We start from the raw sequence: 144,179 nt of genomic DNA, 5'->3' as shown, positions 1-144,179 counted from the left end.
CCTCTCTGCTCCTCTCCCCTTCCCTCTCTGCTCTTCTCCCCTTCCTTCCCTCTCTGCTCCGCCCCCTCTCCTCTCCCCTTCCCTCTCTGCTCTTCTCCCCTTCCCTCTCTGCTCTTCTCCCCTTCCCTCTCTGCTCCGCTCCTCTCCCATTCCCTCTCTGCTCTTCTCCCCTTCCCTCTCTGCTCCGCTCCTCTCCCCTTCCCTCTCTGCTCTTCTCCCCTTCCCTCTCTGCTCTTCTCCCCTTCTTCCCTCTCTGCTCTGCCCCTCTCCTCTCCCTTCCCTCTCTACTCTTCTCCCCTTCCTCTCTCCTCTTCTCCCCTTCCCTCTCTGCTCTTCTCCCCTTCCCTCTCTGCTCTTCTCCCCTTCCCTCTCTGCCCCTCTCCTCTCCCTTCCCTCTCTACTCTTCTCCCCTTCCCTCTCTCCTCTTCTCCCCTTCCCTCTCTGCTCCTCTCCCCTTCCCTCTCTGCTCTTCTCCCCTTCCTTCCCTCTCTGCTCCGCCCCTCTCCTCTCCCCTTCCCTCTCTGCTCTTCTCCCCTTCCCTCTCTGCTCTTCTCCCCTTCCCTCTCTGCTCCGCTCCTCTCCCATTCCTCTCTGCTCTTCTCCCCTTCCCTCTCTGCTCCGCTCCTCTCCCCTTCCCTCTCTGCTCTTCTCCCCTTCCCTCTCTGCTCCTCTCCTCTCCCCTTCCCTCTCTGCTCCGCTCCTCTCCTCTCCTTCCCTCTCTGCTCTTCTCCCCTTCCCTCTCTGCTCTTCTCCCCTTCCCTCTCTGCTCCGCTCCTCTCCTCTCCCCTTCCCTCTCTGCTCCTCTCCCCTTCCCTCTCTGCTCTTCTCCCCTTCCCTCTCTGCTCCGCTCCTCTCCTCTCCCCTTCCCTCTCTGCTCTTCTCCCCTTCCCTCTCTGCTCCGCTCCTCTCCTCTCCCCTTACCTCTCTGCTCGTCTCCCCTTCCCTCTCTGCTCCGCTCCTCTCCTCTTCCCTCTCTGCTCCGCCCCTCTCCTCTCCCCTTCCCTCTCTGCTCTGCTCTTCTCCCCTTCCCTCTTTGCTCTTCTCCCCTTCCCTCTCTGCTCCTCTCCCCTTCCCTCTCTGCTCCCTCCTCTCCTCTCCCCTTCCCTCTCTGCTACTCTCCCCTTCCTCTCTGCTCTTCTCCCCTTCCCTCTCTGCGCTTCTCTCCTTCCCTCTCTGCTCTTCTCCCCTTCCCTCTCTGCTCTTCTCCCCTTCCCTCTCTGCTCCGCTCCTCTCCCCTTCCCTGTCTAATCCTCTCCTCACCCATTCCCTCTCTGCTCTGCTCCGCTCCTCTCCCCCTCCCTATCTGCTCCTCTCCTCTCCTACCTTCAGGAGTGATTTGTTCTGTCATGTCTCTCTCAGACAGAAAGCCGTGCTGTTTAATAAAGATGGATTTCTTCCTGGCTCAGGTATAATGAATCCACACTAGCATTAGGGCCTCGTCGCTAATGGAAGCTATTAGCGTTAGCTTCTAGCATTAGTTGAGTGTTTGCGATTGATGTTAACTGTACCTGTTAGCAATAAAATATTAGCATTTGGCTTCGACGTCTGTGAGGCATAAGCCACAGCATGTCCCAACTTGAAGACACTCAGAGCTTGCACCTGCTAGCTCCAGGGATGAAGAGTGGGTGGGTGTACCAGTTCATCCCACCCTTAATATTAGCTGTTATCCCGCCTTCTCTCTAGGCCTGATGGATGCCTTCAAATTCTCATCTATTGTTCTCCACTGTTTCTACATGACTATATTACATCAATATCTGTTCTCCACTGTTTCTACATGACTATATTACATCAATATCTGTTCTCCACTGTTTCTATATGACTATATTACATCAATATCTGTTCTCCACTGTTTCTATATGACTATATTACATCAATATCTGTTCTCCACTGTTTCTATATGACTATATTACATCAATATCTGTTCTCCACTGTTTCTACATGACTATATAACATCAATATCTGTTCTCACTGTTTCTCCTCACACATTCTCTCTCTGCTCCGCTCCTCTCCTCTCCCTTCCCTCTCTGCTCCTCTCCCCTTCCCTCTCTGCTCTTCTCCCCTTCCCTCTCTGCTCCTCTCCCCTTCCCTCTCTGTTCCTCTCCCCTTCCCTCTCTGCTCTTCTCCCCTTCCCTCTCTGTTCCTCTCCCCTTCCCTCTCTGCTCTTCTCCCCTTCCCTCTCTGCTCCTCTCCCCTTCTCTCTCTGCTCCTCTCCCCTTCCCTCTCTGCTCTTCTCCCCTTCCCTCTCTGCTCTTCTCCCCTTCCCTCTCTGCTCCGCTCCTCTCCTCTCCCCTTCCCTCTCTGTTCCTCTCCCCTTCCCTCTCTGCTCCTCTCCCCTTCCCTCTCTGCTCTTCTCCCCTTCCCTCTCTGCTCCGCTCCTCTCCTCTCCCCTTCCCTCTCTGCTCCGCCCCTCTCCTCTCCCCTTTCCTCTCTGCTCTGCTGTTCTCCCCTTCCCTCTCGGCTCTTCTCCCCTTCCCTCTCTGCTCCTCTCCCCTTCCCTCTCTGCTCCGCTCCTCTCCTCTCCCCTTCCCTCTCTGCTCTTCTCCCCTTCCCTCTCTGCTCTTCTCCCCTTCCCTCTCTGCTCCGCTCCTCTCCTCTCCCCTTCCCTCTCTGCTCTTCTCCCCTTCCCTCTCTGCTCTTCTCCCCTTCCCTCTCTGTTCCGCTCCTCTCCTCTCCCCTTCCCTCTCTGCTCTTCTCCCCTTCCCTCTCTGCTCTTCTCCCCTTCCCTCTCTGCTCCTCTCCTCTCCCCTTCCCCCTCTGCTCTTCTCCCCTTCCCTCTCTGCTATTCTCCCCTTCCCTCTCTGCTCCGCTCCTCTCCTCTCCCCTTCCTCTCTGCTCCGCCCCTCTCCTCTCCCCTTCCCTCTCTGCTCTGCTCTTCTCCCCTTCCCTCTCTGCTCTTCTCCCCTTCCCTCTCTGCTCCTCTCCCCTTCCCTCTCTGCTCTTCTCCCCTTCTTCCCTCTCTGCTCTGCCCCTCTCCTCTCCCCTTCCCTCTCTGCTCTTCTCCCCTTCCCTCTCTCCTCTTCTCCCCTTCCCTCTCTGCTCCGCTCCTCTCCCCTTCCCTCTCTGCTCTTCTCCCCTTCCCTCTCTGCTCCTCTCCTCTCCCCTTCCCTCTCTGCTCCGCTCCTCTCCTCTCCTTCCCTCTCTGCTCTTCTCCCCTTCCCTCTCTGCTCTTCTCCCCTTCCCTCTCTGCTCCGCTCCTCTCCTCTCCCCTTCCCTCTCTGCTCCTCTCCCCTTCCCTCTCTGCTCTTCTCCCCTTCCCTCTCTGCTCCGCTCCTCTCCTCTCCCCTTCCCTCTCTGCTCTTCTCCCCTTCCCTCTCTGCTCCGCTCCTCTCCTCTCCCCTTACCTCTCTGCTCGTCTCCCCTTCCCTCTCTGCTCCGCTCCTCTCCTCTTCCCTCTCTGCTCCGCCCCTCTCCTCTCCCCTTCCTCTCTGCTCTGCTCTTCTCCCCTTCCCTCTTTGCTCTTCTCCCCTTCCCTCTCTGCTCCTCTCCCCTTCCCTCTCTGCTCCGCTCCTCTCCTCTCCCCTTCCCTCTCTGCTACTCTCCCCTTCCCTCTCTGCTCTTCTCCCCTTCCCTCTCTGCTCTTCTCCCCTTCCCTCTCTGCTCTCCGCTCCTCTCCTCTCCCCTTCCCTCTCTGCCCTTCTCCCCTTCCCTCTCTGCTCTGCTCCTCTCCTCTCCCCTTCCCTCTCTGCTCTTCTCCCCTTCCCTCTCTGCTCCTCTCCCCTTCCCTCTCTGCTCCTCTCCCCTTCCCTCTCTGCTCCTCTCCCCTTCCCTCTCTGCTCTTCTCCCCTTCCCTCTCTGCTCTTCTCCCCTTCCCTCTCTGCTCTTCTCCCCTTCCCTCTCCTCTCCCCTTCCCTCTCTGCTATTCTCCCCTTCCCTCTCTGCTCCGCTCCTCTCCTCTCCCCTTCCCTCTCTGCTCCGCCCCTCTCCTCTCCCCTTCCCTCTCTGCTCTGCTCTTCTCCCCTTCCCTCTCTGCTCTTCTCCCCTTCCCTCTCTGCTCTTCTCCCCTTCCCTCTCTGCTCCTCTCCCCTTCCCTCTCTGCTCTTCTCCCCTTCTTCCCTCTCTGCTCTGCCCCTCTCCTCTCCCCTTCCTTCTCTACTCTTCTCCCCTTCCCTCTCTCCTCTTCTCCCCTTCCCTCTCTGCTCCTCTCCCCTTCCTCTCTGCTCTTCTCCCCTTCCTTCCCTCTCTGCTCCGCCCCTCTCCTCTCCCCTTCCCTCTCTGCTCTTCTCCCCTTCCCTCTCTGCTCTTCTCCCCTTCCCTCTCTGCTCCGCTCCTCTCCCATTCCCTCTCTGCTCTTCTCCCCTTCCCTCTCTGCTCCGCTCCTCTCCCCTTCCCTCTCTGCTCTTCTCCCCTTCCCTCTCTGCTCTTCTCCCCTTCTTCCCTCTCTGCTCTGCCCCTCTCCTCTCCCCTTCCCTCTCTACTCTTCTCCCCTTCCCTCTCTCCTCTTCTCCCCTTCCCTCTCTGCTCTTCTCCCCTTCCCTCTCTGCTCTTCTCCCCTTCCCTCTCTGCCCCTCTCCTCTCCCCTTCCCTCTCTACTCTTCTCCCCTTCCCTCTCTCCTCTTCTCCCCTTCCCTCTCTGCTCCTCTCCCCTTCCCTCTCTGCTCTTCTCCCCTTCCTTCCCTCTCTGCTCCGCCCCTCTCCTCTCCCCTTCCCTCTCTGCTCTTCTCCCCTTCCCTCTCTGCTCTTCTCCCCTTCCCTCTCTGCTCCGCTCCTCTCCCATTCCCTCTCTGCTCTTCTCCCCTTCCCTCTCTGCTCCGCTCCTCTCCCCTTCCCTCTCTGCTCTTCTCCCCTTCCCTCTCTGCTCCTCTCCTCTCCCCTTCCTCTCTGCTCCGCTCCTCTCCTCTCCTTCCCTCTCTGCTCTTCTCCCCTTCCCTCTCTGCTCTTCTCCCCTTCCCTCTCTGCTCCGCTCCTCTCCTCTCCCCTTCCCTCTCTGCTCCTCTCCCCTTCCCTCTCTGCTCTTCTCCCCTTCCCTCTCTGCTCCGCTCCTCTCCTCTCCCCTTCCCTCTCTGCTCTTCTCCCCTTCCCTCTCTGCTCCGCTCCTCTCCTCTCCCCTTACCTCTCTGCTCGTCTCCCCCTTCCCTCTCTGCTCCGCTCCTCTCCTCTTCCCTCTCTGCTCCGCCCCTCTCCTCTCCCCTTCCCTCTCTGCTCTGCTCTTCTCCCCTTCCCTCTCTGCTCCTCTCCCCTTCCCTCTCTGCTCCGCTCCTCTCCTCTCCCCTTCCCTCTCTGCTACTCTCCCCTTCCCTCTCTGCTCTTCTCCCCTTCCCTCTCTGCGCTTCTCTCCTTCCCTCTCTGCTCTTCTCCCCTTCCCTCTCTGCTCTTCTCCCCTTCCCTCTCTGCTCCGCTCCTCTCCCCTTCCCTGTCTAATCCTCTCCTCACCCATTCCCTCTCTGCTCTGCTCCGCTCCTCTCCCCCTCCCTATCTGCTCCTCTCCTCTCCTACCTTCAGGAGTGATTTGTTCTGTCATGTCTCTCTCAGACAGAAAGCCGTGCTGTTTAATAAAGATGGATTTCTTCCTGGCTCCAGGTATAATGAATCCACACTAGCATTAGGGCCTACGTCGCTAATGGAAGCTATTAGCGTTAGCTTCTAGCATTAGTTGAGTGTTTGCGATTGATGTTAACTGTACCTGTTAGCAATAAAATATTAGCATTTGGCTTCGACGTCTGTGAGGCATAAGCCACAGCATGTCCCAACTTGAAGACACTCAGAGCTTGCACCTGCTAGCTCCAGGGATGAAGAGTGGGTGGGTGTACCAGTTCATCCCACCCTTAATATTAGCTGTTATCCCGCCTTCTCTCTAGGCCTGATGGATGCCTTCAAATTCTCATCTATTGTTCTCCACTGTTTCTACATGACTATATTACATCAATATCTGTTCTCCACTGTTTCTACATGACTATATTACATCAATATCTGTTCTCCACTGTTTCTATATGACTATATTACATCAATATCTGTTCTCCACTGTTTCTATATGACTATATTACATCAATATCTGTTCTCCACTGTTTCTATATGACTATATTACATCAATATCTGTTCTCCACTGTTTCTACATGACTATATAACATCAATATCTGTTCTCCACTGTTTCTCCTCACACATTCTCTCTCTGCTCCGCTCCTCTCCTCTCCCCTTCCCTCTCTGCTCCTCTCCCCTTCCCTCTCTGCTCTTCTCCCCTTCCCTCTCTGCTCCTCTCCCCTTCCCTCTCTGTTCCTCTCCCCTTCCCTCTCTGCTCTTCTCCCCTTCCCTCTCTGTTCCTCTCCCCTTCCCTCTCTGCTCTTCTCCCCTTCCCTCTCTGCTCCTCTCCCCTTCTCTCTCTGCTCCTCTCCCTTCCCTCTCTGCTCTTCTCCCCTTCCCTCTCTGCTCTTCTCCCCTTCCCTCTCTGCTCCGCTCCTCTCCTCTCCCCTTCCCTCTCTGTTCCTCTCCCCTTCCCTCTCTGCTCCTCTCCCCTTCCCTCTCTGCTCTTCTCCCTTTCCCTCTCTGCTCTTCTCCCCTTCCCTCTCTGCTCCGCCCCTCTCCTCTCCCCTTCCCTCTCTGCTCCTCTCCTCTCCCCTTCCCTCTCTGCTCTTCTCCTCTCCCCTTCCCTCTCTGCTCCGCTCCTCTCCTCTCCCCTTCCCTCTCTGCTCTTCTCCCCTTCCCTCTGTGCTCCGCTCCTCTCCCCTTCCCTCTCTGCTCCGCTCCTCTCCTCTCCCCTTCCCTCTCTGCTCCGCTCCTCTCCTCTCCCCTTCCCTCTCTGCTCTTCTCCCCTTCCCTCTCTGCTCTTCTCCCCTTCCCTCTCTGCTCCTCTCCCCTTCCCTCTCTGTTCCTCTCCCCTTCCCTCTCTGCTCTTCTCCCCTTCCCTCTCTGCTCCTCTCCCCTTCCCTCTCTGCTCTTCTCCCCTTCCCTCTCTGCTCCTCTCCCTTCCCTCTCTGCTCCTCTCCCCTTCCCTCTCTGCTCTTCTCCCCTTCCCTCTCTGCTCTTCTCCCCTTCCCTCTCTGCTCCGCTCCTCTCCTCTCCCCTTCCCTCTCTGTTCCTCTCCCCTTCCCTCTCTGCTCCTCTCCCTTCCCTCTCTGCTCTTCTCCCTTTCCCTCTCTGCTCTTCTCCCCTTCCCTCTCTGCTCCGCCCCTCTCCTCTCCCCTTCCCTCTCTGCTCCTCTCCTCTCCCCTTCCCTCTCTGCTCCTCTCCCCTTCCCTCTCTGCTCCGCTCCTCTCCTCTCCCCTTCCCTCTCTGCTCTTCTCCCCTTCCCTCTGTGCTCCGCTCCTCTCCCCTTCCCTCTCTGCTCCGCTCCTCTCCCCTTCCCTCTCTGCTCCGCTCCTCTCCTCTCCCCTTCCCTCTCTGCTCTTCTCCCCTTCCCTCTCTGCTCTTCTCCCCTTCCCTCTCTGCTCCGATCCTCTCCTCTCCCCTTCCCTCTCTGCTCTTCTCCCCTTCCCTCTCTGCTCCGCTCCTCTCCTCTCCCCTTCCCTCTCTGCTCTTCTCCCCTTCCCTCTCTGCTCCGCTCCTTTCCCCTTCCCTCTCTGCTCCTCTCCCCTCCCTCTCTGCTCTTCTCCCCTTCCCTCTCTGCTCTTCTCCCCTTCCCTCTCTGCTCCTCTCCCCTTCCCTCTCTGCACTTCTCCCCTTCCCTCTCTGCTCCTCTCCCCTTCCCTCTCTGCTCTTCTCCCCTTCCCTCTCTGCTCCTCTCCCCTTCCCTCTCTGCTCCTCTCCCCTTCCCTCTCTGCTCCTCTCCCCTTCCCTCTCTGCTCCTCTCCCCTTCCCTCTCTGCTCCTCTCCCCTTCCCTCTCTGCTCTTCTCCCCTTCCCTCTCTGCTCTTCTCCCCTTCCCTCTCTGCTCCTCTCCCCTTCCCTCTCTGCTCCTCTCCCCTTCCATCTCTGCTCCTCTCCCCTTCCCTCTCTGCTCTTCTCCCCTTCCCTCTTCTTCTCCCCTTCCCTCTTCTGTGAACCCTCTCCATTCTAGTGACAGTGTGAGTTCTGTGAACCCTCTCCATTCTAGTGACAGTGTGAGTTCTGTGAACCTTCTCCATTCTAGTGACAGTGTGAGTTCTGTGAACCCTCTCCATTCTAGTGACAGTGTGAGTTCTGTGAACCCTCTCCATTCTAGTGACAGTGTGAGTTCTGTGAACCCTCTCCATTCTAGTGACAGCGTGAGTTCTGTGAACCCTCTCCATTCTAGTGACAGTGTGAGTTCTGTGAACCCTCTCCATTCTAGTGACAGCGTGAGTTCTGTGAACCCTCTCCATTCTAGTGACAGTGTGAGTTCTGTGAACCCTCTCCATTCTAGTGACAGTGTGAGTTCTGTGAACCCTCTCCATTCTAGTGACAGTGTGAGTTCTGTGAACCCTCTCCATTCTAGTGACAGTGTGAGTTCTGTGAACCCTCTCCATTCTAGTGACAGTGTGAGTTCTGTGAACCCTCTCCATTCTAGTGACAGTGTGAGTTCTGTGAACCCTCATCCATCCTTCCTATGTGACTTGTATCAAGGATGACCTGGCTTGATTGAACTCAAACCGCTGATCTAACTACAATACATCTTCCACATCAAAGGGTTGGGTCTAATCCACTGCATCAGAGATGTGCAAATCCAACCCCCATTTTGAACATATCTGCTGGAGTCAGGGCCTTTGGCAGGATTATACTGAGCTCTAAACCTCAGCGCCTGCTGACGTGACATGATGTGGCTTTGAAATCCTCCTCAGAAACGGCACAGCATAAATTGCTACAGTCATTAAACTGCAACAGTGAATAAACTGTTACAGTCATTAAACTGCTACAATCATTAAACTGTTACGGTCATGAAACTGTTACGGTCAATAAACTGTTACAGTCATTAAACTGTTACAATCATTAAACTGTTACAGTCATTAAACTGTTACAATCATTAAACTGCTACAATCATTAAACTGCTACAATCGTTAAACTGTTACAATCGTTAAACTGTTACGGTCATTAAACTGTTACAGTCATTCAACTGTTACAGTCATTAAACTGTTACAGTCATAATATGCTACAGTCATTAAACTGTTACAGTCATTAAACTGTTACAGTCATAATATGCTACAGTCATTAAACTGTTACAGTCATAATATGCTACAGTCATTCAACTGTTACAATCATTAAACTGCTACAGTCATTAAACTGTTACAGTCATAATATGCTACAGTCATTAAACTGCTACAGTCATTAAACTGTTACAATCATTAAACTGTTACAGTCATTAAACTGTTACAATCATTAAACTGCTACAATCATTAAACTGTTACAGTCATTAAACTGCTACAATCATTAAACTGCTACAATCATTAAACTGTTACAGTCATTAAACTGTTACGGTCAATAAACTGTTACAGTCATTAAACTGTTACAGTCATTAAACTGTTACAGTCATTAAACTGCTACAGTCATTAAACTGCTACAGTCATTAAACTGCTACAATCATTAAACTGTTACGGTCATTAAACTGTTACAATCATTAAACTGCTACAGTCATTAAACTGCTACAGTCATTAAACTGTTACGGTCATTAAACTGTTACAGTCATAATATGCTACAGTCATTAAACTGCTACAGTCATTAAACTGTTACAATCATTAAACTGTTACAGTCATAATATGCTACAGTCATTCAACTGTTACAGTCATAATATGCTACAGTCATTAAACTGCTACAGTCATTAAACTGCTACAGTCATTAAACTGTTACAGTCATAATATGCTACAGTCATTAAACTGCTACAGTCATTAAACTGTTACAATCATTAAACTGTTACAGTCATTAAACTGTTACAATCATTAAACTGGTACAGTCATTAAACTGCTACAGTCATTAAACTGCTACAGTCATAATATGCTACAATCGTTAAACTGTTACGGTCATTAAACTGTTACAGTCATTAAACTGTTACAGTCATTCAACTGTTACAGTCATTCAACTGTTACAGTCATTAAACTGTTACAGGCATTAAACTGCTACAGTCATTAAACTGCTACAATCATTAAACTGTTACAGTCATTAAACTGTTACAGTCATTCAACTGTTACAGTCATTCAACTGTTACAGTCATTCAACTGCTACAGTCATTAAACTACAGTCATTCAACTGTTACAGTCATTCAACTGCTACAGTCATTAAACTGCTACAGTCATTAAACTGCTACAGTCATAATATGCTACAGTCATTAAACTGCTACAGTCAATAAACTGTTACAATCATTAAACTGTTACAGTCATTAAACTGCTACAGTCATTAAACTGCTACAGTCATTAAACTGCTACAGTCATAATATGCTACAGTCATTAAACTGTTACAGTCATAATATGCTACAGTCATTAAACTGTTACAGTCATTAAACTGTTACAATCATTAAACTGCTACAGTCATAATATGCTACAGTCATTAAACTGCTACAGTCATAATATGCTACAGTCATTAAACTGCAACAGCCGGAGGGGGGCAACATCAACCTGCCTCCTTTCTACCACAATGTGACTATTCACTGTGGGCTTATTCACTGTGTACTTATTCACTATGCAAATAAGCTTAGGGTTAAGAAGGCTGGGGAAATCAAAGAGTGTTTGTAGGAGCCCTCGCCACCCAGAAAATCAGAGGGAGCAGGCTTGTCAACACCTCCCTATTTCCTAACCCACTCCCCTCCCTGGAGCAGAATCAGCTACACAGCCAACAGACAGACAGATGAAACAGATAGAAAGACTGTTCTCAGTGAAGACTGCAGCAGACTGTCTTCTACACACCCCTTCATTTACTTACTTACCTACACACACGCACACATAGACATACACATGTTACGCCCCTGAAAACAGGGGAGAAATAATCACGAGAGTGATACGGTGTTGTATTCTCAAGTCAACATTTAGTTCAATCATTTCACAAAAGTAACACATTACATAACAGAAAACCCATTATACAAATAACACAGCAAAATATCTTATTAACAACACGCACGTTCATTCACAATCGACATAAAATGGCAGCTACTCTCAGTACGATGCTATCCTTCACTTCAACCGAGCAGGGCTAATATTACTCTCTTCAAACTTAACTCTAACTTCCTCAAGACGTTACTAAAACACACCTTAAACACTCTTGACATGTTCGCTAGTTATAACATTTAAATTACTATTTTTATCATCAATAAAGTACCTGAAAACAGGGGAGAAATAATCACGAGAGTGATACGGTGTTGTATTCTCAAGTCAACATTTAGTTCAATGAGAAAAGACCGCGAATTTCCCCAGGAATATGGGTGGAGACCAGAGCAATCGATCTCCGGCTCATAGATTAAAAGCATTTCGTAGATCACAGATTAACACTTTTAGGCACCACAAAATAAAGTAATCAATATAACGTTTACACATTACTCTCACAATTCGTACCCTTTGACAGATTTGAACTTTAACACAATTATATGAATGTTATCAATCTCTATCAACTAATACTGAACGCATCTTTTTAACCTTAGATGTTTTAAGATCCTCACATACTATGAACTTACTAATACTTTTCAATGTATAACAGGCTATGAATATGTCCTTTAACCTGTCACACACACACACACACTACTCTCCTCTCCTCGACTCATCTCCTTCCTCTGCACTGTCTGAAAATATATGAAAGCTGCATGTAATGCTTATCAATCTAATGATCGTTGAAATTGAATAATATAATATTAGTTTCATACCAGTGCAGATGAAGGAGGGGAGACAAGGATACACTTTTGAAATGCATCCTAGGTAGTATCTTACTCTATTTTAGAGGTGGATATACTGAGACTAGACTGTTGTGTAAGAATGAGAGGAAGGTGAGAGATGAACACACTTTCTGTGTGCAGCCCGCTTCACACTTGGCAGGTCCCCTGATACACCACCTGCTCTGTTGCCGCACACCACATCTCACTCACTCACTCACACACTCACACTCACACACACACACACACACACACACACACACACACACACACACACACACACACACACACACACACACACACACACACACACACACACACACACACACACACACAGCCTGCAGTCTGTTCCAGAATGAATAACACACACACAGCACATGGGAGGAGGAGCAGACAAAAGACATGGATATAGACACACAGTAAACAAAGACACACACCCAGAGTGCATTGAGAGGGTCTATTTTCTCTCAGTAGGATGTATGGGGGAGTGGGGCTTAACCCTCTAGAGTCTAAGCCCTGTCTAAGGCGGGGGGGGGGGGGGGTTACTAAGCTAACATATGGAATTGTTTTATGGAGGTAATTTAGCTATTTTATTTCTAATTTTAAGACCCCTTAATAATTAAAACATTTGACGAAACATTGTATTTTGCTATTAGCCCATAGAATCACATTGAATAACAGATTTACCACATGGAACAACATATAGTTATTCCATGTATCTTAAGGAGGTTTGTTCAAAAAATCTTAAGGAAGTTTGTTCTGAAGTGTCTGTCCTATATCTGAGAGATATAAGAAAGATCAGGAAACAATTGCATTTATTTTCTACATGTATTTAGGCCTGAAACTTTGTCCATATACAGTACCAGTTCAAAGTTTGAACACACCTACTCATTCCAGGGTTTTTCTTTATTTTTACTATTTTCTACATTGTAGAATAATAGTGAAGACATCAAAACTATGAAATAACACACATGGAATCATGTACTAACCAAACAAGTGTTAAACAAATCAAAATATATTTTATATTTGAGATTCTTCAAAATAGCCACCCTTTGCCTTGAAAACAGCTTTGCACACTCTTGGCCTTCTCTCAACCAGCTTCATGAGGTAGTCACCTAGAATGCATTTCAATTAACAGGTGTGCCTTGTTAAAAGTGCATTTTGGGAATTTCTTTCCTTTTTAATGCGTTTGAGCCAATCAGTTGTGTTGTGACAAGGTAGGGGGATATACAGAAGATATCCCTATTTGATAAAAGACCAAGTCCATATTATGGCCAGAACAGCTCCAATAAGAGAAACAACAGTCTATCATTACTTTAAGACATGAAGGTCAGTCAATCCGGAAATTGACAAGAACTTTGAAAGTTTCTTCAACTGCAGTCGCAAAAACCATCCAGCGCTATGATTGAACTTTGCCATAACAAATAGGTTTAATATTTATTGAATCAAGATATTTCAGCTTTTCATTTTTAATTAATTTGGAAAAACTTAGAAAAACATAATTCCACTTTGACATTATGGGGTATTCTGGGTAGGCCAGTGACAATAAAAATCTCAATTTATTCTATTTTAAATTCAGGCTGTAACAGCAAAATGTAGGGAAAAAGTCAAGTGGTGTAAATACTTAGTGAAGGCGCTGTATCTACCTCAATTACCTCGTACCCCTGCACATCGACTTGGTACTGCTACCCCACGTATATAGCAAAGTTATCATTACTCTGTGTATTTACTACTCCTGTTATTATTTTTCTATTATTTCTCTGCATTGTTGGGAAGGGCCTGTAAGTAAGAATGTCACTGTTAGTCTACACCTATTGTTTACCAAGCATGTGACAAATATCATTTCATTGGTTTGGATGATCACGCCCTTCATCCCTCCCTCTATCTCGCTTCCTTTATCCCTCCCGTGGGGAAACCTTCCTTCTATCCTTATTCTTTCTTCATCTACCTCTTTATCTCTCTTCCCCCACAGGGGATATCTTCCCCATCTCTCATTTTTCTCTTTGCTCCTCACACACCCTCCCCCATCCCCACTGTCCAGACACCTTCCCTCTCTCTTCACCTCTCCTTCTCTTTCCCTCTCTCTCTCTTCCCTGTCTCTTTTGTCCTTCCTTCCTCTCCCAAGATGGAGGGTTTGCCCGGCGTCACTTACTTAAAGGGTTGCTATGGTAACACCTGGGGGGGCTTCAGGTGAAGGATGAGGCTTAACCAACCCTTTAATCCCTACCGCCTGCTCGGAATTCATCAGAGAAATTAGATTCACACTTAATACACACACACACACACAAAGATGTACAGATCTAGGAAGACATAAGTAGAATGCAGATTAATGAATTACATTACATTAAGAGATATACCTTGACTCAGACACACACACTCTAATGACATTAGATAGGAGGGGTGCTGACTGATAAGGACAGTAAATGTGAAGTTCACCGGACAGCTCCACTCAGACAGACGCCTGCTGGTGTGGATAACACATGCACAACAGTGGCGGTTGGTGCCATTTAAGATTAGAGAGGACCTTATTTCTATTACAATATTAGATGAATGTCATTTATATTCCATTCACCCAGTTCAATGTAACAGTGATCGGGTTAGGCTACTACATGATACTCAAATGTTCCCTATAAACATCATGAGGTTGCTACAACGTAGGTGAGAAGACAGACCGTTACACATGGACAGACAGTGACACATTCAATACCTCCTAGCACACTCTTGCCTGCATCTAGCTGATCTAGGATGTAATCATTAGTCCAACAGTTGCAAACAAACATTTCTCAGATCTCAACCCCATAGAAAATCTTTGGAGGGAGTTGAAAGTCCGTGTTGCCCAGCAACAGCCCCAAAACATCACTGCTCTAGAGGAGATCTGCATGGAGGAATAGGCCAAAATACCAGCAACATTGTGTGAAAACCTTATGAAGACTTACAGAAAACATTTGACCTCTGTCATTGCCAACAAAGGGTATATGTCAAAGTATTGAGATAAACTGTTGTTATTGACCAAATACTTATTTTCCACCATAATTTGCAAATAAATTCATTAAAAAATCCTACAATGTGATTTTCTGAATTTATTTTTCTCATTTTGTCTGTCATAGTTGAAGTGTACCTATGATGAAAATTACGGGCCTCTTTTTAAGTGGGAGAACTTGCACAATTGGTGGCTGACTAAATACTTTTTTGCCCCACTGTATATATATATATATGTTGTTTGAACACTGCTGTGGGGATTTGCTTCCATTCAGCCACAAGAGAATTAGTGAGGTCGGGCACTGATGTTGGGCGATTAGGCCTGGTTTACAGTCGGAGTTCCAATTCATCCCAAAGGTGTTGGATGGGGTTGAGGTCAGGGCTCTGTGCAGGGCAGTCAAATTCTTCCACACCGATCTCGACAAACAATTTCTGTATGGACCTCGCTTTGAGCACAGGGGTGAAATAGGGACAGGCCTTCCCCAAACTGTTGACACAAAGTTGGAAGCACAGAATTGTCTAGAATGTCATTGTATTCTGTAGCGTTAAGATTTCCCTTCACTGGAACTAAGGCACCTAGCCCGAAACATGAAAAACGGCCCCAGACCATTATTCCTCCTCCACTAAACTTTACAGTTGGCACTATATGCATTCGGACATTTAAAGTTCTTCTGGCATCCTCCAAACCCAGATTAGTCCGTCAGACTGACAAATTGTGAATCGTGATTCATCACTTCAGAGAACGTGTTTCCACTGCTCCAGAGTCCAATGACTGGGAGCTTTACACCACTCCATTCAAGGCTTGGCATTGTGCATGGTGATCTTAGGCTTGTGTCCGGCTGCTCGGCCATGGAAACCATTTCATGAAGCTCCTGACGAACAGTTCTTGTGCTGACGTTGCTTCCAGAGGCAGTCTCGGAATTGAGTGTTGCTATGTGCTTCAGCACTCGGCAGACCCATTCTGTGAGTTTGTGTGGCCTACCACTTCGTGACTGAACCGTTATTGCTCCTAGACGTTTCCACATCACAATAACAGCACTTACAGTTGACCGGGGCAGCTCTAGCAGGGCAGAAATGTGATGAACTGACTTGTTGGAAAGATGGCATCCTATGATGGTGCCACATTGAAAGTCACTGAGCTCTTCAGTACGGGACATTCTACTGCCAATGTTTGTCTATGGAGATTTCCTGGTTGTGTGGTCAATTTTATACACATGTAAGCAATGGGTGTGGCTGAAACAGCCGTATCTACTAAATTGAGGGGGTGTCCACATACTTTTGTATATACAATGATGTATATGCCACATCCCTCCAAACACATATACCACAACCTCTCAAACACATATACCACAACCTCTCAAACACATATCCCACATCCCTCCAAACACATATACCACAACCTCTCAAACAAATATACCACAACCTCTCAAACACATATACCACAACCTCTCAAACACATATACCACAACCTCTCAAACACATATCCCACATCCCTCCAAACACATATACCACAACCTCTCAAACACATACCACAACCTCTCAAACAAATATACCACAACCTCTCAAACACATATACCACAACCTCTCAAACACATATACCACAACCTCTCAAACACATATACCACAACCTCTCAAACACATATACCACAACCTCTCAAACACATACCACAACCTCTCAAACACATATACCACAACCTCTCAAACACATATACCACAACCTCTCAAAAACATATACCACAACCTCTCAAACACATATACCACAACCTCTCAAACACATATACCACAACCTCTCAAACACATATACCACATCCCTCTCAAACAAATATACCACAACCTCTCAAACACATATACCACAACCTCTCAAAAACATATACCACAACCTCTCAAAAACATATACCACAACCTCTCAAACAAATATACCTCAACCTCTCAAACACATATACCACAACCTCTCAAAAACATATACCACAACCTCTCAACCACACAGAGAGAGAGAGAAAGAAAGAGAGAGAGGGGGAGAGAGGGTGAGGTAGCTGGCGTTGTAGTTCTGCAGCAGTGCTCTGCAGAGAAACACAGTATTCACTCCACCCTGCTCAGTATTCTACAGAAACACTACAAGCACGCAGTATGTGTGCGTGTGTGTATGTGCACTGATACGTGCTTAAATTTCTGATCACACCCTCTGCCAGTCTCCTTAGCTCACTCTCCAAATCGGGTGCAGAAAGCAAGCACTGCGGCAATAACCCCACTCCCTGCTTAAACACACACACACACACACTCATACTCACAGTTCAGAACAACCATAACAAACAACATCTTGCAGTCATCATATGTAAACAACACTCGGTCAACCAATAGGGATGCAGGATAACAGTTATATTTATCTACAAACCAATCAACACACAGCAAACAGCACACAGTAGGAGAGAAGGAAAAGAAACAGTGAGGAGAGAGAAAGAGAGATAGAGAGAGTGAGAGAGAGCAAGAGCAAGAGAGAAAGATAGATACAGTTGAAGTCAGAAGTTTACATACACCTTAGTCAGATACATTTAAACTCAGTTTTTCACAATTACTGACATTGAATCCTAGTAAAAATTAGGATCACCACTTTATTTTCAGAATATATAGTAGAGAGAATTATTTATTATTTCAGCTTTTATTTCTTTCATCACATTCCCAGTGGGTCAGAAGTTCACATACACTCAATTCGTATTTGGTAGCATTGCCTTTAAATTATTTAACTCGGGTCAAACGTTTCAGGTAGCCTTCCACAAGCTTCCCACAATAAGTTGGGTGAATTTTGGCCCATTCCTCCTGACAGAGCTGGTGTAACCGAGTCAGGTTTGTAGGCCTCCTTGCTCGCACATGCTTTTTCAGTTCTGCCAACACATTTTCTATGGGATTGAGGTCAGGGCTTTGTGATAGCCACTCCAATACCTTGACTTTGTTGTCCTTAAGCCATTTTGGAAGTATGCTTGGGGTAATTGTCCATTTGGAAGACCTATTTGCGAACAAGCTTTAATTTCCTGACTGATGTCTTGAGATGTTGCTTCAATATATCCACATAATTGTCTGCCTCATGATGCCATCTATTTTGTGCACTAGTTCCTCCTGCAGCAAAGCACCCAACAACATGATGTTGCCACTGTGCTTTACGGTTGGGATGGTGTTCTTTGGCTTGCAAGCGTCCCCGTTTCCTCCAAACATAACGATGGTCATTATGGCCAAACAGTTGTATTTTTGTTTCATCAGACCAGAGGACATTTCTCCAAAAAGTACGATCTTTGTCCCCATGTGCAGTTGCAAACCATAGTCTGGCTTTTTTATGGCGGTTTTGGAGCAATGGCTTCTTCCGTGCTGAGCGGCCTTTCAGGTTATATCGATATAGTCCTCGTTTTACTGTGGATATAGATACTTTGTACCTGTTTCCTCCAGCATCTTCACAAGGTCCTTTGCTGTTGTTCTGGGATTGATTTGCACTTTTCGCACCAAAGTACCTTCATCTCTAAGAGACAGAACGCTTCTCATTCCTGAGCGGTATGATGCTCCGTGGTCCCATGATGTTTATACTTGCGTACTTGTTTTTGTACAGATGAATGTGGTATCTTCAGGCTTTTGGAAATTGTCTACAATTCTTTTTCTGAGGTTTATGCTGATTTTCCCATGATGTCAAGCAAAGTTGGAAGGTAGGCCTTGAACTACATCCACAGGTACACCTCCAATTGACTCAAATGATGTCAATTAGCCTCAGCAGAAGCTTCTAACGCCATGACATCATTTTTACAAGTATAATCCAAGATGGCGTGGCAGTCAGAATTCTTTGTCCTGTCGTGTCCCTTGTATATATCGTTTTTTACATATTTTTCTTTGCATGTCTTTTAAAATATTTTGCTAAACCTCAACATCTAAATACTCTCCTGCAACCCGCCTCACCCAATGTAGCGTGGATCAGCTTTTTTTCCCTAAAGTATCTATATTTACTTCGGATCTGGAATCCCTCAACTGAAGCTAGCCAGCTAACTACCAGCTATCAGTCAGGAAACCATTGCCAGCGGTCATCAGCTAACCTTCAGCTCGAATAGCTCTCGCCAGTTCGAACAACATGACTCTAATCAGAGCATAATGGACCTATGATTTTTATCCCCGGATTCCCACCGCAAACTGAACATTTTCATCTGGATCTTCACAACTAGCTAACCGCAACCCCAGATGACTACTCCTGGCTAGCGTTTCCATCCACTTAGCTTGAAGCTAGCCCGGCCAGAGCTCCTGTGCTACCACCGAAGCATACTCCTGGGATACAATATCCGGACCCCTTCTACAGCTGGTACGGGGCATGGAACCCCGCAGATCCCCTACGACTGGAATACCGACATAATCTGCCCGAGGACTCCAACAGGCCCCTCAGGCGCGACGCCCGCTGAAGGCCCATCATGATAACCAGCTAGGCCTGCTAGCTACCTAGAGGTACTTGGAACCCTACTAATTCCACGACCAGTCTATCAACGTCACCGCATGAAGAGGCAAAAACAGACTTAACCCCATCGCGACGTCCCCCAAAGGCTAACTTTCTAGCCCCTGCTATCTGCTTTCTTGCTAACCCGGCCTGCTAACTGCTAGCCTGCCCCGGCCTACTAACTGTTAGCTTGTTAGCACAGGCCTGCTAACTGTCTGAATCGCCGTGTCCCCAGCCAGCCCAACCACTCACTGGACCCATATTTATTTTCAATCTCTTTTCGATTTTTATTTGATTATACCTTCCGGTAACCTGCCTCACCCAATGTGATACGGAATCGCTATTATTTTTAATTTTAGAATACATTCAAGAACCTCCAGAAGCTAACCAGCTAATTAGCTACAAGCTGTTTAGTCATTGTTAGCCACTGCTAGCGGCTTTTACCTTCTGCACAGCCAGCCCTGTTTTTAGCCTGGATAATACTCACCAGTCTACCAGTATCGAACTGTCTCTCCACAACAACGCCGGATTCCTTCCGTAATCCCTGGACCACTACTTCTGATCTTCACAGCTAGCTTGCACCCAGTACCGAAGCTATCCCTGAGGCCCACCTCCCGGCCTACTCAGCTGTTCACCCGAACCCCACTCATACACGGCTAGATCCCAATACTCAACCGGATCCTTGCTGTAAACTCTGGACCATGGCTAACGCCACTGCCACGAAGCTAGCACCAGTTAGTCGTGAGCCAGGCACATCTCCCTGCTAGCAAACTAAATTCTACAATACCTCTTAAGCCATCTGGCTTGGATTCTCTGTCGACACGGCCCCCGCCGCACCACCACGACTGATCTGCCGACGAATACTCCATCCGCTGTGCCATCAACCGGCCTCCGTCTGAGCAGACACCCCCTACCACACCCGAGCTACTAACTTTAAACGCTGTGTCGCCCGCGTGCTATAGTAGTGGTGGCTTCACTGTTCCATCTACTGCTGCCCCCTGGACACTATGATCACTTGGCTACATAGCTGATGCCTGCTGGACTGTCCATTAATCACGGTACTCCATTCTGTTTATTTATGTTTTATCTGTCGGTCCCAGCCGCAAAATCAGGCTCTGTGTGTAGTTAATCCGACCCTCTCTGCCTAGTCATCGCCATTTTACCTGCTGTTGTTGTGTTAGCTGACTAGCTGTTGTTGTCTCACCTGTTGTTTTAGCAAGCTCTCCCAATCAAGACCTGCGATTACTTTATGCCTTGCTGTATGTCTCTCTCAAATATCAATATGCCTTGTATACTGTTGTTCAGGTTAGTTATCATTGTTTTAGTTTAAAATGGAGCCCCTAGTTCCACTCCTCACACCTCTGATACCTCCTTTGTCCCACCTCCCACACATGCGGTGACCTCACCCATTATAACCAGCATGTCCAGAGATACAACCTCTCTTATCATCACCCAGTGCCTGGGCTTACCTCCGCTGTACCCGCACCCCAGCATACCCCTGTCTGCACATTATGCCCTGAATATATTCTACCACGCCCATAAATCTGCTCCTTTTATTCCTTGTCCCCAACGCCTTTAGCCGCACCCTCATCCTACTCCTCCTCTGTTCCTCGGGTGATGTGGAGGTAAACCCAGGCCCTGCATTTGTCCCCAGGCACCCTCATTTGTTGACTTCTGTGATCGAAAAAGCCTTGGTTTCATGCATGTCAACATCAGAAGCCTCCTCCCTAAGTTTGTTTTACTCACTGCTTTAGCACACTCTGCCAACCCTGATGTCCTTGCCGTGTCTGAATCCTGGCTTAGGAAGGCCACCAAAAATTCTGAGATTTCCATACCCAACTATAACACTTTCCGTCAAGATACAACTGCCAAAGGGGGAGGAGTTGCAATCTACTACATAGATAGCCTGCAAAGTTCTGTCATGCTTTCCAGGTCTAACCAAACAGTTAGAACTTCTAATTTTAAAAATGAATCTCTCCAGAAATAAGTCTCTCACTGTTGCCGCCTGCTACCGATCCCCCTCAGCTCCCAGCTGTGCCCTGGACACCATCTGTGAATTGATCGCCCCCCATCTAGCTTCAGAGTTTGTTCTGTTAGGTGACCTAAACTGGGATATGCTTAACACCCCGGCAGTCCTACAATCTAAGATAGATGCCCTCAATCTCACACAAATCATCAAGGAAGCCACCAGGTACAACCCTAAATCCGTAAACATGGGCACCCTAATTGACATTATCCTGACCAACTTGCCCTCCAAATACACCTCTGCTGTCTTCAATCAGGAGCTCAGCGATCACTGCCTCATTGCCTGTATCCGCTACGGGTCTGCGGTCAAACGACCACCCCTCATCACTGTAACGCTCCCTAAAACACTTCTGCGAGCAGGCCTTTCTAATCGACCCGGCCCGGGTATCCTGGAAGGATATTGACCTCATCCCGTCAGTTGAGGATGCCTGGTCATTCTTTAAAAGTAACTTCCTCACCATCTTAGACAAGCATGCTCCATTCAAAAAATGCAGAACTAAGAACAGATATAGCCCTTGGTTCACTCCAGACCTGACTGCCCTCGACCAGCACAAAAACATCCTGTGGCGGACTGCAATAGCATCGAATAGTCCCCACGATATGCAACTGTTCAGGGAAGTCAGGAACCAATACACGCAGTCAGTCAGGAAAGCAAAGGCCAGCTTTTTCAAGCAGAAATTTGCATCCTGTAGCTCTAACTCCAAAAAGTTCTGGGACACTGTAAAGTCCATGGAGAACAAGAGCACCTCCTCCCAGCTGCCCACTGCACTGAGGCTAGGTAACACGGTCACCACCGATAAATCCGTGATAATCGAAAACTTCAACAAGCATTTCTCAACGGCTGGCCATGCCTTCCTCCTGACTACTCCAACCTCGGCCAACAGCCCCCCATCCCCCACCCGCAGCTACTCACCCACGCCTCCCCAGCTTCTCCTTTACCCAAATCCAGATAGCAGATGTTCTGAAAGAGCTGCAAACCCTGGACGCATACAAATCAGCATGGCTTGACAATCTGGACCCTCTATTTCTGAAACTGTCCGCCACCATTGTCGCAACCCCTATTATCAGCCTGTTCAACCTCTCCTTCGTATAATCTGAGATCCGCAAGGATTGGAAAGCTGCCGCGGTCATCCCCCTCTTCAAAGGGGGAGACACCCTGGACCCAAACTGTTACAAACCTACAGTATAAGAGCGTCTGCTAAATGACTTAAATGTAAATGTAAATGTCTTCGAAAGCCAAGTCAACAAACCGATCACTGACCATCTCGAATCCCACCGTACCTTCTCCGCTGTGCAATCCGGTTTCCGAGCCGGTCACGGGTGCACCTCAGCCACGCTCAAGGTAGTAAACGATGTCATAACCGCCATCGATAAAAGACAGTACTGTGCAGCCGTCTTCATTGACCTGGCCAAGGCTTTCGACACTGTCAATCACCATATTATTATCAGCAGACTCAGTAGCCTCGGTTTTTCTAATGACTGCCTTGCCTGGTTCACCAACTACTTTGCAAACAGAGTTCAGTGTGTCAAATCGGAGGGCATGTTGTCCGGTCCTCTGGCAGTCTCTATGGGGGTACCACAGGGTTCAATTCTCGGGCCGACTCTTTTCTCTGTATATATCAATGATGTTGCTCTTGCTGCTGGCGATTCCCTGATCCACCTCTATGCAGACGACACCATTCTGTATACTTCTGGCCCTTCCTAACCTCCAAACAAGCTTCAATGCCATACAACACTCCTTCCGTGGCCTCCAACTGCTCTTAAACGCTAGTAAAACCAAATGCATGCTTTTCAACCGTTCGCTGCCTGCACCCGCACGCCCGACTAGCATCACCACCCTGGATGGTTCCTACCTAGAATATGTGGACATCTATAAGTACCTAGGTGTCTGGCTAGACTGCAAACTCTTTTTCCAGATTCATATCAAACATCTCCAATCCAAAAACAAATCTAGAGTCGGCTTTCTATTTCGCAACAAAGCTTCCTTCACTCACGCCGCAAAACTTACCCTAGTAAAACTGACTATCCTACCGATCCTCGACTTCGGCGATGTCATCTACAAAATAGCTTCCAATACTCTACTCAGCAAACTGGATGCAGTTTATCACAGTGCCATCCGTTTTGTTACTAAAGCACCTTATACAACCCACCACTGCGACCTGTATGCTCTAGTCGGCTGGCCCTCGCTACATGTTCGTCGCCAGACCCACTGGCTCCAGGTCATCTACAAGTCTATGCTAGGTAAAGCGCTGCCTTATCTCAATTCACTGGTCACGATGGCAACACCCACCTGTAGCACGCGCTCCAGCAGGTGTATCTCACTGATCATCCCTAAAGCCAAAACCTAATTTGGCCGCCTTTCCTTCCAGTTCTCTGCTGCCTGCGACTGGAACGAATTGCAAAAATCTCTGAAGTTGGAGACTTTTATCTCCCTCACCAACTTTAAACATCTGCTATCTGAGCAGCTAACCGATCGCTGCAGCTGTACATAGTCTATCGGTATATAGCCCACCCAATTTACCTACCTCATCCCCATACTGTTTTTATTTTATTTACTTTTCTGCTCTTTTGCACACCAGTATCTCTACCTGCACATGTTCATCTGATCATTTATCACTCCAGTGTTAATCTGCTAAATTGTAATTATTCACTCCTATGGTCTATTTATTGCCTACCTCCACATGCCTTTTGCACACAATGTATATAGATTTTTTTTTTCTACTATGTTATTGACTTGTTTATTGTTTACTCCATGTGTAACTCTGTGTTGTTGTCTGTTCACACTGCTATGCTTTATCTTGGCCAGGTCGCAGTTGCAAATGAGAACTTATTCTCAACTAGCCTACCTGGTTAAATAAAGGTGAAATAAAAATAATTGTTTGTTTTTTTAATTCTGGAATTTTCCAAGCTGTTTAAACGCAAAGTCAACTTAGTGTATGTAAACTTCTGACCAACTAGAATTGTGATACAATGAGTTATAAGTGAAATAATCTGCAAACAATTGTTGGAAAAATTACTTGTGTCATGCACAAAGTCGATGTCCTAACCGACTTGCCAAAACTATAGTTTGTTAACAAGAAATTTGTGGAGTGGTTGAAAAACAATTTTTAATGACTCCAACCAGAGTGTATGTAAACTTACGACTTCAATTTTAGATAGATAGATAGGTAGGTAGATAGATAGATAGATAGATAGATAGATAGATAGATAGATAGATAGATAGATAGATATAGATAGATAGATAGATAGATAGATAGATAGATAGATAGATAGATGAGAGTGAAGGCAGAGCCAAACAGAGGAGAGGGACGTCAATCAAAATCATGGCTCTATTCTGGGCATAATTTCAGGCCACATGCTGGCAGAAGGCTAGGAATCACCCTCAGAACATAGTGTGACCTGCCAAGAGACAGGAAGACGTGTGTGTGTGATGACGTGTTTAACTATTCTTGTGGGGACCAGAATTCCCCACCAGAATAGTAAACAAATCCAAATTTGACCAATTGGGGACATTTTGTTAGTCCCCACAATGTTTTGGGGTTGGGGTTCAGGCTAGGGTAAGAGTCCGGTTCTGTTTAGGGTTACGTAAAATAGGATTTTGAATGGGACTGAATTGTGTGTCCCCTCACGGTTAGCTGTACAAGACTGTGTGTGTACAGTCTGTGTGCGTGAGCATATGTGTGTGTGTTTCCATCCACATGCATTCATAGAAAGCAAATCCAGTTTAATGCTTTCATCGGAAGCACCTCAATTGCCAGCAACTGGCAGGGTCTCATAGACAAAACACACACACTACAATACCCTAACGCTAAGACAGGCATTAAAGGGTCAGTCTAATTCCTCAGTCACTGTCAGGGTGTATTAATGCCAATGTTAATCAGACACCTGGAGCCTCACACACACACACACACACACACCCTCACAGGGGGGACGTTAAAACAGCTTGTTGAAGTCAATCACGCTTATCCTCTAAATCAAAGTCCACCTCATCCCCCCTGCTTTGGCTCAGATTGGCCGTGCCTGGCTTGGTTTGGATTGGATGGGCTAAGTCCTGCCATGAGGCATTTAACATACAGCATAGCACTGCTAAATGCCAACCATTAACATATCAACATGCTGGAGACTGGTGGGAATCAGTACTGTGTTGTTGTGGGAGTGTTTAAGTATTTTGCATGTGTAAATGCATGTGCAGTGTGTGTGTATGTGTGAGTGAGTGTGTGTGTGTGTGTGTGTGTGTGTCTGAGCTAGCGTCCCTGACTGACAGACTATGCCCATCTGAAGTGGGGCTCCAAAACTGGGACCAACAACCTGGCAACTGGCGCCACCCCAAAACATCTGAGCCCCCAAACCTAGCCACAACCATAACTCAAGCTCCACCCAACCACTACTTCAACCACCAGCCAACCTCTGCCCTCTCGGACCCAACCCTCTCAGCAATATGAGAGAGCATCGGTCTGTGTGCATGAATAAAAACACAGTCAATGACCATCAACATTAACACACAGTAATTGCACTGTATACTTAAAAGCAAATACACACAGACACAGTCATACTAACACAGCCACAGGAACACAGACACAGTAATACAGACACTAGTGCTACCTCTAACTTGCTTATTTACATAAAGTCAAGACATGTTGGAAATGCACTGGTGGTGCCTGCACACAGACACTATGAATCTGCGTGTCCCTTACCAGCCACCTGCTGAATTGATGTTTGCGGTGTCCCTCCTCCTTCCTCTTCTGTAGTCAGCCAGTCAATGAAGGTGTTAGACAGACAGGCTAGAACCGTGTACATCTATCCATTCATCCATCTAGGAGAGAGCATTGAGCAGCAGACGGTCAGTCAGTCCGGTTAGACATCAGGAGATGGGAGAGGAACGAGGAATAACACACTGTCTATCCCTCCACACCCTCACAGTACAGGGTAAAGACAGCTCTCTTTCAGCCAGAGAACCATAGAGAGAAAGAAACAGAGATACAGCTAGAGACAGTAGCCCCAGTAACTACAGGCTCTAGCGTGACTGAGCAGGGATACAGGACAATAATAGGCATCCTCTCCTCAGGAAAGGATGAATAAAGGAGGGACGGATAGAGGGAGGAGTTGAAGAGGAGGAGGGGAAGCGGCCAAGTGATACAATGGAGCATGCCCAGTTGAAAACCCCAAGGTATTTAAATGTCACATGACCCCATCCAGGCTGGCAGTAATTCTATATGCAGTGATGATGGGGAGATGGATAGAGAGGGAGATGAAGAGAGAGAGGAAGGGGGAGAGAGAGGAAGGGGGAGAGAGAGGAAGGGGGAGAGAGAGGGAGGGGAGAGAGGGAGGGGGAGAGAGAGGAAGGGGGAGAGAGAGGAAGGGGGAGAGAGAGGGAGGGGGAGAGAGTTCTCTTTGGATTGGTGGTGGGTGGCAACGTCACAGCTGTTCAATTCCCCTTTCATTAGAGAGAGACATGCCTTTAATCTCCTCCTAGGCACCACCTCCAGGCATTCCATTCAGCCAATGAGATGACAGCATTGGCCAGTCCCAGATTAACTTTTCCATGGCCAGGATAGACCTGCAGGGGAAGCACCGAATATCAGAGGAGGAATAGAGTTCTCAGATTTTGATCAGACTTTGCCGCACAGGTCACATAAATGAGAAAATATAGACTAATCTCAACTGAACTGTTTCAGATTTGATTGGTTCTTCATATTTTTTACAATGGAACCACAAAAACTGTGAAAGCCACACACTGATTAAATGGATTAAATCTGCATCCAACAATCAATATTTGGTCCTATCCTACACCTTTCAGTTTTCTACAAATAATAAATGTAACCACATACTTAATTCTACTTGGTTTGCAAAAAGGCTACTGCAATGCATGTCAATTCATTAATAAGCAAATGTCTCATGTTGTAACACAGCAAATCACAATTATGATGATCGTTTTGAGCAGAAAGCAGTTGCACAGTCCTCGGGAAGATCTCCTCTCGTCCTCTGCTCGTCTCCTTCTCAAAACTCATTACAGGAGAAGGTCAGAGAGGACGGAACTCTGACTTTCTCATCCAATAGGTTTTAAGGAGACGAGGGCGTGAGCAGTATGCAATTGAGATCTCCACCATCTCAGTCGATCGAATGGTCCACTCCTGCTATGATAACATGCAAGAGCGACCTCTATTGGTTGATAATTACATTTACATTTAAGTCATTTAGCAGACGCTCTTATCCAGAGCGACTTACAAATTGGTGCTTTCACCTTATGACATCCAGTGGAACAGCCACTTTACAATAGTGCATCTAGGTCTTTTAAGGGGGGGGGTGAGAAGGATTACTTTATCCTATCCTAGGTATTCCTTAAAGAGGTGGGGTTTCAGGTGTCTCCGGAAGGTGGTGATTGACTCCGCTGTCCTGGCGTCGTGAGGGAGTTTGTTCCACCATTGGGGGGCCAGAGCAGCGAACAGTTTTGACTGGGCTGAGCGGGAACTGTACTTCCTCAGTGGTAGGGAGGCGAGCAGGCCAGAGGTGGATGAACGCAGTGCCCTTGTTTGGGTGTAGGGCCTGATCAGAGCCTGGAGGTACTGAGGTGCCGTTCCCCTCACAGCTCGGTAGGCAAGCACCATGGTCTTGTAGCGGATGCGAGCTTCAACTGGAAGCCAGTGGAGAGAGCGGAGGAGCGGGGTGACGTGAGAGAACTTGGGAAGGTTGAACACCAGACGGGCAGACGGGATAATGGAACATAACAAAAAAACTATGGGAATCAGACAACTGAATGTAATGTCAATGTTGAGCAGCTTCACTGTAGATTGTGTTTCAATATTCAATTAAAAAATATATAACTTTTAAGTATCTTCAACAAATACCACGGACAAATCCAAGTGTTTGTATACGTACATCATTGGTTTTAATTTATTAAAATGATTGCCATGTATCCACTATCCATAATGATCTGTAGAAGGATTTGTTTTTCTCTCTATATTTAGCCACCCATCTCTTATCCGATTTTGAGTGCCTCTAGGATTGAGGCTGAAATCTTTCTATAATCCTTTCTAGGCTGAGTATGCCTGTGGTGTTCTGGGGAGGCAGGCCTGTTGGTCTCTGACAGCTGTTTGCATCTGTGCATGTTTTCACCTCATACTGCACATTCCTGACTGGCTCCAGTTGCTAAGAACCACACATAGACTGACTCCATGCTAAATACTGGGGCCTAGTACCGCCCAGGTGCATACAATGTTACAGTACATTCGGATTTTTTTTTACTGTGTGGACAGTAGAAAAGTGGATTACTATATTCAGGTTTCCACTAGATAGCACAGCCACAAAGTAAAAATTGGCTATATTGTAAAAATAAACAAATATAAAAGGGTCTTTTGGGTCTTCATTTAAGGTTAGGCATAAGGTTAACAGTGTTGTTAGCGTTAAGGTTCAAATCTGAATGTAGGAAGATAAATTGTAGAAATTGTTGTTTTATAACTTCGTGTCTGTGATAGCAAGTGACAAACCTATCTACACTGCGTGTACAAAATATTAAGAACACATGCTCTTTCCTTGACAGACTGACCAGGTGAAAGCTATGATCCCTTATTGATGTCACTTGTTAAATCCATTTCAGTCAGTGTAGATGAAGGGGGATGAGACAGGTTAAAGAAGGATTTCTAAGCCTTGAGACATGGATTATCTGTGTCATTCAGAGGGTGAATGTGTTTTTATTTAACAAGGCAAGTCAGTTAAGAATAAATTATTATTCACAATGATGGACTACCACAAGGCCTCCTGCGGGGACGGGGATTTAAATAAAGGACAAAACAGACATCACAATAAGAGACACCGTAACACTACATTAAGAGACCTAAGACAACAGCATAGCATGGTATCAACACAACATGACAAGACAAAAGATTTAGTGTCTTTGAACGGGGAATTGTAGTAGGTGTCAGGCGCACCGGTTTGTCAAGAACTGTAACGCCCCCGTTTTTGTTTAGTATTTTTACGCTCAACAGTTTCCTGTGTGTATCGAGCGAGAATGGTCTACCACCCAAAGTACATCCAACTGTGGGACACATTGGAGCCAACATGGGCCAGCATCCTTGTAGAATGCTTTTAACGCCTTGTGGAGTCCATGTCGTGATGAATTGAGGCTGTTGAGGGCAAAAGACAGGTGTTGTTAATGTTTTGTACACTGTTTTATGGTGCAGTACCAGTTTGGGGTCAAGTGCCCTTTTATGATGATCATCACAACCCTCCCTCCAGTCCGGTGTTGCACCCAAAACAAATGTTAAAAATCATGAACGTCAAACAAATTAAGACCAGTAAATTATTTGCTGGGAAATATGGGGCAAGAAACAAGACAAACCTCATTCATAATTCAATATTGATTTATTTTCAATGAACATGGATTCAAAATGTATAAGTTATGCAGCGCAACTAACTTATTCTAAATTTTACAAAAATAAAACAATTTCATGTTAATTGTACCGACTAAAATAACACCAAGTTAAAGAGTTATATTCTTCAGATCCGAGCACAGCTTTCATATTGTATTTTTTTCATTCTGAGAATCACTTCAGAATAACGTGCGTTTCACATCCCTGCTTTTCCCCCACCTGGTCACAACAGAGGTTAACCCTTTATCCACAGTAGGGACACTAACCCCTCAACAATAGATACACAACACTGGGTCCGTAGAAGCGTCACAGGGTTAAATAGTAAGAGGTTTAAGTTCAGTGACTTTGGGTCTCACGAAAAGCACTTAAGATGTGTTATAGCGAGAGAAGGGCTTCCTTAACACATCTCCTTTCCAAGATGACCATTGATGGATGCAAGCTTTACATTTGAGAAAGCATAATTGAAGGTCTATTGGTGCAAATTGTAGATAGATTAAAGGAATTGTTTATTCTCGGAACCACCGTGAGGGAAGTAGATAGAGGAAAGGAGGCCATTTAAGACAAGGATCATGCACATACTTCCACTTAACCCTTATAGCCTTCACTTCAGCCCAGAAATAGTCAGAGGAGCTCTACTGACTGTTCACTAGAAATACCTGCTTGTTTGGCAATAAATCCCCGTAAGTCACTCTCAATAAGAGCGACTGCTCAATCAGGCTTTCCCAAACCTGGTCCTGCGAAATGATTGAAACCAGGAAGACACTACTACAATACAGGCTTGGTTTTAACACTAAACACCAATACAGTTGAGGAGTGTTTTACACTTCATACTGTAGGTTTACAACCCCTGTAGAACACGGTCAATGTTAGTGTGTACTCTGCATGGTTTTACAACCCCTGCTTAGTGTGTACTCTGCATGGTTTACAGGGAGATAACATTTATAAAAAGGAAAGAATAAACTCATTCAAAACTAAATTTGCTTTCCAAAAGCTCTTAAACCCCAATCCAGCTCCGGAGAGCAGTGTGACATTTGGCTGTGGGTGCAGAGTAGGATTATACCGAAACCCTTAAATACTGACCTGGGTTCAGATCACAATGACATGAAACTGAGAACACTACTGAGAGCAGTGACCCAGATGGATGTGTCAGAGAGAAGGACGGAGCAACGCCAAAAGCGCAGTTTAAATCAACGGGACAAATTGATAAAACCAATTTTAAAATGAAATATAAAATACACTTTTGGCTGTAGTGTCTTGTGTAGAGTTCTGTTTTCCAGTCAGGTTACTGAGCACACGGCTCAGCAGAATAGCTGCTCTGTGTTAGACTGTGTTTGTCCCACTGGAACCAGTAAGCCCTTCTACCTTTACATTACCTGTATACCTCCTAGTTAGCAATATGCAGTCGCCCTTAATCATATCCTATATTAGGTAATCACTCCACTGAGATTCAAACAAAACAGCAAACGATCAGGAAGCAGGCAGGAAGAAAGGGAGAACATCTGTATTATCAAGTCTTCAACACCCCAGACTGACAGTAAGGGGTCAGGAGAGAGAGGTGTGACGGGATGTCTTCTAGTCCATGGGTTCCCAAACATTTTACTTCCATAAATTGAGGTGAAAAAAAACCATGCACAGAACAAAGTAAAAATGTTGCAGATTTAAAGCTTTAAGTCTACACATTTTTTACTGAAGCTGAAATTAAAAATTATATTTTAAGAGATTTTTATGAGGAAAAATATACAGGTCCATTGTATTTTGTACACACTCTCTATTTAGATGATTAAGTATACGAAGAACGCCTTTTTCCATCCCAAAAATGCATAAAAAAAAGTATATCTATGTTTTGTAACGCACAAGCAACCCACCTGAACCCCTGGTCCCGACCCACAGTCTGGAAACCACTGGTCCCGACCCAAAGTCTGGAAACCACTGGTCCCGACCCAAAGTCTGGAAACCACTGGTCTAGTCAACAGTCTGGAAACCACTGGTCTAGTCAACAGTCTGGAAACCACTGGTCTAGTCAACAGTCTGGAAACCACTGGTCTAGTCAACAGTCTGGAAACCACTGGTCTAGTCAACAGTCTGGAAACCACTGGTCTAGTCAACAGTCTGGAAACCACTGGTCTAGTCAACAGTCTGGAAACCACTGGTCTAGTCAACAGTCTGGAAACCACTGGTCTAGTCAACAGTCTGGAAACCACTGGTCTAGTCTGGAAACCACTGGTCAGTCTGGAAACCACTGGTCTAGTCAACAGTCTGGAAACCACTGGTCTAGTCAACAGTCTGGAAACCACTGGTCTAGTCAACAGTCTGGAAACCACTGGTCTAGTCAACAGCTCTGAAGTGGTCTTTTCTGCACATCCAGTCTGAAGGTTTGGGAGTTGGGGGAGGATCACTGGGTAGGGGGGATGACTAAGAAGTTCTGATGCAGTCTGTTGAAAATAGGATTTAGGGACAGGGAGGGGTGTTAGAGGGTCACAGAGAAACAGGATTTACGATCAGTTGTGTTGTAGGGGTCAGAGGTTAGGGGTCAGCTGTGGTGTTGTCTCTGGCAGACGGTGAGGCGGAAGGTGGAGCTGAACACGTAGCCGATGCTCTCCTCCACCTCCTGAACACGGCGGAGGAAGCGACAGCGGTCTCTGGCTAGCTCCTCCCACGGCCCACGCCTGTCCTCATCGTCCTCGCTGGCGTAGAACTCATCCACCTCATCACAGAAACCCACCTGGAGAGAGAGAACTACATACGTCACCACAGACTAGAACCTCCTCACTGAAACAGCTGCAGGCCAAGTTTACTTCTGCATACATTCAAACTCACTAGACTACATTTCAGCTTGACAAAACTAGGTCAACTCAATATTACCTCAATATTCTGAAAGGAGAAACTGCAGTGCATAAAGCATCCAAAACGGAAACCTACAATTATGTCAACAACAAAAGACACTTCCATTTTAAAACGGTAGTCCTAACCCTGACATTCACACACATAATGAAAAACACACTTGCTCCACAGCTCTCTGCATTTTTTTTCTCCAAATTTCACTCAATCCATTTAAGAAACTCAACTAGGGCCTCTAAGCAGCATTCTTCATGTGACTATGAAATTGAGATTTATACCCATCGCTCATCACTGGGAGGCAACGCTACACGCCTGGAGCTGCAACCGTTTGGGCAGAGACAAGGAGAGGCAAAGAAAAAAAGAGGGGGGAAAATCGTCTGTGTGATGGACGCCCCATATCTCATCACAGAGACAATACATCTCCATAAGCAGCAGCCTACTGAGGTCACCAGTACCATCAGAGCGGAGGTTATTAGACGGAAGACACTGAAATCTGCTCGGCATGGGCTGAAGGGTTGGGAGAACGTTGTGGAAGCATTGCAAGAACGTTATGAGCCAGCGCGCCGAGCCAGAGAAATAAAAATACAAGGGCTTCAGAGAAATGTAATTTCCGTCTCGCTCAGTTATCACCGTTGCTAAGTAACATGGCAGTTGTGTGCTCCTAATAGGTGGATAATGTAATACAAAGGGCATGGAAAATACAGCCGGACTATATCAAAGACAGCCGTTGGATTGTGCTCATGGATGACTAGGTCTACTACTCTCATGGTGATTATCTTCCATTCCACTGACTGGGACAGACGTTTCACAGCAATGTACTGATACAGTTTTACTACTGCTTTAGCTACAGCCTTCATTCACATCTGTCTAACAGCAGTCAATGTGCCGCTTTAGCTACAGCCTTCATTCACATCTGTCTAACAGCAGCCAATGTGCCGCTTTAGCTACAGCCTTCATTCACATCTGTCTAACAGCAGCCAATGTGCCGCTTTAGCTACAGCCTTCATTCACATCTGTCTAACAGCAGCCAATGTGCCGCTTTAGCTACAGCCTTCATTCACATCTGTCTAACAGCAGTCAATGTGCCGCTTTAGCTACAGCCTTCATTCACATCTGTCTAACAGCAGTCAATGTGCCGCTTTAGCTACAGCCTTCATTCACATCTGTCTAACAGCAGTCAATGTGATGCTTTAGCTACAGCCTTCATTCACATCTGTCTAACAGCAGTCAATGTGCTGCTTTAGCTACAGCCTTCATTCACATCTGTCTAACAGCAGTCAATGTGCTGCTTTAGCTACAGCCTTCATTCACATCTGTCTAACAGCAGTCAATGTGCTGCTTTTGCTACAGCCTTCATTCACATCTGTCTAACAGCAGTCAATGTGCTGCTTTAGCTACAGCCTTCATTCACATCTGTCTAACAGCAGTCAATGTGCTGCTTTAGCTACAGCCTCCATTCACATCTGTCTAACAGCAGTCAATGTGCTGCTTTAGCTACAGCCTTCATTCACATCTGTCTAACAGCAGCCAATGTGCTGCTTTAGCTACAGCCTTCATTCACATCTGTCTAACAGCAGCCAATGTGCTGCTTTAGCTACAGCCCTATGAGTGACTGATCAGTCAAAGCATTTCAGCACATTTCAATGGGAATGTCTATAATGAAAAATGTTTTAATACATTATACAGAGCTGTAGAGGTTCACTAAGTGCACTCAGCCTCTCCGACTCTGGTCTCCATGGTACAAATATGGGAAGCTGATCACATGAGAGCGGTGGAAAGGGTTATTGCATAGGTTTCCATCACTTGCACAGTCAGACAGGAATACTAACACATAAAACAGAACAGCTAATACACAGTCAGTCCCTCTTCCCCTTTCTGTATGCTGTGTGAGTAATCCACTCCAAAGCTCTAAATCCATCTGTTAAGAGAATGTGGTAAAGTTTGAATTTTCCCACAACAACCCAGCCCAAAAACGGTGTGATAACCACGTCGGATAAGAAGTTTGAACAATGAGATCCAATTATTAGTTATTTTTTAATGAACGTCTTTCCAGACCACATGATCCGAAGTGATGTAGAAAAACTCTGGGCACATCACGTCAGTCACGGGGTCAGGAAAGTCTGGCGGGGCCAGCGGCTTATGTCGATGCAGTATGTAAGTACACCACAGGAGATAAAACAATGCTTCCTCTTCAGCTACTCATTAACAAACAGCCTCCAGCAGTTACCTGCTGAGTGGGAAGATCAGTCATTTTAGGAGTCATTGCCAGGTTCTCACATTTTACTTCAGTCATGTGAGTGACCAATGCCCATAGATGACAATACAATGTGACTGATACTATTTAAGAACAGACCTACCATTTTATAAAAACAGAATGAGGAACATATGAATAACAAGGTGTGTGGCGCTTTCTTTAGGCCTACCAGAAAGTCGCCAATACTGACCTTTTTGACTGTGATGCAGCCCGTGGTGGTGATCTCTGGGTTGGGAGGGATCTCTGAGAAGCCACTGTCCAGTCTCTCCTCTGCCTCCTCCTTCCTGTACTGGGGGGGTGAGTGGCTCTGTCCCTGACCATGACGGGGGGTTGTCTTGCTGCTCTTCTTACAGCGCGCCCCTGTCCCAGCTTTTACCCTTGTCCTGACTGGCTCTCTAGTCCTGAGCAGGGCCTGGAAGTTGAATGGGCTGTAGGGGTCTGAGGAGGTGCTGAAGGAGTCCCACAGCCTCAGGCTCTCAGCCTCATCCACCTCACTGCTGCTGGACTCAGAGCCAAACTCATCCACAGGAGAGGGGGAAGAAGAGGAGAGGGGAGAGGGAGGTTGCTCTGGGGGTGAGGTGTGAGGGGAGCAGGCTGTGGTGGCTGTAGAGGTGGAGGGGATGGTCCTGGGGTTGGTAATGAGGGCGGTGAAGTTTTGGGGGTTGTAGGGGTCCCTGCTTTGGCACAGTGAGTTCCACAGTCTCTCAGTCTCAGAGTCATCCTCCTCTTCATCGTCATCCAACAACTCGGAATTGGAGAATTCTGACGAGCCCTCGCTGTCGAAACCATCGTCATCCTCCTCGCTGAGTGAGTCGTCTGATTGGCTGTCGTCGCTGCAGGGGCTGCCCATGATGTAGGCGATGGCCTTGTTACTGCACTGGGGGGGTGGAGGGGGGCAAAGCGGTGGTCGACACTGGTGGACCCTCAGCCGCCGTTTCCTCTTCCTCAGAGTCTGAGAAGTCAGAGTCCTCAATCTCTTCCTCCTCCTCTAATTCCATCCCTCCAGTGGCAGCAGTCTCACCCACTTCTCTATGATTGGATGCATCCCTCTCTGGCCCACTCTCTCCAGAGCTCCCCTGTGTTGGTGTGTCAGATGTGCTGGTCTCTTCCTTCATCTCTGTGATCCCCTGTAGCTCTTCAATGGGAGGCCTTAACATGTACAGTCTGGAGGTGGAGTGTTCTTCTTCCAGACTGGAATAACCATTATCCTGGTCAGGGGTAAAAACTGCCACCTCACTGCAGGCAGTGACAGCTCCAACTCTGACAAGATGATCACTGATACCGACCGTTTCCCAGTGATGTAATGAGAAACTGTCAGGGAAAGGGAGAGACTCTGGCCAGGTGGCTGTTTGAAGGCTTCCATTGTCATTTGGCTCCTCTTTGTTGCAGGAGGCGCCATTGCTTTTGCCATCCATTGATTCGTTATCATCGAAATGTACAAACAGCCCTGTTGGCTTGGTAACCGTAGCCTTTGTACCACAGTCCGGTTGAAAACAATGACCATTACTGTTGTTTTCCCCAGTGCCCTCTTTTCTCCAAGACAAATTTGACAGCCACCCTTGGGCGCTACTGGTTCCCCAAAGCCCACCCCACCAGTTACCAGCGGTACTATTTTCTCTGGCTGACACCGCGTCAGATGACCAACCGTTCCCACCAAGTACATGCCCTTGGTCTGGGTGTTTCATTTCCTGAGCCGACGCTGCGTTCAACAAAACATGACTGAGAAAACCTCTCGCGATTGCGAGGTATCCTACCGAAGTTTGTTGCCTTATATTTAAGTCCATTTCAGCAGCATTTTGAATCCCTAACTCGTAAAGAGAATCTGCTGTCAACCAACTCGGAGTATTATCACCTGACGCTGCTAGCCCAGGGCTACCATGCTGGTATTGCAGGTACGATAGATGATGTGCATGGTGTTGAGTTCCAGGCAAGACGTCGTCCAGTTGTCTTAAAAATGTGCTTTCTGCCTCTACAAAGTTATCTTTGAAATTCCCACTGACCCACCCTGTCACATTGTGAGGCATGGCAGGAGTACTAGGGCGCCATGGTATATACTTTTGCAGAAATGACAGGGCAGGCCTAGAAACCGCGGAGAACATGCCCATCCACGAGCGCTCCTGGTTTGGTTGTCGGGGAGAGGCCACTCCATGCCCGGCGGGAGTGGATGGAGGAGTCTTCACACCAGAAAAGTGTTCCTCGCGATTCATGTTTTTAAACATTCTCAATACTGGCTTGTGGCTAACAAATGGTCACTATGCAAGATACATTAGTAAAGTTTCGATCAAGAATACCGTTTGACTGCTTGCTGCTGGGAAGTTTGTTAAAGCTTTTTGGTTAGTTAACTAGCTAACGTACACGTGTAGGACAATTTAACACGCTGACATTTAGTAGCTAGTTCACAATATATTAGTAACTCGTGTATTAACTAGACTGTCAAAATAAACATGCCAATCAAACTTTAGTCTGGCAATAAAGGATAACAAGAACCAACGTTAGTTATCTAGCTAACTAGTGCTAGTTTGAGCAGCTGTTACCGGGCTAGCTAACGTAATCTTGATTTTGAGAGCTGTTCGTTTCGCTGGAAGTTGCTAGCGACACATTTGAGAATAACTTGGTGTGCACTCCAGAGCACTGTCCATAATTGCAGGTGAAACATCCATTACTGTTGTCCCTTATCCATCTTCTTACACCGAAAGGCTAGCAATAGCATACCGGTTAGCTCTCCTGTTCAAGTGAATACCATCGTCCATGTTGTCCGCGGTATGGGAGACATTTTCCTGCGAGTGGTGGTTATACTTATTTCGCGCGGTAAGCATCGTACAAACAGGGGTAGTGAATGTAGAAAGTGAGCAAAGCCTTGGCGAGTCATAGCATGTTGAGAAATTCAGTATAAACGAAAATATACAATCCATTTTAGTCTTGGTTGGAGAAAAATCTGGTTAGTCTCGTACGTAGCACACCGCGACAGCGCAGATGCAAACCTTGATCCGAGACTTCAACGAAGCTCAACAATTCATTACAATAAAATCATGGAATGCATCCGCATGAGAAATGTAGTATTCAATAGATATCAACTAAATAGACAAGCTCGTTATAATACTTCCATGCGATACTTCTGTTTTTTTTACAATCATGGTTGCGTTTCCTTGTACCGTCGGTCGACTCCTCTGCCCACTTTTCAGAAGAGGATTTCATCAGAAAATGTAGGGGGCGTCGTGAAAGAGGTCTTGTGGAAATGTTTAGGGACCGTCGCAGAGTTACCGTCGTCAGTAATCCACATGGCGATTATGCATGACATGACACGAAATGTCCCTGTCATATAATGAAAGTGAATATCCTGACTCCTGCAGCATACTGCAGTGTATGGAAAAAGCTCAGTGTGACATGTTTTGAGATGGTGATAGTTCATGCAAAATAATGTCACAATACTGGGTTTCAAGATAAACTCTCAATAGTTAGAAATATTGCAGGAGTCGATGAATGCATTTGGCAGTCTTTCTAAACATATATACATTATTAACCATTGGGATCATATAGGCCTACTAGTGTGTTGAGAATCAAGTTCATGTTCCACTCTGTGTTGCTCTCCAGTTACAGGTTTTTGCATGGCTACCAGTGGTGGAAAAAGTACCCAATTGTCATACTTGAGTTAAAGTAAAGATGCGTGCTCAGTGCCCTCCTGTACTCCCTGTTCACTCATGACAGCATGTCCAGGCATGACTCCAACACCATCATTAAGTTTGCTGATGACACAACAGTGGTAGGCCTGATCACCGACAACAATGAGACAGCCTATAGGGAGGTCGTCAGAGACCTGACCGTGTGGTGCCAGGACAAAAACCTCTCCCTCAACATGATCAAGACAAAGGAGATGATTGTGGACTACAGGAAAAGGAGGACCGAGCACGCCCCCATTCTCATCGATGGGGCTGCAGTGGAGCAGGTTGAGAGCTTCAAGTTCCTTGGCGTCCACATCACCAACAAACTAACATGGTCCAAGCATACCAAGACAATTGTGAAGAGGGCACGACAAAACCTATTCCCCCTCAGGAGACTGAAATTATTTGGCATGGGTCCTCAGATCCTCAAAAGGTTCTACAGCTGCACCATCTAGAGCATCCTGACTGGTTGCATCACTGCCTGGTATGGCAACTGCTCGGCCTCCGACCGCAAGGCACTACTTAGGGTTGTGCGTACGGCCCAGTACATCACCGTGGACAAGCTTCCTGCCACCTCTATACCAGGCGGTGTCAGAGGAAAGCCCTAAAAATTGTCAATGACTCCAGTCACCCTAGTCATAGACTGTTCTCTCTGCTACAGCACGGCAAGCGGTACTGGAGCACCAAGTCTAGGTCTAAGAGGTTCCTAAATAGCTTCTACCCCCAAGCCATAAGACTCATGAACAGCTAATCAAATGGCTACTCACTATTTGCATCGCCCCCCCCTCCTCCTCTGGAACACTGCTGCTACTCTGTTATTATTTATGCATAGTCACTTTAATAACTCTACCTACATGTACATATTACCTCAATTACCTCGACACCGGTACCCCCTGTATATAGCCACTTTACTGTTACTTTACTGCTGCTCTTGAATTATTTGTTATTTTCATCTCTTATTTTTATTTTTTGTATTTTCTTAAAACTGCATTTTTGGTTAAGGGCTTGTAAGTAAGCATTTTTGTACCTGTTGTATTCGGCGCATGTGACACATTTCATGAATGGAAAAAGGATGCATTTCAGCTTAATTACGAGTCTCATAGCAAAGGATCTGAATACTTATGTAAATAAGGTGTTTGCTTTTTTATTTTAATACACTTGCAAAATGGTCTAAAAACCTGTTTTTCGCATTATCATTATGGGGTATTGTTTGTTGATTGATGAGGATTTTAATTTTTTTTATCCATATTAGAAAAAGGCTGTAACGTAACAAAATGTGGAAAAAGTCATGGGGTCTGAATACTTTCCGAATGCACTGTATACAGCAAAATTGTTGTGAAAGACTGTCCCTTTTGCTCCTGATTCCCAAAATACTTATGTTGTTAGTCATGATGTATAACATACAATGCAGCAGGTACTGTATGGACATCCTTTAATTTCACTGTGCAATATTGTCCATATGATAACACAGACACACTATCTCCAAACATAGCTAATAGTAATAGCCTACCTACAGTGGCTTGCGAAAGTACTCAGCCCCTTGGCATTTTTCCTATTTTGTTGCCTTACAACCTGGAATTAAAATAGATTTTTGGGGGGTTTGTATCATTTGATTTACACAACATGCCTACCACTTTGAAGATGCAAAATATTTTTGGGTGAAACAAACAAGAAATAAGACAAAAAAAACAGAACTTGAGGGTGCATAACTATTTACTCCCTCAAAGTCAATACTTTGTAGAGCCACCTTTTGCAGCAATTACAGCTGCAAGTCTCTTGGGGTATGTCTCTATAAGCTTGGCACATCTAGCCACTGGGATTTTTGCCCATTTTTCAATGCAAAACTGCTCCAGCTCCTTCAAGTTGGATGGGTTCCGCTGGTGTACAGTAATCTTTAAGTCATACCACAGATTCTCAATTGGATTGAGGTCTGGGCTTTGACTAGGACATTCCAAGACATTTAAATGTTTCCCCTTAAACCACTCAAGTGTTGCTTTAGCAGTATGCTTAGGGTCATTGTCCTGCTGGAAGGTGAACCTCCATCCCAGTCTCAAATCTCTGGAAGACTGAAACAGGTTTCCCCCAAGAATTTGCCTGTATTTAGCGCCATCCATCATTCCTTCAATTCTGACCAGTTTCCCAGTGCATGCTGATGAAAAACAACCCAACAGCATGACACTGCCACCACCATGCTTCACTGTGGACATAGGGTTCTCGGGGTGATGAGAGATGTTGGGTTTGCGCCAGACATAGCATTGTCCTTCATGGCCAAAAAGCTACATTTTAGTCTCATCTGACCAGAGTACCTTTTTCCATATATTTGGGGAGTCTCCCACATGCCTTTTGGTGAACACCAAACGTGTTTGCTAATTTTTTAAATTTAAGCAATGGCTTTTTTCTGGCCACTCTTCCGTAAAGCCCAGCTCTGTGAGGGTAGGCAACAACATCTCCACCCCGCTGATCCTCAACACTGGGGCCCCACAAGGGTGCGTTCTGAGCCCTCGCCTGTACTCCCTGTTCACCCACGACTGCGTGGCCACGCACACCTCCAACTCAATCATCAAGTTTGCGGACGACACAACAGTGGTAGGCTTGATTACCAACAACGACGAGACGGCCTACAGGGAGGAGGTGAGGGCCCTCGGAGTGTGGTGTCAGGAAAATAACCTCACACTCAACGTCAACAAAACTAAGGAGATGATTGTGGACTTCAGGAAACAGCAGAGGGAACACCCCCCTATCCACATCGATGGAACAGTAGTGGAGAGGGTAGTAAGTTTTAAGTTCCTCGGCGTACACATCACAGACAAACTGAATTGGCCCACCCACACAGACAGCATCGTGAAGAAGGCGCAGCAGCGCCTCTTCAACCTCAGGAGGCTGAAGAAATTCGGCTTGTCACCAAAAGCACTCACAAACTTCTACAGATGCACAATCGAGAGCATCCTGTCGGGCTGTATCACCGCCTGGTACGGCAACTGCTCCGCCCACAACCGTAAGGCTCCCCAGAGGGTAGTGAGCTCTGCACAACGCATCAACGGGGGCAAACTACCTGCCCTCCAGGACACCTACACCACCCAATGTCACAGAAAGGCCATAAAGATCATCAAGGACAACAACCACCCGAGCCACTGCCTGTTCACCCCGCTATCATCCAGAAGGCGAGGTCAGTACAGGTGCATCAAAGCTGGGACCGAGAGACTGAAAAACAGCTTCTATCTCAAGGCCATCAGACTGTTAAACAGCCACCACTAACATTGAGTGGCTGCTGCCAACACACTGACTCAACTCCAGCCACTTTAATAATGGGAATTGATGGGAAATTATGTAAAATATATCACTAGCCACTTTAAACAATGCTACCTAATATAATGTTTACATACCCTACATTATTTATCTCATATGTATACGTATTTACTGTATTCTATATCATCTACTGCATCTTTATGTAATACATGTATCACTAGCCACTTTAACTATGCCACTTTGTTTACATACTCATCTCATATGTATATACTGTACTCAATACCATCTACTGCATCTTGCCTATGCCGCTCTGTACCATCACTCATTCATATATCTTTATGTACATATTCTTTATCCCCTTACACTTGTGTCTATAAGGTAGGAGTTTTGGAATTGTTAGCTAGATTACTTGTTGGTTTTTACTGCATTGTCGGAACTAGAAGCACAAGCATTTCGCTACACTCGCATTAACATCTGCTAACCATGTGTATGTGACAAATAAAATTTGATTTGATTTGTGGAGTGTACGGCTTAAAGTGGTCTTATGGACATATACTCCAATCTCCCCTGTGGCGGCTTTGCAGCTCCTTCAGGGTTATCTTTGGTCTCTTTGTTGCCTCTCTGATTAATGCCTTCCTTGCCTGGTCTGTCAGTTTTGGTGGGCGGCCCTCTCTTGGCAGGTTTGTTGCAGTGCCATATTCTTTCCATTTTTAATAATGGATTTAATGGTTTTCCGTGGAATGTTCAAAGTTTTGGATATTTTTTTGGTGCCACTTACTTAGTGGTGTTGCAGACTGGGGCCTTTCAGAACAGGTATATTTATACTGAAATCATGTGACAGATCATGTGACAATTAGATTGCACACAGGTGGACTTTATTTAACTAATTATGTGACTTCTGAAGGTAATTGGTTGCAGATCTTATTAGGAGCTTCATAGCAAAGGGAGTAAAAACACATGCATGCTCCACTTTTCCGTTAAAAAAAAAATAATAATTTTGAAACAAGTATTTTTTTCCATTTCACTTCACCAATTTGGACTATTTTGTGTATGTCCATTACATGAAATCCAACTAAAAATCCATTTAAATTACAGGTTGTAATGCAACAAAATAGGAAAAAAAGCCAAGGAGGATGAATACTTTTGCAAGGCATTGTATATCGTATAATGCATGGTTCAAATCAAAGGAGGTTGGTGGCACCTTAATTGGGGAGGACGGGCTTGCGGTAATGGCTGGAGTGAAATCTGTGGAATGGTATGGAATACATCACACACATGGTTTCCATGTGTTTGATGCCATTATGAGCCATCTTCCCCTCAGCAGCCCCCACTGGTTCAAATGCACAACTCATGGGAATGTCTTAAGAATAGAAGATTGGACCAACTTGATTGTCAATGCTTTTGTGTGTGTGCCTCGTGCCTGGGTTGAGCTTTTAATACTTATGAGTGTGCCGTGCCTGGGTTGAGCTTTTAATACTTATGAGTGTCTCATGATAGGTTGTGTTATGATGTGGTCCTTTCTGGGTATAAATAATGGCTCCCCCCCTCACTCTCTCCTACACCCAGGTTCTGTTATCTCAGGTGGTAAATTCCTGGAGGAGACTCTCTCCTCCTTTTCATGCAGAGAGACCACAGAGTGAACATAGGATTTCACATGGCCAAACTCCTAAATCCCCAAAATGGGAAAATGAAACAAAATGTTCACTTGTAAGAAGGTGGGAATGGTCCGTGGACACTTAAGAGACGGGTATAACGAGTGTGTTTCATTTGGTGACCTCAAAGAGGACAGGAAACACACATAACTATATCTCTGAATGGGTACATTTCTCAATTATGGGGTTTGTTTCTAATTCTTGTATAAAAGGGATGAGTAAAGATCAAACTATTTGTGAAATGGTGTAATGTGATGTTAAACCTTTAATGTGAGAGAAATGTATTCCCTTTAAAGTATAACTAAGCCATTGGCCCGCCCCCGTGAGCACAGACATGATCAGGCGTCATAGACCCACCTTTTCTACTGTTACGAATAAAAGCCCCTCCTGAGGAAATCCTCTTCAGACCACGCATACCTCTGCGTAAACTAAGGTAGCACAGGTTTTAGTTTAGACTAAGCAAACCCACAGCGTGAGCTGTGATTGCAAATAGTTATTGAATTCCTAACCATACCACGTGGAGCATTGGCTATCGATCCCTACAGAATAAGAGCAAATCTTAGATACTAATTACTAGTCTGCAGCTAGAAATGATGTAAACCTGAGACGAGAATACCGACAACTGCTGAAACATCTATTCTATGAGAACATTTCTGAATGGTACTCTGAAGTATCCATTCTAACCATGAAAAACTTTGCTCTTCAGGGAAACAGAAAGAGAGAGACTCAGATGAACTGACTCTTTAGCAGACGGACCGGATTCCAATAGGAAAGATTAAGACACATGGGTCGTAAATATATATTGATTGCAATTATTCCCGAATGAGTGAGCGTTCATGTGCATAGGATTAGCATTTCAACTAATATAATTATCAACTGTATGTAGTGATCCCTTTTGTCTTTCCCGCTCTCTCAGTCCAACCCCCATTCCTTTGTCCACCAAGTCATCATAGCCCACTAGGGAATCTTACCTATCATTTGTTAGTAACATATCTTTCTTTTTGTTTATGCATTTCTGTGATTATTTAGTTAGTCAGTAAATAAATGATTAAGCCAATTGGTGTCTGGACGATTTATTGTAAAGGCTGGGTTTGTGCAGATTACCCAACAATTTACGACGTTTGGAAGGAGACTGACGTGAGGTAAAGAATAATTCAATAATAGAAGCCTAATTGATCAGATATTAAAATATCTGAAGAGTTATATTCTGAAAATTATAACTTTGTAATCTGAAGATTTTCCGTGGTGCCGACTTCCTAGTTAATTACATTTACATGATTCGTTTAATCACGTAATATTAATTACAGAGAATTGATTTCATAAAATAACAGTCTTTACTTTTAATGATGCCAAAGACACGACAGTTGGTTGGTTGGTTCAGTTGGGGGGCCCTAGTTTGTTATAAGCGTGCCTAGATACCAGACTGTAATTTGAATCTTTCTCATATGTAGTATAAAACTGGTATGGGGCATTGACTCCTAGTGCTCGAATTCCATACAGATGTAGGATCTTAATTTGACCACCCTGCTGCAGGAGAACTTTCCTGCAATGCAGGACATTTTAAACTTGTAGTGTATTTGAGGTTTATAATAAAAAGGCTTCTGAAGTTTGATTTTCCATTACGAAAATATATCAACCCATACAAAAATGTCCATTAATTATAATCCACATTATTAATGTTTTCCTGCTGTAGCTCAAATTCTACTGTAGATTCTCATCATCCTGTATTTATGTTTCTATGTGGTCATCTGTGGTCTCTCCGCTTTAGCCAGCAGATCTTGTCTGAGCAACACTCCTGCAATGATGAGCCTTCTTTCTCCACATAGAGGTTAACCCAGGGTGATTCACACTTAGCCTGATCTAATGTAATTGTTACCTCAGTATGGGGACAGCATAGAGGCCTGGGTGGATGGGTGTGATGGGACACAGAGGTACGCAGACTGACTGAGACAAATCCTCCCTGTCTCAAAGTAAACATAATTATCAGGGTTCGGCCATTGAGCTACACTGAGATGAACAGTTAAACCAAATAGTTAGGTTTCCATTGTAATTAGACATATTTCAATGTTGTTTCAATACAAACAAGATGGTGCAATGATTTGGAATGTTACTGACACAAGCTTCTGAGTCAGTGGCTGTTTAATCTTACATGGCGCTTTCATCAAATGAAACACGCATCGGCTACGCTCACCAAAATACACAAACGTCTTTTCAATTCAAGTTTATTTTGTTATTTAGTGCAAATTATATTACATAACATGGTCAAAAATTAAGAAAACAACAACTAGAACCAAATACTGAATTAAAGAAATATGTCACATTAATGATATTCTCAGTATTTACAGCACACAAGATCCAGTTCATTTAAAAAATGTACATTCTGTCCCATTTTCCCAGGATGACAGAGGTCAGAGTTCAGTCCCTTGACCTGGAAGGATCCAGGTAAAACCCAGTCCCAAATAGACCCCTACCCCTAGCCTCTACCAGATAGATCTAAAATATTTAGACAGGTACCTCCTGGTAACTAGGTGAAATGATCACCATATTTATTCATATCCTTTCAGATCTACACTTAGTACATAGCAGCTAGGTGCTAAGGGCTTGGGGCTAGGTTTGGGAGTCCCAATGCCTTCAAACGAACCCCTGTCCCAGTCTCCTTCCATTCATAATCACTGGTCTGTATTTAAACATGAGAGGCAAGAGCAATATTTTGATCATATCCCTTTTACCCAGAGTAATATACTGTATAGAGATCCAGAGCTATACGACTCTCCTCTTAGCTACAATATCAAGACCAGAAAGGAAAGGAGACAAGGAGGAAGCCTCCTTTCCCCCAAAGTGGTACAACTGACACACACAAAATAAATCAGACACTTTCACTTCAATGTCTGTCATCAGCTTTATAGCACACAACAAACACCTACACTCTCAACATGGAGAAAGTCATCTTTCAATCATATAGTGTTCCTTGTAACTTCACACTGCAGAGCCTAAAGCTACAGTGCAGCCATCCAGACTGCTGTGAAACTCAGAGGAAATGTTGTTCATGTTCTAGAAATCAAACAGAAAGAAGCAGATATCCACCAGACACATTCAATAGGCAGTCAAATAAAGTGTTGTTTTTGAATGAGTTCAGTGGTTAAACTGGTTGTTCCAGGTTAGGCATACCAGTGCGGTTTGATTACTGCTCTTTAGCCCCAGGGAGGCTAACCTCTAGTCATTCAACACACACCTGTTCAGACTACCTATCCCTGTTTCTAAAACTGTGCTCTTTATGAATCATGAATGAACTGGCAAATAAACATCTTCAGAGATATCAATTCTTCATGTGCTAAATTAGACATATATGAATACATAACTGTACAGGGCTGGTGAACTGGTCAGTAACTCCTAGGCAGAGTATGCTGAACAGTATGTGATGTCAAAGGAAACCAAACCAAATAGTATCTAAATATTCAATTTTACGTGTTACATTTCAGCACCTGTGAAAGCCAGCCTTAACCTGTATTAGCCTGTCTGTACTTGTATAGTGATCCGAAAACATCAGACACCAAGATGTTATGATATCTTACCAATAACTGCTCCATTTGAGAAACTTCCTTCACAGCCATATATGACCAGAAGTTGTTTTTTTCCCAGACCAAGTGACTTTGACCAGGAATAAATCTGGTCCTAGGTATTGGCAATTGTTCATGGTCAGGTCATTTCTTGGTCAGGTCAAAACTCCTAGGCCTAATTCATGAGTTCATCTTGACCTTTCCCTCTCACCTGTGAATTAAGACATTGATTCTGTGTGGATATAGTACACTGCCCACAAGCATTTTACTCCAATGAAAATGTACTTTTTACATTCATAGAGGTCACAGTGTCTGTCTGCCAGAGTGAAACAGGGCCAGTGTGTAAGCCTCTTACAGAAGAAAATGAGAAATCACTTCCAAAAAAAGACTGCAGTGCAACACCCCAGAACTTCCCAAAGACAAGATACAAATGAGTAGAGCAATGCTGCTGTAGGTACATGTAGTTGGTACATGTAGTTGGTACATGTAGTAGGTACATGTAGTTGAGGTTTGTTTTCCTGGTATGTATAAAATCACACACACAATCCTTGTTTTGCACTTATCCTGTCAGTGTGCTGTTGTGTTTTCTATTATAGCTACAGTACTGGATTATATATAGGCAGGATCCCTTTGTAGTTTGAAACAACATGAAAGTCCAATGTAAGTGAAAAATGCATGAGAAATAAATCCAAGTGCAATATGTCCACTGGATTCAGTTGAATGGTGCAGTTGAATGGTGCAGTTAAATGGTGCTTCAGTTTGTGTTTGAAAGAGCATTTTCTTTGTGATATACAGTACATCTCTGGCCCCAGCAAACAGTTCGATTTTTCCAACATCCACGTATGTGTTATGTAGAAGCACTAATTCAAAATATATTTGTGAAGGCATTGATAAAAGCAAAAAATAGACATTTGAAAGACATTTGAAATGCAAATAGCGATGATCAAATAGGCAAATTAAGCGTAGGTACAGCTTGGATAACAACAGCTACTAAACAATGGAAGACACAAACACACAGCGCACAGTCCTACAAGTTCTACAGTAGAGTAGCTAGTCACTGACTGAGTGAACTAAAAATAGTATTTAATGTGTTCGGGTAGACCCACACCATAATGTGTTAGGGTAGACCCACACCATAATGTGTTAGGGTAGACCCACACCATAATGTGTTAGGGTAGACCCACACCATAATGTGTTTAGGGTAGACCCACACCATAATGTGTTTAGGGTAGACCCACACCATAATGTGTTAGGGTAGACCCACACCATAATTTGTTTAGGGTAGACCCACACCATAATTTGTTTAGGGTAGACCCACACCATAATGTGTTAGGGTAGAGCCACACCATAGTGTGTTAGGGTAGACCCACACCATAATGTGTTAGGGTAGACCCACACCATAATGTGTTAGGGTAGAGCCACACCATAGTGTGTTAGGGTAGACCCACACCATAATGTGTTAGGGTAGACCCACACCATAATGTGTTAGGGTAGACCCACACCATAATGTGTTAGGGTAGACCCACACCATAATGTGTTAGGGTAGACCCACACCATAATGTGTTTAGGGTAGACCCACACCATAATGTGTTAGGGTAGACCCACACCATAATGTGTTTAGGGTAGACCCACACCATAATGTGTTAGGGTAGACCCACACCATAATGTGTTAGGGTAGACCCACACCATAATGTGTTAGGGTAGAGCCACACCATAGTGTGTTAGGGTAAACCCACACCATAATGTGTTAGGGTAGACCCACACCATAGTGTGTTAGGGTAAACCCACACCATAATGTGTTAGGGTAGACCCACACCATAATGTGTTAGGGTAGACCCACACCATAATGTGTTAGGGTAGACCCACACCATAATGTGTTAGGGTAGAGCCACACCATAATTTGTTAGGGTAAACCCACACCATAATGTGTTAGGGTAGACCCACACCATAATGTGTTAGGGTAAACCCACACCATAATGTGTTAGGGTAGACCCACACCATAATGTGTTAGGGTAGACCCACACCATAATGTGTTAGGGTAAACCCACACCATAATGTGTTAGGGTAAACCCACACCATAATGTGTTAGGGTAGACCCACACCATAATGTGTTAGGGTAGACCCACACCATAATGTGTTAGGGTAGACCCACACCATAATGTGTTAGGGTAGACCCACACCATAATGTGTTAGGGTAGACCCACACCATAATGTGTTAGGGTAGACCCACACCATAATTTGTTAGGGTAGACCCACACCATAATGTGTTTAGGGTAGACCCACACCATAATATGTTAGGGTAGACCCACACCATAGGGTATTAGGGTAGACCCACACCATAATGTGTTAGGGTAGACCCACACCATAATGTGTTTAGGGTAGACCCACACCATAATGTGTTTAGGGTAGACCCACACCATAATGTGTTAGGGTAGACCCACACCATAATGTGTTAGGGTAGACCCACACCATAATGTGTTTAGGGTAGACCCACACCATAATGTGTTTAGGGTAGACCCACACCATAATGTGTTTAGGGTAGACCCACACCATGATGTGTTTAGGGTAGACCCACACCATAATGTGTTAGGGTAGACCCACACCATAATGTGTTAGGGTAGACCCACACCATAATGTGTTAGGGTAGACCCACACCATAATGTGTTTAGGGTAGACCCACACCATAATGTGTTAGGGTAGAGCCACACCATAGTGTGTTAGGGTAGACCCACACCATAATGTGTTAGGGTAGACCCACACCATAATGTGTTAGGGTAGACCCACACCATAATGTGTTAGGGTAGACCCACACCATAATGTGTTAGGGTAGACCCACACCATAATGTGTTAGGGTAGACCCACACCATAATGTGTTAGGGTAGACCCACACCATAATGTGTTAGGGTAGACCCACACCATAATGTGTTTAGGGTAAACCCACACCATAATGTGTTAGGGTACAAAAGCATGTTAGCATGTGTTAGGGTACAAAAGCATTCATTCCCTCTCTCAAATCAGAAAAACTGACCCACATAATTCACATATCACAATTTACATAAATCCGTGGTACACAGAAATGAAAATATACATATACCACACAACCAAACAGAGCTCAACATGGAGCTGCATTAACAGAAGGGTCCCATTTGAAAAATAAATAACTTAGGGTTTTCTTTTAAAAGACATGACTTTCAAGGGGACTAAAACTGTTTCAAAGTCTGTTACATCAGGCGATAAGACGGACGGTTATCTGTTGGCCCTAAATAAAGATGTGGTCCATGGGAGAATATCCATTGCATACTCCTCGCATCCTCTTTCCTCCACTCCTTCTCAAAACCCATTGGTTGTTATCAATGAGTAGCAATGCCTTCTGCTTCCTTCCATAGGTCCTCGTGATCTGGTCTTGGGAGGCCATGTTGTTACCAGAGAAAGGTATTCTGGTAGTCAGAGTCACCAGAGATACAGATTGGTAATCTCCCCTCCTGGTCACATGGTCCGTAGTTATCCCTTTTTATGGTGGTCAGAGGCCAGCCTGGCTAACAATAGGTCCACATAGTACAGTCCCATGGATACAGTGTCCAGTGACGATTGAACGTCAGTGAGTCTACAGACACCCACACAAACCCCCACTGGGCATGATAGGGGTCAACACACACCCCCACTGGACATGATAGGAGTCCACACACACCCCCACTGGACATGATAGGAGTCAACACACACCCCCACTGGGCATGATAGGAGTCCACACACACCCCCACTGGGCATGATAGGAGTCCACACACACCCCCACTGGGCATGATAGGAGTCAACACACACCCCCACTGGACATGATAGGAGTCAACACACACCCCCATTGGGGGAATAAACCAGACCAACTCTCACAACTGAGCAGACCTATGCGCGTGCACACACACGCCAACCTGATTAGTAATTTCTCGCCCTCTCTCTCACTCAGTGTGTGGAGTCGGTGCTGGGCGTGCCCAGTTGGTGCCAGTCTGCCCAGCACTGTCCGGGTGTCAGAGTATTCAGGGGGATGAAGGCCTCGCCCAGCAGGGTGTTTTCCCAGAATGCACCATCCCCGAGTACCCGTAGATGGATAACCCTCTGCTGCAGGTCTCCACGAGGGATACGGTCATATACCAACTACAGGGAGAGAGAAGACACACACAGAGTTATACACCAGCCACACAGAGACAGAGAGAGACAGAGAGAGAGAGGAGAGAGAGGACACACAGAGTTATACACCATGTACAGAGAGAGAGAGAAGACACACAGAATTATACACCAGCTACAGAGACAGAGAGAGACAGAGAGAGAGAGAGAGGAGAGAGAGAGGACACACAGAATTATACACCAGCTACAGAGACAGAGAGAGACAGAGAGAGAGGAGAGAGAGGACACACAGAGTTATACACCATGTACACAGAGAGAGAGAGAGAGAGAAGACACACAGAATTATACACCAGCTACAGAGACAGAGAGAGACAGAGAGAGAGGAGAGAGAGGACACACAGAGTTATACACCATGTACACAGAGAGAGAGAGAGAGAGAAGACACACAGAATTATACACCAGCTACAGAGACAGAGAGAGACAGAGAGAGAGGAGAGAGAGGACACACAGAGTTATACACCATGTACACACAGAGACAACGACAGAGAGAGAGAGAGAGAGAGAGAGAGAGAGAGAGAGAGAGAGAAGACACACAGAATTATACACCAGCTACAGAGACAGAGAGAGACAGAGAGAAGACACACATAATTATACACCAGCTACAGAGACAGAGAGAGACAGAGAGAGAGAGAGGACACAGAGTTATACACCATGTACACAGAGAGAGAGAGAGAGAGAGAGAGAGAGAAGACACAGAATTATACACCAGCTACAGAGACAGAGAGAGACAGAGAGAGAGAGGAGAGAGAGAGAGAGAGAGAGGAGCGAGAGAGGACACAGAGTTATACACCATGTACACACAGAGAGAGAGAGAGAGAGAGAGAAGACACACAGAATTATACACCAGCTACAGAGAGAGAGAGAGAGAGAGAGAGAGAGAGAGAAAGAGAGAGAGAAGACACACAGAGTTGTACAACAGAGTTTATACAACAGTCGAGATACACAAATTTACATACACAGTCACACATCAACTAGGTCTCACCATCTCATTGTAGGTGGGGTTGCAAGTGCGGCGCGCGGCCTTGGTCTTCCTCTTGCTGGTTTTCTGGGGGTCTGGGAGGAGGTACAGCTTGACATAGGGGTCAGGGTCTGTCCCTTCCTGCAAGGGTTGCTAGGAAATACACAGGAGGAACGATAGTCAGTACATATCTAAAATAACAGTCTACAGTAGAAGTCTTCAACACCATTACATTCTCAATTAGCATCAGTATGCTGAAAGTACACACACACACACGCACACACTCACCAGGCCTCGTATGTGCATGACCATGATGAAGAGCTTGTCACTCTTGTAGGAGATGGAGAGCTTGACCTCTCCTACCACTTTGCCTGAGACCGGAGCCCAACAGATCTCTGCAGGTGGGGGAGAAAGACCGGAACATCTGATTATAGCAGAATTATTGTCTCAATGTGGGATTTTAATAAGGTTATACAGTATGAGTGTATGTGTGTGTGTGTGTGTTTATAGTGGCGGGTGGGTGGGTAGGCGGGTTGGTGGGTAGGCGGGCGGGTGGGTGGGCGGGTGGGTGGGTAGGCGGGTGGGTGGGCGGGTGTACCTGCAGGTTTGCTCTGCAGTGTGTTCACCACTGTTCCAGGTTTCTCGTCTCTTTGCAGAGGATGGAAGAAAGTGTAGATGAGGTCACACTGAGATAAAGAGAGACAGAAAGACAGAGACAAAATTAGACACAGAGACAGAGAGACAGAGAGAGACAGAGAAAAAGAGACATAAAGAGAGAGACAGAGAGAGAGAGAGAGAGAGAAAAGGAGAAAGGGGAAGAGAGGAGGTACATTCAGTTAATGACAGAAAACAACATGACACCTCCACGAGACCTAATTCATTCCTAGGTGGAACATCAACTCATAACAATACTGTGGGCGCTATTTTCAAACTGAAAAAAATAAATGGGAGTGCTAGCAGTTCTAGCTTGTGTTTACGTTTGACATGGAAGTTGAGCTGTGTGTGTGATGTCAAACTGTTCTATTAGAGATACAGTAGAGGGAAGTTCTGGTAAGTGACTACAGTACCCGCCCTGACAGATTGTGTGTGTATGTCTAAGGCTGTAACACTGATATGCGGCTTCTTCTAAAAGGAAGGGCTGAATTATAAGAAACTCTCCAGTCATAGTGAAACCACAACCACGTACAGACTTGACTCCACATATATCATTCTGCCTCCACTTTAATGAGCCTGTGTCTGTGCACATAAAGAAAACTGGCAGTTAAATAAATAATATAGTAACAATTCAGATTCAAAGTTTACATACACCGTAGCCAAATATATTTAAGCACAGTTTCACAATTCCTGACATTTAATCCTAGGAAAATGTCCCTGTTTTAGGCCAGTTAGGATCACCACTTTATTTTAAGAATGTGAAATGTCAGAATAATAGTAGAGAGAATGATTTATTTCAGCTTTTATTTCTTTCATCACATTCCCAGTGGGTCAGAAGTTTACGTACACTCAGTTAGTATTTGGTAGCATTGCCTTTAAATTGTTTAACTTGGGTCAAACGTTTCGGGTGGCCTTCCACAACAAGTTGGGTGAATTTTGGCCCATTCTTCATGACAGAGCTGGGGTAATTGAGTCAGGTTTGTAGGCCTCCTTGCTCGCACACGCTTTTTTCAGTTCTGCCAACACATTTTCTATAGGATTGAGGTCAGGGCTTTGTAATGGCCACTCCAATACCTTGACTTTGTTGTCCTGGGGTCATTGTCCATTTGGAAGGCCCATTTGCGACCAAGCTTCAACTTTGTGATGTCTCGTGATGTTGCTTCAATATATCCACATATTCTTTCTGCCTCATGATGCCATCTATTTTGTGAAGTGCAACAGTCCCTCCTGCAGCAAGCACCCCTACAACAGGATGCTACCACCCCCGTGCTTTAAGGTTGGGATGGTGTTCTTCGGCTTGCAAGCCTCCGTGTCCTCCAAATATAATGATGGTCATTATGGTCAAACAGTTCTATTTTTGTTTCATCAGACCAGAGGACATTTCTCCAAAATGTATGATCTTTGTCCCCATTTGCAGTTGCAAACCGTAGTCTGGCTTTTTAATGGAGGTTTTGGAGCAGTGGCTTCTTCCTTGCTGAGCGGCCTTTCAGGTTATGTTGATATAGGACTCGTTTTACTGGATATAGATACTTTTGTACCCGTTTCCTCCAGCATCCTCACAATGTCCTTTGCTGTTGTTCTGGGATTGATTTGTACTTTTCACATCAAGGTGCATTCATTTCTAGGAGACAGAACGCGTCTCCTTCCTGAGCGGTATGACGGCTGCGTGGTCCCATTGTGTTTATACTTGCGCAATATTGTTTGTACAGATGAACGTGGTACCTTCAGGCGTTTGGAAATTGTTCCCAAGGATGAACCAGACTTGTGGACGTCTACCATTTTATTTCCCGAGGTCTTGGATGGTTTCCTTTGATTTTCCCATGATGTCAAGCAAAGAGGCACTGAGTTTGAAGGTAGGCCTTGAAATACATCCACAGGTACACCTCCAATTGACTCAAATGATGTCAATTAGCATGATGTCAATTATCAGAAGCTTCTAAAGCCATGACATCATTTTCTGGAATTTTACAAGCTGTTTAAAAGGCAGTCAACTTAGTAAACTTCTGACCCACTGGAATTGTGATACAGTGAGTTATAAGTGAAATAATCTGTAAACAATTGTTGGAAAAATGACTTGCAGGCACAAAGTAGATGTCCTAACTGACTTGCCAAAACTATAGTTTGTTAACAAGAAGTTTGTAGAGTGGTTGAAAAAGAAGTTTTAATGACTCCAAGCAGAGTGTATGTAAACTTCAGATTTCAACTATAGTCATTTGCATTAAAAATTAACTGTTCATATAGAATTAGGATGACATTCATGGTCAGTCTAGTGGTTTTCAAACCTGTACTCTGGGACACCCAGTCATTCCATGTATTTGATCTATTCCAGAGTTAGCACACCTGATTGAACAGAGTCAACACCTGAACCAAGAGGTTTGAGAACCACTGGTCTAGTGAATATAGTGATAGCACAGTGCTTTAAATGGACCTTTAAATAGAATGGCTGAACCAAAGGTCGGAGGTGACTGGTTACCTGGGCGACCTCGGGCGCAGCGTGCACCAGATGCCAGACGTATCCGTTGAGCTCGTCTTTCCTCCTATCAGCCATCGCTTCTCCTCGAGACCGCCCAATCAAAAACCGGCTGGGGAAACTGGGAGGGGCATCAAAGGCAGTGGTGTAAAGTAAGTAAAATACTTTAAAGTACTACTTAAGTCATTTTTTGGGGTATCTGTACTTTACTCAACTATTTATATTTTTCAAACTTTTACTTCACTGCATTGCTAAAGAAAATAATAATGTACTTTTTACCTAACACCCAAAAGTACTTTTTTGAATGCTTACCAGGACAGGAAAATGGTCAAAGTTACACACTTATCAAGAAAACATCCCTGGTCATCCCTACTTCCTCTGATGAAGCGGATTTACTAAACACACATGCTTCATTTGTAAATGATTTCTGAGTGTTGGAGTGTGCCCTGGCTATCAGTAAATGTAAAAAAATACAAGAGGGGCTCCCGGGTGGCGCAGCGGTCTAAGGCACTACAGATCCTGGTTCCTTCTCGGGCTGTATCACAACCGGCCGTGATCAGGAGTCCCATAGGGCGGAGTGCAACTGGCCCGGCATCGTCCAGGTTAGGGGAGGGCTTGGCTGGAGGAGCTTTACTTGGCTCATCGTGCTCTAGCGACTCCTTGTGGCGGGCCAGGCGCCTGTAGGCTGACCTTGTTTGATAGGTGAACAGTGTTTTCTGTTTCCGGGTTAAGCAAGCGCGGTTTGGCGGGTCATGTTTCAGGAAGACCCATGACTCGACCTTCGCCTGCCGAGCCCAGAGAGTATAAAAGAGTATAAAAAAAGAATATAAAAGTAAAGTGTAATTTGATTTAATTTAAGTTCGCTATCGTTCGCTAGTCCTACTGGTAGGCTAGTTCTCTTGTGATAATTCTGACAAGAAACATTATTAAGGCCCGGGCCATACACCAAGCCAATAACTATAATCATAATTGTAATGATAAACTATAGGCTACATAACTATAAAACACTGGTGAGCATCCACACAAGAGGACATTTTATAGTTGATCATTCCACAGTCCTACACCTGTCAATCAACTGATCAACACATTCCACTGCTTATAATAAGGTGGTAACAAGACCATACATGGGGTCTCTAACACAGATACGGGTTCAGACAATTCAGTGCTTTCAGGGTGTGTTCATTGTCATAGTGAAAACTGCAAACAATACTTCAATGTACATGGAGGTCTAATGAAAAATAATATACTAACTTGTATTGAAATGTAGCAATTCAACAAACTGTTTAGCCTGTGCATCTTTTACAGCATGTCATTGCCTTGTTGCTCAAGTGGTTTGAAGTGATTTCCATTTTTCTAATAGTTGTCAATTCCTTTGGTTCTTCCTTTTCACTGTGCTCATCTCCGTGCAACAATGTAATCATAACCGGCCAAAAGTGATCACATAAGCACTCTCTCCTCAACTTTCCCCGACATTCATTTTCTATGCTGTAGGCTTGTTCTACATTCAGAAATTAGCAAGACCAAGCCTGCTTCTTTCCCTGAATAAACTATTAGGCCTAGTATAAAAATGAAAATAAATGTCCTACTATCTTTTGTAGCTTTTCCTGAGATTTTACGAGAAGAGTAATGGCCTATTGTGGAGAGGCTTGCTTAGCCTGTTGCACAAGGAAAAAGCTGTAATAGAGTCTAGTGATGTGTAGCCAAATTAAGAAGCTAAATATTAGCTCGATATTAGGCTAATAATTAGCTAAATATGAAATCAAATCAAATTTTATTTGTCACATACACATGGTTAGCAGATGTTAGTGCGAGTGTAGCGAAATGCTTGTGCTTCTAGTTCCGACCATGCAGTAATAACCAACAAGTAATCTAGCTAACAATTCCAAAACTACTACCTTATAGACACAAGTGTAAGGGGATAAAGAATATGTATATAAAGATATATGAATGAGTGATGGTACAGAGCGGCATAGGCAAGATACAGTAGATGGTATTGAGTGCAGTATATACATATGAGATGAGTATGTAAACAAGTGGCATAGTTAAAGTGGCTAGTGATACATGTATTACATAAGGATGCAGTAGATGATATAGAGTACAGTATATACGTATACATATGAGATAAATAATGTAGGGTATGTAAACATTATATTAGGTAGCATTGTTTAAAGTGGCTAGTGATATATTTTACATAATTTCCCATCAATTCCCATTATTAAAGTGGCTGGAGTTGAGTCAGTGTGTTGGCAGCAGCCACTCAATGTTAGTGGTGGCTGTTTAACAGTCTGATGGCCTTGAGATAGAAGCTGTTTTTCAGTCTCTCGGTCCCAGCTTTGATGCACCTGTACTGACCTCGCCTTCTGGATGATAGCGGGGTGAACAGGCAGTGGCTCGGGTGGTTGTTGTCCTTGATGATCTTTATGGCCTTCCTGTGACATCGGGTGGTGTAGGTGTCCTGGAGGGCAGGTAGTTTGCCCCGGTGATGCGTTGTGCAGACCTCACTACCCTCTGAGAGCCTTACGGTTGTGGGCGGAGCAGTTGCCGTACCAGGCGGTGATACAGCCCGACAGGATGCTCTCGATTGTGCATCTGTAGAAGTTTGTGAGTGCTTTTGGTGACAAGCCGAATTTCTTCAGCCTCCTGAGGTTGAAGAGGCGCTGCTGCGCCTTCTTCACGATGCTGTCTGTGTGGGTGGACCAATTCAGTTTGTCTGTGATGTGTACGCCGAGGAACTTAAAACTTACTACCCTCTCCACTACTGTTCCATCGATGTGGATAGGGGGGTGTTGCCTCTGCTGTTTCCTGAAGTCCACAATCATCTCATTAGTTTTGTTGACGTTGAGTGTGAGGTTATTTTCCTGACACCACACTCTGAGGGCCCTCACCTCCTCCCTGTAGGCCGTCTCGTCGTTGTTGGTAATCAAGCCTACCACTGTTGTGTCGTCCGCAAACTTGATGATTGAGTTGGAGGCGTGCGTGGCCACGCAGTCGTGGGTGAACAGGGAGTACAGGAGAGGGCTCAGAACGCACCCTTGTGGGGCCCCAGTGTTGAGGATCAGCGGGGTGGAGATGTTGTTGCCTAGCCTCACCACCTGGGGGCAGAAATCGAGTACCCAGTTGCACAGGGCGGGGTCGAGACCCAGGGTCTCGAGCTTGATGACGAGCTTGGAGGGCACAATGGTGTTAAATGCCGAGCTGTAGTCGATGAACAGCATTCTCACATAGGTATTCCTCTTGTCCAGATGGGTTAGGGCAGTGTGCAGTGTGGTTGAGATTGCATCGTCTGTGGACCTATTTGGGCGGTAAGCAAATTGGAGTGGGTCTAGGGTGTGGTAGGGTGGAGGTGATATGGTCCTTGACTAGTCTCTCAAAGCACTTCATGATGACGGAAGTGAGTGCTACGGGGTGATAGTCGTTTAGCTCAGTTACCTTAGCTTTCTTGGGAACAGGAACAATGGTGGCCCTCTTGAAGCATGTGGGAACAACAGACTGGGATAGGGATTGATTGAATATGTCCGTAAACACACCAGCCAGCTGGTCTGCGCATGCTCTGAGGGCGCGGCTGGGGATGCCGTCTGGGCCTGCAGCCTTGCGAGGGTTGAAACGTTTAAATGTTTTCCTCACGTCGGCTGCAGTGAAGGAGAGTCCGCATGTTTTAGTTGCGGGCAGTGTTAGTGGCACTGTATTGTCCTCAAAGCGGGCAAAAAAGTTATTTAGTCTGTCTGGGAGCCAGACATCCTGGTCCGTGACGGTGCTGGTTTTCTTTTTGTAATCCGTGATTGACTGTAGACCGTATTAGGGCTATATGCTAAATATTTACCTGTCAAAGTGCAAGACAAATCATTTGACAGATTAGGAAATGGCAGATCTGTAGTGGGTTTCTCCAGGCTGTGCTCTGTGGCCTACGTTTTTAGACAAGACAATTATTATACCTGGGCTACAACAACACCGTGCAATGAGGAACGTATTATTGTTATCAAGTGAATACACAATTATTGTCCATAGGCTGTAAACTGATGTGATGTAGGCTAATTTCAATAACTGCTCAGGCCAACAGCCTAGGCCTGAGTATGCAACTATTTGGGTCTATTCTTGATAGTTTAGAAGGTCTAGAAAGGTACATTAGCAGGTGACTCATATGGTGTATTTTGTCAGGATGTAGCCTGTTGTTAAGACAGGCCTATTGTAGTAAAATATTGGCTTCTCCTCTCCAACTCCCTGCCCGTGAATGCTGTAGCCTATTTTATATTCAGCCAGCAAGAACAAGCGTGCATCTCCCCTCCAATAGACTATTAGTAGGCTAAAGAAAATATGTTGAAATGTGTCCAACAAGCTTTTGTAGTCTGGCTTTCCTGGGACTCTACAATAATTAAAAGGAATAGCTGTGGCAGTGAAAAGGCCAGGTGCGTCATTGCGCAACAGAACAGTGAAGACAGACAGGGTGTAGACTAACTTAGATGTGGATGCATATTAGCCAATAATTAATTAGCTCAATGTTAGGTTTCACACTACAAGTGAATATATCCAGTCAATTTACACAGTGAAAGTAAAAAAGCTTTATCAGATAAAGAAATCCTAGGTAGCTGCCTATACTATGTGTGCTCCTGAGGCTGTGCTGAGCGCTCCTTCCCAGTCCCCAGCTAACAGCTAGAAAACACACTCTATTGTTTCAGTTTTTTAGGGACAAGAAATGTATTCTACCTAGGCTACAACACAATGTAATGAAGAATGTTATTATTGTTTTTAAGTGAGTAACAAAACTCTAGTCTAGTCTGTAAACTGCAGTGAATAGCCTGTCATTTGAATAACTGCTCAAAAGCCTTCTAACCAAGTGAGAGAGACTTTGTTATTTCTTCAAACTATCCACCTCTATTATCGATTAAGAATTACAATAATTGAGCTGGTCAACGCCATCGATAATCGTTGAGAGCCCAACGAGCAGATTTGGGTTACAGCTCTTTATAGCAAAGTACATCCTGTCAGTGTGTGTGTGTGTGTTACCTGGGTAGTTTGGATGAGGGGAAGACGAGGCGTAGTTTACTGTGTAGTTCATAGAACTCCTCAAAGCTCCTCTGGACCAACACTGACCCCTGCTGGCCCTCTCGCTCCACCTTCACCACAAATGCCTGTGGGGAGAGACACACACACACTATACAGTTGATCTTACATGACTCCAGCCTTACGTGATACATCCTTTACGAAGGCTGTGGGTTAGGGTTAGGGAGAGACAGTTTGTCTTTTGTATTTGTTGCTGGGCTTATACTAAAGTGTAGGTGCATGTTGTGTGTAGCTAACTGTAGACTTACATAGCATTCATTTTCTGAGGCTGTGTGTGTATACGTAGTATATTGTGTGACTGTGGCCTTACGTATTCTTGAATCATTTGCTGGGGCTGTATGTGCGTATGTAGTCTAGTGGACATATCCCTTGCTGGGCCTATATGAACATGGAAGTGTAGATTTACACATAGGTTTCATTTACGAGGTCTGTAGGTGTACATGTAGACGTACGTATCCTTTGCTGGAGCTGTACGTTCGTATGTGTCGGCAGACAAAGAGGTTGCGGATGAGTCCATCAGTCTTTAGGGTGTAAACCCGAGGGGCAAAGGAGAGGACAGGATGCTCCTCGGATGAGGCAAACTTCATCTGGGCCAAGTTATGGATGAAGAAGTTCAACTTAGTTGCAACACTGCCCAGACTGGACTCTATCAACCTAGAGAGGGACAGAGAGAGGAGGGACAAAGAGAGAGAAAGTGAGAGGAGTCAGACAAGAGATCACACAGTCTATGCCTGTATGGTTTATACTGTAAGTCTATATAGGGGCAGCGGGTAGCCTAGTGGTTAGAGCGTTGGGCCAGTAACCGAAAGGTTGCTAGATCGAATCCCAGAGCTGACAAGGTAAAAATCTGTTGTTTTGCAGCTGAACAAGGCAGTTAACCCACTGTTCCTAGGCTGTCATTATAAATAAGAATGTGTTCTTAACTGACATGCCAAGTTAAATAAAAAATATATAGAATATACTGTGTGCGTGTACCTGGTGAAGTACATTGTAGCGTCAGCCTCAGACTCGTGAGGTCTCAAGGCGTCGTAGACATACTTCAGATCATCCAGGTCTGACAGCTCAGGAATGCCACACGACAACATCTATACAGGACACAAAGGAAGACATCAGTGTGTGTGCGTTCGTACACACACACACGCACGCACACACACACACGCACACACACACACACACGCACACACTCACACACGTGTGTATGTATACGTACCAGTCCCAGTAGGTTGAGGAAGAGGTGTGTGTGTTTGCGGATGAGGTTGTAGGCCTCACAGCACAGGTCCACAAAGTCATGGAAACGACTGGAAGGTTTGTCTCCTCCGTTGATGACATAGGCCATGTCAGAGGTGAACACAAATGGAGCACGGTCCCTGCCAATCACAAATACACACAGATAAATACCAATCAGAACACAGGGCTATTGGTCTCTTCCAACAGGAACAGAACCATCGGTCTGCCTGCCAATCAGAAAAAGACTAAACCAAAAACAAAGACAGTGGTAAAAGTTGCGTTCCTCTGTCCTCGCAATAGGGACTACATCGAGATTTGAAATTGAAGTTGGGTATACATTTCACAGCGCCCTCCCGGGCTCACCGTTTGATGTTGCCAAACATCTGGGCGTGTCCTAAAAACTTGCCAAAGTCGATGTGGAACATGTGACCGCTGGTCTTTAGCATGATATTGTCGTTGTGACGGTCACAGATACCCAGGATGTAGGTGGCCACGCAGCAGCCTGCGCAAGAGTAGATAAAGTTCTCCACAGCCTAGCAGGACACAGCACAGGGTCAGAGGTTACAGGTCAACGTATGTACGACGAGAGTGTGTTGGTGTGAGGTTGAGAGAGTGGGCGAGTGGGTGTGTGTGTGCTTGAGTGAGTGATAGTTTGTGCATGCGTGCGCATGTGTCTGACTGTACCTTCTCATACTCGTCCTCTGTGGGGTTGTGTTTCTGTAGCCAGTCAGCCAGGGGGCGGTCCTTAAAGGAACCAGTCACTCCATGTTCCCCCTGGATCTTCCTCAGAGTCTCAGCCTGGGGAATCATCTCCACCATACCTGAGAATGAGTGAGAGAGACGAGAAAGAGAGGAGAGAGAGACACATACACCACATAAAACGTGTTTTTCAATCACTCCACAAATGTCTTGTTAACAAACTATAGTTTTGGCAAGTCAGTGAGGACATCTACTTCGTGCATGACACAAGTCATTTTTTCAACAATTGTTTACAGACAGATTATTTCACTGTATCACAATTCCAGTGGGTCAGAGGTTTACATGCACTAAGTTGACTGTGCCTTTAAACAGCTTGGAAAATTCCAGAAAAGTATGTCATGGCTTTAGAAGCTTCTGATAGGCTAATTGACATAATTTGAGTCAATTGGAGGTGTACCTATTGATGTATTTCAAGGCCTAGCTTCAAACTCAGTGCCTCTTTGCTTGACATAATGGGAAAATCAAAAGAAATCAGCCAAGACCTCAGAAAAAAATGGTTGACCTGGTACATCCTTGGGAGCAATTTCCAAATGCCTGAAGGTACCACGTTCATCTGTACAAACAATAGTACGAAAGTATAAAGACCATGGGACCACGCAGCCGGCATACCGCTCAGGAAGGAGACGCGTTCTGTCTCCTAGAGATGAACGTACCTTGGTGCGAAAAGTGGAAATCAATCCCAGAACAACAGCAAAGGACCTTGTGAAGATGCTGGAGGAAACAGGTACAAAAGTATCTATATCCACAGTAAAATTAGTCATATATCGACATAACCTGAAAGGCCCCTCAGCAAGGAAGAAGCCACTCCTCCAAAACACCATAAAAAAGCCAGACTATGGTTTGAACTGCACACGGGGACAAATATTGTACTTTTTGGAGAAATTTCCTCTGGTCTGATGAAACAAAAACAGAACTGTTTGGCCATAATGACCATCGTTATGTTAAGAGGAAAAGGGGGAGGCTTGCAAGCCGAAGACACCATCCCAACCATGAAGCACAGGGGTGGCAGCATCATGTTGTGGGGGTGCTTTGCTGCAGGAGGGACTGGTGCACTTCACAAAATAGATGGCTTCATGAGAAAGGAAAATTAGGACCAAAAGGCTCCTCACCAACTTCTACCACCAAGCCATAAGACTGCTGAACCATTAATAAAATCGCCACTGGAAAATGTAATATTGACCCCCCCCCCTCCCTTTTGTACACTCGCTGTTTGTTTGTTACCTATGCATAGTCAATTCGCCCCCACCTACATACAGATTACCTCAACTAGCTTGTACCCCACACACTGACTTGGTACCGGTGCCCCCTGTATTTAGCCTCGTTATTCTTATTGTGCTACTTTTTAATTTGAGTCTAAATTGTAAATATTTTCTTCTTGAACTGCACTGTTGGTTAAGGGCTTGTAAGTAAACATTTCACGGTGAAGTCTACACTGTTGGTTAAGGGCTTGTAAGTAAGCATTTCACAGTAAAGTCTACACTGTTGGTTAAGGGCTTGTAAGTCAGCATTTCACAGTAAAGTCTACACTGTTGGTTAAGGGCTTGTAAGTAAACATTTCACAGTGAAGTCTACACTGTTGGTTAAGGGCTTGTAAGTGAACATTTCACGGTGAAGTCTACACTGTTGGTTAAGGGCTTGTAAGTGAACATTTCACGGTAAAGTCTACACTGTTGGTTAAGGGCTTGTAAGTGAACATTTCACGGTGAAGTCTACACTGTTGGTTAAGGGCTTGTAAGTAACCATTTCACGGTAAAGTCTACACTGTTGGTTAAGGGCTTGTAAGTGAACATTTCACGGTGAAGTCTACACTGTTGGTTAAGGGCTTGTAAGTAAACATTTCACGGTGAAGTCTACACTTGTTGTATTTGACGCATGTGACAAATAACATTTGATTTGATAATGACATTCTAAATGACATTAGAGCACAGCAGGAAAGGCAGGCCACAGCACTCAATGGAGTGCCTGAAAAAGCTTATTCTACTTTCCCCAAAGAAATCAGAAATACACACATTGTCATCCTAGAGACATTGTCAACCTACAAGAAACATGGTAAAGAGGAGATGGACCCACAGAGCGCTGGTAGTCCCATCCACCCAACTACCAGAAGTAAAACAGGGAAGAGACTCAGGGGGTATGCTAATTTGGTATAGAGTAGACCTAACTCACTTTATTAAATCAATCAAAACAGGAACCTTTCGCTCTCTCCCCCTCCCTCCTTACCTCTGCCTCGTCCGGTAGAAAAACATCTGAAGATGACCGTCCTCATGTCTAGCCCCTCCTGGATCCAGATTTTGTTCATGATGCGGATGATCTGCAGCGTCAGCATGTCCTGGCGCAGGTCGTCACCTGACTTGAGAGCAGAGGTCAGAAGATACAGCGGTCACAGAGGTCGAAGGTCAACAAGGGTTCAGAAAGGCACATTTAAGTGGTTTGTTGATTCAGTAGAGTTAAATGTGCACAACAGTGGCTGCATCTCATTAGTCTTAAGTGGCTCTCTGATTCAGTGGTGTTTGAAATGTTTACTTTGAAGATGACATTGATGTTGTCTCCCAGAGGATCCAGGTTCTGGAAGGACAGTTTGAGGGGCACGGCGTTGGAGTTGAAGTAGGAACACAACTGGAGACAGAGATCACACACAGACATGAGCTCACATACAGACGGGAGGAAAACACACACACACACACACACACACACAGGAGCAAACACACAGGAGCAAACACACAGGAGCAAACACACACACACAGTAAAACACACAGGAGCAAACACACACACACACGCACGTACACTAACACAAGCAAGTACCTGTATGTTGATGGCTTTGACCAGCATGCCAGGGTTAAGGGGGAGACGGCAGCTGCTACTGACTGAGAAGAACTGCCTGACCTCCTCCAGTCCCTCTCGAAGGATGGCCTGTCTGCTGGAGGGAGAGGTGTCCCGGACACGTTGGGCTACTTTAGCCAGGATGGTGATCAGCCAGCACTGCCTGTCAAACTCCTCTCGGAGACCCCGACCCACACAGCACAGCAGGCCTGCTAACAGGTGCTGGTACCTCCCACTGAACTGACTGTCCTGCAGAGAGTCCTTCAACAACCTGGGAGAGAGGAAATGTATCTGACTATTGTTCATGTGGTCCACTGTGCAGTACTGTGTACATTTATTCATGTGAGTATTTGACAAATGTGTACTTTGTGTTCAGGCCCAGTATTCATGAAACATCTCCCAGTGCTCCTCTAGCATCAGTTTAGCCTTTAAATCATAATGGTTAACAGGGTGGTCCTGATCCTAGATCAGCAATCCTACTTCTTATGAATATGGGCCCTGATGTAATCGTGTTAACTCATTTTTAAGAATATTTTTTATTCATCATCCAGTGAGTTTGTTGAAGTATTTCCCAATCTGTCCAGCAGGTGGAAACATGTTTGCCCTACTGAAGACAAAGCATCAATGACATTGTCCTACATTATAGCAGTGTCATGTATGGAACGCTGTACTTTACTTTTTAGTTGTGTGTGTCTGTGAGCCTACATGAGGTTGTGTGTGTCTGTGAGCCTACATGAGGTTGTGTGTGTCTGTGAGCCTACATCAGGTTGTGTGTGTCTGTGAGCCTACATCAGGTTGTGTGTGTCTGTGAGCCTACATCAGGTTGTGTGTGTCTGTGAGCCTACATCAGGTTGTGTGTGTCTGTGAGCCTACATCAGGTTGTGTGTGTCTGTGAGCCTACATCAGGTTGTGTGTGTCTGTGAGCCTACATCAGGTTGTGTGTGTCTGTGAGCCTACATCAGGTTGTGTGTATCTGTGAGCCTACATCAGGTTGTGTGTGTCTGTGAGCCTACATCAGGTTGTGTGTGTCTGTGAGCATACATCAGGTTTGTGTGTGTCTGTGAGCCTACATCAGGTTGTGTGTGTCTGTGAGCCTACATCAGGTTTGTGTGTGTCTGTGAGCCTACATCAGGTTGTGTGTGTCTGTGAGCCTACATCAGGTTGTGTGTGTCTGTGAGCCTACATCAGGTTGTGTGTGTCTGTGAGCCTACATCAGGTTGTGTGTGAAGACAAAAGGAAAGCTGAGTGTGTCTTGATGCATGAGCTGATATGTGTGTAAGTCTCACCAGAAGAGATAGTGTGCAATGCGCATGTCCCCTATGGCTCTCCGTAGCAGGAAACGCACCAACGGGCTGTCCAGGTAACACTCATATTTCAGAGCCTGCGAGAGAGCGTGAGGGTGAGAGAGACCGATTGAGAGAGTTGGTTAGATGCTCCACAAAGCCCTCTAATGAGGTGTTTGTATGGTAATCATAAGGCATTGGTACAGTGTTACCTGCACCAGCTGTGGTAGGAAGTCCAGCAGCTCAGGGTCAGAGATAGAGTCCATCCACTGTACTGCAGTATGCCTCAGCTCCTGATCAGGGAACCTAACACACATTCAATACATTTGGCTTTATATTATTACATTGTTTCAATCCAAAATAAATAAATATCTGAGAGATCAAACAAATGCTTGGACCTCATTAATCACTGAACTGTCATTTTTAAAAGAGGATGATGCATGTGATGTCATGTCATGTATGTTGCCATGCTGGTTGTGAACTCATGGTATTTATATTATCGCTTGCACAGTGCTCCTTGGGATGTTTAAAGCTTGGGAAATCTTTTTGTATCCAAATCCGGCTTTAAACTTCTTCACAACAGTATCTCGGACCTGCCTGGTGTGTTCCTTGTTCTTCATGATTTTAACAGACCTCTGAGACACAGTGCAGGTGCATTTATACGGAGACTTGATTACACACAGGTGGATTGTATTTATCATCATTAGTCATTTAGGTCAACATTGGATCATTCAGAGATCCTCACTGAACTTCTAGAGAGAGTTTGCTGCACTGAAAGTAAAGGGGCTGAATAATTTTGCACGCCCAATTTTTCAGTTTTTGATTTGTTAAAAAAGTTTGAAATATCCAATAAATGTCGTTCCACTTCATGATTGTGTCCCACTTGTTGTTGATTCTTCACAAAAAAATACAGATTTATATCTTTATGTTTGAAGCCTGAAATGTGGCAAAAGGTCGCAAAGTTCAAGGGGGCCGAATACTTTCGCAAGGCACTGTATATTCCAGAACAGGATTCTAAGCCTGTCAGGTCCACCCCCACCTCTGACCATGACCCCAAACTGCCAGCATGTCTGTGGTCCACACGAACACCTCCAGCCTGGACATATCATGACAAGGTTGAATTGTGACCACAGGTCTTCTGGCGACAATTGCCCAGTGACCGTTTCACTGGCAAGTGTTGCCCCAGAAACCATTGCCTGGCAACCACATGCACACATGCAAACACACAGTCCCCTTACGTGGCATGCAGCAGGCCCAGTGCGTGGTGGTGGTTGAGACATGCCCACTGGCGGAGCAGGGCATAGATATCTGACAGACATGCCCACTCCCAGCGGGGGGCACTAGCCAGCACCAGGGGCAGGGCACCACTCTCTGACTGGCAGAACGAACGCTTCTCCCACAACAGACGCTTGTCCTCTGGAGTCAACCTGGACAGACAGAGAGACACAGAGAGAGAGAGAGACACACAGAGAGAGACACAGAGAGAGAGAGAGACAGAGAGACACACAAAGAGAGAGAGACAGAGAGAGAGAGAGATACACACAGAGAGAGAGACACACACAGAGAGAGAGAGACACAGAGAGAGAAACACAGAGACACAGAGAGAGAGAGAGACACACAGAGACACAGAGAGAGACACAGAGACACAGAGAGAGAGAGACAGAGAGAGAGAGAGAGAGAGAGAGAGAGAGAGAGACAGAGAGAGAGAGAGACACAGAGAGAGAGAGAGACAGAGAGAGAGAGAGAGATACACACAGAGAGAGAGACACACACAGAGAGAGAGAGACACAGAGAGAGAAACACAGAGACACAGAGAGAGAGAGAGACACACAGAGACACAGAGAGAGACACAGAGACACAGAGAGAGAGAGACAGAGAGAGAGAGAGAGAGAGAGAGAGAGAGAGACAGAGAGAGAGATACACACAGAGAGAGAGACACACACAGAGAGAGAGAGACACAGAGAGAGAAACACAGAGACACAGAGAGAGAGAGAGACACACAGAGACACAGAGAGAGACACAGAGACACAGAGAGAGAGAGACAGAGAGAGAGAGAGAGAGAGAGAGAGAGAGAGAGACAGAGAGAGAGAGAGAGAGAGACACAGAGAGAGAGAATAAATTTAAACTGACATTAATATTGAGCTTGAGAGTGGGGGAAAGAGAGGGGAATATAGAGAGAAGGGAGGGGTAAAAAGAGTGAAACAGTTGGAAATAAAGGGAGAAATACTGTATATTTTGGTGTTGCTCTCAGCAGCATTAGATGGCCTCTCTCCACTGTAATAAAGAGATAGATAATCTAGGTTACCCAGAAGTAAAATAATTTTGGGAAAGTTTGTCATTTCCTGTTTTACTTCTGGGGGAATGTCGTTAACAATTGTGATTACCTTTGTGTGAAGAAAGGAAGTGAAGTCTCCTCTCTCGTAAATGGAAACTATCGGACAAACCTCTCTGTTCCGCTAATTTCACCCGTGTTTATCATGGACAAAGATTCTCTTTTCAGGAATTTCAGCCTATTTTGACTTTGTGGCTGTGGAATCTAGTGGAATATGTGTATGTTTGTATCCCTGTCTCAATCAACAGACACAGGTTCATATGTGTATGTTTGTATCCTTGTCTCAATCAACAGACACAGGTTCATATGTGTATGTTTGTATCCCTGTCTCAATCAACAGACACAGGTTCATATGTGTATCCTTGTCTCAATCAACAGACACAGGTTCATATGTGTATGTTTGTATCCTTGTCTCAATCAACAGACACAGGTTCATATGTGTATATTTGTATCCTTGTCTCAATCAACAGACACAGGTTAATGTGTGTATGTTTGTATCCTTGTCTCAATCAACAGACACAGGTTAATGTGTATGTTTGTATCCTTGTCTCAATCAACAGACACAGGTTAATGTGTGTATGTTTGTATCCTTGTCTCAATCAACAGACACAGGTTAATGTGTGTATGTTTGTATCCTTGTCTCAATCAACAGACACAGGTTCATATGTGTATGTTTGTATCCTTGTCTCAATCAACAGACACAGGTTCATATGTGTATGTTTGTATCCTTGTCTCAATCAACAGACACAGGTTTCTGTTCTCCAAAAGCTCTAGCAGAAACACATAGAGCAGAGGGCTAGAAAAATACTTGTCTTTGTTACTATTGGATGGGTTATCCTTGGTAAGGTTGTTTCCATTGGCTGAATATACTGTGTCATTGTTGGGATTGGTTTATCCAGCTGGACAACAGTTGTTGCTATTGGATGAGCTCATCTGATCAACTTCCTGCTTGGAGCCTGATATTGGATGGAAATACTTTTCTTTAATGAATTATTCATCAGCAATGATAAATCTAGTGTTTTTCAATATAATATTAAACTGATCCTGACCATTAATCATCATTGTAGAAGTTTTTGAATGTGTGCACATTGGGGCTGGGAGGTATACCGTATTTTCCTTTATACCGATATTGATGCACGGACCAGTTTTGGTTTTTAGTTTGCCTTCTATAACGGTATTTGAATGTTTCACTTGTTAAATGTGATACACTGTGTGGAATGTCCATTTTTATAGTTTACTCCGCTACTTGAGTCACCTCTCTCTGCTCTCGCTCCATGCCGCTTTCCACACAGACCTAGTCCCGCCCCACAGACCTAGTCCCGCCCCACAGACCTAGTCCCGCCCCACAGACCTAGTCCTGCCCCACAGACCTAGTCCCGCCACACAGACCTAGTCCCGCCCCACAGACCTAGTCCCGCCCCACAGACCTAGTCCCGCCCCACAGACTAACACTATTAGTTTGTGTTTCCTACATCTGAAAACAGTTAGTTTGTCTTAACTAAGCATGTTTTGGTTAAACTGCAACATTCGGTAAAAAATAAGGCCTAGATTTTTTTGCCCATATCACACAGCCCTACGTGGGGAAATGACCTTAAATTAATGACCTTAAATTAGCGCAGGAAATGCAGAAATGGATGAAAATGCAGAAAAAAATTGGTTGAAGTTTAATTGAACAGTATAAAACAACCAGAATGGAGAAAGACCCATCAATATCACTTACAATGTATGTGTTACCACCCTTGGGTCACACACAAGCACATTTAAAACTTGTATTATTCAAAAACATGAAATACCGTCATAAATTTGAAAAATACTGTGATATGATATTTTGGCCATATCGTCCAGCCCTAGTGCACATTCTAGTCAAAAGCCTCATAGGTTGACATTAAGACATTCCTGGTTATTTAGAGGTCAAGAGAGTAGAGGGAAAGGCACAAAGCAAACATTGAACAAACATCAAAACACAAAGAGCACATTCCCTTCCATCTTTCAAAGGCACGCTCCAAAGCCCATTTACAGAATCATGCTTGGAAGTAAACATCAAAACACTGGTCCAAGATAAACATGGTTCGTTTATCTCTCTTACAACACACAAGAAAGATCATAAACTATGACAACGTCTAATGGATTAAACACTACACTGTGGGGACCAAAACATTTATTCTCATTCAAAGTCCTGTTTTCCTAACCTTAAACCCACCCCTTAACCTTAAACCCATAACTTAACCTTAAACCCATAACTTAAACAGAACTCCTAACTCTAATTGTAACGCTAAAATAGCTTTTTTCCTTTTGGGGACTGGCGAAATGTCCTCACTTGTCTGGTTTTCCCTTGTTTTACTATCCTTTTGAGGACTTCTGATACCCACAAGGAAAGTAACCCCCCCCCACCCCCCCCCCCCCCACACACACACACACACACACAGACACACAGGGGACAAGAGAGGAGAGAAGGGGGGAGAGAAAGGGGGATGGGGAGAATAGAGGGGAGAGGAGAAAGGATGGGTGTATAATATAATCTGGGGCAGATTCACCACCAGCTGCTGCTATGACATCAACTAAAACCCCCTCCTCTTTCCCCATCCCCCCTCCCAATACCATCCCCAGAGCACCACACTGCCCACATATCATGTCTCTCTTCCTGTTCTGTCCATTACGAACCCATTAACACCCTTGAAGAACTTATACAGCTGAATGCTTCGATGTTAGGTTTGCACACTTGCACAGGAACATACAGTACACAACAACTCTTACTGTTCTAATGCAGTGTAAGAGTGACTTGAAGTGATGAAGTGGATGACTATGTTAGTCTGACAGGACTGTTCTGTCATCTCATGGAAAGAGAGTAGAAAGGTAGCGTGATAGAGAGCGAGACTGATGGACAGACGGCAAGTCAGCCAAACAGCCAGCCAGACAGACGGCCAGCCAGACAGCCAGCCAGATGGCCAGCCAGACAGACAGCCAGCCAGACGGCCAGCCAGCCAGAATAATTGTCTCACCAGAAAAGTGACTTCTTGTGCAGAACGTCCTGTAGTTGTCTCTGGCTGTGCTGGTCCAGTCTGGAGAAGTCATACTGGGGACTGAACTCTGCAGGAGGGGGGGTACTGAAGTGCACCTCAAATGACGACGTTGGGAAGTCCACCTAGAGAAAGAGGTCAGAGGTCACTAACAACAACACCAATATTCTGCATGAAGTGTTGTGATGAGGCAAACATACTTCAATAACTAAATATGTTTTGATTTATAATCATTGTTACTCTCACAGATATGAAAACACGCAATACACATCGAGTATGGAGAGTAACAATACTGACTGTTATAGAGCAGCTGGACAAGGTAATGTGTGTATGGAGAGTAACAATACTGACTGTTATAGAGCAGCTGGACAAGGTAATGTGCGTATGGAGAGTAACAATACTGACTGTTATAGAGCAGCTGGACAAGGTAATGTGTGTATGGAGAGTAACAATACTGACTGTTATAGAGCAGCTGGACAAGGTAATGTGTGTATGGAGAGTAACAATACTGACTGTTATAGAGCAGCTGGACAAGGTAAAGTGTGTATGGAGAGTAACAATACTGACTGTTATAGAGCAGCTGGACAAGGTAATGTGTGTATGGAGAGTAACAATACTGACTGTTATAGAGCAGCTGGACAAGGTAATGTGTGTATGGAGAGTAACAATACTGACTGTTATAGAGCAGCTGGACAAGGTAAAGTGTGTATGGAGAGTAACAATACTGACTGTTATAGAGCAGCTGGACAAGGTAAAGTGTGTATGGAGAGTAACAATACTGACTGTTATAGAGCAGCTGGACAAGGTAATGTGTGTATGGAGAGTAACAATACTGACTGTTATAGAGCAGCTGGACAAGGTAATGTGTGTATGGAGAGTAACAATACTGACTGTTATAGAGCAGCTGGACAAGGTAATGTGTGTATGGAGAGTAACAATACTGACTGTTATAGAGCAGCTGGACAAGGTAATGTGTGTATGGAGAGTAACAATACTGACTGTTATAGAGCAGCTGGACAAGGTAACGTGTGTATGGAGAGTAACAATACTGACTGTTATAGAGCAGCTGGACAAGGTAATGTGTGTATGGAGAGTAACAATACTGACTGTTATAGAGCAACTGGACAAGGTAATGTGTGTATGGAGAGTAACAATACTGACTGTTATAGAGCAGCTGGACAAGGTAATGTGTGTATGGAGAGTAACAATACTGACTGTTATAGAGCAGCTGGACAAGGTAACGTGTGTATGGAGAGTAACAATACTGACTGTTATAGAGCAGCTGGACAAGGTAATGTGTGTATGGAGAGTAACAATACTGACTGTTATAGAGCAACTGGACAAGGTAACGTGTGTATGGAGAGTAACAATACTGACTGTTATAGAGCAGCTGGACAAGGTAACGTGTGTATGGAGAGTAACAATACTGACTGTTATAGAGCAGCTGGACAAGGTAACGTGTGTATGGAGAGTAACAATACTGACTGTTATAGAGCAGCTGGACAAGGTAACGTGTGTATGGAGAGTAACAATACTGACTGTTATAAAGCAACTGGACAAGGTAATGTGTGTATGGAGAGAAACAATACTGACTGTTATAGAGCAGCTGGACAAGGTAATGTGTGTATGGAGAGTAACAATACTGACTGTTATAAAGCAACTGGACAAGGTAATGTGTGTATGGAGAGTAACAATACTGACTGTTATAAAGCAACTGGACAAGGTAATGTGTGTATGGAGAGTAAAAATACTGACTATTATAGAGCAGCTGGACAAGGTAACGTGTGTATGGAGAGTAACAATACTGACTGTTATAGAGCAGCTGGACAAGGTAATGTGTGTATGGAGAGTAACAATACTGATTGTTATAGAGCAGCTGGACAAGGTAATGTGTGTATGGAGAGTAACAATACTGACTATTATAGAGCAGCTGGACAAGGTAATGTGTGTATGGAGAGTAACAATACTGACTGTTATAGAGCAGCTGGACAAGGTAATGTGTGTATGGAGAGTAACAATACTGACTGTTATAGAGCAGCTGGACAAGGTAATGTGTGTATGGAGAGTAACAATACTGACTGTTATAGAGCAACTGGACAAGGTAATGTGTGTATGGAGAGTAACAATACTGACTGTTATTGAGCAGCTGGACAAGGTAATGTGTATATGGAGAGTAACAATACTGACTGTTATAGAGCAGCTGGACAAGCTAATGTGTGTATGGAGAGTAACAATACTGACTGTTATAGAGCAGCTGGACAAGGTAACGTGTGTATGGAGAGTAACAATACTGACAGTTATAGAGCAGCTGGACAAGGTAACGTGTGTATGGAGAGTAACAATACTGACTGTTATAGAGCAACTGGACAAGGTAACGTGTGTATGGAGAGTAACAATACTGACTGTTATAGAGCAACTGGACAAGGTAATGTGTGTATGGAGAGTAACAATACTGACTGTTATAGAGCAGCTGGACAAGGTAATGTGCGTATGGAGAGTAACAATACTGACTGTTATAGAGCAACTGGACAAGGTAATGTGTGTATGGAGAGTAACAATACTGACTGTTATAGAGCAGCTGGACAAGGTAATGTGTGTATGGAGAGTAACAATACTGACTGTTATAGAGCAGCTGGACAAGGTAATGTGTGTATGGAGAGTAACAATACTGACTGGTATAGAGCAACTGGACAAGGTAATGTGTGTATGGAGAGTAACAATACTGACTGTTATAGAGCAGCTGGACAAGGTAATGTGTGTATGGAGAGTAACAATACTGACTGTTATAGAGCAACTGGACAAGGTAAAGTGTGTATGGAGAGTAACAATACTGACTATTATAGAGCAGCTGGACAAGGTAATGTGTGTATGGAGAGTAACAATACTGACTGTTATAGAGCAGCTGGACAAGGTAATGTGTGTATGGAGAGTAACAATACTGACTATTATAGAGCAGCTGGACAATGTAATGTGTGTATGGAGAGTAACAATACTGACTGTTATAGAGCAGCTGGACAAGGTAATGTGTGTATGGAGAGTAACAATACTGACTGTTATAGAGCAGCTGGACAAGGTAACGTGTGTATGGAGAGTAACAATACTGACTGTTATAGAGCAGCTGGACAAGGTAACGTGTGTATGGAGAGTAACAATACTGACTGTTATAGAGCAGCTGGACAAGGTAATGTGTGTATGGAGAGTAACAATACTGACTGTTATAGAGCAACTGGACAAGGTAATGTGTGTATGGAGAGTAACAATACTGACTGTTATAGAGCAACTGGACAAGGTAATGTGTGTATGGAGAGTAACAATACTGACTGTTATAGAGCAGCTGGACAAGGTAATGTGTGTATGGAGAGTAACAATACTGACTGTTATAGAGCAGCTGGACAAGGTAACGTGTGTATGGAGAGTAACAATACTGACTGTTATAGAGCAGCTGGACAAGGTAATGTGTGTATGGAGAGTAACAATACTGACTGTTATAGAGCAACTGGACAAGGTAACGTGTGTATGGAGAGTAACAATACTGACTGTTATAGAGCAGCTGGACAAGGTAACGTGTGTATGGAGAGTAACAATACTGACTGTTATAGAGCAGCTGGACAAGGTAATGTGTGTATGGAGAGTAACAATACTGACTGTTATAAAGCAACTGGACAAGGTAATGTGTGTATGGAGAGTAACAATACTGACTGTTATAGAGCAGCTGGACAAGGTAATGTGTGTATGGAGAGTAACAATACTGACTGTTATAAAGCAACTGGACAAGGTAATGTGTGTATGGAGAGTAAAAATACTGACTATTATAGAGCAGCTGGACAAGGTAACGTGTGTATGGAGAGTAACAATACTGACTGTTATAGAGCAGCTGGACAAGGTAATGTGTGTATGGAGAGTAACAATACTGATTGTTATAGAGCAGCTGGACAAGGTAATGTGTGTATGGAGAGTAACAATACTGACTATTATAGAGCAGCTGGACAAGGTAATGTGTGTATGGAGAGTAACAATACTGACTGTTATAGAGCAGCTGGACAAGGTAATGTGTGTATGGAGAGTAACAATACTGACTGTTATAGAGCAGCTGGACAAGGTAATGTGTGTATGGAGAGTAACAATACTGACTGTTATAGAGCAGCTGGACAAGGTAATGTGTGTATGGAGAGTAACAATACTGACTGTTATAGAGCAACTGGACAAGGTAATGTGTGTATGGAGAGTAACAATACTGACTGTTATTGAGCAGCTGGACAAGGTAATGTGTATATGGAGAGTAACAATACTGACTGTTATAGAGCAGCTGGACAAGCTAATGTGTGTATGGAGAGTAACAATACTGACTGTTATAGAGCAGCTGGACAAGGTAACGTGTGTATGGAGAGTAACAATACTGACAGTTATAGAGCAGCTGGACAAGGTAACGTGTGTACGGAGAGTAACAATACTGACTGTTATAGAGCAACTGGACAAGGTAATGTGTGTATGGAGAGTAACAATACTGACTGTTATAAAGCAACTGGACAAGGTAATGTGTGTATGGAGAGTAACAATACTGACTGTTATAGAGCAGCTGGACAAGGTAATGTGTGTATGGAGAGTAACAATACTGACTGTTATAAAGCAACTGGACAAGGTAATGTGTGTATGGAGAGTAACAATACTGACTGTTAAAAAGCAACTGGACAAGGTAATGTGTGTATGGAGAGTAAAAATACTGACTATTATAGAGCAGCTGGACAAGGTAACGTGTGTATGGAGAGTAACAATACTGACTGTTATAGAGCAGCTGGACAAGGTAATGTGTGTATGGAGAGTAACAATACTGATTGTTATAGAGCAGCTGGACAAGGTAATGTGTGTATGGAGAGTAACAATACTGACTATTATAGAGCAGCTGGACAAGGTAATGTGTGTATGGAGAGTAACAATACTGACTGTTATAGAGCAGCTGGACAAGGTAACGTGTGTATGGAGAGTAACAATACTGACAGTTATAGAGCAGCTGGACAAGGTAACGTGTGTATGGAGAGTAACAATACTGACTGTTATAGAGCAACTGGACAAGGTAATGTGTGTATGGAGAGTAACAATACTGACTGTTATAGAGCAACTGGACAAGGTAATGTGTGTATGGAGAGTAACAATACTGACTGTTATAGAGCAGCTGGACAAGGTAATGTGCGTATGGAGAGTAACAATACTGACTGTTATAGAGCAACTGGACAAGGTAATGTGTGTATGGAGAGTAACAATACTGACTGTTATAGAGCAGCTGGACAAGGTAACGTGTGTATGGAGAGTGACAATACTGACAGTTATAGAGCAGCTGGACAAGGTAACGTGTGTATGGAGAGTAACAATACTGACTGTTATAGAGCAACTGGACAAGGTAATGTGTGTATGGAGAGTAACAATACTGACTGTTATAGAGCAACTGGACAAGGTAATGTGTGTATGGAGAGTAACAATACTGACTGTTATAGAGCAGCTGGACAAGGTAATGTGCGTATGGAGAGTAACAATACTGACTGTTATAGAGCAACTGGACAAGGTAATGTGTGTATGGAGAGTAACAATACTGACTGTTATAGAGCAGCTGGACAAGGTAATGTGTGTATGGAGAGTAACAATACTGACTGTTATAGAGCAGCTGGACAAGGTAATGTGTGTATGGAGAGTAACAATACTGACTGGTATAGAGCAACTGGACAAGGTAATGTGTGTATGGAGAGTAACAATACTGACTGTTATAGAGCAGCTGGACAAGGTAATGTGTGTATGGAGAGTAACAATACTGACTGTTATAGAGCAACTGGACAAGGTAAAGTGTGTATGGAGAGTAACAATACTGACTATTATAGAGCAGCTGGACAAGGTAATGTGTGTATGGAGAGTAACAATACTGACTGTTATAGAGCAGCTGGACAAGGTAATGTGTGTATGGAGAGTAACAATACTGACTATTATAGAGCAGCTGGACAAGGTAATGTGTGTATGGAGAGTAACAATACTGACTGTTATAGAGCAGCTGGACAAGGTAATGTGTGTATGGAGAGTAACAATACTGACTGTTATAGAGCAGCTGGACAAGGTAACGTGTGTATGGAGAGTAACAATACTGACTGTTATAGAGCAGCTGGACAAGGTAACGTGTGTATGGAGAGTAACAATACTGACTGTTATAGAGCAGCTGGACAAGGTAATGTGTGTATGGAGAGTAACAATACTGACTGTTATAGAGCAACTGGACAAGGTAATGTGTGTATGGAGAGTAACAATACTGACTGTTATAGAGCAGCTGGACAAGGTAATGTGTGTATGGAGAGTAACAATACTGACTGTTATAGAGCAGCTGGACAAGGTAATGTGTGTATGGAGAGTAACAATACTGACTGTTATAGAGCAGCTGGACAAGGTAATGTGTGTATGGAGAGTAACAATACTGACTGTTATAGAGCAACTGGACAAGGTAATGTCTGTATGGAGAGTAACAATACTGACTGTTATTGAGCAGCTGGACAAGGTAATGTGTATATGGAGAGTAACAATACTGACTGTTATAGAGCAGCTGGACAAGCTAATGTGTGTATGGAGAGTAACAATACTGACTGTTATAGAGCAGCTGGACAAGGTAACGTGTGTATGGAGAGTAACAATACTGACAGTTATAGAGCAGCTGGACAAGGTAACGTGTGTACGGAGAGTAACAATACTGACTGTTATAGAGCAACTGGACAAGGTAATGTGTGTATGGAGAGTAACAATACTGACTGTTATAAAGCAACTGGACAAGGTAATGTGTGTATGGAGAGTAACAATACTGACTGTTATAGAGCAGCTGGACAAGGTAATGTGTGTATGGAGAGTAACAATACTGACTGTTATAAAGCAACTGGACAAGGTAATGTGTGTATGGAGAGTAACAATACTGACTGTTAAAAAGCAACTGGACAAGGTAATGTGTGTATGGAGAGTAAAAATACTGACTATTATAGAGCAGCTGGACAAGGTAACGTGTGTATGGAGAGTAACAATACTGACTGTTATAGAGCAGCTGGACAAGGTAATGTGTGTATGGAGAGTAACAATACTGATTGTTATAGAGCAGCTGGACAAGGTAATGTGTGTATGGAGAGTAACAATACTGACTATTATAGAGCAGCTGGACAAGGTAATGTGTGTATGGAGAGTAACAATACTGACTGTTATAGAGCAGCTGGACAAGGTAACGTGTGTATGGAGAGTAACAATACTGACAGTTATAGAGCAGCTGGACAAGGTAACGTGTGTATGGAGAGTAACAATACTGACTGTTATAGAGCAACTGGACAAGGTAATGTGTGTATGGAGAGTAACAATACTGACTGTTATAGAGCAACTGGACAAGGTAATGTGTGTATGGAGAGTAACAATACTGACTGTTATAGAGCAGCTGGACAAGGTAATGTGCGTATGGAGAGTAACAATACTGACTGTTATAGAGCAACTGGACAAGGTAATGTGTGTATGGAGAGTAACAATACTGACTGTTATAGAGCAGCTGGACAAGGTAATGTGTGTATGGAGAGTAACAATACTGACTGTTATAGAGCAGCTGGACAAGGTAATGTGTGTATGGAGAGTAACAATACTGACTGGTATAGAGCAACTGGACAAGGTAATGTGTGTATGGAGAGTAACAATACTGACTGTTATAGAGCAGCTGGACAAGGTAATGTGTGTATGGAGAGTAACAATACTGACTGTTATAGAGCAACTGGACAAGGTAAAGTGTGTATGGAGAGTAACAATACTGACTATTATAGAGCAGCTGGACAAGGTAATGTGTGTATGGAGAGTAACAATACTGACTGTTATAAAGCAACTGGACAAGGTAATGTGTGTATGGAGAGTAACAATACTGACTGTTATAGAGCAACTGGACAAGGTAATGTGTGTATGGAGAGTAACAATACTGACTGTTATTGAGCAGCTGGACAAGGTAATGTGTGTATGGAGAGTAACAATACTGACTATTATAGAGCAGCTGGACAAGGTAATGTGTGTATGGAGAGTAACAATACTGACTGTTATAAAGCAACTGGACAAGGTAATGTGTGTATGGAGAGTAACAATACTGACTGTTATAGAGCAACTGGACAAGGTAATGTGTGTATGGAGAGTAACAATACTGACTATTATAGAGCAGCTGGACAAGGTAATGTGTGTATGGAGAGTAACAATACTGACTGTTATAAAGCAACTGGACAAGGTAATGTGTGTATGGAGAGTAACAATACTGACTGTTATAGAGCAACTGGACAAGGTAATGTGTGTATGGAGAGTAACAATACTGACTGTTATAGAGCAGCTGGACAAGGTAATGTGTGTATGGAGAGTAACAATACTGACTGTTATAGAGCAGCTGGACAAGGTAATGTGTGTATGGAGAGTATCAATACTGACTGTTATAGAGCAGCTGGACAAGGTAATGTGTGTATGGAGAGTAACAATACTGACTGTTATAGAGCAGCTGGACAAGGTAATGTGTGTATGGAGAGTAACAATACTGACTGTTATAGAGCAGCTGGACAAGGTAATGTGTGTATGGAGAGTAACAATACTGACTGTTTGTTACTGTAATTTAATTATGCCGATGTGTTTTCATTAATTGAATCTATTTTATGAGAATTTGTAAGATTCTTGTTTGCATAAAATAGACGGAGTCTTTTCAATAATAGGTAACAGAATTTATTCTCGGAGCACGCTGCCACGTTACCACGATCAACAGTTTATATACAAAACATGACGTCATTTCATTGCTTAACAGAAACCCCTCCTCTCCACAGGGACAAAGTGAGGTGAAAAGTTCATTCTAACTTACTAACACACTCCCAGGTAACTTTGACCCCTCAACGTTATCGATCACCACTTAGCTGACAGTTCTAATTAACAGAAAACCTAGGAATGCACTCACTGTCTTATCTAAAAACCCCAGAGCTGAGTTTTGTCGGTTCAACCATAGGTTAACGACCTTATCTGTTTACACAGTCCACTTCTTTCTTCCTAGTTGGAATGGTGTTCATTAACTTCAATTACTCCTTGTCTGTGTCACACAATCCCATCGTCTGAACTCATATTTTTAATCAGATATAATAAAACAGAGTATAAGTTTACTTAGTTACAGTTCCATTTAAAATTATTCGTTCAGTCATTTAATCATAATTTTCCCAACACTGTTATAGAGCAGCTGGACAAGGTAACGTGTGTATGGAGAGTAATAATACTGACTGTTATAAAGCAACTGGACAAGGTGTATGGGATAAATGGAAGGGGGGATTTGGGGAGAGGAGAGGAACAGAATGAAGTGAGGAATTAACAAGGAAAGTAGGAGGGGGAAAATAACATGAAGGGGGGATTTGGGGAGAGGAGAGGATCAGAATGAAGTGAGGAATTAACAAGGTTAGTAGGAGGGGAAAAATAACATGAAAAGCCAAGAGAGAAGAAATGTAAAGTCATGGCAGGCCACTGAGGGAAAGCCTTTAGGAAGAAGGGAGGCCGAGAGGAATATAACCAAAACTAGGTCAGATAGAAAATCAATTCTTATGTATCATCCAGTCAGTTTGTTTTGGCAATGAAATGTTTGACGGTGTGCAGAAGAAAATGTGTGTGTGAGAGAGAGGGGGTTACATTCGTAATTAATGAGTCACAGATATATGCCAGGCCCCAGATGTGTCCTATGCAATGTTGGGGCAGTGTGTGTGTGAGTGAGTGAGTGAGTGAGTGAGTGAGTGAGTGAGTGAGTGAGTGAGTGAGTGAGTGAGTGAGCGAGCGAGCGAGAGAGCGAGAGAGTGAGAGAGAGATTCAGATTAATGAGTGACAGATGTATGCCAGGCCCCAGATGTGTCTTATGCGATGCTGGGGGAGTGTGTGTGTGTGAGAGTGAGTGAGTGAGAGAGTGAGAGAGAGAGAGATTCAGATTAATGAGTGACAGATGTATGCCAGGCCCCAGATGTGTCTTATGTGATGCTGGGGGAGTGTGTGTGTGTGAGAGTGAGTGAGTGAGAGAGTGAGAGAGAGAGAGATTCAGATTAATGAGTGACAGATGTATGCCAGGCCCCAGATGTGTCTTATGTGATGCTGGGGGAGTGTGTGTGTGTGAGAGTGAGTGAGTGAGAGAGTGAGAGAGAGAGAGATTCAGATTAATGAGTGACAGATGTATGCCAGGCCCCAGATGTGTCTTATGCGATGCTGGGGGAGTGTGTGTGTGTAAGCATATGTTGTTCTGCCATCAGTGATGAAGTATGAAGCCTCAAATGTTGTCGCCACGTTAACGAGGAGACCGACTGCAATAGAATACACACACAGATCCCATTTTAACGCAGCCCACAGCACTGAGACAAAGAGCAACTGGGAACCAGCGCCACAGGCCAGCTGGCACTGCTACACACTGGGCTGGCACTGCATGAGGGACTGGGTTTACAATACAATACTGCTGAGAAGAAACCCTGTGTCTACGTGCGTGAGAGAGAGAATGAGTGAGTGAGAGCGAGGAGGACGTGTGTGTCAGAAGGAAGGGCAGACAGACAGCAGGGCACTCTAATATCCAGGGTGAGTTTTTTGGACAGAGCAGATCCAACTGACCTACTTTCAGGTCCCTTCTGCAGATAGCAGTTGTAGTGTGTGTACTACATGCATGACTACCAATGTGTGTGAGAGTCCCTCTGCCTATGCTTTAACATGTGTGGAGAGTATTCTGGTCATACAGACAGACCGAGCACTTTGGAAGTCCAAACCCCCATCTGCGCCACCACTCTAAAACGTGTCTAAAGACAGACAGCGTTCATGTTAGACACGGAGGCAGGAAACCTACTGTACCTGTAGCCTGTGAATAAGCCTTTTATAGGCTGTTCTTTTAACCAGGAGCAACGGTGTATGTTTATTGAAACAGGCCAGTCCGGAGAGGAAAGAGGGCGGAGAGAGTGAGGAAGAGGGAGGGCGGAGAGGAAAGAGGGCGGAGAGAGTGAGGAAGAGGCAGGGCGGAGAGGAAAGAGGGCGGAGAGAGTGAGGAAGAGGGAGGGCGGAGAGGAAAGAGGGCGGAGAGAGTGAGGAAGAGGGAGGGCGGAGAGGAAAGGAAGGAAAGCTGTAACAGATGGATATAGAGAAAAAGAGAGGGAGTGAAAAAGGAGGACACTAGGTAATAGGGAACTACATCTTGAAAAATAAATAGAGGGAAATAAGAGAAAGAGAGGAAGGAAGAGGAGGAAAAAAGTGTGTGCGTGCGCACATATGCCGTGTGTGTGTGTGTGTGTGTGTGTGTGTGTGTGTGTGTGTGTGACTAGGTCAGTTACCTGCAGGATGACGCTGTCAGGCTGGCTGAAGTTGGGGAAGCTGGAGCGAGCGTTACTTCCTGGGGTGGAAGGCCACAGACCCAGTAGCTTCCTCCCACATGTCAGGATGCTGAGGGAGAGGGTGATGGTCATAATCGCAGACACACACCCACCCACCCACCCTCCTGTGGACTAATACTCACTGTCTGAAGTTGAAGAGGGGCATGGTGACCCAGCCCAGGGATTCGATGCTGCGGCGCTGCTTACTACCCTTCTCTTCCACTCCTCCAGGGGGTGGCAGAGCACTGGCACACAGAGTCACTGTCAGCTGGGTCTCCCTTGGCAACTGGTTGATCTGCACTGGGAAACACACCCTGCGGGGTGGAGGGAGGGAGGGAGGGAAATGCAATGAGAGAGGAGGATATAGAGAAGGATTGAAGGGGAAAGGAGGAATAGAGAAGGACAGAATGCGTGGGGGGTTGAGAGAGTGGGAGAGAGAGATTCAGTTGTAGTTGAATTGTGAAATGCAGTAGCTATAATATAAATACACATTTTCTTAGAAGAGAGTCTGGGAGTGGCACTGTAACTGCTACTGAACAGTAACGTTATAGAACTAGTAAACGATCCCTCATTGTAACTGAAGAGCAGAGTAACGTTATAGAGCTAGTAAACGATCCCTCACTGTAACTGAACAACAGAGTAACGTTATAGAGCTAGTAAACGATCCCTCACTGTAACTGAACAGCAGAGTAACGTTATAGAGCTAGTAAACGATCCCTCATTGTAACTGAACAGCAGAGTAACGTTATAGAGCTAGTAAACGATCCCTCACTGTAACTGAACAGCAGAGTAACGTTATAGAGCTAGTAAACGATTCCTCACTGTAACTGAACAGCAGAGTAACGTTATAGAGCTAGTAAACGAGTCCTCACTGTAACAGAACAGCAGAGTAACGTTATAGAGCTAGTAAACGAGCCCTCACTGTAACAGAACAGCAGAGTAACGTTATAGAGCTAGTAAACGATCCCTCACTGTAACTGAACAACAGAGTAACGTTATAGAGCTAGTAAACGAGCCCTCACTGTAACTGAACAGCAGAGTAACGTTATAGAGCTAGTAAACGAGCCCTCACTGTAACTGAACAGCAGAGTAACGTTATAGAGCTAGTAAACGATCCCTCACTGTAACTGAAGAGCAGAGTAACGTTATAGAGCTAGTAAACGAGCCCTCACTGTAACTGAAGAGCAGAGTAATGTTATAGAGCTAGTAAACGAGCCCTCACTGTAACAGAACAGCAGAGTAACGTTATAGAGCTAGTAAACAAGCCCTCCATTTATATTTAGCCCTCTGTCATCCACATGGGACCTGTGTGCTTTCAACACGTCTCCCACATGAAAGAGAATAACACATTAAGAACTCTGTTGGAATCCTAAAACTTCAAAGACTCGTTAGCATGAAAAAAGCTAGCATCGAGTCAACTAAAAATAGTAGTGTGATGAACAAACACCATTGGTTCTGAGCTAAACCCCACTGGTGGACCTGCTAGCATGCTTCGCTAACTAAGACAACATGTTCAGTTATGGGACCTGTTTGTACACTATGGGCGGGAGTGCCGGAATAGATACTTGAAGAACAATAGAGAACAAAAAAGGAATGGCTCACCCCCCAACTTGTGCCGTGTCATTTATTTTAACCTTCATTTAACTAGGCAAGTCAGTTAAGAACAAATTCTTATTTACAATGACGGGCTACCCTGGCCAAACCCTAACGACGCTGGGCCAATTGTGCGCCACAGTATGGGACTCCCAATCACGGCCGGTTGTGATACAGCCTGCAATCGAACCAGGGTCTGTAGTGACGCCTCTAGCACTGAGATGCAGTGCCTTAGACCGCTGTGCCACTTGGAAGCCCAGACGACACATGAGGTCATGAGGACACATGGACCACCTATTGAGATGTACCTTTTGTTAAAGAAATTAGGTGATAAATGAGGTGAAAAGGAGAACGGAGTAGGACTTTAAGATGAGTCGTCCAGACAAAAAGACTAAAATGTACATTGAAGACTTACACACAACCAACAAACCATGAACAGTTTGAGGAAGGCTACCTTACAAGGCTGTAGCCTGCTGCACTCCCTGTCCAAACTCCAATGTACTCCAGCCATAATGAAACATGACCTGTTTGGTATTTGTGCCAGGCCTATTTGTGTTTATTCCATCTCAAGAAGCTTCAACAAGCTGGACACTGTCAAGCAGTCTTCTCGGTAAGTGTTGTTTTAGGGTCAAGGTTTTACAAAATTGTTGTCACATCTGAAGGAACCATTAGGCAGCCTACACGGGTTGCCCAAACATGTTTCTCTACAACACTTTATAAATCCACCCGGATACCGGAGGACTAAAAGTATTATTACAATAGAGGCAAAAATAATATTGCAACAATAGTATCTTTAAAATAACCCCAGGGACCAGGAGGTACAGAGATCAGAAAATAGATATGCATACATAGCCAAGGAGACTAGTTACAACCCACAAATAACAACCCACTGGAAACACTTCCATCTGCTTCAATAAGAACCCACATGTCCTCCCACACATAAACACAGCCACATGTCCTCCCACACATAAACACAACCACATGTCCTCCCACACATAAACACATCCACATGTCCTCCCACACATAAACACAGCCACATGTCCTCCCACACATAAACACAGCCACATGTCCTCCCACACATAAACACAGCCACATGTCCTCCCACACATAAACACAACCACATGTCCTCCCACACATAAACACAACCACATGTCCTCCCACACATAAACACAGCCACATGTCCTCCCACACATAAACACAGCCACATGTCCTCCCACACATAAACACACCCACATGTCCTCCCGCACATAAACACAGCCACATGTCCTCCCGCACATAAACACAGCCACATGTCCTCCCACACATAAACATGTCCTCCCACACATAAACACAGCCACATGTCCTCCCACACATAAACACATCCACATGTCCTCCCACACATAAACACAGCCACATGTCCTCCCACACATACACACCCACATGTCTTCCCACACATAAACACACCCACATGTCCTCCCACACATAAACACAGCCACATGTCCTCCTACACATAAACACACCCACATGTCCTCCCACACATAAACACACCCACATGTCCTCCCACACATAAACACAGCCACATGTCCTCCCACACATAAACACAGCCACATGTCCTCCCACACATAAACACAGCCACATGTCCTCCCACACATAAACACACCCACATGTCCTCCCACACATAAACACAGCCACATGTCCTCCCACACATAAACACACCCACATGTCCTCCCACACATAAACACACCCACATGTCTTCCCACACATAAACACACCCACATGTCCTCCCACACATAAACACACCCACATGTCCTCCCGCACATAAACACACCCACATGTCCTTCCGCACATAAACACACCCACATGCACGACCAACAGCTCTTTCCAGTGGACACATATAGGGGACAGTAGGTGGACAAACAGAACACCTGGTACTAGAGTGGGATGGCTTGAACCCTAACATGCTTTAGGAAGCCAATGTGTACGTTGTGTATGTTGTGTATGTTGTGTACGTTGTGTATGTTGTGTACGTTGTGTATGTTGTGTATGTTGTGTATGTTGTGTACGTTGTGTACGTTGTGTATGTTGTGTATGTTGTGTACGTTGTGTACGTTGTGTATGTTGTGTACGTTGTGTATGTTGTGTATGTTGTGTATGTTGTGTACGTTGTGTATGTTGTGTACGTTGTGTATGTTGTGTATGTTGTGTACGTTGTGTATGTTGTGTACGTTGTGTACGTTATGAGTACATGTTGTTAGAAGTGGTAGTTTAGATTGCAAATATCTATGTTGCTTTTAAATGATAAGCATCATGTAATATTAGGATACATAGACTCTGATTGGTGAACATCTCTGTGAGGTTGCTTGAGGTGCCTATAAGGTCTGTTGTGACAGGCTGTGATTGGGTACGTACCTCTGATCCCAGAGTACCAGGTGAAACAGGTACTTGCTGACCTGCTGTTTGCTGGTGTGCTGGGGGGCACAAAGCTCCGCCCCTCCATGGGTCAGAGAGCACGACAGGAAGAAGCCCTCGTAGCTGATAGGAAGAGGAAGTGGAAATCAGCCAATGGGATAACAGAGAGGAGATGACAAGGTGAATCCAGGTAAAATCTATGATCATTTTAGTGACGTCACTTGTTAAATCTACTTAAATCAGTGTAGACGAAGGGGAGGTGACCGGTTAAATGCAAACTCAATACTATGAAGGTGTTTTAATGTTTTGTACACTCAGTGTAGATGATAGGCCAATGGAGTTTCATAATGACTATGCCTGGAAATGCTATAATTACAAGTAACTGAGCACCTTGCCCTCCCTTATATAAAGGGGGAATGAGGAGGCTGGTCTCTAGAGAGGAGGTATAAAAGGAAGAGTAGACCAGTGAGGCACTGGGACCAGGCAGGGAAACTCTAAATGTTACATAGAATTAGCAATATTCACAAATTCATAGCATTTTATTTTACAGGACTATAAATCTGGTATTTTAGCTACTTGGTAATAACTTATTTAGCTGTAATTACTTATATTATTAATCCCCAAGACTGAATAGTAATTAAAGGGTAATAACATTGGTTAACAATGTTACCATGTAATTCGTCTTACAGTAGAGTGCTATTGCTACTAAGGGAAGTACAATTACACGACACCCATCAGCGCCCGATACCCATCAGCGCCCGATACCCATCAGCGTCCGATACCCATCAGCGCCAGATACCCAACAGCGCCCGATACCCAACAGCGCCCGATACCCATCAGCGCCCGAAACCCATTAGCGTCCGAAACCCATCAGCGCCAGATACCCATCAGCCCCCGATACCCATCAGCGCCCGATACCCATCAGCGTCCGATACCCATCAGCACCAGATACCCAACAGCGCCCGATACCCATCGGCGCCCGATACCCATCGGCTCCCGACACCCATCGGCGGCGCCGACACCCATCGGCGCCCGACACCCATCGGCGCCCGTTACCCATCGGCCCCCGATACCCATCAGCGCCCGATACCCATCAGCGCCCGATACCCATCAGCGCCCGATACCCATCAGCGCCCGACACCCATCGGCGCCCGTTACCCATCGGCGCCCGACACCCATCGGCGCCCGACACCCATCGGCGCCCGATACCCATCGGCGCCCGTTACCCATCGGCGCCCGATACCCATCGGCGCCCGATACCCATCAGCGCCCGATACCCATCAGCGCCCGATACCCATCAGCGCCCGATACCCATCAGTGCCCGATACCCATCAGTGCCCGTTCTAAATGTTTAAGACAGGACTCCATCGGATCCCAAACTGATCAAAATTTTACTCATATGACTTTTTTTCTACCTTCCAAAAATACCTCATAGTTTGACAACTGATGCGGCCTTTCCTTCAGTGTGGAACTAAGCATGTAACTATGTTGAGTCATGAAGTTTATCAGTAGCCTCGTCAAACTGAGCACAGCTTTGCACACTGACCAACGGCAGGTAGGCGGCCTGCTCCAGATCTTGCGCATCTGCACCTTCAGCATTCAAATGCAAAAATGTCTTATTAGGTTATTGTTATCTCTACCATGTTGAACATGGTGTTTTACCAGAAGAAAAGGTACCGGAGACAACTCTGATCTGGCTATAGCCTGTGAGTGTGGGGGAATGGTTAGGGTAAGGACTTATATCAAATGAATGTGTTTATGCAAAAAACGTGCATCGAACCACATTGAAATGATTCGTTCTGTAATCAAACCAAATTGCACCGAATCGATTCCAACTAAAACATATCGTTCCTGTATCGTGACGGAGCCCATGTATCTAGATACATATCCAATCGTCTTGAAAGGGGAATATGCACATGCACCTAATTGCTACCTAAATCCCTATCTGAAAACCTTATCAATACAGAGGATATCCATTGTGTGGGAGATTAGCTGATATTTTGGTATCAATTGATCTGTCTTCCTGCACACAAAGACACACCTTCACACACACAGATGGCATGTGAAACCGCCGGACAGGTGCCGAGTGACCAGCCAGAGCTCTGCCCCACCCCTTCGGGTTAAAGGTCAGGCAGGGTTCCCAGGCTGTCAATCAATCACGTGCCCGCATCAGTTTCAAGGGAGACAAATGAGCCAACTGGGGTCTGGAGAGGGGGGTGGGGGGTGAAGCAGAGCGGACCCTTCATGTGGCTGGAAGGGGGTGGGGGAGTGGAGGAGGGCCAGACACGGCGGTGGGCATAGGGAGGGTACCGGGGAAAGTCTAGGAGCAGAGACAATGGTAAGGGCAATAGGGCTGCAGGGTGAGTGTGGGGGAATGGGTAGGGTAAGGAGTTGAGTATAGAATGTATGGGAATGGTGGGATGGCAGTGCATATACCCCTGCATACAGTATGTGGCAGTGCCAGAGGAGAGTTGAAGAAAGGGCAGGTGCTGAGAGAAGACAGATTCATGGAGATTCAGGGGGAGGGTTTGGCCTGACCTGAATTCACTCAGGTCAATATAGAGGGAGGGGTGTGATGGGAAGGGAAAAGGGAGAAAAAAGGGTAGAAGATGGAAGAGAGGATGGGAAAAGTAAGAGAAGTAAAAATGGAATGGAGGGTGATAAAAAGAGAGAAGTAGAGGGAGAAGGGGGGGATAGGGAGAAGGGGAGAAGATAGGGAGAAGGGGAGAGGATAGGGAGAAGGGGAGAGGATAGGGAGAAGGGGAGAGGATAGGGAGAAGGGGAGAAGATAGGGAGAAGGGGAGAGGATAGGGAGAAGGGGAGAGGATAGGGAGAAGGGGAGAGGATAGGGAGAAGGGAGAGGATAGGGAGAAAGTATAGGGTGAAGGGGAGGGGGATAGGCAGAAGGGGAGAAGATAGGGAGAAAGGATAGGGAGAAGGGGAGGGGGATAGGGAGACAGGATAGGGAGAAGGGGAGAGGATAGGGAGAAGGGGAGAGGATAGGGAGAAGGGGAGAAGTTAGGGAGAAGGGGAGAGGATAGGGGAAGGGGAGAGGATAGGGAGAAGGGGAGGGGGATAGGGAGAAAGGATAGGGAGAAGGGGAGAGGATAGGGAGAAGGGGAGGGAGGATAGGGAGAAAGGATAGGGAGAAGGGGAGAGGATAGGGAGAAAGGATAGGGAGAAGGGGAGGGGGATAGGGAGAAAGGATAGGGAGAAGGGGAGGGGGATAGGGAGAAGGTGAGGGGGATAGGGAGAAGGGGATAAGATAGGGAGAAAGGATAGGGAGAAGGGGAGAGGATAGGGAGAAGGGGAGAGGATAGGGAGAAGGGGAGAGGATAGGGAGAAGGGAGAGGATAGGGAGAAAGGATAGGGAGAAGGGGAGGGGGATAGGGAGAAAGGATAGGCAGAAGGGGAGGGGGATAGGGAGAGAGGGGAGGGGGATAGGGAGAAGGGGAGAAGATAGGGAGAAAGGATAGGGAGAAGGGGAGAGGATAGGGAGAAGGGGAGAGGATAGGAGAAGGGGAGAAGTTAGGGAGAAGGGGAGAGGATAGGGGGAAGGGGAGAGGATAGGGAGAAGGGGAGGGGGATAGGGAGAAAGGATAGGGAGAAGGGGAGAGGATAGGGAGAAGGGGAGGGAGGATAGGGAGAAAGGATAGGGAGAAGGGGAGAGGATAGGGAGAAAGGATAGGGAGAAGGGGAGGGGGATAGGGAGAAAGGATAGGGAGAAGGGGAGGGGGATAGGGAGAAGGTGAGGGGGATAGGGAGAAGGGGATAAGATAGGGAGAAAGGATAGGGAGAAGGGGAGAGGATAGGGAGAAGGGGAGAGGATAGGGAGAAGGGAGAGGATAGGGAGAAGGGGAGAGGATAGGGAGAAAGGATAGGGAGAAGGGGAGGGGGATAGGGAGAAAGGATAGGCAGAAGGGGAGGGGGATAGGGAGAAGGGGAGGGGGATAGGGAGAAGGGAGAAGATAGGGAGAAAGGATAGGGAGAAGGGGAGAGGATAGGGAGAAGGGGAGAGGATAGGGAGAAGGGGAGGGGATAGGGAGAAAGGATAGGGAGAAGGGGAGGGGGATAGGGAGAAGGGGAGAAGATAGGGAGAGGGGAGAGGATAGGGAGAAAGGGGGATAGGGAGAAGGGGAGAAGATAGGGAGAAGGGGAGAAGATAGGGAGAAGGGGAGAGGATAGGGAGAAAGGATAGGGAGAAGAGGGAGAAGGGAGAGAAAATGAGATAGAAAGTGGAGAGGGAATGAAGGGAATAGGAAAGAGAAATAGAAGGGCAGAGAATGAGAGAGGGAGAATAAGAGAGGGAGAAGGAGAGAGGGAGAATAAGAGAGGGAGAAGGAAAGGGATAAGGAGAAGCAGTGGTGTAAAGTACTAAAGTAAAAATACTTGTAAGTACTACTTAAGTAGTTTTTGGGGGTATCTGTACTTCACTATTTACATTTTTGACACCTTTTACTTCACTACATTCCGAATGAAAAATGATGTACTTTTTACTTCATACATTTTCCCTGACACCAAAAAGTACTCGTTACATTTTGGATGCTTAGCAGGAAAGAAAAATAGTCTAATTCACACATTTATCAAGAGAACATCCCTGGTCATCCCTACTCCCTCTGATCCGGTGGACTTACTAAACAAATGCTTAGTGTTGGACCATGGCCCTGGCTATCTGTAAATTCTCTTCTCTTTCTTTTACTTCTCTTCTCTTTCTTTTACTTCTCTTCTCTTTCTTTTACTTCTCTTCTCTTTCTTTTACTTCTCTTTCTTTTACTTCTCTTCTCTTTCTTTTACTTCTCTTTCTTTTACTTCTCTTTCTTCTCTTCTCTTTCCTTTACTTCTCTTTCTTTTACTTCTCTTTCTTCTCTTCTCTTTCCTTTACTTCTCTTTCTTTTACTTCTCTTCTCTTTCTTTTACTTCTCTTTCTTTTACTTCTCTTTCTTTTACTTCTCTTTCTTTCACTTCTCTTTCTTTTACTTCTCTTTCTTTTACTTCTCTTTCTTCTCTCCTCTTTCTTTTACTTCTCTTTCTTTTACTTCTCTTTCTTCTCTTCTCTTTCTTTTACTTCTCTTTCTTTTACTTCTCTTCTCTTTCTTTTACCTCATCTTCTCTTTCTTTTACTTCTCTTCTCTTTCTCTTTTACTTTTACTTCTCTAAGGTATGTTTACTTTCACTCAAGTATGAAAATTGGGTACATTTTCCACCACTGGGGAGAAGGAGAGGGATGGAGAAGGAGAGGGAGGGAGAAGGAGAGGGATGGAGAAGGAGAGGGATGGAGAAGGAGAGGGATGGAGAAGGAGAGGGATGGAGAAGGAGAGGGAGGGAGAAGGATGGAGAAGGAGAGGGATGGAGAAGGAGAGGGATGGAGAAGGAGAGGGAGGGAGAGGGATGGAGAAGGAGAGGGAGGGAGGGAGAGGGAGAGGGATGGAGAAGGAGAGGGATGGAGAAGGAGAGGGATGGAGAGGGAGAGGGAGGGAGAGGGATAACACAATGTCATCCTCATAGATTATACTAGGGAAATCCAGCCTGAACAGCTGCCTGTGTGTGTGTTACCTGGCCGCCCATGTGATGGGGATGCGGTGAGCAGCGTAGACGCTGAAGGATAGGACGTTGGTGACCAGGCCTGCTTCCTGTGTGGGCGCCGTGTGCCGGTTGCTCTGCACCGTGGTGTGGAAGTTAGCGTTGAATGTGCTGCAGTACAGCTCCACCAGATCTAAAATTGCCACCGTCAGCTTCTCCACCACTTTCTCTGCAACATTTTCAGAAACCATTTAGATTCACCTTCATTTAGCAGACGCGCTTATCCAGACAGACTTACACTAAGTGCATTTAATCAAAGAGGGCTAAACAACCACTTAACACAAGCATTAAAAGTTCAACTTTCTGAATGTTAGTAATAATCAGGGTGCAGAATTGAGCATCCATGACCGAGTGGTCACGCACGTCTCCAAATCATTCATCAAGTTTGCTGATGACAACAGAGTGGTGCAAAATAACCTCTCCCTCAACGCCAACTCATTATATATACTGTATTCTAGTCATGGTTCATCCTATATAAAACATATTTTTGGGATTATGTATGTATTGTTTTGTATTGCAAGGCCATCAGACTTAAATAGCCATCATCAGCCAGCTTCCACCCGGTTACACAACCCTGCACCTTAGAGGCTGCTGCCCTATTTACATACACTACCGTTCAAAAGCTTGGGGTCACTTAGAAACTTCCTTGTTTTTGAAAGAAAAGCACTTTTTTTGTCCATTATAATAACATCAAATTGATCAGAAATACAGTGTAGACATTGTTAATGTTGTAAATGACTATTGTAGCTGGAAACGGCTGATTTCTTATGGAATATCTACATAGGCGTACCGAGGCCCATTATCAGCAACCATCACTCCTGTGTTCCAATGGCACGTTGTGTTAGCTAATCCAAGTTTATCATTTTAAAAGGCTAATTGATCATTAGAAAACCCTTTTGCAATTATGTTAGCACAGCTGAAAACTGTTGTGCTGATTAAAGAGGCAATAAAACTGGCTTTCTTTAAACTAGTTGAGTATCTGGAGCATCCGCATTTGTGGGTTCGATTACAGGCTCAAAATGGCTGGAAATAAATAACTTTTTTCTGAAACTCGTCAGTCTATTCTTGTTCTGAGAAATAAAGGCTATTCCATGCGAGAAATTTTAAAGAAACTGAAGCTCTCGTACAACGAGGTGTACTACTCCCTTCACAGACCAGCGCAAACTGGCTCTAACCAGAATAGAAAGAGGAGTGGGAAGCCCCGGTGCACAACTGAGCAAGAGGACAAGTACATTAGTGTGTCTAGTTTGAGAAACAGACGCCTCACAAGTCCTCAGCTTCATTAAATAGTACCCGCAAAACACCAGTCTCAACGTTAACAGTGAAGAGGCGACTCCGGGATGCTGGGATACGGCAGAGTTGCAAAGAAAAAGACATATCTCAGACTGGCCAATAAAAATAAAATATTATGATGGGCAAAAGAACAGACACTGGACAGAGGAACTCTGCCTAGAAGGCCAGCATCCCGGAGTCGCCGCTTTACTGTTGAAGTTGAGACTGGTGTTTTGCGGGTACTATTTAATGAAGCTGCCAGTTGAGGACTTGTGAGACGTCTGTTTCTCAAAGCAGAGGAATGTCAAACATCAAACATCAGTTATTGTCATCATTCCATGGTTGTGCCCCAAATAGCACCCTATTCCCTATATAGTGCACTACTTTTGACCAAGGCTCTTAGGGGTGCCATTTGGGACACATAACATGGCTGCTCCATGTCAACACAGCTCAGCTGACTGGGCTCCACTGTTTACATTGTGTCTCTTTATACATCCATTGGAGCAGCAGCTCAGCCCTACACTGGAAACAACATCCCAAATCTCTGAAATGTTATCCCTCTCTTTTCAAGGGCAGACGGACAGATAGAGCTTGGTGAATGGATGGAGGTGGTGCTTGGTGTATCCTGTACGAAGCTAGCCATCCTTCCTGTTTGTTTGAGTGTGACGGGGAGGTAGAGCTTGGTGAATGGATGGAGGTGATGCTTGGTGTATCCTGTACGAAGCTAGCCATCCTTCCTGTTTGTTTGAGTGTGACGGGGAGGTAGAGCTTGGTGAATGGATGGAGGTGGTGCTTGGTGTATCCTGTACGAAGCTAGCCATCCTTCCTGTTTGTTTGAGTGTGACGGGGAGGTAGAGCTTGGTGAATGGATGGAGGTGGTGCTTGGTGTATCCTGTACGAAGCTAGCCATCCTTCCTGTTTGTTTGAGTGTGACGGGGAGGTAGAGCTTGGTGAATGGATGGAGGTGGTGCTTGGTGTATCCTGTACGAAGCTAGCCATCCTTCCTGTTTGTTTGAGAGCTTACGGTACGATCTTTATTGCATTACACTACTGTACAGACCTGACCTGGACCCCATAACCAAGTGTCCCTCCTCTCTCACTACTCTCCATCTGTACTCTTCCTCCCTTGCTCCTCTCTTCCATCTACAGTATCTCATCACTCCTCTTTTTCTATCCTCAGTTCCTCTTCTGTCCCGTATCTGTCTGTATGTCTCTTATCCCCCTGTCTGTCTCCTATCCTCCTTCCCCTCTGTCTGTCTCCTATCCCCCTGTCTGTCTCCTATTCCCTCTGTCTGTCTCCTATCCCAATGTCTGTCTCCTATTCCCTCTGTCTGTCTCCTATCCCCCTGTCTGTCTCCTATCCTCCTGTCTGTCTCCTATCCCCTCTGTCTGTCTCCTATCCCCCTGTCTGTCTCCTATTCCCTCTGTCTGTCTCCTATCCCCCTGTCTGTCTCCTATCCTCCTGTCTGTCTCCTATCCCCATGTCTCTCCTATCCCCCTGTCTGTCTCCTATCCTCCTTCCCCTCTGTCTGTCTCCTATCCCCCTGTCTGTCTCCTATCCTCCTTCCCCTCTGTCTGTCTCCTATCCTCCTTCCCCTCTGTCTGTCTCCTATCCCCCTGTCTGTCTTCTATCCTCCTTCCCCTTTGTCTGTCTCCTATCCCCCTGTCTGTCTCCTATCCTCCTTCCCCTCTGTCTGTTTCCTATCCTCCTTCCCCTCTGTCTGTCTCCTATCCCCCTGTCTGTCTCCTATCCTCCTATCCCCCTGTCTGTCTCCTATTCTCCTTCCCCTCTGTCTGTCTCCTATCCTCCTTCCCCTTTGTCTGTCTCCTATCCCCCTGTCTGTCTCCTATCCTCCTATCCCCCTGTCTGTCTCCTATCCTCCTATCCCCCTGTCTGTCTCCTATTCTCCTTCCCCTCTGTCTGTCTCCTATCCCCCTGTCTGTCTCCTATCCTCCTTCCCCTCTGTCTGTCTCCTATCCCCCTGTCTGTCTCCTATTCTCCTTCCCCTCTGTCTGTCTCCTATCCCCCTGTCTGTCTCCTATCCTCCTTCCCCTCTGTCTGTCTCCTATCCCCCTGTCTGTCTCCTATCCCCCTGTCTGTCGCCTATCCTCCTTCCCCTCTGTCTGTCTCCTATCCCCCTGTCTGTTTCCTATCCTCCTTCCCTCTGTCTGTCTCCTATCCCCCTGTCTGTCTCCTATCCTCCTGTCTGTCTCCTATTCTCCTTCCCCTCTGTCTGTCTCCTACCCTCCTTCCCCTTTGTCTGTCTCCTATCCCCCTGTCTGTCTCCTATCCTCCTTCCCCTCTGTCTGTCTCCTATCCCCTGTCTGTCTCCTATTCTCCTTCCCCTCTGTCTGTCTCCTATCCCCTGTCTGTCTCCTATCCTCCTTCCCCTCTGTCTGTCTCCTATCCCCTGTCTGTCTCCTATCCCCCTGTCTGTCGCCTATCCTCCTTCCCCTCTGTCTGTCTCCTATCCCCCTGTCTGTTTCCTATCCTCCTTCCCCTTTGTCTGTCTCCTATCCCCCTGTCTGTTTCCTATCCTCCTTCCCCTTTGTCTGTCTCCTATCCCCCTGTCTGTTTCCTATCCTCCTTCCCCTCTGTCTGTCTCCTATCCCCTGTCTGTTTCCTATCCTCCTTCCCTTTGTCTGTCTCCTATCCCCTGTCTGTTTCCTATCCTCCTTCCCCTCTGTCTGTCTCCTATCCCCCTGTCTGTCGCCTATCCTCCTTCCCCTCTGTCTGTCTCCTATCCCCCTGTTTGTTTCCTATCCTCCTTCCCCTCTGTCTGTCTCCTATCCCCCTGTCTGTCTCCTATTCTCCTTCCCCTCTGTCTGTCTCCTATCTCCCTGTCTGTCTCATATTCTCCTTCCCCTCTGTCTGTCTCCTATCCCCCTGTCTGTCTCCTATCCTCCTTCCCCTTTGTCTGTCTCCTATCCCCCTGTCTGTCTCCTATTCTCCTTCCCCTCTGTCTGTCTCCTATCCTCCTGTCTGTCTCCTATCCTCCTTCCCCCCTGTCTGTTTCCTATCCTCCTTCCCCTCTGTCTGTCTCCTATCCCCTGTCTGTCTCCTATCCTCCTTCCCCCTGTCTGTTTCCTATCCTCCTTCCCCTCTGTCTGTCTCCTATCCCCTGTCTGTCTCCTATCCTCCTTCCCCTTTGTCTGTCTCCTATCCCCCTGTCTGTCTCCTATCCCCCTGTCTGTCTCCTATCCTCCTTCCCCTTTGTCTGTCTCCTATCCTCCTTCCCCTCTGTCTGTTTCCTATCCTCCTGTCTGTCTCCTATCCTCCATCCCCTTTGTCTGTCTCCTATCCCCCTGTCTGTCTCCTATTCTCCTTCCCCTCTGTCTGTCTCCTATCCCCCTGTCTGTCTCCTATCCTCCTTCCCCTTTGTCTGTCTCCTATCCCCCTGTCTGTCTCCTATCCCCCTGTCTGTCTCCTATCCTCCTTTCCCCTGTCTGTCTCCTATTCTCCTTCCCCTCTGTCTGTCTCCTATCCCCCTGTCTGTCTCCTATCCTCCTTCCCCTTTGTCTGTCTCCTATCCCCTGTCTGTCTCCTATCCCCCTGTCTGTCTCCTATCCTCCTTCCCCTTTGTCTGTCTCCTATCCTCCTTCCCCTCTGTCTGTTTTCTATCCTCCTGTCTGTCTCCTATCCCCCTGTCTGTCTCCTATCCCCCTGTCTGTCTCCTATCCCCCTGTCTGTCTCCTATCCCCCTGTCTGTCTCCTATCCCACTGTCTGTCTCCTATCCTCCATCCCCCTGTCTGTTTCCTATCCTCCTTCCCCTCTGTCTGTCTCCTATCCCCCTGTCTGTCTCCTATCCTCCATCCCCCTGTCTGTTTCCTATCCTCCTTCCCCTCTGTCTGTCTCCTATCCCCCTGTCTGTCTCCTATCCCCCTGTCTGTCTTCTAACCCCCTGTCTGTCTCCTATCCTCCTTCCCCTTTGTCTGTCTCCTATCCCACTGTCTGTCTCCTATCCTCCTTCCCCTTTGTCTGTCTCCTATCCTCCTTCCCCTCTGTCTGTTTCCTATCCTCCTGTCTGTCTCCTATCCCCTGTCTGTCTCCTATCCCACTGTCTGTCTCCTATCCTCCATCCCCCTGTCTGTTTCCTATCCTCCTTCCCCTCTGTCTGTCTCCTATCCCCCTGTCTGTCTCCCATCCCCCTGTCTGTCTCCTATCCTCCATCCCCTTTGTCTGTCTCCTATCCCCCTGTCTGTTTCCTATCCTCCTTCCCCTCTGTCTGTCTCCTATCCCCCTGTCTGTCTCCTATCCCCTGTCTGTCTCCTATCCCCCTGTCTGTCTCCTATCCTCCTTCCCCTCTGTCTGTCTCCTATCCTCCTGTCTGTCTCCTATCCCCTGTCTGTCTCCTATCCCCCTGTCTGTCTCCTATCCCCCTGTCTGTCTCCTATCCCCTGTCTGTCTCCTATCCTCCTTCCCCTTTGTCTGTCTCCTATCCCACTGTCTGTCTCCTATCCTCCTTCCCCCTGTCTGTTTCCTATCCTCCTTCCCCTCTGTCTGTCTCCTATCCCCCTGTCTGTCTCCTATTCTCATTCCCCTCTGTCTGTCTCCTATCCCCCTGTCTGTCTCCTATCCCCTGTCTGTCTCCTATCCTCCTTCCCCTTTGTCTGTCTCCTGTCTGTCTCCTATTCTCCTTCCCCTCTGTCTGTCTCCTATCCCCTGTCTGTCTCCTATCCCCCTGTCTGTCTCCTATCCTCCTTCCCCTTTGTCTGTCTCCTATCCTCCTTCCCCTCTGTCTGTCTCCTATCCCCTGTCTGTCTCCTATCCCCTGTCTGTCTCCTATCCCCCTGTCTGTCTCCTATCTCCCTGTCTGTCTCCTATCCCCTGTCTGTCTCCTATCCTCCTTCCCCTTTGTCTGTCTCCTATCCCACTGTCTGTCTCCTATCCTCCTTCCCCCTGTCTGTTTCCTATCCTCCTTCCCTTCTGTCTGTCTCCTATCCCCCTGTCTGTCTCCTATTCTCCTTCCCCTCTGTCTGTCTCCTATCCCCCTGTCTGTCTCCTATCCCCCTGTCTGTCTCCTATCCTCCTTCCCCTTTGTCTGTCTCCTATCCTCCTTCCCCTCTGTCTGTTTCCTATCCTCCTGTCTGTCTCCTATCCTCCTTCCCCTTTGTCTGTCTCCTATCCCCTGTCTGTCTCCTATTCTCCTTCTCCTCTGTCTGTCTCCTATCCCCTGTCTGTCTCCTATCCCCCTGTCTGTCTCCTATCCTCCTTCCCCTTTGTCTGTCTCCTATCCTCCTTCCCCTCTGTCTGTCTCCTATCCCCTGTCTGTCTCCTATCCCCTGTCTGTCTCCTATCCCCTATCTGTCTCCTATCCCCTGTCTGTCTCCTATCCCCCTGTCTGTCTCCTATCCCCTGTCTGTCTCCTATCCTCCTTCCCCTTTGTCTGTCTCCTATCCCACTGTCTGTCTCCTATCCTCCTTCCCCCTGTCTGTTTCCTATCCTCCTTCCCCTCTGTCTGTCTCCTATCCCCTGTCTGTCTCCTATTCTCCTTCCCCTCTGTCTGTCTCCTATCCCCTGTCTGTCTCCTATCCCCCTGTCTGTCTCCTATCCTCCTTCCCCTTTGTCTGTCTCCTATCCTCCTTCCCCTCTGTCTGTTTCCTATCCTCCTGTCTGTCTCCTATCCTCCTTCCCCTTTGTCTGTCTCCTATCTCCCTGTCTGTCTCCTATTCTCCTTCCCCTCTGTCTGTCTCCTATCCCCCTGTCTGTCTCCTATCCTCCTTCCCCTTTGTCTGTCTCCTATCCTCCTTCCCCTCTGTCTGTCTCCTATCCCCCTGTCTGTCTCCTATCCCCCTGTCTGTCTCCTATCCCCCTATCTGTCTCCTATCCCCTGTCTGTCTCCTATCCTCCTTCCCCTTTGTCTGTCTCCTATCCCCCTGTCTGTCTCCTATCCCCCTGTCCGTCTCCTATCCCACTGTCTGTCTCCTATCCTCCTTCCCCTTTGTCTGTCTCCTATCACCCTGTCTGTCTCCATTTCTCCTTCCCCCCTGTCTGTTTCCTATCCTCCTTCCCCTCTGTCTGTCTCCTATCCCCCTGTCTGTCTCTTATCCTCCTTCCCCTTTGTCTGTCTCCTATCCCCCTGTCTGTCTCCTATTCTCCTTCCCCTCTGTCTGTCTCCTATCCCCCTGTCTGTCTCCTATCCCCCTGTCTGTCTCCTATCCTCCTTCCCCTTTGTCTGTCTCCTATCCTCCTTCCCCTCTGTCTGTTTCCTATCCTCCTGTCTGTCTCCTATCCTCCTTCCCCTTTGTCTGTCTCCTATCCCCTGTCTGTCTCCTATTCTCCTTCCCCTCTGTCTGTCTCCTATCCCCTGTCTGTCTCCTATCCTCCTTCCCCTTTGTCTGTCTCCTATCCCCCTGTCTGTCTCCTATCCTCCTTCCCCTTTGTCTGTCTCCTATCCTCCTTCCCCTTTGTCTGTCTCCTATCCCCCTGTCTGTCTCCTATCCTCCTTCCCCTTTGTCTGTCTCCTATCCCCCTGTCTGTCTCCTATTCTCCTTCCCCTCTGTCTGTCTCCTATCCCCCTGTCTGTCTCCTATCCTCCTTCCCCTTTGTCTGTCTCCTATCCCCCTGTCTGTCTCCTATCCCCCTGTCTGTCTCCTATCCTCCTTTCCCTCTGTCTGTCTCCTATTCTCCTTCCCCTCTGTCTGTCTCCTATCCCCCTGTCTGTCTCCTATCCTCCTTCCCCTTTGTCTGTCTCCTATCCCCCTGTCTGTCTCCTATCCTCCTTCCCCTTTGTCTGTCTCCTATCCTCCTTCCCCTCTGTCTGTCTCCTATCCCCTGTCTGTCTCCTATCCCCTGTCTGTCTCCTATCCCCCTGTCTGTCTCCTATCCCACTGTCTGTCTCCTATCCTCCATCCCCCCTGTCTGTTTCCTATCCTCCTTCCCCTCTGTCTGTCTCCTATCCCCCTGTCTGTCTCCTATTCTCCTTCCCCTCTGTCTGTCTCCTATCCCCGTCTGTATCCTACCCCCTGTCTGTCTCCTATCCCCTGTCTGTCTCCTATTCTCCTTCCCCTCTGTCTGTCTCCTATCCCCCTGTCTGTCTCCTATCCTCCTTCCCCTCTGTCTGTCTCCTATCCCCCTGTCTGTCTCCTATCCGCCTTCCCCTTTGTCTGTCTCCTATCCCCTGTCTGTCTCCTATCCTCCTTCCCCTCTGTCTGTCTCCTATCCCCCTGTCTGTCTCCTATCCTCCTTCCCCTCTGTCTGTCTCCTATCCCCTGTCTGTCTCCTATTCTCCTTCCCCTCTGTCTGTCTCCTATCCCCCTGTCTGTCTCCTATCCCCGTCTGTCTCCTATCCTCCTTCCCCTTTGTCTGTCTCCTATCCCCCTGTCTGTCTCATATCCTCCTTCCCCTCTGTCTGTCTCCTATCCCCCTGTCTGTCTCCTATCCTCCTTTCCCTCTGTCTGTCTCCTATCCTCCTTCCCCTTTGTCTGTCTCCTATCCCCCTGTCTGTCTCCTATTCTCCTTCCCCTCTGTCTGTATCCTATCCCCCTGTCTGTCTCCTATCCTCCTTTCCCTCTGTCTGTCTCCTATCCCCCTGTCTGTCTCCTATCCTCCTTCCCCTTTGTCTGTCTCCTATCCCCCTGTCTGTCTCCTATTCTCCTTCCCCTCTGTCTGTCTCCTATCCCCCTGTCTGTCTCCTATCCTCCCTCCCCTTTGTCTGTATCCTATCCTCCTTCTCCTCTGTCTGTCTCCTATCCCCCTGTCTGTCTCCTATCCCCCTGTCTGTCTCCTATCCCCCTGTCCGTCTCCTATCCCCCTGTCCGTCTCCTATCCCCCTGTCTGTCTCCTATCCTCCTTCCCCTTTGTCTGTCTCCTATCCCACTGTCTGTCTCCTATCCTCCATCCCCCTGTCTGTTTCCTATCCTCCTTCCCCTCTGTCTGTCTCCTATCCCCCTGTCTGTCTCCTATCCTCCTTCCCCTTTGTCTGTCTCCTATCCCCTGTCTGTCTCCTATCCTCCTTCCCCTTTGTCTGTCTCCTATCCCCTGTCTGTCTCCTATCCTCCTTTCCCTTTGTCTGTCTCCTATCCCCCTGTCTGTCTCCTATCCTCCTTTCCCTCTGTCTGTCTCCTATCCTCCTTCCCCTCTGTCTGTCTCCTATCTCCCTGTCTGTCTCCTATCCCCCTATCTGTCTCCTATCCCCCTGTCTGTCTCCTATCCCCCTGTCCGTCTCCTATCCCCCTGTCTGTCTCCTATCCTCCTTCCCCTTTGTCTGTCTCCTATCCCACTGTCTGTCTCCTATCCTCCATCCCCCTGTCTGTTTCCTATCCTCCTTCCCCTCTGTCTGTCTCCTATCCCCCTGTCTGTCTCCTATCCTCCTTCCCCTTTGTCTGTCTCCTATCCCCCTGTCTGTCTCCTATCCTCCTTTCCCTTTGTCTGTCTCCTATCCCCCTGTCTGTCTCCTATCCTCCTTTCCCTCTGTCTGTCTCCTATCCTCCTTCCCCTCTGTCTGTCTCCTATCTCCCTGTCTGTCTCCTATCCCCCTATCTGTCTCCTATCCCCTGTCTGTCTCCTATCCCCCTGTCTGTCTCCTACCCCCTGTCTGTCTCCTATCCCCCTGTCTGTCTCCTATTCTCCTTCCCCTCTGTCTGTCTCCTATCCCCTGTCTGTCTCCTACCCCCTGTCTGTCTCCTATCCTCCTTCCCCTTTGTCTGTCTCCTATCCCACTGTCTGTCTCCTATCCTCCTTCCCCCTGTCTGTTTCCTGTCCTCCTTCCCCTCTGTCTGTCTCCTATCCCCCTGTCTGTCTCCTATTCTCCTTCCCCTCTGTCTGTCTCCTATCCCCTGTCTGTCTCCTATCCCGCTGTCTGTCTCCTATCCCCCTTTCTGTCTCCTATCCTCCTTCCCCTTTGTCTGTCTCCTATCCCCCTGTCTGTCTCCTATTCTCCTTCCCCTCTGTCTGTCTCCTATCCTCCTTCCCCTCTGTCTGTCTCCTATCCCCCTGTCGGTCTCATATTCTCCTTCCCCTCGGTCTGTCTCCTATCCCCTGTCCGTCTCCTATCCTCCTTCCCCTCTGTCTGTCTCCTATCCCCTGTCTGTCTCCTATCCCCTGTCTGTCTCCTATCCTCCTTCCCCTTTGTCTGTCTCCTATCCCCTGTCTGTCTCCTATCCTCCTTCCCCTCTGTCTGTCTCCTATCCCCTGTCTGTCTCCTATCCTCCTTCCCCTCTGTCTGTCTCCTATCCCCCTGTCTGTCTCCTATCCGCCTTCCCCTTTGTCTGTCTCCTATCCCCTGTCTGTCTCCTATCCTCCTTCCCCTCTGTCTGTCTCCTATCCCCCTGTCTGTCTCCTATCCTCCTTCCCCTCTGTCTGTCTCCTATCCCCCTGTCTGTCTCCTATTCTCCTTCCCCTCTGTCTGTCTCCTATCCCCCTGTCTGTCTCCTATCCCCGTCTGTCTCCTATCCTCCTTCCCCTTTGTCTGTCTCCTATCCCCCTGTCTGTCTCATATCCTCCTTCCCCTCTGTCTGTCTCCTATCCCCCTGTCTGTCTCCTATCCTCCTTTCCCTCTGTCTGTCTCCTATCCTCCTTCCCCTTTGTCTGTCTCCTATCCCCCTGTCTGTCTCCTATTCTCCTTCCCCTCTGTCTGTCTCCTATCCCCCTGTCTGTCTCCTATCCTCCTTTCCCTCTGTCTGTCTCCTATCCCCCTGTCTGTCTCCTATCCTCCTTCCCCTTTGTCTGTCTCCTATCCCCCTGTCTGTCTCCTATTCTCCTTCCCCTCTATCTGTCTCCTATCCCCCTGTCTGTCTCCTATCCTCCCTCCCCTTTGTCTGTATCCTATCCTCCTTCTCCTCTGTCTGTCTCCTATCCCCTGTCTGTCTCCTATCCCCTGTCTGTCTCCTATCCCCCTGTCTGTCTCCTATCCCCCTGTCCGTCTCCTATCCCCCTGTCTGTCTCCTATCCTCCTTCCCCTTTGTCTGTCTCCTATCCCACTGTCTGTCTCCTATCCTCCATCCCCTGTCTGTTTCCTATCCTCCTTCCCCTCTGTCTGTCTCCTATCCCCTGTCTGTCTCCTATCCTCCTTCCCCTTTGTCTGTCTCCTATCCCCCTGTCTGTCTCCTATCCTCCTTCCCTTTGTCTGTCTCCTATCCCCCTGTCTGTCTCCTATCCTCCTTTCCCTTTGTCTGTCTCCTATCCCCCTGTCTGTCTCCTATCCTCCTTTCCCTCTGTCTGTCTCCTATCCTCCTTCCCCTCTGTCTGTCTCCTATCTCCCTGTCTGTCTCCTATCCCCCTATCTGTCTCCTATCCCCCTGTCTGTCTCCTATCCCCCTGTCCGTCTCCTATCCCCCTGTCTGTCTCCTATCCTCCTTCCCCTTTGTCTGTCTCCTATCCCACTGTCTGTCTCCTATTCTCCTTCCCCTCTGTCTGTCTCCTATCCCCCTGTCTGTCTCCTATCCTCCTTCCCCTTTGTCTGTCTCCTATCCCCCTGTCTGTCTCCTATCCCCCTCTCTGTCTCCTATTCTCCTTCCCCTCTGTCTGTCTCCTATCCCCCTGTCTGTCTCCTATCCCCCTGTCTGTCTCCTATCCCCCTGTCTGTCTCCTATCCTCCTTCCCCGCTTCTGTCTGTCCTCTCTGTCATCCCCTACCAGCCAGTATTTATGTGTGGATTATTCAGTGCTATTGTAGGACATTCAATTAGTGAGGAACTTACCTCTGTTCTCTCTGATGGCCAGCACTGATGAATCCTGTGAAGAGACACACACAGTTACAGAATCCAATCAACCAACCTTTGGTTCTGGAGTTACAGGAGTACAGTAATTCATGAAGTTATCCTTGTGTACTGGTCTAAGATCAGTTTAGTATTTAGAACATAATGTTTATGGCTATGATTGGGGAGGGTAAACTGATCCTAGATCTGTGTATCTGAAGCATGGTAGATGTGATTGTGAGTGTGTGTGTTACCTTCTGGACTCTGGGCTGCAGACGACAGGGGCATGCTGGAAGCTGGTTGAGGGCGGAAGTGATGTCAGGTGTTTCCACAGCAGCCAGCGAGCTGCAGAGAGCCTTCACTGATTGGACGAGCCGTTCCACGTGCAACACAAGCTCCACCTACAGAGGGCAGGAGGGAAAGAACATAGAGAATTCAACCTTACACATCAATTTTAAAAATAAAAATGTTTGTGTTCCTTCTTGTGTGTTTTTATGTGTGCGTATGTACAAGGTTACCTCTGATAGAAGAAAGGACTCAGCCTCGTTGTGAAAGGTGTCCAGGAGCAGAGTCAAAGCCTCCCTGTTCAAACAAGGAAATATCAACAGCACTGATATCAAAGTCCCAGCCTAAGGCCTTCCATTGCTTTTTAAAGAAGTTTTCACATATTCCAAAAAGACTTGACTAATCCATCCAATTTGGTAGGCAGATCACATTTATTTTACTTCCAATCATCCAAGTTATCCTATCAGATTAGGAATCACCTTGATAAAGGTTGCATCTCTAATGTGTTCAGTGGCGTGAGAGCTATAGGCCCCTACCCTCACCTAGTAACTGTCTGTTTGATTGGTCGCTCCTGCAGCAGGATGCTGTGGTTCATCGTAGAGGCCGTCTCATCATCCTCCTCCTGTCAAGCACAACACAACCATATAATCAAACAAGAGTGTGTGCGTCTCTGCTACTGTATGCGTGTGTGTGTGTGTGTGTGTGTGTGTTTTCACCGTGCGGCCCAGTTCTGTGTTGACAGAGCCTCTCTTGGTGAGGAAGAGACGAATGTCCCAGTCAAACTTCACACACAGCTGGATATGCTCCAACCCTGTCAACGTCTGGGAACTAACAGAGGGAGAGAGAGAGAGAGAGAGAAAGAGAGACAGAGCGAGAGACATACAGAGAGAGGGAGAGACACAGAGAGACACACACAGAGAGACACACACAGAGAGACAGAGAGACAGAGAGACACACAGAGAGACAGACAGAGAGACACAGGGAGAGAGAAACACACAGGAAGAGAGACAAACAGAGAGAGAGAGACAAACAGAGATAGAGAGACAGCCAGAGAGAGAGACAAACAGAAACAGAGAGAGACAGACAGAAAGACAAACAGAGAAAGACAGAGAGACGAACAGAGAGACAAACAGAGAAAGACAGAGACAGACAGAGAGACAAACAGAGAGACAAACAGACAGAGACAAACAGACAGAGACAAAGAGAGAGACAAACAGAGAGACCAACAGACAGAGACAAACAGACAGAGACAAACAGAGACAGAGACAAAGAGAGAGACAAACAGACAGAGACAAACAGACAGAGACAAACAGACAGAGACAAAGAGAGAGACAAACAGAGAGACAAACAGAGAGACAAACAGAGACAGAGACAAACAGAGACAGAGACAAACAGAAACAGAGAGACAGACAGAGAGACAGACAGAGAGACAAACAGAAACAGAGAGACAGACAGAGAGACAGACAGAGAGACAAACAGAAACAGAGAGACAGACAGAGAGACAAACAGAAAGAGAGAGACAGAGAGACAGACAGAGAGACAAACAGAAAGAGAGAGACAGAGAGACAGACAGAGAGACAAACAGAAAGAGAGAGACAGAGAGACAGACAGAGAGACAAACAGAAAGAGAGAGACAGAGAGACAGAAATGTTATTGTAAAGTTTCCCTCCCCAACAATACTAATAACAAAGCATTGAAAAACAAAGACATTATTCATAAAAATGAAAACATTTGTAGGACAAGTTTGCCATTCAAGTGGATAAGCCATGTCCCTACACAATGATGTGATGCAGCTGTACTTAGTGAACACACACACAGGGGAAAACACACTACAATATGGGCCTGGGGGTTCAATGTGAGGTGATTGTTTTGCTTCATAAATAAGAGCGAGAGAAGGGAGGGCAAATAAAGAGAGAGAGAGAGCTAAAACCCTACTACTGTCCAGCCCTGTGATTGACAGCTGTGTAACAAGCAATGACCTCAACACACAGAGCAAGTCCAGACAACTTTTAACAGCCGCAGATTATCAGGGGAAAACACACTTTCTGCTGCAAGCCGGAAACACACACACACACACACACACACACACACACACACACACACACACACACACACACACACACACACACACACACACACACACAGAGAGAGAGAGAGAGAGAGAAACACACAGCTGCTCTGGGCCTGAAAAACAAACAAACGGAAAGAATGAGACACACACTCTTACATGAACAGTCATGGCCAAAAGTTGAGAATGACACAAATATTAATCTCCACAAAGTCTGCTGCCTCAGTATCTTTAGATATTTGTGTCAGATGTTACTATGGAAAACTGAAGTATAATTACAAGCATTTCATAAGTGTCAAAGGCTTTTATTGACAATTACATGAAGTTGATGCAAAAAGTCAATATTTGCAGTGTTGACCCTTCTTTTTCAAGACCTCTGCAATCCGCCCTGGCATGCTGTCAATTAACTTCTGGGCCACATCCTGACTGATGGCAGCCCATTCTTGCAAAATCAATGCTTGGAGTTTGTCAGAATTTGTGGGTTTTTGTTTGTCCACCCGCCAAGTTCTCAATGGGATTAAGGTCTGGGGAGTTTCCTGGCCATGGACCCAAAATATCTATGTTTTGTTCCCCGAGCCACTTAGTTATCCCTTTGCCTTATGGCAAGGTGCTCCATCATGCTGGAAAAGGCATTGTTTGTCACCAAACTGTTCCTGGATGGTTGGGAGAAGTTGCTCTCGGAGGATGTGTTGGTACCATTCTTTAATCATGGCTGTGTTCTTAGGCAAAATTGTGAGTGAGCCCACTCCCTTGGCTGAGAAAAAACCCCACACCTGAATGTTCTCAGGATGTTTTACTGTTGGCATGACACAGGACTGATGGTAGCGCTCACCTTGTCTTCTCCGGACAAGCTTTTTTCCGGGTGCCCCAAACTATCGGAAAGGGGATTCATCAGAGAAAAATACTTTACCCCAATCCTCAGCAGTCCAATCCCTGTACCTTTTGCAGAATATCAGTCTGTCCCTGATGTTTTTCCTGGAGAGAAGTGGCTTCTTTGCTGCCCTTCTTGACACCAGGCCATCGTCCAAAAGTCTTTGCCTCACTGTGCATGCAGATGCACTCACACCTGCCTGCTGCCATTCCTGAGCAAGCTCTGTACTGGTGGTGCCCCGATCCCGCAGCTGAATCAACTTTAGGAGACGGTCCTGGCGCTTGCTGGAATTTCTTGGGTGCCCTGAAGCCTTCTTCAAAACAATTGAACCGCTCTCCTTGAAGTTCTTGATGATCCGATAAATGGTTGATTTTGGTGCAATCTTACTGGCAGCAATATCCTTGCCTGTGAAGCCCTTTTTGTGCAAAGCAATGATGACGGCACGTGTTTCCTTGCAGGTAACCATGGCTGACAGAGGAAGAACAATGATTCCAAGCACCACGCTCCTTTTGAAGCTTACAGTCTGTTATTCGAACTCAATCAGCATGACAGAGTGATCTCCAGCCTTGTCCTCGTCAACACTCACACCTGTGTTAATGAGAGAATCACTGACATGATGTCAGCTGGTCCTTTTGTGGCAGGGCTGAAATACAGTGGAAATGTTTTTGGGGGATTCAGTTCATTTGCATGGTAAAGAGGGACTTTGCAATTCCTTGGATCACTCTTCATAACATTCTGGAGTATATGGAAATTGCCATCATACAAACTGAGGCAGCAGACTTTGTGAAAATTAATATTTGTGTCATTCTCAAAACTTTTGGCCACGACTGTATATGTGCCGCTGCTCTGAGACAGAAATGAAACACACAGGTGCACAGAGCCAGAAAACACACACACACACACACACACACACACACACACACACACACACACACACACACACACACACACACGTTCAGCTGCACTAGACGGGAATGAAGCTTGCTGTACAATACATTTCAACCCTGTCTGGCTGCATTCCTCTGAAAGGAAAGAAGACTTCATAGGGGAGTGAGAGGGAGGGTGTGTGCATGTCAGGGTGTGTGTGTCAGGGTGTGTGTGTGGTGCGGGGGGAAAGGACATGTTTTAGGGGAAACCCACTGTGGCTAAGCTGGCCCACAGACATACCGTTTCTGTCCGTGAGTTTGTGACTGTGTGTATGTGTGGGAAAAGGGTCTAGAACAGTCTGTGTTTTAGGGACGGTTTAGGTCGGCCCACATTCATCAGCAGAGCTTGTTAAAAACTACCACAACTGAGTCCTTCAGTTAAATGTGTGTGTATATCTGGACCACAAACACACACACACACACACTCCAGCTCTCTCCCTCCCACAGTCTACCCCCAACTCACTGCCCTGTCATTCATGAGAAAACCTAAACACACACATTCCTATAGTCTGGGCCTCTCACATACAAACACAGAAACACAGAAACGTAAGGTTGAGACATGCATACACACACACAAACACAGAAACGTAAGGTTGAGACATGCATACACACACACAAACACAGAAACGTAAGGCTGAGACATGCATACACACACACACAAACACAGAAGCGTAAGGTTGAGACATGCATACACACACACAAACACAGGGCTGAGACTATGAGCTGAGGTCAGTACAGGTGTATCAAAGGCCATCAGACTGTTAATCAGCCATCACTAACATTGAGTGGCTGCTGCCAACACACCGACTCAAATCTCTAGCCACTTGAATAATTAAAAATGACATGTAATAAATGTATCACTAGTCACTTTAAACAATGCCACTTTACATAATGTTTACATACCCTACATTACTCATCTCATATGTATGTACTGTACTCTATACCATCTACTGCATCTTGCCTATGCTGTTCGGCTTTCGCTCATCCATATATTTATATGTACATATTCCTATTCATTCCTTTACTCTTGTGTGTAAAAGGTAGTTGTTGTGAAATTGTTTGATTACTTGTTAGATATTACTGCATGGTGGGAACTAGAAGCACAAGCCTTTCTCTACACTCGCATTAACATCTGCTAACCATGTGTATGTGACCAATAACATTTGATTTGAGTGTATAGCCCAGGTCTAGGAGTGTGTAGCCAAGGTCTAGGAGTGTGTAGCCAAAGTCTAGGAGTGTGTAGCCAAGGTCTAGGAGTGTGTAGCCAAGGTCTAGGAGTGTGTAGCCAAGGTCTAGGAGTGTGTAGCCAAAGTCTAGGAGTGTGTAGCCAAAGTCTAGGAGTGTGTAGCCAATGTCTAGGAGTGTGTAGCCAATGTCTAGGAGTGTGTAGCCAATGTCTAGGAGTGTGTAGCCAAAGTCTATGAGTGTGTAGCCTAGGTCTAGGAGTGTGTAGCCAAAGTCTAGGAGAGTGTAGCCAAAGTCTAGGAGTGTGTAGCCAAAGTTTAGATGGTTGTCTTTACTTCTGTAGGAACTCGGCCTGACCACAGATTTTGAGGAGGTAGTGGTCGACATCAATGTGGTCGAGGTCTTCATTAGCGTAACACAACGTCTGGTAGATCAACAGGTCTACCGTAGACGACCCTGAGAGAGAAAGAAAGAGAGAGAGACCGAAGAATGAGGCAATAGAGTGACTGTTTATTTGGCCAGTTTGATCTCTCTGAGTGAGAGAAAACATACTCTCTGCCCTCATCATGAGTCATGACCTGACGGTACCCACAGCACATAGTCTTACACACTAATGGAGTCTTACACACTAACATCCCTTAAATCTCTCTCTCCCTCTCAGACAGATGAATGAGTCAGTCATGTTTAATTGAGAGGTCCGCATAATTACATCAAGGGATCTCCAACAACAGGCTTTTCCTAATCCAGAACCACAGTGGTCTGGACAGGACTGAGGCCAGCACACATTACATTCATGTATGAGAATAGGGGTGAGATCTCTGTGCTGTTGAACCTGTGGTGTCAGCATTGTGTGTGTGTGGTGTGTGTGTGTCTTACCATCACAGGTGAAGGTGAGTGGTTCTCTAAAGTGGTCGCTGATGACCGTAACCTTGACGCTGACCCCTAACCCCTGTTGCAGCTCTTCAGGCCCCACTGAGGGTGTCCACACAAACCCTGTGTTCTTAGACTGGTCACTGCACGGATATGCTGACCGCAATCTGAACACAACACACAGTCATGATTATTAACAGGTAATAAATAGCCTGACAACACACAGTCATGATCATTAACAGGTAATAAATAGCCTGACAACACACAGTCATGATCATTAACAGGTAATAAATAGCCTGACAACACACAGTCATGATCATTAACAGGTAATAAATAGCCTGACAAAACACAGTCATGGTGATAATTGCATGTAGACAGCCTGACCACAACCTGACCACAATACATCCACAACAAAACCACGACACAGCAATGTTTCTAAACAGCCTGACTGAGGGTGAGGGTAACATTTGGGCCCAATCCCAAATCAACCCCTAAACAATATGCCCTATGTGGAGTTCTGAGAGGATTTGACAGGTGTAGGCAATATGGCAATAGCTCCATCTTGCATTCTAATACTGTGGGTGGAAGTTTCACCATGTGGCTTATATCAATCAAATCCTACACAAGTACATAGGATTCGATTTGGGATTGGGCCAAACACTTACACATCGAGCATGTGGCAGAAGGCGGCCACCTCCTCGTCTCTCTCCTCTGACACCTGGAAGAGCTCATAACCAAAACCATTGAGCCTGGTGCCCAGGGACACCTGTCAATCACACACAGAGACACAGGAAGGATCAGAGTCACAACTGAAGGTAATGGAACATTCAGAGTAACAGAACTCAAAGTAATGGAAAACAGCTGTGCTGGACTTGACTGGATTGAAGTAAACTGGGGATAAAACAAAACGAGACATTTCAAGGCCTCTTTGTTTGTTTCTAGGTTTCCCTATGGAAAAATGGAATGAGGGTATGAGGTAACAACGTTAGATGGGGATTAATGCTATGTCATGCTAAGTCACGTAATGAAGCTGTCGTGAACCTGTTGTAACCCTGTCACAGGGTGAGTAGTTACCGGGTCGGCCGACACTCTGTGCTGGTTCTTGTTGCTCTTTTGGATAGGTACGTAGGTGCGGGGGGCACCTGAGGGGGGAGCGTCTTGCTCCGAGCCAACGGCTTCCCTGATTGGTCCCCGTTGGCCCGCCTACCCCTTGGCGATGGCAAATCCCCATTGAGCTTGGAGAGAGCGTCGTTGAGGCTCTCGTAGTTTAGCGTCTCCCCTGACGACAGTTTGGGCTGGTCCACCTCGGGGGTGAACAGGTTGACATCTCGGGGAGTCGTAGTGGGTCGGGGGGGCAGGAAGGGCTCAGAGGAAGGGAGTAGAGGGGTCCTGGGGGGTACAGCAGGAGGAGAGTCATCAGGACGAGGGGGGAAGCCTTTAGGCAGAGTCAGAGAAGAACCAACGCTAGACCCTGACTCCCCATAGCTGGAACTCAAGTAGTCTCCCTTCCCTGGACTCTCCAGGATATAGATGGGCTCCCTGGCCCTGGCTGGGGAGGGCTGTGGGGAGTGGGACCCCCCAGGCTGGAGGTGGTGGAGGGAGAGGTCTGAGCCAGATAATCCTCTTAGCAAACTCCTTCCAGGAGGACTAAGGCTGGGGCGGGGTGGGAGGGGGCGATCGACCTGCCTCTGGCCCTCCCAGGGGGGCAGGGTAGGTACCTTCCCACCACCCTGGCTGCTGGTCCCCTGGCTGTCCCCCCCCTTGTCCTGTTTGAGTCTGGACAGGGCATCATACTCCATCTGTAGGGCTTCAGCCAGTACCAGCTCTCTCTGGCTCAAGCCCAGGGAGTCCAGTCCCCAGGGACCCTCGCTATCCTTCTGAGTTTGTGCTGCCGACATGCTCCTACAGGGGACGCCACCACTGACAGGAGAGGAAGACACCGGTGCTAGGGCTTCCAGAGAAGAGACATTGGGCTCAGAATACGCTCTGTGGAGAGAGAGAGAGAGAGAGAGAGAGAGAGAGAGAGAGAGAGAGAGAGTTTATCAGAAAGAGTAATAAAAAAAGTAATTAAAGTCAAAGGGAGAATGAGGGATATGTTTCTCTTCTGCCAAAGACGCCAAATGCTCTCAGTTCAATGTGTATTCCACAGCTATTACCCACCCCCTTTAATTTAATCTTCAATTTTCTCTATAACATTAAAGATGCACTACGCAGATATTGCTCCGACATTGCCTGGTTGCTAAAATTCGAAACAGTTTGCCTAATTTCAGTTTATGTGACAAAAGAAGAAGGAACAGTGTAGAGAATCATTGTACAATCGAAACCGCTGTGAAATATATTTTCCAAATGTAAAAATATTGCATTTTCAGCTGTTTGAACCTGATGTCCAAAACAAAATGTAAAAAATGCAAAAACAAACTTAAGCACGAGAAGCATAGAAAGTGTACATAGAACAGATCTACTGCTTCTTAGACGTGCTTTCAATGAGAATGATAGACCTATAACAGATTTCTATGTGAATTTGGTCAGGTCAGCCAAAAAGTTACATATCACAGCTTTAAAGGGCTGCAGGAACAGTTTATAAACCATCATTAAAGGAACAAAATGTATTATATAGGACAAGTCTTATGTAAAGAAGATTAACATATTATTCCTCGAACAGACCAGTCTGGTTCAGACAGGCAACTGCAGCTCAGTAGAATCACAGCCTAGTTTCTTTACCAGAAAATGTCTGCTCCACTCTGTTGGCGCATGCAAAACGCTGCTGGCACCCAGCCATCCACTGACGCGACGTGATCTTTCTCGCTCATTTTTCAGAATAAAAGCCTGAAACTATGTTTAAAAACTGTTCACACCATGTGGAAGCCATAGGGAAAGGAATCTGGTTGATATCCCTTAAAATGGAGGGAAGGCATGCAATGGAGCAGAGAGCTTTCAGGAAAAACAGCACTTCCTGGTTGGATTTTCCTCGGGTTTCCGCCTGCAATATCAGTTCTGTTATACTCACAGACAATATTATTATATGCATATTCTAGATTCTGGGCCTGAGAAATAAGCAGTTTCATTTGGGTACGTTTTTCATCCAAACATCAAAATACTTCCCCCTACAAGTTAAGGAACAACAAATGCAATCCCTTCTAGACATCTACCTGCACAAAACGTTTCACTGTAATCGTGAAGGCGTAAACTTGGCAGTAGAAAACCTAAACAGTATCTTTGACCTCTCAGCTTCTCTATCAAATCAACAATTTCACTCAAACAACCTAAGAAAATGTAACAATGACATGGTTTGATGAAGAGTGCAAAAACCTAAGAAAGATATTGAGAAACCTATCCAACCAAAAACATATAGACCCAGAACCTGAGCCTACGCCTTCACTATGGTGAATTAGTAAAACATATAGACCCAGAACCTGAGCCTACGCCTTCACTATGGTGAATTAGTAAAACATATAGACCCAGAACCTGAGCCTACGCCTTCACTATGGTGAATTAGTAAAACATATAGACCCAGAACCTGAGCCTACGCCTTCACTATGGTGAATTAGTAAAACATATAGACCCAGAACCTGAGCCTACGCCTTCACTATGGTGAATTAGTAAAACATATAGACCCAGAACCTGAGCCTACGCCTTCACTATGGTGAATTAGTAAAACATATAGACCCAGAACCTGAGCCTACGCCTTCACTATGGTGAATTAGTAAAACATATAGACCCAGAACCTGAGCCTACGCCTTCACTATGGTGAATTAGTAAAACATATAGACCCAGAACCTGAGCCTACGCCTTCACTATGGTGAATTAGTAAAACATATAGACCCAGAACCTGAGCCTACACCTTCACTATGGTGAATTAGTAAAACATATAGACCCAGAACCTGAGCCTACGCCTTCACTATGGTGAATTAGTAAAACATATAGACCCAGAACCTGAGCCTACGCCTTCACTATGGTGAATTAGTAAAACATATAGACCCAGAACCTGAGCCTACGCCTTCACTATGGTGAATTAGTAAAACATATAGACCCAGAACCTGAGCCTACGCCTTCACTATGGTGAATTAGTAAAACATATAGACCCAGAACCTGAGCCTACGCCTTCACTATGGTGAATTAGTAAAACATATAGACCCAGAACCTGAGCCTACGCCTTCACTATGGTGAATTAGTAAAACATATAGACCCAGAACCTGAGCCTACGCCTTCACTATGGTGAATTAGTAAAACAATAGAGAAATACAGTACAGAAAAATAAGGAACTGCACGTGAGTAATCAGCTCAATGTGATTGAAGAATCCATAGAATCTAACCACTTCTGGGAAAATTGTAACATACTAATCAAACAACAACTATCCAAAACTGAGATGTATGGATAAACCACTTCTCCAAAGGCCACCAGCAGAAACAAGTACATGATCAAATACAAATCTTAGAATCAACTATTAAAGACTACCAAAACTCATTGGACTCTCCAATTACATTGAATGGACTACAGAACAAAATACAAACCCTCCAACCCAGAAAGGCCTGTGGTGTTGATGGTATCCTATTTACTGCAATTCTACCATTCCAGTGTTTTACTTGCTATATTGTATTTACTTTGCCACCATGGCCTTTTTTGCCTTTACCTCCCTTATCTCACCTCATTTGCTCACATCGTATATAGACTTGTTTATACTGTATTATTGACTGTATGTTTGTTTTACTCCATGTGTAACTCTGTGTCGGTGTGTGTGTCAAACTGCTTTGCTTTATCTTGGCCAGGTCGCAATTGTAAATGAGAACTTGTTCTCAACTTGCCTACCTGGTTAAATAAAGGTGAAATAAATAAATACAAATCCTAAATTTAAATTATACAAATATACAAACCACAAATTCCAATTGGGTATAATTTTAACTTTTCCTCATCATCCTCAGCTCTGGCATCTTCCCCAATATTTGGAACCAAGGACTGGTACCCCAATCCACAAAAGTGGAGACAAATTTGACACCAATGACTACCGCGGGATGTGCGTCAACAGCAACCTTGGGAAAATCCTCTGCATTAACAGCAGACTTGTACATTTCCTCAGTGAAAACAATGTACTGAGCAAATGTAAAATTGGCTTCTTACCAAATTATTGGACGACCGACCACGTATTCACCCTGCACACCCTAACTGACAAACAAACAAACAAACCAAAACAAAGGCAAAGTCTTCTCATGCTTTGTTGATTTCAAAAACGCCTTTGACTCAATTTGGAATGAGTGTCTGCTATACAAGTTGATGGAAAGCGGTGTTGGGGGAAAAACATACAACATTACAAAATCCATGTACACAAACAATAAGTTTGCTGTTAAAATGGGCAAAAAACACATTTGTTTCCACAGGGCGGTGGGGTGAGACAGGGATGCAAATGTCTATTATTTACTGATGATCTGGTGCTTCTGGCCCCAACCAAGGAGGGCCAACAGCAGCTCCTTGATCTTCTGCACAGATTCTGTCAGACCTGGTTCCTGATAGTAACTCTCAGTAAGACAAAAATAATGGTGTTACGAAAAAGGTCCAGTTGCCAGGACCACAAATACAAATTCCATCTAGACACCATTGCCCTAGAGCACACAAACTTATACATACCTCGGCATCATCACTAAACATCACTACAGATAACTTCCACAAAGCCGTGAAGGATCTGAGAGGCAATTCAAGAAAGGCTGTCTACGCCATTAGAATTCGACATGCCAATTGGGATCTGGCAAAAAAATACTTGAATCAGTTACAGAGCCCATTGTCCTTTTATGGTTGTGAGGTCTGGGGTCCACTGTCCAACAAAGAATTCACAAAATGGGACAAACACCAATGCACGCAGAATTCTGCAAAAATATCCTCCATGTACAACGTAGAACACCAAATAATGCATGCAGAGCAGAATTAGGCCGATACCCGCTATTTATCCAAATCCAGAAAAGAGACGTTAAATTCTACAACCACCTAAAAGGAAGCGATTCCCAAACCTTCCATAACAAAGCCATCACCTACAGAGAGATGACCTTGGAGAAGAGTCCACTAAGCAAGCTGGTCCTGGGGCTCTATTCACAAACTGGTAGCCTAGTGGTTAGAGCGTTGGGCCAGTAACCGAAAGGTTGCTAGATCGAATCACCGAGCTGACAAGGTAAAAATCTGTCGTTATGCCTCTGTTCCTAGGCCGTCATTGTAATTTAAGAATTTGTTCTTAACTTCTTGGTGACAGGGCAGTATTTTCACGTCCGGATTAAATGTATGCCCAAATTCAACTGCCTGCTACTCATCCCCAGAAGATAAGATCTGCATATTAGTAGTAGATTTGGATAGAAGACACTCTGAAGTTTTTAAAACTGTTTGAGTATAACAGAACTTATTTAGCAGGCGAAACCCCGAGGACAAACCATTCAGATTTTTTGTTTTTGTTGAGGTCACTCTCTTTTAAATGGTTTTTCATTGGGAATCCAGATTTCTCAGGGACAGATTTTCTTCCTATCGCTTCCACTGGATGGCAACAGTCTTTAGAACTTGGTTGAGGTTATTCCTTTGTGTAATGAAGAAGTACGGCCATCTTGAACGAGGGTCACTTGAAGTGTACTGTTAGATAGAGGCGCGTGACCAGAAAGCTAGCTTCAGTTTGTTTTCTTCCACAGATCATCCCGTCTTCAATTTTTAGCGATTATTTACGTTAAAACATATCTAAAGTTGTATTACAAAAGTAGTTTGAAATGTTTTGGCAACGTTTACAGGTAACTTTTGAGATATTTTGTAGTCACGTTGAGCAAGTTGGAACTGGTGTTTTTCTGGATCAAACGCTCCAAATAAATTGACATTTTGGATATATATCGATGGAATTAATCGAACAAAAGGACCATTTATGATGTTTATGGGACATATTGGAGTGCCAACAAAAGAAGCTCATCAAAGGTAAGGCGCGAATTATATTTTTATTTCTGCGTGTTGTGTCGCGCCTGCAGGGTTGAAATATGCTTTTCTCTCTTTGTTTGCGGAGGTGCTATCCTCAGATAATAGCATTGTTTGCTTTCCCCGAAAAGCCTTTTTGAAATCTGACATGTTGGCTGGATTCACAACAAGTGTAGCTTTAATTTGCTATCTTGCATGTATGATTTAACAAAGGTTTGATGTTTATAGTAATTTATTTTAATTTGGCGCGCTGCATTTTCCCTGGCTTTTGGCGCTAGCGTCCCACATATCCCAGAGAGGTTAACCTCTTGAAGCTAGGGGGCACTATTTTTATGTTTGGAAAAATAACGTTCCCAAAGTAAACTGCCTATTTCTCAGGACCAGATGCTAGAATATGCATGTAATTGACAGATTAGGATAGAAAACACTCTAAAGTTTCCAAAACGGTCAAAATATTGTCTGTGAGTATAACAGAACTGATATTGCAGGCGAAACCCTGAGGAAAATCCAATCAGGAAGTGCTCTTATTTTGAAACCCTTCTGTTCCTATGCATGCCTATCCTCCATTTAAAGGGATATCAACCAGATTCCTTTTTCTATGGCTTCCCTAAGGTATCAGTCTTTAGACATATTTTCAGGCTTTTATTTTGAAAAATGAGCGTGAAAGATCCCATTGCGTAAGTGGATAGGTGGGGGCTCTCAGAGTGAGTTTTATTTTGAAACCCTTCTGTTCCTATGCATGCCTATCCTCCATTTAAAGGGATATCAACCAGATTCCTTTTTCTATGGCTTCCCTAAGGTATCAGTCTTTAGACATATTTTCAGGCTTTTATTTTGAAAAATGAGCGTGAAAGATCCCATTGCGTAAGTGGATAGGTGGGGGCTCTCAGAGTGAGTTTTTGCGCTACAGAGTAAAGTGGCCATTGTTCCACCCGGTGTTATTGAAAAACCTACACACTCGGTTGATATATTATCGAATATATATTTTAAAAAACAACCTGAGGAATGATTATAAAAAATGTTTGACATGTTTCTGTGGACATTATAGAGACTATTTGGAATTTCCGTCTGCGTTGTCGTGACCGCTCTTTCCTGTGGATTTCTGAACATAACGCGACAAACAAACGGAGGTATTTTGGGTATAAAAATAATCTTTATGGAACAAAAATAACATTTGTTGTGTAACTGGGAGTCTCGTGAGTGAAAAAATCAGAAGATCATCAAAGGTAAACGGTTAATTTGATTGTTTTTCTGATTTTCGTGACCAAGCTTCCTGATGCTAAGTGTATATAATACTATGCTATCGATAAACTTACACAAACGCTTGGATTGCTTTCGCTGTAAAGCATCATTTAAAAATCTGAGACGACAGGTGGATTAACAAAAGGCTAAGGTGTCTTTTGCAATATTGCACTTGTGATTTCATGAATATTAATATTTTTTAGTAATATTATTTGACTGTGGCGCTATGCTATTCAGCGGTTGCTGACAAAAATGATCCCGCTAAAAGGATGGGTGCGTCAAGAAGTTAACTTCTTACAGATCATTGGGACTAGAGGTCGACCGATTATTATTTTTCAACGCCAATACCGATACCGATTATTGGAGGACCAAAAAAGCCGATACCGATTAATCAGACGATTTATAAAAAAAAAAAAAATATTTGTAATAATGACAATTACAACAATACTGAATGAACACTTACTTTAACTTAATATAATACATCAATAAAATCAATTTATCCTTAAATTGTAACGGTTCTCGTCCTCTTCTGAGGAGGAGTAGCGAGAAGGATTGGAGGACCAATGCGCAGCGTGGTAAGTGTCCATAATGTTTTTTAATAAAGACAATAAAACACTCAAACAAAACAACAAACGATGATGTGAATATAAAACCGAAAACAGTACCGTGTGGACCAAACCCTCACACGGAAAACAAGCAACCCAAAAGTGAAACTCAGGCTACCTAAGTATGATTCTCAATCAGGGACAACAATTGACAGCTGCCTCTGATCGAGAACCATACTAGAACGAACTCAAAAACCAACATAGAAAAACAAACAGACTGCCCACCCAACTCACGCTCTGACCATACTAAAACAAAGATATAATAACAGAACTAAGGTCAGAACGTGACACAAATAAATAATGAAACATGTTCAATTTGGTTTAAATAATGCAAAAACAAAGTGTTGGAGAAGAAAGTAAAAGTGCAATATGTGCCATGTAAAAAAGCCAACATTTAAGTTCCTTGCTCAGAACATGAGAACATATGAAAGTTGGTGGTTCCTTTTAACATGAGACTTCAATATTCCAAGGTAAGAGGTTATAGGTTGTAGTTAATATAGTATTTATAGGACTATTTCTCTCTATACCATTTGTATTTCATAAACCTTTGACTATTGGATGTTCTTATAGGCACTATAGTATTGCCAGTGTAACAGTATAGCTTCCGTCCCTCTCCTCGCCCCTACCTGGGCTCGAACCAGGAACACATCGACAACAGCCACACTCGAAGCAGCGTTACCCATCGCTCCACAAATGCCGCGGCCCTTGCAGCGCAAGGGGAATAACTACTCCAAGTGTCAGAGCGAGTGACGTTTGAAACGCTATTAGCGCAGACCCAGCTAACTAGCTAGCCATTTCACATTGGTTACACCAGCCATTAGGCTGATAGGCTTGAAGTCATAAACAGCGCTGTGCTTGCGAAGAGCTGCTGGCAAAACGCACAAAAGTGAGGTTTGAATGAATGATTACGAGCCTACTGCTGCTCAGTCAGACTGCTCTATCAAATCAAACTTAATTATAACATAATAACACACAGAAATACGAGCCTTTGGTCATTAATATGGTCGAATCCGGAAACTATAATTTCGAAAACAAAAAACTTTTATTCTTTCAGTGAAATACGGAAACGTTCGGTATTTTATTTAACGGGTGGCATCCCTAAGTCTAAATATTCTTGTTACATTGCACAACCTTCAATGTTATGTCATAATTACGTAAAATTCTGGCAAACTAGTTCGCAATGAGCCAGGCAGCCCAAACTGTTGCATATACCCTGACTCTGCGTGCAATGAACGCAAGAGAAATTACACAATTTCACCTGGTTAATATTGCCTGCTAACCTGGATTAGTAGTTATAACTAGTGATTATGATTGTTTTTATAAAATAAGTTTAATGCTAGCTAGCAACTTACCTTGGCTTCTACTGCATTCGCGTAACAGGCGGGTTCCTCGTGGAGTGCATGTGGTTAGAGCGTTGGACTAGTTAACTGTGCGGTTGCAAGATTGGAACCCTGAGCTGACAAGGTGAAAATCTGTCGTTCTGCCCCTGAACAAGGCAGTTAACCCACCGTTCCTAGGCCGTCATTGAAAATAAGAATGTGTTCTTAACTGACTTGCCTAGTTAAATAAAAGTATAAAAATACTAAATAAATGTCATTTATTTTCAAGTTTTCATAACAATCGGAAATCTGTATTTTTGGGCGCCGATTTCCGATTGTTATGAAAACTTTAAATCGGCCCTAATTAATCGGCCATTCCGATTAATCGGTCGACCTCTAATTGGGACGCTAGCATCTCACCTCGACAACATCCGGTGAAATTGCAGAGTGTGAAATTCAAATTCCAGAAATTGTAATATTAAACATTCATGAAAATACAAGTGTCATACATCATTGAAAAGTTTAAAGTCTTGTTAATCCAGCTGCGTTGTCAGATTTCAAAAAGGCTTTACAGGGAAAGCACACCATGCGATTATCTGAGGACAGCGCCCCGCACACAAAAGCATTACATACATTTTCCAACCAAGCAGAGGCGTCACGAAAATCAGAAATAGCGATAAAATAAATCACTTACCTTTGAAGATCTTCATCTGGTTGCAATCACAAGGGTCCCAGCTACATAGCAAATGGTCCCTTTGTTCGATAAAGTCCTTTACATCTCAAAAAAGTCAGTTTCATTGGGGTGCTAGACTCAGTAATCCACCGGTTTCCCTCGTTAAAAACGCATACAAATGAATACCGTAAGCATTCCTAATCAATCCTCAGGTACCCTAATATGTAAATAAACTATTAAATTTAAGACGGAGAATACCGGAGACCATTACCGGAGATAAATAACGAAGTACGCGCACTCACCGGAACGCGCTACAAACACTACAGCCAAAATGGGAGCCACTTAGAAAAACTACAAATTCTAGCTATTCTATTTTTTTAAAAACAAGCCTGAAACTCTTTCTAAAGACTGTTGACATCTAGTGGAAGCCCTAGGAACTGCAATCTGAGATGTCTTCCTTTTATATTCCCATTGACAGCCATAGTAATCAAGGGTGAGCAGAATTTTTAGACATCATTTTAACAGTTTTGGAAACTTTCTAGTGTTTTCTATCCAATACTACCAATTATATGCATATCCAAGCTTCTGGGCCTGAGTAACAGGCAGTTCACTTTGGGCACCTCATTCATCCAAACTTCCAAATACTGCCCCCTAGCCCGAAGAAGTTAAATGTTTTTTGGTAGGTTTCTACACTACTTTCCTTCCATGTATAGCATTTCTGAATATTATGCAGTTCCTTTAGCTTTGATGCCTCATGATTGAGTATGCTCTGTTCAAGTAGACTATGATGTTGCTGTGATCTGATAGGGGTGTCAGTGGGCTGACTAAACGCTCTGAGAGATTCTGGGTTGAGGTCAGTGAAAGTACAGTACTACTGCCAAGGTATGAGCTGTAGGTGTACATACCATAAGAGTCCCCTCGAAACCTGCCATTGACTATGTACAGACCCAGCGCGCGACAGAACTGCAGGAGCTGTGACTTGTTTTTGTTGGTTGTTTTGTCATATTTGTGTCTAGGGGGGGCATATTTGGGAGGAAATGCTGTCACCTCCAGGTAGGTGTCTGTCCCCCTGTTTGCTAAGAGTGACAGGTTCTTGTCCAGTTCTGGCTTTTGTATTTGTATTTATCATGGATCCCCATTAGCTGCTGCCAAAGCAGCAGCTACTCTTCCTGGGGTCCAGCTAAATTAAGGCAGTTAATACAATTTTAAAACATTACAATACATTCACAGATTTCACAACACACTGTGCCCTCAGGCCCCTACTCCACCACATATCTACATGACTAAATCCATGTGTATGTATAGTGCGTATGTTATCGTATGTGTGTGTGTATGCATGCGTCTGTGCCAATGTTTGTGTTGCTTCACAGTCCCCGCTGTTCCATAAGGTGTTTTTTGTATCTGTTTTTTTAAATCTAATTTTACTGCTTGCGTCAGTTAATTGATGTGGAATAGAGTTCCATGTAGTAATGGCTCAATGTAGTACTGTGTTCCTCCCATAGTCTGTTCTGGACTTGGGGACTGTGAAGAGACCTCTTGTGGTATGTCTTGTGGGGTATGCATGGGTGTTTGATCCTTGTGCAAATAGTTTAGACAGACAGCTCGGTGCATTCAACATGTAAATACCGTAATTTCTGGACTATTAAGCACACCTGAATATAAACCGCACCCACTGAATTTTTTAAAATATGTATTTTGTACATAAATAAGCCGCACATGTCTATAAGCCGCAGGTGCCTACCGGTACATTGAAACAAACGAACTTTACACAGCCTTTAAAAGAAACACGGCTTGTAACAAAAATAAATAGGCTTTAACGAAACACGGCTTGTAACAAAAAAAATAAAAAATAGCAGTAAACAGTAGCCTACCAAGAAAGTCATTGGTCACTATCTTCCTCCTCCTGTGCACTGAAACCACTGAAGTCTTCTCCTTCGGTGTCGGAGTTGAATAGCCTCAGAATTACTTCTTCCAATGTTGGATCGCTGCCCTCTTCAACACGCAGCAGTCCAGCCTTTCGAAACCCGTTGATGATCGTGGATTTTTTGACAATGCTCCACGCTGTCAGCAGCTCTATTTCCTTTTCCAACAGCCAGATCGATCGCCTTCAACTTGAAAGCTGCATCATATGCATTTCTCTGTGTCTTTGCCATGATGAGGGTGACAAAATGACTACCGTAATCAGAATGATGGGAAGTTTGAGCGCGCTCGATTTACGTCACATTATGTGATGGTGCTCAGTTTTTTGACGGCATGAATCTTGTGAAAGTGGGAAAAATCCATGAATTAGCCGCGTCATTGTATAAACCGCGAGGTTCAAAGCGTGGGAAATAAGTAGCGGCTTATAGTCCGGAAATTACGGTACCTCTCATAAATAAAGGTAGTGATGAAGTCAATCTCTCCTCCACTTTGAGCCAAGAGAGATTGACATGCATATTATTAATATTAGCTCTGTGTACATCCAAGGGCCAGCCGTGCTGCCCTGTTCTGAGCCAATTGCAATTTTGAACAGTAGTCAAGGTGCCACAAAACTAGGACCTGTAGGACATGCCTTGTTGATAGTGTTGTTAAGAAGGCAGAGCATCGCTTTATTATTGACAGACTTCTCCCCATCTTAGCTACTACTGCATCAATATGTTTTGACCATGACAGTTTACAAACTACTGTTACTCCAAGCAGTTTAGTCATCTCAAGTTGCTCAACTTCCACATTATTTATTACAAGATTATAGTTGAGGGAGGCTTAGGGTTTAGTGAGTGTTTTGTTCCAAATACAATGCTTTTAGTTTTATAAATATTTAGGACAAACTTATTCCTTGCTACCCACTCTGAAACTAACTGCAGCTCTTTGTTGAGTGTTGCAGTCATTTCAGTCGCTGTAGTAGCTGACGTGTATAGTGTTGAGTCATCCGCATACATAGAAACTCTGGCTTTACTCAGTCAGTGGCATATCGTTAGTAAAAAAAAATAAAGCAAGGGGCCTAAACAGCTACCCTGGGGAATTCCTGATTCTAACTAGATTTTATTTGATAGGCTTCCATTAAAAGAACACCCTCTGTGTTCTGTTAGACAAGTAACTCTTTATCCACATTATAGCAGGGGTGTAAAGTCATAACACAAACGTTTTTCCAGCAGCAGACTATGATCAATAATGTCAACAGCTACACTAAAGTCTAACAAGACATCCCCCACAATCATTTTATCATCAATTTCTCTCAGCCAATAATCAGTCATTTGTGTAAGTGCTGTGCTTGTTGAGTGTCCTTCCCTATAAGCATGCTGAAACTCTGTGGCATGTAAGTTGCCACAGACTGGCTCATGTCCCTGGGCCTTGAAATGGTTGATCTCCCCCTCTAGGATGGAGAAGCAGTCATTGTTAAAGTATGGGGATTCTAATGGGGTTAGGGGGGGGGGTATAGGTAGCCTACAAGGAATTTTTTCTCTGTTGAGATAATTCCCTAATTAATTTCTAGCCAGTTGTAAAATGTTCCTGTTTTGACTAATTTAATAGAGTGGGTTAGATCTGCTCTATACTAAATTAGCATACCAAGTCTCTTCCCTGTTTCACACCTGGTAGTTTGGTGGATTGGACTACCAGCTCTCTGTACCCTAGAGGGCAACCAGTGGGTCAGTCTCCTCTATACCATGTTTCTTATAGGATGACAATGTCTGTCTTTCAAATGTATTTGATGAAGTCTGGGTTCCTGCTCTTTAGGCCAAAGGCAGATGACCTCAGACCTTGCATATTACAGGTTGTCTCTCCCTGTCATGTGACTGCTCTCTTCCCTACATCCCGCTCTATTCTCTCTCTGTGTGAGAGGCCCGAGTTGTGTATGGGAATGCCTTCATGGTCCTGAATCAGACAAGCTAACACTCAAATGTAAGGAACTTGCCTATCGACCCTGTATTAAAGACTCAAATTGGTTTAAGAAAATTGTGATTAATAAAAATATACGTATATAACAGTTTAATTTAAGGACCAAAAAAAATGACAGCTGTGCCATATGGATTGCAAAATAGTTTGGATGAGATGTGATGTACTGATTCCATGGCACATGGTTTACGAATTAATACACAAAAACAAAGCTGTATTCAAAACTTCAAAATGTTCAATCTAAATTACACAAATTTCTTTCAACCAATATAATGTTATATAGTGGGGAGAACAAGTATTTGATACACTGCCGATTTTGCAGGTTTTCCTACTTACAAAGCATGTAGAGGTCTGTAATTTTTATCATAGGTACACTTAAACTGTGAGAGACGGAATATAAAACAAAAATCCAGAAAATCACATTGTATGATTTTTAAGTAATTAATTTATATTCCACCATAATTTGCAAATAAATTCCTTAAAAATCATACAATGTGATTTTGTGGAATTTTTTTCTCCATTTTGTCTGTCATAGTTGAAGTGTACCTATGATGAAAATTACAGGCCTCTCATCTTTTTAAGTGGGAGAACTTGCACAATTGGTGGCTGACTAAATACTTTTTGGCCCCACTGTATATATATATATATATATATATATATATATATATATATATATATATTACAAAAATATATATGGGGGATAGGAAATTACATTGAATGAAACTACAATTTAACTGCAATATTATAGCTGATCTACCCATTAAATTGTTTTATAAAATACAGTCCGGTCTCTGGGACAATACATCTGTTTCCCTCTGCCTCTGTTATGACCTCTCCTGACCCGGTTACCATGGAGACCAGGCCTGCCACTCCCACCGAGACCCAGAGTGTGACCTCCTGCTCAGGATACCTTCCTCCAGGAAGTTCTCACAGGGTGTGTGTTTGCATACGTGTGTGTGCACGTGTGCATGGTGGAATGCCCCCAAAATAGAGGGAAAGCAGACAGCTTTCTATCATCTGTTCAGTTGGAGCCTTATGGTGCTCCTGACTCTGACCTCCTTTATCCTGGCTGACAGCTTGACACAACTGATGGGGAAACGTGTATGTCAGGCCTACTGTAGCTCTGTGGCGCTTCTATAGCAGGCAGCTTTTATTTCCTAAGGAATGGAAAAGAGATTATGACATAAACCCTTTGCCAGCCAAACAGTCAAACCAAGGCCCAGGGAGAGAATATACTGACTCAACAGTAGAACCCTTTTGGGACATTTGACAAGCAGATAATTAACAATACAGTGTGTTTCCTCCCTCCTGTTTCAATAAAGTGTGTGTGTGAGTGAGATAGAGAGAGAAAGAGAGTGAAAAGGACAAGTTAAGAGAAAAGTGAGCGGTATGTTAAAAAAATAAAAAATAAAAAAACATTCTGATCACGTCAATCAGCACCTTTGTCAATTACATTTACATTTACATTTAAGTCATTTAGCAGACGCTCTTATCCAGAGCGTTTGTCAATCAGCTTCCATTTCAACACCCTGTTCCATTCTAAGCTTCTGGGTTGTGGTGAGATGAGATGTCAGGAATACATTAGAGAGAGAGAACATCACAACTTTAATGAACAAGACTGCCAAAACGTGAGACTGTGTGTGTGTCTCCTCTAATAAATTAGCCAGCCAAGACCCAGACATGTTTATAAACACAGGCTCAGCTCCAGACGACAACAGATTATTATTATTTTACCTTTATTTAACTAGGCAAGTCAGTTAAGAACAAATTCTTATTTACAATGACGGCCTACCAGATGAAGAATCACGCACACACACACACACACACACACACAAAAGACGGATGTATTGGCTCTCTCTGTAACCAGGCAACACTATCCATACATTGAATAACAGTCAATCTCCTTTAGTGTCAGCCATTTGGTTTCTACGGAGAGGAAGCTCCATTGCAGGAGAGATGGCAGGGCCTGCCCAGTAGCCCGGGGGGAGCAACCCAGAGTGGGGCCGAGGAGAGGGGAGGGAAGAAGTGGAGATGGAGGGGCCACATTGTTGGAGAGGGATGAAGTGGGGTGGTTAGGGGATGTGGGTACCAAGGCCAGATCCAACCCCCTGGAATCTGTCCCCCAGAGGCATATAATCCCATTCAATTAGAGGTGGGGTTCACAGACTGAAAGAACAAAGGATGGGGAGGGGGGCTGTGTGTGTGTGTGTGTGTCACGTGAGGAGGGTCAGACTCAGATTTGTTCACACAGCTCGGCAGTGCAGAGACAAAGGGGCCGCTGTCATCACCACACCCACACCCCTCCCCCACCAACCCAACCCACACACACACACTAAACTGCTGAAGTATACAACAACAGTTGCAGCACCCCTTACTGCTACAGCCAGCTGATGCCAGAGTAATGACACAACAGAGATGTCACACATTCACACATCCCTCTCTCATCCCCCATCATCCCTCACATCCTCCCTCCACCTCTCCCACAGACTGAACGTCATGACATCCCACTCACTCTTTTCTGTTTGCATAGACACAAACGTTAACACAGATGGAAATACACACACAGACACGAGACTACAGACCTCCTAGTCTTATAAACGGTTGGTGTTTTATATGAACTCAGTCAAATCTTTGAAATTGTTGCATGTCGTGTTTACATTTTTGTTCAGTTTTATTCTCTTTTTTAAATTTTTTACTTTCAATTCTCCCTGACTGTCTTTTATTTTGGTGATTGTACATTTTCAAAGATAATATTATTTAAAAACGATATACAGTGGGGGAAAAAGGTATATAGTCAGCCACCAATTGTGCAAGTTCTCCCACTTAAAAAGATGAGAGGCCTGTCATTTTCATCATAGGTACACTTCAACTATGACAGACAAAATTAGAAACAAAATCCAGAAAATCACATTGTAGGATTTTTAATGAATTTATTTGCAAATTATGGTGGAAAATAAGTATTTGGTCATCTACAAACAAGCAAGATTTCTGGCTCTCACAGACCTGTAACTTCTTCTTTAAGAGGCTCCTCTGTCCTCCACTCGTTACCTGTATTAATGGCACCTGTTTGAACTTGTTATCAGTATAAAAGACACCTGTCCACAACCTCAAACAGTCACACTCCAAACTCCACTATGGCCAAGACCGAAGAGCTGTCAAATGACACCAGAAACAAAATTGTAGACCTGCACCAGGCTGGGAAGACTGAATCTGCAATAGGTAAGCAGCTTGGTTTGAAGAAATCAACTGTGGGAGCAATTATTAGGAAATGGAAGACATACAAGACCACTGATAATCTCCCTCGATCTGGGGCTCCATGCAAGATCTCACCCCGTGGGGTCAAAATGATCACAAGAACGGTGAGCAAAAATCCCAGAGCCACACGGGGGGATCTAGTGAATGACTGGCAGAGAGCTGGGACCAAAGTAACAAAGCCTACCATCAGTAACACACTACGCCGCCAGGGACTCAAATCCTGCAGTGCCAGACGTGTCCCCCTGCTTAAGCCAGTACATGTCCAGGCCCATCTGAAGTTTGCTAGAGAGCATTTGGATGATCCAGAAGAAGATTGGGAGAATGTCATATGGTCAGATTAAACCAAAATATAACTTTTGGTAAAAACTCAACTCGTCGTGTTTGGAGGACAAAGAATGCTGAGTTGCATCCAAAGAACACCATACCTAATGTGAAGCATGGGGGTGGAAACATCATGCTTTGGGGCTGTTTAACTGCAAAGGGACCAGGACGACTGATCCGTGTAAAGGAAAGAATGAATGTGGCCATGTATCGTGACATTTTGAGTGAAAACCTCCTTCCATCAGCAAGGGCATTGAAGATGAAACGTGGCTGGGTCTTTCAGCATGACAATGATCCCAAACACACCGCCCGGGTAACGAAGGAGTGGCTTCGTAAGAAGCATTTCAAGGTCCTGGAGTGGCCTAGCCAGTCTCCAGATCTCAACCCCATAGAAAATCTTTGGAGGGAGTTGAAAGTCCATGTTGCCCAGCAACAGCCCCAAAACATCACTGCTCTAGAGAAGATCTGCATGGAGGAATGGGCCAAAATACCAGCATCAGTGTGTGAAAACCTTGTGAAGACTTACAGAAAACGTTTGACCTCTGTCATTGCCAACAAAGGGTATATAACAAAGTATTGAGATAAACTTTTGTTGTTGACCAAATATTAATTTTCCACCATAATTTGCAAATAAATTCATTAGAAATCCTACAATGTGATTTTCTGGATTTTTTTTCTCATTTTGTCTGTCATAGTTGAAGTGTACCTATGATGAAAATTACAGGCCTCTCTCATCTTTTTAAGTGGGAGAACTTGCACAATTGGTGGCTGACTAAATAGTTTTTTGCCCCACTGTAGGTCCATTATCTTTTCTACCTACTTTATATCACCCAAGGATGTTAATGGCCAAAATATCTCTGGCATCTAACCAGGTTCATTCTGGGATCAACTGTCCTACTGTTTTGCTCAGCCTCAGTGCAGAAGAAAGGAAGCTTATCATTTATATTATAGCTTATAGCTGTACTCTAATGATTATACAGTTGCTGTACTGGAGATCATGATATGACATAAAATGGCATAACAGGACATAATCCTTGGCAGAGGTCATGTGAGGTAGGGTAACTGCCTCGAAAACAAATCTGTTCAGAGAATTTTGAAATGATCCACACATCCCAATTCATAAACAATCCCTTTCCTATTCTCTGTTGGTTCTCTGCAGTGCATACCTATATTAGTACTAATGGTCCTATATCCACAGTTGATAAAACAACAACCTGACCACAACCAGACTAACTGGTCTGACAGCTGATCCTAAATCCTACTGGATGTGTCAACAACATTACAGCAACTTTTGCTAATGTTAGGTCCTAACCTCTTTGGTTAATTGTTTGGTTAGTGGGAAGGGTAGCCCTCAGTGATCTAATATCAGTGACAGTGATGTCTGTCAATCACATGGTATACCACATAAGCTTTATAATAGAGGATCTAGCAATGAAGTAACCTGTGCTACACATTGTAACAAACTAGGAAGTACTTGCATTATGGTGTACTTGACACTTAGGTAGTGATGCACCGATATGACATTTTTGGCCAATTTCCGATATTTTCCTTGCCCCCCCCCCAAAAAAAATTCGACCGATAACCGATATTACATTTTTTTGTTGCCTTTTAAGCATTCTAGTACAGTTGAATAGTTAACACACACACATGGACGCAGCAGGTCTAAGGCACTGCATCTCAACACAAGATGCGTCACTACAGTCCCTGGTTCGAATCCAGGCTGTATCACATCCGGCCATGATTGGGAGTCCCATAGGGCGGCGTACAATTGGCCCAGCTTTGTCCAGGTTTGGCCGTCATTGTAAATAGGAATTTGTCCTTAACTGACTTGCCTAGTTAAATAAAGGACACACACACACACACACACACACACACACACGTTACTTTGTTGGCATTTATATATGTCCCCATTACCAGTAAAACATCATCAAAACCTATTTCGTTCACTTACTTGCTGTGCTGTTTCGTTGTTCATTTGTTCAGTTATTTCATTCTCAACCAGGATTTCTATGGAACGCCGTTTGGGTCTTTGCATGTCAAAAAATATACTATTTAAAACTATTTGACGTGTCAAATAAAACTATTTGATGTGTCAAATAAGTTTGTTGACCAATCAGGACCTGAATTATGACTGCAAGTCACTTAATAATTGTACGTGTTCAATAATTTTGTTATGTAGTTATTACACATTGATTACACTATCATTCGTATTTCATATGTCTCAACGATTCATTGATAAGTATGCTATGATGCTGGTAAGTTGTCTTGCACACCTACAGTGCTGGTCATAAAAAAAGCTAGCTAGCTCATGGATGCAAACAATGTTCTTCCCCAAAAACATAGCAAAACGACAATCTGTTTCAGTAGCTATAGTTAGCTAGCTATGTATATAGCTAGGTGTCATCATCTAAAATAACCCTAATTTATAAGACAGTTCATATTTGAGTAATGGTGGACGGACTCATCTATGTGAAGCTAGCCACAATAGTGGACTTTGCAGTTAGCCTTCAAAATAAAAGTATGGCATAAATTCCCCTATTTGCCTAATCCTTTTTGTGGCTAGCTTCACAACACATAACCCGGTCCAGTCGAGCTTCACTAGCAAGATGAAGCTAGCTGGTTGCTTATAACTTTAGCTTTGGGCAACAGGGTTAAGTAGCTGGCTAGCTATTTATTTTCACAAACTGAAGTTCAATTTCAATAGGCGAACAACAAGTGGAAACCTGGCTAATACTTACAAGGATTCCTAAATCATTGCTAAAAATCATGTAAATTACAGCAGTATCTCTTGGTCATCGTTTTCAGGCTGGTTGTATTGGTGCTAGCGAGGTACCAAGCTAAAGCTAGCTACCCCAGAAGTTGCGGTCGAACAAATGATGCTTTATTACCAACGTGGTATTGTAAACACATCGTTCATGGCCCGTGTTTGCGAACTTTTTGTACAGCTTTGACAGTGCTACTGTCTCTTTTATGACACGCTAAGACCCAAACGGAGTTCAATAGTATGTATGTCGTGAAGCTAATAGCAGTGACGCTGTTACTGTGTAACTCCGGTAGGGAAACATCGGAAAAATAGCGCACTTGGTAGTGTTAACTGGTGCTCGACCAGTTGGCGAAAGCCAACATCACCCACAACAGAGAAAGGTTGATTGTCAAGGACAATGAATTCTATTATCTTGGCTTTAATGGATTTCGCCTTTGAGTTGTCTCGCTGCAATTTTGTTACTCTTTCAAATGAGTGCTTGACTTGTTGACTGCTTGATCCACACATCAGACATTGTGGGCTAGTTTAGGAATGCTGTGTTGCACATATAGTGCAACATTTTACATGGTGTCATTACGTCATGTACCTACGTTATATAGGTATGCATGTCAGCTTTGACATCGGTTTTGCACATCGACCGTTAAACTAGACATCGGCCGATACCAATATTTCCGATATGTTCACCAATATATTGTGCATCCCTACTCTTAGGCTCTCATTTTGTTTGATATTTTGAAAACCAAAGCTAAGTAGTAGCATAGTTACCCTCAAACCGATTCAAGGGAACTCATTCCCTCCGGTCTCCGACCGGATGTTTTGGTCGAGCTCTCTCCGGACATTTTTTCGAAACGGACAGCTAAAGAATTTACATCGCCTCCTGATGAATTTTATCGCTTATTAACGTGTACTCATACCTAAAGTTGCATTACAAAAGTATTTAGAAGTGTTTTGTGAAAGTTTATCGTCGACTTTTTGAATTTTAAAAAATGACGTTACGTTATGAAACGCTATTTTTTTCCATTTATCACACAGTCTACAATATCTAGGCTATATATGGACCGATTTAATCGAAAAAAAAGACCCAATAGTGATTATGGGACATCTAGGAGTGCCAACAAAGAAGATGGTCAAAGGTAATGAATGTTTTATATTTTATTGTGCGGTTTGTGTAGCGCCGAATATGCTAATTATTTTGTTTACGTCCCCTGCGGGTCTTTTGTGGTGTTACATGCTATCAGATAATAGCTTCTCATGCTTTCGCCGAAAAGCATTTTAAAAATCCGACTTGTTGCCTGGATTCACAACGAGTGTAGCTTTAATTCAATACCCTGCATGTGTATTTTAATGAACGTTTGAGTTTTAACTAATACTATTAGCATTTAGCGTAGCGCATTTGCATTTCCAGAGCTGTAGATGGGACGCCTGCGTGCCAGGTAGGAGCAAGAGGTTAACCTTTGACTATTGGATGTTCTTATACACACTTTAGTATTGCCAGTGTAACAATAGCTTCAGTCCCTCTCCTCACTCCTCCCTGGGCTCGAACCAGCAACACAACGACAACAGCCACCATTGAAGCAGCGTTACCCATGCGGAGCAAGGGGAACAACTACTAGAAGGCTCAGAGCGAGTGACGTTTGAAACGCTATTAGCGCGCGCTAACACCGGCCTCATCTCGGGAGTTGATAGGCTTGAAGTCATAAACAGCGCAATGCTTGACGCACAACCAAGAGCTGCTGGCAAAACGCACAAAAGTGCTGTTTCAATTAATGTTTACGCGCCTGCTTCTGCCTACCACTCAGTCAGATAGTTAGATACTTGTATGCTCAGTCAGATTATATGCAACGCAGGACACGCTGGATAATATCTAGTAATATCATCAACCATGTGTAGTTAACTAGTGATTATGATTGTTTTTTATTAGATAAGTTTAATGCTAGCTAGCAACTTACCTTGGCTTACTGCATTCGCGTAACAGGCAGGCTCCTCACGGAGTGCATCGAGAGAGAGGCAGGTCGTTATTGCGTAGGATTAGTTAACTGTAAGGGTGCAAGATTAGATCCCCCGAGCTGACTGCAAGGTGAAAATCTGTCGTTCTGCCCCTGAACGAGGCAGTTAACCCACAGTTCCTAGGCCGTCATTGAAAATAAGAATGTGTTCTTAACTGACTTGCCTAGTTAAATAAAGGTTTAAAAAAATAGGCAAATCGGCGACCAAAAATACAGATTTCCGATTGTTATGAAAACTTGAAATCGGCCATTCCGATTAATCAGTCGACCTCTACTCCAGACGAGCTTCAACACCATACAACTCTCCTTCCGTGGCCTCCAATTGCTCTTAAATGCAAGTAAAACTAAATGCATGCTCTTCAACCGATCGCTGCCTGCACCTACCCACCCGTCCAACATCACTACTCTGGACGGTTCTGACTTAGAATATGTGGACAACTACAAATATCTAGGTGTCTGGTTAGACTGTAAACTCTCCTTCCAGACTCACATCAAACATCTCCAATCCAAAGTTAAATCTAGAATTGGCTTCCTATTTCGCAACAAAGCATCCTTCACTCATGCTGCCAAACATACCCTTGTAAAACTGACCATCCTACCAATCCTCGATTTCGGCAATGTCATTTACAAAATAGCCTCCAATACCCTACTCAATCAATTGGATGCAGTCTATCACAGTGCCATCCGTTTTGTCACCAAAGCCCTATATACTACCCACCACTGCGACCTGTACGCTCTCGTTAGCTGGCCCTCGTTTCATACTCGTCGCCAAACCCACTGGCTCCAGGTCATCTACAAGACCCTGCTAGGTAAAGTCCCCCCTTAACTCAGCTCGCTGGTCACCATAGCAGCACCCACGTGTAGCACACACTCCAGCAGGTATATCTCTCTGGTCACCCCCCAAAACCAATTCTTCCTTTGGCCACCTCTCCTTCCAGTTCTCTGCTGCCAATGACTGGAACGAACTACAAAAATCCCTGAAACTGGAAACACTTCTCTCCCTCACTAGCTTTAAGCACCAGCTGTCAGAGCAACTCACAGATTACTGCACCTGTACATAGCCCATCTATAATTTAGCCCAAACAACTACCTCTCCCCCTACTGTATTTATTTATTTAGCTCCTTTGCACCCCATTATTTCTCTCTACCTTGCACATTCTTCCACTGCAAATCTACCATTCCAGTGTTTTACTTGCTATATTGTATTTACTTCGCCACCATGGCCTTTTTTTTCCTTTACCTCCCTTATCTCACCTCATTTGCTCACATTGTATATAGACTTATTTTTCTACTGTATTATTGACTGTATGTTTGTTTTACTCCATGTGTAACTCTGTGTTGTTGTATGTGTCGAACTGCTTTGCTTTATCTTGGCCAGGTCGCAATTGTAAATGAGAACTTGTTATCAACTTCCTGGTTAAATAAAGTGGGTGGGGCGGGGGGGAACAACATATTTCTACACCACAACGATGGGGGCGTCAAAAACTCTCTACAGTAGAGCTCAACAGCGGAGGTGTCATAATACAAGTAAAACCTAGCGGTCAAACAGGGAAATGATTCCAATCGTTCTTCCATAGGAGATTTTTATGATGAAATTATACAGACCAAAAACTCCAATTGGCTAAGCTTAAACTCTCATCATTGTTAGCTCTGGCATCTTACTTGGAACCAAGGACTGATCACCCCAATCCACAAAAGTGAAGAAAAATTTGATAACAACTGTGGGATACGCGTCAACAGCAACCTTGGGAAAATCCTCTACGTTATCACTAACAGCAGACTCGTACATTTCCTCAGTGACAACAATGTACAGAGCAAATGTCAAATTGTATTTTTACCAAATTACCATACGACAGACCATGTATTCACCATGCACAACCTAATTGACAAACAAACAAACAAAGGCAAAGTCTCATGCTTTATGGATTTCAAAAAAGCTTTTGACTCAATTTGGAATGAGGTCTGCTATACAAATTGATGGAAAGTGGTGTTGGGAGAAAAACATACGACAATATAAAATCCACGTACACAAACAACAAGGGTGCAGTTAAAATGAGCAAAAACCACATTTATTTCCACAGGGCCGTGAGGTGAGACAGGGAGGCAGCTTGAGCCCCACCCTCTTCAACATATATATCAACGAATTGGCGAGGGCACTAGAACAGTCTGCAGCACCTGGCCTCACCCTCCTAGAATCTGAAGTCAAATGTCTACTGTTTGCTGATGATCGTATCCACAGATTTTGTCAGACCTGGGCCCTGACAGTAAATCTCAGTAAGACAAAAATAATGTTCCAAGAAATGTCAGTGTCCAGGACCAGAAATACAAATTCTTTCTAGACACCATTGCCCTAGAGCACACAAAACAAGTGTACATATCTCGGCCTAAACATCAGCGCCAAAAAGCTGTGCACGATCTGAGAGACAAGGCAAGAAAGGCCTTCTATGCCATCGAAAGGAACATAACATATGACATACCAATTAGGATCTGGCTAAAAATACTTGAATCAGTTCTAGAACCCATTGCCCTTTATAGTTGTGAGGTCTGGGTTCCGCTCACCAACCAAGAATTCACAAAATGGAACAAACACCAAATTGAGACTCGGCATGCAGAATTCTGCAAAAATATCCTCTGTGTACAACGTAAAACACCAAATAATGCATGCAGAGCAGAATTAAGCCGATACCCGCTAATGATCAAAATCCAGAAAAGAGCCACTAAATTCTACAACAACCTAAAAGGAAGAAATACCCAACCTTCTATAACAAAGCCATCACCTAAAGAGAGATGAACCAGGAGAAGAGTCCCCTAAGCAAGCCGGTCCTGAGGCTCTGTTCACAAACACACCCTACAGAGCCCCAGGACAACAACACAATTAGACACAACCAAATCATGAGAAAACAAAAAGATAATTACTTGACACATTGCAAAGAATTATCCAAAAACAGACCACTGTGACTGAAAGGAAGGGTTTGACTATGTACAGACTCATTGAGCATAGCCTTGCTATTGAGAAAGGCCACTGTAGGCAGACCTGGCTCTCTTGAGAAGGCAGGCTATGTGCACACTGCCCACAGAATGTGGTGGAAACTGAGCTGCACTTCCTAACCTCCTGTCAAATGTCTAATATAGTAAAATACATATTTCCCTCAGATTACACAGACTTCGAAAACAAATCCAATTTTGATAAACTCTCAACTCTAAACTCTGTGACCTGTCGCCACAAGAAACGGGCAAACAGTGAATAACAAGCGCCATTGCAAATTCAACCTATATTTATGTTTATTTATTTTCCCTTGTGTGCTATTTGCACATCATTACAATACTGTATACAGACAATGACATTTGAAATGTCTTTATTCTTTTGGAGCTTTTGTGAATGTAACATTTACTGTACAATTGTTGTTTATTTCACATTTGTATGTTATCTATTTCACTTGCTTTGGCAATGTTAACATAGGTTGCCAATGCCAAAAAAGCACCTTAAATTGAGAGACAGGGAGAGAGTGTGTGAGTGTGAGTGTGTTCTGGGATCTGGTTCCCATATTCCAAAAGACAAATGGATTACAGTATGGATAGAAGGAAAACACCAGCACACATAAAGTTTATTGCAAAAGTAGCTGCAGTGCATGATCATATAGCTCTGAGTATAGGCAGCCAGACTGTCAGGGACATGTGTTCATGAGTATACTAAAGACAGGAGGATATTATAAAGGTGTGTGAGGATGTGTGAGATAGCAAAATGAAGGTTCTCAATCCCTTTCCCTCTTTGTCTCTCTAATTTACAACTTGATGACATCTTGGCAGATTGAATTGTTTATACTTGGTTAATTGCTTGCTATAAGCCCACCATGTGCACAATGTTGTCACATGTGCCATGCCCTTTTCTCAAGAATGTCAAATGTCACTTGCCTGGAAACTCGACATTGAATTGCATTGAGCTCTACATCAGGCAGAAATTAGCATTTGAATCAGAAAAGTTTACTCACGAGCTCTACATGCCAGAATGTTGAATAAAAGTATATTTTAATGTACTTTACCAGTTGTCCATGAGGTTGGTCCTGTTGGCGGTAGGAATGTGAGACAATATATCCAGTCTTATTACATAAACATTTCAAAGGGCTGGTAGTGCGTTCGGTTTTGTATCACCTGAAGCATGCACAGAACCATGTAAATATATGCAAGAGCTCAGCAAGTTCTTGTGATCATGCTTCAGGTAATATAAATCTGAAGCACTACCAGACCTTTGAAAAATGTATGTAATTATTACATTCCTGTGGATATAACATTATTGTCTCACATTTCTAACGCCAAAAGGCCACTGACAACCGGTAAAGTACGTAAACATATCATTTTATTCAACATTGGCTAGTACAGGTCATGATTCAAACGTTGATTTCTGCCCAACATAGAATCAAATGCAATTCAACGTCGGGTTTCTAGGCAAGAATGTCACCTGCTTAAAAGTCGAAACCCTACTACTATACATTTCCTCCATTAGCCCAGCAACTTGGCTGTTTGATGTCACGGTTTGTTGGCTGTTTGATGTCACGGTTTGTTGGCTATTTCATGACATGGCCGACTGAATTCAACCTACCAACCTGACAGCTTTCGACTTCAAAACAATGCCACAGCAAATACTTTACTGGTGCAACCACGACATGGTTGGTTACAATGTAACGCCTATCTAAACGGTCACAGTCAGAAATGTAACCATGGCATGACCGAGGTTTGATTAGGATACATTGTAACACAACATATATAAAGCGATAGCCTATTCTGAATAGTGAGTTGTTGCCCACACTCTGGGCCTATTTCTTATTTCGTAATGTCAGATCATTAGAAAAGTATAAAATAGTCGTGGGCTATCCGCCTGTGCCTCGGTCTGCCACGGAACAGCGTCATTCTGTTCAGGCGACCAGCAACAGCGCAATCGGTATTTTACTGCAAGTAGACACGAGCGAGCTACCAACTTCACTGCTCACCAACTTCATTTGAAATGCAACAAACACAATATTCCATCTGACATGTAACATATGTTTGGACATTGATTATTAATTCCTGGTGAAAACCCCCCTTACCTGCTTTAGCTTTATGGCCGCCAACGAGCTGGTGTCATAATATCAGAATTATTTTGCTTTCAGGCTGCTCAAATATTGATTCAAAATATTGTTGATTACAAACTGTATCCAACAATTTCCGGTGTCTGATATTGTTGATATATCACGCATTAACGTGATTAAAGGCGAAAATCCGTACCCGCGTCCCTAATTGTTGAATAATCCAGCCAGCCCCTCGTCACTATAAACCGGTTATTTTGCCTTTTTTTTGTTTTGCTGATCCGCTGCTCATCGCCTTCTCATCCGCGTGTGTGGGGCCGGAGCGGCAAGTGAGAATCACATGGAGAAACGTGACCTCTGGCGGACAGTTTATGTAACAACACCCTATTTGCTTGTTTCTATTTTGCTTGACTGAGAAGGGTGCAATTGCGGGAGGCAATTCGGTGCGTTCTTCTTCTTCTTCTTCTTCTTCTTCTTCTTCTTTGGTGGGGTTAATCTAGGCATCCAACGTTATGATGCATTACCGCAACTTACTGTACTGGAGTGTGGGCCAGACGGGGAGAAACTAAATACTACCTGCCAGCCCCTTTGCTCTTAAAAAAGATAACATATTTGAGACTATATCTAATGACCTTCTACTCAATATACTCTTTAAACGTATTTCCTGTATCCCTTCTCCCTCATACTAGCTCTCATCTTCTCTCTTTCCCTCCAATAATGTCCACACTGTATCAGTAAATAAATGCCTGCCCTTAGTATCTCTATTCCACTGCTCCTGCCATTTCTCCACCATCACTGTTCAATCATGCTTTTTGCCTCTACCTTGCTCATTGAAACTACCACATCAACATCCTCACTACTTAGTGCTTGTTTAGCCAGTACATCAACTGCCTCGTTCCCCTCCACTCCCACGTGAGCTGGGACCCATGTAAATACTATCTGTATACCCATTTGTTTACTCCTGTCATGGGTTTGTAGCACCTCATAAAGCAGGTCTTGTCTGCTACGTGATATAAAGGACTGGATACTCCTTAACACTGCACATGAATCAGAGCAAATAACTACTCTGTCTGGCTTCACTTCCTCCACCCACTGCAAGGCCAACAGTATGGCCATCATCTCAGCCGTATATACAGCCAGATGATCTGTAATACGTTTCCTTACCTCACATTCCTGCACTACAAATACTGACCCAGTACGTCCTGTCCTTGGATCTTTTGAACCATCTGTGTAAATGGGAACAACATCCTGATACACAGTATCCAGACGTCTCTTAAACCAATCAGATGGATCAACACCCTCCCTATCTTTCTGTAGTCTCTCCAACACTTCTAGATCTACTAGTGGAGGTGGGAGGAGCCATGGTGGATTCACCGGGATAGCTACGGTTGGACTAAACTCCCTTCCATACAGTCCCATCTCCTTCGCCTGCATATTACCAACCCACCCAAAGGTTGTGTTGTCTTCGCTCATGTTCCCAGCATGCCTGTAAAATCCCTTTTGTAGGATGAGATACCCCATGTCCCTGTAGGTTGACCCAATAATGAATCGCCAGCTGCTGTCTCCTAATCTGCCATGGCATTTCCCCTATCTCCCGTGTGGGCATTCCTTATGCTGAAAAACAGGGGGGCTGCTTGTAGGGCATTGTTTTCCCGCAGTACTGTTAATGATGGGAAGCCAGCTAGTCTGGTACACTGCAGGCGGGAGGGGCACCTTGCGCTAACAAGCAAGCTAGCACACGGTGTCACCCCAGCCTCCCGCCTGCTGTGCTAGTGGGAGACGACTGGTAGACAGTGTCCTCACCCTGGCTGTTAACGACGGTGAGGGCAGGTGTTCGGCAGGCGGGAGTGAAGGATACTAGCTAACAAGGATTACGGGAGGTAGGTAGGACAAAAACTCAGATAATACTTTTATTTCCCAGCTGATATCTCAAAGTGCTGTACAGAAACCCAGCCTAAAACCCCAAACAGTAAGGGGTGGCCAGTCCTCTTCTGGCTGTGCCGGGTGGAGATTAAAACAGAGCATGGCCAACATGTTCAAATGTTCAGGGTCAAATAATAATAATCACAGTGGTTGTCGAGGATGCAACAGGTCAGTACCTCAGGAGTAAATGTCAGTTGGATTTTCATAGCCGATCACATTCAGAGTATCTCTACCGCTCCTACTGTCTCTAGAGAGTTGAAAACAGCAGGTCTGGGACAGGTAGCACGTCCGGTGAACAGGTCAGTGTTTCCTAGCTGCAGGTAGAATAGTTGAAACTGGAGCAGCAGCACGGCCAGGTGGACTGGGGACAGCAAGGAGTCATCAGTCATGCAGTTGTACACTATTGGCCTGACTTGCCTTGTGTTCTCACACATAAATTATTGACACTGACTGTTGCTTAGCAAACGTAGAAAGAGAAAGTTAGCAGGTATTTTTAAGAACCCATTAGCCCATTTACTGGCCTTAGCTGTGCTCATCAGTTCCAAGTAACATTCCTAAATAGGTTGCTTAGGCCATTGAATGCAATGTGGCAAAAAGTTGGTATTATAGTCAGGATTCAAATGGAGTTTGCATGACATGACCCAGTCACCCTCTGTTATGAGTAGGTGCTCAAATGGAGAATAGAGAACACTATACAGTAGGAGCTGAATATATTTATGTATGTATTGTGTGTATTCTGTAGTGAGCACATTTACAGCATCTTAAAGTCATTATGTAAATAAAACTATTCCATGAAATATGAAAATCAAATACAGACAGGCACAGCTGTGAATCTCTACCTCTCTCTCGCAATTCAATTCATTTCAATGGCCTTTATTGGCATTGGAAACATGTGTTAACATTGCCAAAGTAAGTGAGGTAGATGATGTACAAAAGTGAAATAAACAATCAAAATTAGCAGTAAACATTACACATACAGAAGTTTCAAAACAATGAAGACATTACAAATGTCATATTATGTATATAGTGTTGTAACAACACACTTGTGGCAACAGGTCACAAATCTTGCTGCTGTGATGGCACACTGTGGAATTTCACCCAGTAGATATGGGAGTTTGTCAAAATTGGATTTGTTTTCAAATTATTTGTGGATCTGTGTAATCTGAGGGAAATATGTCTCTCTAATATGGTCATACATTGGGCAGGAGGTTAGGAAGTGCAGCTCAGTTTCCACCTCATTTTATGGGTAGTGAGCGCATAGCCTACGGCGCATAGCCTACGGCGGACTTTCTCAATAGCAAGGCTATGCTCACTGAGTCTGTACATAGTCAAAGCTTTCCTTACGTTTGGGTCAGTCACAGTGGTCAGGTATTCTGCCACTGTGTACTCTCTGTTTAGGGCCAAATAGCATTCTAGTTTGCTCAGTTTTTTTGTTAATTCTTTCCAATGTGTCAAGTAATTATCTTTTTGTTTTCTCATGATTTGGTTGGGTCTAATTGTGCTGCTGTCCTGGGGCTCTGTTGGGTTTGTTTGTGTTTGTAAAAAGAGCTCCAGGACCAGCATGCTTAGGGGACTCTTCTCCAGGTTCATCTCTCTGTCCCTAGAATTTCTAAGCAAACAGCTGGAGGCAGGGCTTTCTCCTATAGAGCTCAATTTTTATGGAATGGTCTGTCTACCCATGTGAGAGACGCAAACTCGGTCTCAACCTTTAAGTCTTTGAAGACTCATCTCTTCAGTGGGTCATATGATTGAGTGTAGTCTGGCCCAGGAGTGTGAAGGTGAACGGAAAGGCTCTGGAGCAACGAACCTGGCCGGTTCCCCTCTTTCCACTGGGATTCTCTGCCTCTAACCCTATTACAGGGGCTGAGTCAATGGCTTACTGGTGCTCTTTCATTCCGTCCCTAGGAGGGGTGCGTCATTTGAGTGGGTTGAGTCACTGATGTGATCTTCCTGTCTGGGTTGGCGCCCCGCCCTTGGGTTGTGCCGTGGCAGAGATCTTTGTGGGCTATACTCGGCCTTGTCTCAGGATGGTAAGTTGGTGGTTGAAGATATCCCTCTAGGGGTGTGGGGGCTGTGCTTTGGCAAAGTGGGTGGGGTTATATCCTTCCTGTTGGCCCTGTCCAGGGGTATCATCGGTCTCCTGACCCCTCCTGTCTCAGCCTCCAGTATTTATGCTGCAGTAGTTTATGTGTCGGGAGGCTAGGGTCAGTTTGTTATATCTGGAGTACTTCTCCTGTCTTATCCGGTGTCCTGTGTGAATTTAAGTATGCTCTCTCTAATTCTCTCTTTCTCTCTTTCTTTCTCTCTCTCTCGGAGGACCTGAGCCCTAGGACCATTCCTCAGGACTACCTGGCATGATGACTCCTTGCTGTCCCCAGTCCACCTGGCCGTGCTGATGCTCCAGTTTCAACTGTTCTGCCTGCGGCTATGGAATCCTGACCTGTTCACCGGATGTGCTACCTGTCCCAGACCTATTATTTGACCATGCTGGTCATTTATGAACATTTGAACATCTTGGCCATGTTCTGTTATAATCTCCACCCGCCACAGCCAGAAGAGGACTGGCCACCCCTCATAGCCTGGTTCCTCGCTAGATTTCTTCCTAGGTTTTGGCCTTTCTAGGGAGTTTTTCCTAGCCAACATGCTTCTACACCTGCATTGCTTGCTGTTTGGGGTTTTAGGCTGGGTTTCTGTACAGCACTTTGAGATATCAGTTGATGTACGAAGGGCTATATTAGTACATTTGATTTGATTTGATTTGATTAGGTGATGGCTTTGTTAAGGAATGTTTGGGAATCGCTTCCTTTTAGGTGTTGTAGAATTTAACGGCTCTTATTTGGATTTTGATAATTAGTGGGTATCGGCCTAATTCTGCTCTGCATGCATTATTTGGTGTTCTATGTTGTACACGGAGGATAGTTTTGCAGAATCCAGAGTCTGAATTTGGTGTTTGTCCCATTTTGTGAAGTCTTGGTTGGTGAGCGGGCCCCAGACCTCACAACCATAAAGGGCAATGGGCTCTATGACTGATTCAAGTATTTTTAGCCTGATCCTATTTGGTATGTTGAATTTTATGTTCCTTTTGATGGCATAGAATGCCCTTCTTGCCTCTCTCTCTCTCTCTCTCTCTCTCCCTATCTAATACAGACAGGCACAGCTGTGATGAGATGAGTCCACAGGGGATCTCTACCTCTCTCTCTCTCTCTCCCTCTCTCTCCCTCTCCTCCTATCTAATACAGACAGGCACAACTGAGATGAGTTGAGTCCACAGAGAATACCTCCCTCCCTCCCTCCCTCTCTCTCTCTCTCTCTCTCTCTCTCTGTCTCTCTCTCTCTCTCTCACCCTCACTCTCTCTCTCCCTCACTCTCTCTCTCTCTCTCTCTCTCTCTCTCTCTCTCTCTCTCTTTCTCTCTCTCTCTCTCTCTCTCTCTCTCTCTCTCTCCTCTCTCTCTCTCTCTCTCTCTCTCTCTCTCTCTCTCTCTCTCTCTCTCTCTCTCTCTCTCCCTCTCTCTCCCCCTCTCTCTCTCTCTCTCTCTCTCTCTCTCTCTCTCTCTCTCTCCCCCTCCCCCCCTCTCTCTCTCTCTCTCTCTCTCTCTCTCTCTCTCTCTCTCTCTCTCTCTCTCTCTCTCCCCCTCTCTCTCTCTCTCTCTCTCTCTCTCTCTCTCTCTCCCCTCTCTCCTCCCTCCCCTTCTCTCAGCTGGCTGT

General features: G+C 45.0%; 3 protein-coding genes across 5 annotated transcripts in view; all 3 read right to left on the bottom strand.

The window, feature by feature from the left end:
- LOC115121843 (pleckstrin homology domain-containing family A member 6-like) overlaps positions 1-26,151 on the bottom strand; it is a 340,805-nt gene extending 314,654 nt beyond the window's left edge. Inside the window, exon 1 of one of the 3 annotated variants that reach the window (XM_065002730.1) lies at positions 25,825-26,151. The gene's annotated coding sequence lies outside the window, so the exon portion shown is untranslated. The remainder of the gene's footprint in view (positions 1-25,824) is intronic. The other 2 variants (XM_065002729.1, XM_065002731.1) reach the window with 2 other exon arrangements.
- A 5,575-nt stretch (positions 26,152-31,726) lies between these two features.
- On the bottom strand, positions 31,727-37,738 carry LOC115117972 (protein phosphatase 1 regulatory subunit 15B). The gene is made up of 2 exons (XM_029646490.2): positions 34,779-37,738; positions 31,727-32,218 (listed from the first exon to the last, which is right to left on the bottom strand). The coding sequence occupies exons 1-2, from the start codon at positions 35,436-35,438 to the stop codon at positions 32,027-32,029; spliced, it is 852 nt and encodes a 283-aa protein (XP_029502350.2). The 5' UTR covers positions 35,439-37,738; the 3' UTR covers positions 31,727-32,026.
- Positions 37,739-45,351: 7,613 nt separating this feature from the next.
- Positions 45,352-138,862, bottom strand: LOC115117971 (phosphatidylinositol 4-phosphate 3-kinase C2 domain-containing subunit beta-like). The gene is given in 33 exon segments (XM_065002726.1): positions 45,352-50,845; positions 51,858-51,986; positions 52,122-52,234; positions 52,438-52,519; positions 54,961-55,078; positions 59,959-60,083; positions 60,468-60,669; positions 60,991-61,100; positions 61,226-61,382; positions 61,606-61,775; positions 61,927-62,063; positions 64,222-64,351; positions 64,525-64,617; positions 64,804-65,092; positions 66,108-66,202; positions 66,317-66,410; positions 67,343-67,531; positions 71,436-71,578; positions 82,790-82,898; positions 82,972-83,142; positions 86,810-86,932; positions 92,363-92,558; positions 104,303-104,336; positions 104,554-104,700; positions 104,818-104,881; positions 105,127-105,206; positions 105,301-105,412; positions 109,970-110,090; positions 110,511-110,671; positions 111,170-111,270; positions 111,579-111,637; positions 111,640-112,490; positions 138,572-138,862. Coding segments are annotated over 32 exon segments (4,809 nt in total). The 5' UTR covers positions 112,403-112,490; positions 138,572-138,862; the 3' UTR covers positions 45,352-50,653.
- Positions 138,863-144,179: the final 5,317 nt, after the last annotated feature.

Source organism: Oncorhynchus nerka, linkage group LG2 (assembly GCF_034236695.1).
Source record: "Oncorhynchus nerka isolate Pitt River linkage group LG2, Oner_Uvic_2.0, whole genome shotgun sequence".
NCBI classification, from domain to species: Eukaryota; Metazoa; Chordata; class Actinopteri; order Salmoniformes; family Salmonidae; genus Oncorhynchus; species Oncorhynchus nerka.
The sequence above is the reverse complement of the archived record's forward strand: the minus strand, read 5'-3'. Positions and strand labels throughout refer to the sequence as shown.

Coding starts and splice junctions, on each gene's coding strand:
- LOC115117972 (XM_029646490.2), bottom strand. CDS start 35,438: ATGGGCAGCCCCTGCAGCGACGACAGCCAATCAGACGACTCACTCAGC. Junction 32,219..34,778: donor GCTGCATCACAGTCAAAAAG/GTCAGTATTGGC, acceptor CTCTCTCTCCAG/GTGGGTTTCTGTGATGAGGT.